This window comes from Trifolium pratense, linkage group LG2, assembly GCF_020283565.1.
Source record: "Trifolium pratense cultivar HEN17-A07 linkage group LG2, ARS_RC_1.1, whole genome shotgun sequence".
NCBI classification, from domain to species: Eukaryota; Viridiplantae; Streptophyta; class Magnoliopsida; order Fabales; family Fabaceae; genus Trifolium; species Trifolium pratense.
The window spans coordinates 21,924,886-22,068,559 of NC_060060.1; the positions used below are offsets into that span (position 1 = coordinate 21,924,886).

General features: G+C 34.4%; 11 protein-coding genes and 1 long non-coding RNA gene across 17 annotated transcripts; 6 read left to right on the plus strand and 6 right to left on the minus strand.

The window, feature by feature from the left end:
- Positions 1 to 1,201: 1,201 nt before the first annotated feature.
- Positions 1,202 to 2,224, minus strand: LOC123904383 (paired amphipathic helix protein Sin3-like 3). Its single transcript, XM_045954057.1, has 3 exons — positions 2,081 to 2,224; positions 1,865 to 1,966; positions 1,202 to 1,312 (listed from the first exon to the last, which is right to left on the minus strand). Exons 1-3 carry the CDS (start codon positions 2,222 to 2,224, stop codon positions 1,202 to 1,204), a joined length of 357 nt encoding a protein of 118 aa, XP_045810013.1.
- A 4,306-nt stretch (positions 2,225 to 6,530) lies between these two features.
- On the minus strand, positions 6,531 to 8,189 carry LOC123906840 (paired amphipathic helix protein Sin3-like 4). Its single transcript, XM_045956854.1, has 6 exons — positions 8,072 to 8,189; positions 7,881 to 7,965; positions 7,487 to 7,639; positions 7,200 to 7,386; positions 6,974 to 7,078; positions 6,531 to 6,647 (listed from the first exon to the last, which is right to left on the minus strand). The coding sequence occupies exons 2-6, from the start codon at positions 7,892 to 7,894 to the stop codon at positions 6,531 to 6,533; spliced, it is 576 nt and encodes a 191-aa protein (XP_045812810.1). The 5' UTR covers positions 7,895 to 7,965; positions 8,072 to 8,189.
- Positions 8,190 to 13,442: 5,253 nt separating this feature from the next.
- LOC123904385 lies at positions 13,443 to 14,885 on the plus strand. The gene is made up of 2 exons (XM_045954058.1): positions 13,443 to 13,956; positions 14,698 to 14,885. The coding sequence occupies exons 1-2, from the start codon at positions 13,443 to 13,445 to the stop codon at positions 14,883 to 14,885; spliced, it is 702 nt and encodes a 233-aa protein (XP_045810014.1).
- Positions 14,886 to 22,076: 7,191 nt separating this feature from the next.
- Positions 22,077 to 23,688, plus strand: LOC123904386 (paired amphipathic helix protein Sin3-like 1). Its single transcript, XM_045954059.1, has 6 exons — positions 22,077 to 22,207; positions 22,313 to 22,484; positions 22,616 to 22,761; positions 22,905 to 23,103; positions 23,423 to 23,521; positions 23,626 to 23,688. Exons 1-6 carry the CDS (start codon positions 22,077 to 22,079, stop codon positions 23,686 to 23,688), a joined length of 810 nt encoding a protein of 269 aa, XP_045810015.1.
- A 1,728-nt stretch (positions 23,689 to 25,416) lies between these two features.
- On the plus strand, positions 25,417 to 29,759 carry LOC123904387. The gene is made up of 3 exons (XM_045954060.1): positions 25,417 to 25,782; positions 26,166 to 26,320; positions 26,503 to 29,759. The coding sequence occupies exon 3, from the start codon at positions 26,505 to 26,507 to the stop codon at positions 29,757 to 29,759; it is 3,255 nt and encodes a 1,084-aa protein (XP_045810016.1). The 5' UTR covers positions 25,417 to 25,782; positions 26,166 to 26,320; positions 26,503 to 26,504.
- A 2,210-nt stretch (positions 29,760 to 31,969) lies between these two features.
- On the plus strand, positions 31,970 to 33,795 carry LOC123906841. Its single transcript, XM_045956855.1, has 7 exons — positions 31,970 to 32,157; positions 32,240 to 32,434; positions 32,533 to 32,637; positions 32,739 to 32,805; positions 32,898 to 32,993; positions 33,077 to 33,179; positions 33,307 to 33,795. The coding sequence occupies exons 1-6, from the start codon at positions 31,982 to 31,984 to the stop codon at positions 33,167 to 33,169; spliced, it is 732 nt and encodes a 243-aa protein (XP_045812811.1). The 5' UTR covers positions 31,970 to 31,981; the 3' UTR covers positions 33,170 to 33,179; positions 33,307 to 33,795.
- Positions 33,796 to 48,097: 14,302 nt separating this feature from the next.
- LOC123906842 lies at positions 48,098 to 51,380 on the minus strand. 6 transcript variants are annotated; one of them, XR_006809044.1, is made up of 6 exons: positions 50,606 to 51,380; positions 50,231 to 50,337; positions 49,991 to 50,107; positions 49,320 to 49,402; positions 49,160 to 49,221; positions 48,098 to 48,935 (listed from the first exon to the last, which is right to left on the minus strand). It is a non-coding gene; the product is annotated as an uncharacterized LOC123906842 (long non-coding RNA). The 6 variants fall into 6 exon arrangements; XR_006809039.1 differs by having other exon boundaries at positions 51,062 to 51,361; XR_006809042.1 differs by having other exon boundaries at positions 49,991 to 50,068; positions 51,062 to 51,360.
- A 15,368-nt stretch (positions 51,381 to 66,748) lies between these two features.
- Positions 66,749 to 67,338, plus strand: LOC123906843 (gibberellin-regulated protein 12-like). The gene is made up of 3 exons (XM_045956856.1): positions 66,749 to 66,833; positions 66,993 to 67,023; positions 67,142 to 67,338. The coding sequence occupies exons 1-3, from the start codon at positions 66,768 to 66,770 to the stop codon at positions 67,321 to 67,323; spliced, it is 279 nt and encodes a 92-aa protein (XP_045812812.1). The 5' UTR covers positions 66,749 to 66,767; the 3' UTR covers positions 67,324 to 67,338.
- Positions 67,339 to 70,256: 2,918 nt separating this feature from the next.
- On the minus strand, positions 70,257 to 79,462 carry LOC123904388 (paired amphipathic helix protein Sin3-like 4). The gene is made up of 5 exons (XM_045954062.1): positions 79,317 to 79,462; positions 79,024 to 79,210; positions 78,730 to 78,834; positions 78,507 to 78,602; positions 70,257 to 70,325 (listed from the first exon to the last, which is right to left on the minus strand). The coding sequence occupies exons 1-5, from the start codon at positions 79,460 to 79,462 to the stop codon at positions 70,257 to 70,259; spliced, it is 603 nt and encodes a 200-aa protein (XP_045810018.1).
- A 3,310-nt stretch (positions 79,463 to 82,772) lies between these two features.
- Positions 82,773 to 88,179, minus strand: LOC123906844. The gene is made up of 5 exons (XM_045956857.1): positions 88,045 to 88,179; positions 86,647 to 86,736; positions 83,645 to 83,923; positions 83,463 to 83,570; positions 82,773 to 83,386 (listed from the first exon to the last, which is right to left on the minus strand). The coding sequence occupies exons 3-5, from the start codon at positions 83,645 to 83,647 to the stop codon at positions 82,934 to 82,936; spliced, it is 564 nt and encodes a 187-aa protein (XP_045812813.1). The 5' UTR covers positions 83,648 to 83,923; positions 86,647 to 86,736; positions 88,045 to 88,179; the 3' UTR covers positions 82,773 to 82,933.
- An 11,255-nt stretch (positions 88,180 to 99,434) lies between these two features.
- LOC123904389 (paired amphipathic helix protein Sin3-like 1) lies at positions 99,435 to 100,750 on the plus strand. Its single transcript, XM_045954063.1, has 5 exons — positions 99,435 to 99,581; positions 99,714 to 99,859; positions 99,999 to 100,197; positions 100,487 to 100,585; positions 100,688 to 100,750. The coding sequence occupies exons 1-5, from the start codon at positions 99,435 to 99,437 to the stop codon at positions 100,748 to 100,750; spliced, it is 654 nt and encodes a 217-aa protein (XP_045810019.1).
- A 7,461-nt stretch (positions 100,751 to 108,211) lies between these two features.
- Positions 108,212 to 109,741, minus strand: LOC123906846 (paired amphipathic helix protein Sin3-like 6). The gene is made up of 3 exons (XM_045956858.1): positions 109,675 to 109,741; positions 109,465 to 109,569; positions 108,212 to 108,457 (listed from the first exon to the last, which is right to left on the minus strand). Exons 1-3 carry the CDS (start codon positions 109,717 to 109,719, stop codon positions 108,377 to 108,379), a joined length of 231 nt encoding a protein of 76 aa, XP_045812814.1. The 5' UTR covers positions 109,720 to 109,741; the 3' UTR covers positions 108,212 to 108,376.
- Between the last annotated feature and the right edge of the window lie 33,933 nt (positions 109,742 to 143,674).

The window sequence follows — 143,674 nt, forward strand, 5'->3', positions numbered from 1 at the left end:
TTTCTTTACCTATTATGTCGATTAATGCACATAAAATACATTTTTTTATTTAAATGAAAACTAAAAGTACGCAAAAATTGAATTGAATAAAAATCAAATTTTTAGTAAAATCATTGTTTACGGTTTATATATACGTTAGCAAAATAGAAAATATGGACCATACAAACGGGCACGGTGCCTGTTTGGCCACTAGTAAATTAGTAATACCATAAATAAAATGTAAAACAAGATATTGACGGAAAAAACTTCACGGACTAAAAAATATAAATTTTTTTTTCAGAAACTAAAACAAAAATTCTTGAAAACTACAGAGATCAAAAACATATTTAACCCTAAATAAAATATCTAGAATATTATCTGGAATATTAAATATTTGGTACTGGATACATTAAAATCACATAAAATATTTGTTCAAATCCATAACTTCATGAAATGCACTTAATTAAAGAAACAAATATAAGAGTCTAACACAACAAATCAAGGAATTATAACACATGTTCAATTCCTAATAACAAAGTCTCACGCAGAACAATAAAGGTCTATGATGCATCATGCATCTAATCTCTCAGGTGTATCCTTACCAACCTGCTGTAAAAACATAAGAGGAGTCAGATAAAGTGTCAGTGTGTCTCTACTACAACCTTTGTTGTTGTTAGTAGGTTTGGGAAATCTTGTCAATTAATCCTAGAAAAAGTCTTTTAATTTTCAGAATATTAAATCATCAATAATAATACAACATGTCAACATCATTTATGGTCTGTTAATTTTATGAAAAAAAAGTAGAAGAAAAAAAATTACGCAAATTAATGGATAAATTTAAATTAGTTTTAGTTCAAATTTATGCATTGGTTTATATAATTATTTTTTCCTCCCATTTTCTTTCTATAGAATCAAATGGAATGTAATTGTAACACTCAATTAGTTATCGAGATGATAATATATAAATGCAAATGCTAAATAGTGTTCTCGGGGCACTCTTTAAACTCTTAAATAGTAAGTTTTTTATAGAATTTTTATCGGAATTCTTAAAGTCAAAGCATTAAAAATTGTAGTATTTAACTTTTTGAATAATTTTTTTTTAAATGAAATGCTTAAAAAATGCCTCGGAACACTCGTCGGCAAGACCCATATATAATTAATCAGGATGATTTAAGGTGAGCTGTCTTACAATTAAAATGAACAAAGAATTCTTTAAATTTGGTCAACCTGAATTTGCCTCGACGCATAGAATCTTTTGTGAAGCAATACCCTCTGGAAGAAAATGAGTAAATTCATCAAGAAGATCAGGGTGGTCTTTAAGAAGTGTAGTAACCTGAAGAAGTTCAATGATCACAAATCAAACAATAAAATAAACAAGTTTGCTTCATCTTTTTATTCTTTCAAATATTGTTATTGTGAGATTTTAAATGGGTAAAATAAAAATGTAGGAAAATGAAAATGCACATGGATTTCTAAAAGTGAGTAAAATAAAAATGTAGGAAAATAAAAATGAACTTGGATTTCTAAAAGTGAGTAAAATAAATATGTAGGAAAAACAATGGGGTCACCCTTATTGCATCAGAGAAAAATCAAAATATATTGGAAATCTGAGTAGCTCAAGAAAAATACGAATAGATGAATATATATTGAATAAAACAGTCAGAATACCGAGTAGGGTACAAGAAATACTAAAAAAATAAAATTAAGATATACATAGAAAACACTAACAAGGATGCAAGAAAGCAACAAACTACCAAAACCACTCAAAACGACCACCAAAAAAATATGAGATTAAAATTGCACAATCACAATTCAAACTTAAAAATAAAACCAAAAGGAATATAACAACTATAACATGATTGATATGCATAGACCCAACACATACCTCTTGGTGAACCTCATTGAAAGACTTAACTTTCCTATAAAACATATTCAGTATGAAAATCAATGATTTGTAAATGTGATCATCAACCCCTTGAAATTGAGCCTGCTTGAAAAATGACTCGTATTAGACTCAAATCTAAATAATTTTTTTTCTTTATATGTTAAAAAAATAAAATTTTAGTTAGAGAATCTATCCAATTAAGATTCAGCAACATACCCTTATCTTTCTCAAAAAAATTTTAGCATCTTCCAAATTAGGACGTTTCTTTGGACTAGTTATATCATTAATTTTGTATCGATCTGGCACGAGTCTGTTTAATTTCAATATCAAATCTTTATCATCTTCTAATATTTTCTTCATTTTTGTTGCGAAACCCGCATAGTCGCTACAAAGGAAAAGGATAAACAAATTAATTGCAAATAAAAAATTAAAGAATCTATCACACATTATAATATAAGTGGTGATTGAACTTGGTAGGAGAAACACGGTTCGATTTCTGTAATTCCGATTGGGAGGGAACTGGAACTACATGATGCCAGAAATGACCTCCGAATTAGATAAAATAATAATTAAGATTATGATGCAACATGATCAAACCTTTGTTTTGAACAATCTTTGAAGGCGATCATAAAATCCTCCAACTTGTCCGTATTATCTTTGAATCTACTCCGTAGTTCTTTGTAAAAATTGTTGGAATCTTTCCTTAGTTGTTTGTAAAAATTGTCCGCATCATCCCTTTCAAACATCATTTGAGGTTAATTGCCCTAACCTTCAATCAAAATTAAAAATAAAATAATAAGAATATATCAAGCACATTACCAACATACAATAATAATTAAAAACTCTAAATTCTGAATATTATATTGTACTTTTGTCGTTTTTTATGTAATATTATTTTGTCATTTAAAAATAAAAAAAAAATCAAAAACACTAAACAGATTCTAAAAACCAAACAACAATCTAAACTACCTACATTACACATTCACAATAGCAAAAACAAATTCAATAAAGGTGATCCAAATGTACCTTTTTTGTTTTAGAAGCAAGATCCAAATGTTATAGTATCAATTAAGCACAAAAACGTACACTAATTAACCACAAACAAAAACTATTAAAACTCTAGAAATGACACTCTATACCATCCTCTCCCTCTTCAACAATAAATCATTCAAACAATAATAGAAAAAATACTTCAGATCTAACTTAGGCCTCGTTTCTATTAGTTTATTTTTGAGCTTATGCAATATAAATTAGGTTTTATGTTATTTTATAAGTACACACTAGTGAAAATTGTATTTTTATAAACTATTTTATCATAAACTACCTTGACAAAGTTATAATAATCCATAAAAATTGCATAAGCTGTTTGCATAAGCTCAAAAATAAGCTAATTCAAACAGAACCTTAATGAGTTAAAGCAAAGCAAGGATCACCTTCAAGAAGCCAAATCCTTAAACATAATAAAGAATCAGAACCAAAAATGTCATTAAAAAAATAAAAAATCAGAAACCAAAATTCGCATAATTTTAATGTAAAGCTTAATGACGACGGAAATGAAATTTAAATAGCGATCATCAAGTCTCAAAATTGTTATGATTAATCAGAGCTTATTCTAATCTAACAAAAAAAAAATTTGAAGAGAGAATTATTTTGTGAGGGATAGAAAGAAGAGATGAGCAAGGAATAAAAAAGAGAAGAATGATAATGGCGGAAATGAGAAACATAAGGGATTGAGTGTCGGATCTAAGATTTACCTTATTTTCCCTGAAGCTGCGCGCACTGAAATCTAGGGCAAACAATCTTGTATTGTGTGGGGGCATTGAAAATCTTATACTGTACTCATTCAACTTTATTTATAAGTAAAATTTACTTATCAGATTCATCGATCAATTAATGTATCTAGCCTGTATGTAAGTTAGATACATTGATTATTCAATAAATCTAAAAAATAATTTTTACTTATAAAAAAAGTCGGAAGAAGTATATATATATATATATATATATATATATATATATATATATATATATATTAATGTGGACGGAAGTACCTTTTGGTCATTTTGGCACCGTAACTATCTAGTGTTCAGTTTAAATATTTTTACCAGATTACAATTATCTTTCATGATAACTCTTATAAAGTTAGTGTCTTTCTCTTGGCAACTTATTTAAAATAGAGTGCCGACAAGTCAAAACATTTTCCGTCGTGGGGTGATGAAGGATCACAGTGATACTTATGTGTGATATGTGGAGAGTTAGTGGATTGATTACTTCTTCCGTTTGATTTAAACTATTTCGGTGGTTGGGTATTCAATTTGTGTCTCTTCATACTGTTAGTAGTTTTTTCCATGTTTTTTTTAGGTTAGGTTTGGTTAGGAAGAATAAGTTAGGGTTGATTATCAATTTGACATGTTACTGATCGGTGTGTCTTTGCGAGAAGAATTGTTTTTGTCAACAATTTGGTTGATAAGGTGAAACTTTAATCTTGGAAGTGGTTTCTGGCAAAGAATCCCGAGTCTCCATGCTCCTTCTATGAATGGGAGGTGTAACCTGTTTTGTGCTGGAGCCAATAGAGGAGAATGGTGTGTTGGTGTTGTGTTTTCTCGGACTCGTGGGTGGCTTGTTCCATGTTGTTCTTCTTTTCGACTTTCTTCTCTCAATTATTGTATTTTTTGTGCATATTATTTTTAGTGGTAAGGTGTGTTTTTGGTGCCCTTGTTTTGGTAGCCGGGTGTTGGTGTTTGTGGAGCATTGTATTTTTTTATATTTATTTTGAGTACTTTCGATACTCATTTCAGTGATGCTTGGCTTCTATCTTTTGTATCGACTGTTGTCCCCCTTTCTTTTTATTACAATATATATTATTTGCCATTAAAAAAAAACTATTTTGTTTCGCATTTAATTAAGTTAACCAATGAATAATAGTAGGTGTAACGATATGATTTGATTTTCACTTTTCAGTAAAATGAATAATATTCGAATTGATAAAATCTAAATTAAATATTTTTTTAGTCCCACATTATGCTCTATATTTAATAATATTTTTTTTTGAATGGCAAATATATATATATATATATATCGAAAATCAAGGTTTATTACTAAGATTTTGGAGTATAAGAAAAACACCAAAAAATAAAAAACTAACAAAGGTATGAGAGAAATTAAAAAAAAGGACATGAAAAACCAAGTTCAATTACCAACAACAGGGAACCTGCCAATCAACAACGATGTCACACAACTGACACAAGGTTGACCCCTCCACTCCGCTCTAACCGCACCAACACAAAATAGGTTCCACTTTTCACTCATAAAGAGAAGTGTGACCAGGATTCTTACCACAAATCCATTTTAAGGAGTAGAGTTTAATCTTATCCACCAATTGCTCAATGGAAGTGGACTGCCCATAGAAGATAAGATCATTGCGAGATAACCATATGGACCACACAACGGCATGCCAAACTAAAGCCAAACCATAATGAACTCTCCTACAAGCCCCCAAACCCAAAAAAACATCGTAATGTTATCGTGGCAGAGTGTGCCCTATTGTTTTAATGTGCTACCAATAATGTAGTGACATGTGCATCACTAAATTAAAAAAACATAAAAACATAAAATTACTATATAAAAAAAAACATAAAAAAAATTAATGAAAAAAAAAACAGAATACTAAGTATTCTGTTAGTGGACAGAAGTACTGTTGTTATCGGAGTTAAAAAAACCGTTAAAATAATTTTCAGCCACCGAAGAGATTACTGGACTGAGTCGTGGGTGAGTATGCTTTCTTTAAGACGTTTCGCGGCACTGCCCAAAATTGTGCAAGGCAGACGATCAACCACGAAGTCTCCAGGATAAAACAACCCAGTTCTCTACTGATACCGATAAATAATGCACTGTAGATATCGTGCAAGAATTACACCCTCAATTATGGTACTAAAACCATTGCGCAATGATTTTAAGTCCATTCTACTATGGTACCGAGACCATTCTTATATGGTAACTAAAACCATTTAAATCATAGGGAATATGGTGCTATAACCATTATTAAATTTGAAGGAACTGTGATACTATGATCACTCTCAAAACAAATGAATACTAATAATATAATTAGTATCACACAACACATAAATAACCAAATAGAGAAACCAATTAATAATCTGTCTAATTGGTTCGGTACAATTCTAATTTATAATATCTGTCTAACTGATTCATCCTAAGTTTTGATAAATATTGCATAATTCCATGTTAATATATAATTGATTATGCTAGTGCAGTTATGAACCTCTTATTGACTGGCAGCCTCTTTTTAATGTGTGCTGCCGTCTCTCACTAGGGTTTATTTCTTAAGAGACTTATCACTTTTATAGCAAACAAAAATTCCTATTATTATTTTTGCTCTTAATATCAGTTTTTTCTTCAAAACAACATGGCATAGTATTAGATATGAAGTCATATGATCATCTAATTAAGAACGCATTTAAATGTTTTAGTCGCAATCAATTTACCTTTACTTAAACAGTCATATAAAATGTTTTTAAAACTTGCAAATTATTACAAATATTTTTTACATAAAAAGTCTGAATTCTCTTGGTCGAATCCAAAATTTACATTTCATTAGATCCATCAAACTTTATTAAAATTAATTTACAGCACAATTGGCATAGGAGATTTCCTACATAGCTCGACGCACAAAATTCTGAGTAGTAGCATAATGAGAAGAAATAGCTTCTGGGAGAAATTGAGTAAACTCATCAAGAAGGTCGGGATGATCTTTGAAAATAAAAGCAACCTGAAGAAGTTCAATTATGACAAATCAAGCATCAATATATATATGTTTGGTTCATCTTTCAGTCTTCCACAAGTTATTGTGATTGTGCAATTTTGACATCGGTGTTTTTTTAGTAATTTTGTTCGTCATCTCCATGCCCTTATGCAATTCGGCGGTTCTAGATTTATCGCTCTTCAACAAATCTAGAACCGCCGAATATATTGGAGATCCAAATCGTTCGAAAATATTAGGACATAAAATTTTCACTATACCAATATTTTAAAGGTGAAATTAATAAGTTAAAGGAATATAGTAACATGATTCTCAAGCATAAACCCAGCACATACCTCTTGGCAGACCTCAGTGAAAGACTTCTGTTTCTTATAATACATAATTAATATGTGAAGAAATGAATAGTAAATGTGAACATCTTCAATGTCTTGAAACTGAGTCTGCATGAAAATGATCCATTAGACTCAAAAATAAATTCTTCTTTAAGATGTACCTTTGGAAAGGAAAACAAATTAAAAATCTTCATGAAGAGTTTCCATCAAACTTAAGAAATCTCAATACCTTTATCTTTTTCAAAAAATTTACAGCATCTTCCTTATTAACCTGTTTCTTTTGGCAAGATTGTTCACTCTTCGATGGAAGTTCGATTTCATATCCAATTGGTAAGAATTGGTTTAATCTCCGTTGCAAATCGCTATGCCCTTGAAATATTTCCGTCAATCTTTTTATTAAATCCTGAAAATCAATCCTACAAAAATACCAATAAGATTGACAAATTAATTAACAAATTTAAAACTCACTCTCATATTATAATATAAAAAATAATTTGTGGTACTATATGATCAAACCTTTGTTTCTTATAAGCATTCATGAGTCTCATAAAGTCATCATACTTATCCTTCTTATTTTCTTGAATAAATATTCTCTTCACTTCTTTCATAAATTCTAAACCTTCTTTAAGTTCCATGGAACGTATGTTTTTCATCAATGATTTTCCTCGGCTTGACATTCAATCCAAAAAAACAAAAAATTAATTCGGTAAAATTGATTAGGAAATATTGAGCACATAAAACTTGAATGCGAATTATTGCTCGATTTCGCATGCAGATCCAAAAACTCAAAATTCAACCATAGCTAAAAAAAATCCATACACCATTTGGTGGAAGATCCAACTGTTCTATCAAGTACAAAAGGGGAAAAGCAACTCCAACAAAACTAAGAAAAAAAAATTAATTTGCAAACCTCAAGTTGCTCATGGTTCCAACGTTCTCACCAATCGATCGAAATCAAGAATCTCGAATTGATCACCACGAATTAGAGCGAAATCCTGCAAACAAAATAGAGATTTAAATGTAAAGCAACATAACAATGAATTCAAGCAACTAAAACTGAAATTTACCTCAATCCCCCCCAAAAAAAAAACTGAAATTTACCTAGTGATTGTGAAGTCTCAAAACTTTGAGTAATTGAAGAAAATGAAGAAGAGATGGAAGATGAATAAAAAGGGAAGAGTTGAGTGTGTGATATATATATGTCGGTTGTAGATTTTGAGCTTTATTCCGGATTATGTGCACACGGAAACTTATGGCTAAACAATAAATTCATCTATGGTTAATTAAATATAGCTTGGGCGCGTTAATTAAATATTTAAAGAGGTTAATTTAACGAGTTTAAATTCAAACCCTGACGTAATTTATACTCGTTCCGGCCTTATTTATAAGTAAAAGTCAACAAAAGATTTTGATCTTAAATATAAGCAAAAGTTGTCAAAATCAACTTTATTTAATGTTATTCTTCCTAAAGTATCTCATTAATTGTTCTACTTTTTTAACATAATTGTAGAGTTCCAATGCAAATTATAAGGGCATTTTAGGAATTTTAATAGAAATATCACATGAAATTAAGACAAAAAAGCTACTCCTTAATAAGTATACAAAATGGAACTTTGGCTTACAAAAGAGGCCGGAGGGAATATATTTTATAAATGGATTTATATTTCACGGTTCAATCCCCACAATTGCGATTGAGAGGGATTAAAACCACTTGATGTCTGAACTGACCCTCTAACCAGATTAGACATTATAGTCGACTGAATACTGGTGCTGAAAACCAAAAAATAAATAAATGGATTTATATTTCATCTATGAATGTTGAAAAAAAAAAAAACCAAAACCTGATTTTTGCAAGCGTTTGTGATGATTAAATTGATATAGTAATACATAAATTGGTTTAGCAAAATGGTGTGAGAATGAATAAAAACCTTTTCAATTATGAGTCCTTATTGCGTAAAAAAATATTATGAGTCGTTATTTTCATAAAAAAAAGAGATATTTTTCAATTATTTTTTATTTTTTTTTGTTTTCACAACCAGTATTCGGCCTACTAGACCGTCTAATTTAGTTGGAGGGTTGGTTCTGACATCAAGTGGTTGCAGCCCCCTTCTCGATCGCAGTTGCGGGAGGTCGAACTCTGGTCTTCCCTACCAAGTCCAGCGTCAATCACCACTAGACCAATTAACGATCGATAGCTTTTCAATTTTTTTTCTTTTTTTGGATACAAGCTTTTCAATTACTCCTTCCGGTCCTTTTTATAAGGAGCACTTTGATAAAATTACACATACCAAGAAAACACATTTATTTTTATTTAATACTCTTATAATTTAAGCTTAGAGGTGGGAATAGGCCAGGCCGGCCTACATGGCCTTAAGGCCTAGCCTACATAGGCTCAGGCCAGGCCAGCCTATTTCTTTAAATAGAGCAGGCCAATGCTTTTTTATAAGCCTATTTAGCTAAAAAGGCCAGGCCGCAGGCCATTAAAAAAGCCTTTGAGGCCTACTAGGCCGGCCTATTTAAGTTAACATGAATAATATTTTTATTACGATTATTATTTATATATTAAAATTTATACTTTGATTAAATTATAAATCTATTAACTTTTTAAGTAATTTAAGTTTATTAATCTACATTAGTTTTTAACATATATAAATGTATTATTATAAACTAGAATTGAAATATGATGACATATATAGTCAAATTCTCTAAAATATCAAATGGAACATTATTTTATGGGTTATGTTAACTTGTGCCCTAAGGGCACATGTTAAGCTACCTAAAAATAGAAATATAGCTTTTAATGATAGAAAACATTTAATGTTTAGAGAATTGAATACACCACAAGTTCAATAAATTTTTTCCATATTTATCTCCTTAACATGTGCCCTTAAGGGCACAAGTTAACATTCTCCTTATTTTATTAGTTCATAAGTATATTTCAAAATAAATATAATTATTTATTTAAATATGTTCATATGAAATAAGCTTTTAAACAGGCTAACAGGCCACATCAGACTTTCAAAAGGCCAGGCTCAGGCCTAGAATTTAAGTCTATGATAGGCCACAGGCCAGGCTCAGACCTTCGATTTTTTGACAGGCCAGGCTCAGGCTTGGCAAAGCCTAGCTCGGCCTAGCCTATTCCCACCTCTATTTAAGCTTATTCCATGTATACCCTTATTTAATTACTCTCAATTCAACTAATTTACTTATGTTTAATATTCTCTCTCATAATAAATAAAAGTATAAGTGAAATTAAATATTTAAAAAATTTGAAAATTGGTCAAAGTTTTTTATAAAAAAAAACTAAATTATTTTTTTAAAGTGTTCCTTATAAAAAGGGGCCGGAGGGAGTATCCTTGTCTATATATAGTGGAATGAGGACACATTTGGGTTGTTTTATGAGAGTGAAGTTATTAACGAAAAGAAGTAGGAGTAGTTCAAATAAGTTAAGTGACGACATTAATTCAAAATAATATTAAAAGAAAAAATATTCTCTTTTCTTGAAAAATAAAATAAAATTTGGGTGATTGGACCAATATCCAAGTGATAGCTAAACAATGATAGCTGCCACATTAAAAACTTTACCTGTAAACACCTATGGAAAAATCAGATGAAGAGAAAAATAGTGCAGCGGATCAAACCATTAGTTAATAAATGTGTCAGCTTCGGCTAAGCTATGGGATTGATCTTTAACCATGCATAGTCCACTTTTAAGTGAAAATATTATAATTTCTTTATCATATATGTAAGCCTGATGAGAGTAAGAAAATACATGTTGTAAGATCAAGAGTGATCTAAAGAGAAATTGCATATTAGAGAAGGTTCTCTAAGCACTATAATGAAAATTTGTGAGGACCGAACTAGGACTTGGTTGAACGTAGGACCGTCCGATAAAAAGTGTGGCCGAGATCATTTATAAAGGGGCTAAAGCCCAAAGAAAGAAAAGAAAACTACAATTTAACTACTCGGGGGAAAGACACACCCCTAACATTGATAATATTCCTACTAATAATATTTACATTTTGCCTAAATGTGTATTGTTTTTCAAATTTCGCAAATTACAAATATTTACATTTTGTCTAAAAAGTATGAATTCTATCAAATCCAAAATTTACATTTCATTTACATCCATCAAACTTTAGCAAAATCAAGTTGCTGCACAATTGGCATTGGATATTTCCTATATAGCTCGACTCACAGAATTTTGAGTAGCAAAATAATTAGAATAAGCTTCCGGGAGAAAATGAGTAAATTCATCAAGAATGTCGGGATAACCTTTGAAAATAAAAGCAACCTGAAGAAGTTCAATTATGACAAATCAAACATCAACATTGGAGACCAAATCATTCAAAAATATTAGGTTTCGACCGTAATAATATTTGGAAATGACTATGCACAATAATTAAATTCGACATATTTACCTCTTGGCAGACGTCGGTGAAAGACTGTTGTTTCTTATAGTACATATTTAATACGTTAAGTAATGAATAGTAAATGTGAATATCGTCTACGCCATGAAACCGAGCCTGCAGGAAAATTATGAACAAAAAGTCTACTCAGCAGAAGACGTAATAAGGAAGACTAAGTAATGTTACAAAAGAGTCAAAATACAAGAAGCAAAAGAACCAAAAGACACAAAAATAAATTCTTCTTTAACTTTAAAACAAATTAAATCATAATGAAGAGAATCCATCAAACTTTAGAACACTTATAACCTTTATCTTCTTTAAAAAATTTATAGCATCTTCCATTTTTACATGCTTCTTTGGGCAAGATTGTTCACCCTCCGATGGAAGTTTGATTTCACATCCAATTGGCAAGAAGTTGTTTAATCTCAATAGCAAATCTCTATTATCTTTAAATATTTCCTTAAATCTTTCTGTATAATCCACACCATCAGTCCTATAAAATAACAAATTTAAAACTATCTCTCAGAATATAATACAAAAATATAATTTGTGGTACTGTATGATCAAACCTTTTTTCCTTATGATAAGCCATGTAGAATCTGATAAATTCATCAAACTTATCCCTCTTATTTTGTTGAATAAATCTATTCTGTATTTCTAGGAGTAATTCTAAAGCATCTTTTCTACAATGTTCCATAGAAAGTCGGTTCTCCATCTGGGACAAAAAACCGTTACCAACACACGCCAATAGAAAATTCGTTTCACTTAATTCAATGTACGTAGAGCAATATGACAATGAATTTAAGCATGTGAATCCGAAGATTATCGAGTATTCTCGTGACTTCTAAAAATTGTTGTTGAGTAAAGAGAAAGAAAAGGAAAAAGAGATGGAGGATGAAGGAAGTGATGAACAAAGAGTGTTGTCGGTCATAAATTGTGAATTTTATTCTGGATTATGTGCATACGGAAAATATTTAATGAGGCTAATTGAAAACCATGAAGTGCCTTTTATAGGGGATTAGGGTTTATCTTTCATGTATGGATGATAATAACTTTTTAGTAAGCGTTTGTGTCGATTAGATAGACAATAAATTGGTTTCACGAAAAGGTGTGCGAATGATGAGTAATACCTTTTCATACTATGTTTCCTTGTTTACAGTAAAAAGAATGAGATTTTTCAACTATCTTTGTGTTAGTTTCCTTATTTAGTGGAAAGTTTTTTTTTTTATAATGGTAAGTACAATGTGTATTCAATATAAGAAGAACAATGGATTAAAGGTGATTCGACTTCAAGATACTTTCACGAATCCATTAAGAGTAGAAGAAGAAAGAATCAATTGGTGGCCTTGAAGAATGGTGATCAATGGGTTCAAGAGGTGGGGGAGGTAAAGGGGTTTGTAAAGAATTACTTTGAGAACAATTTTAGGGGGAGTTGGGAGAATCGACCGAATCTCAATGGAATTCCGTTTCATTCTCTAACTGAAGAGAATAATCTATCTTTGTTGGAACCTTTTTCCGTTGGTGAAGTTAGAGAGGCAATTTGGAGTAGTGATGGTAATAAAAGTCCAGGACCAGACGGTTTCAATTTTAATTTTTTGAAAGCTTGTTGGGAGATTATTAAAGGGGATATTATGGAGTTTTTGTATGAGTATCATAACAGTGCATCCCTCCCAAAGGCTATCACTGCATCTTTCTTGACTCTCATTCCTAAGAAGGATCACCCGCAAGCTCTTTCGGATTATCGACCTATTTGCTTGGTGTCTAGTTTGTATTAGATGTTATCTAAGGTCTTAGCAACTAGGTTGAAGAAAGTTCTAGGAAAATTAATATCGGAAGTATAATCGGCTGTTTTACTCAACAGACAGATTTTGGATGGTGTGTTAGTTGTCAATCAATTGATTGATTTGACAAAAAGAATGAAAGATAAATGCTTGTTGTTCAAAGTAGATTTCAAGAGGGCCTATGATACGGTGAATTGGAATTTTTTAGAATATATGATGATTAGAATGGGATTTGCTGTAGGATGGCGACGATGAATTCGTGCTTTTGTGTTTCAAAGTTCCATGTCTGTTTTGGTAAATGGTAGCCCGACAGAGGATTTTAATGTTGGTAAAGGGTTGAGGCAAAGAGACCCTCTCTCTCCATTCATGTTCTTGATTGTAGATGGAGGTCTCACAAGCCTTATGCATAGAGCGGTGGATAATAGCATTTTCCAAGGTTACAAGGTTAGTAAGAATATTTCTTTTCATACTCTTCAATTTGCTGATCATACTATTATAGTGGGAGATGGTAATTGGGACAACCTTTGGACTATAAAAATTGTTTTGAGGAGTTTTGAGATTGTGTCCGGTCTTAAAGTTAATTTTTACAAAAGTAAGCTTTATGGAATTAAACTTGAGGACAACTTTTTAAGAGCTTCTTTGGCCTACTTGCATTGTGAAGTGGAATCTATCCCCTTCCGATTTCTTGGAATTCGGGTAGGTGCTAATTCAAGAAGAAGAGCTACTTGGTTACCTATAATCGAATCCATGAAAAAAAGACTTTGTGCTTGGAACGGTCGTAATCTTTCTATAGGAGGTAAAAACCTTTTTTTTAGTAGTGAGAGTCACTCTCATCAATTCCGTACTATCAAGTTTACCTCTTTATTTTTTTTCCTTCTACAAGGCACGGATTTGTGTCTTAAAGGATTTGGTGAGTATTCAAAGAGATTTTTTGTGGGGAGGTAGTAAGAAAGTGTGTTGGGTTAGTTGGGAGCGCATTTGTCAACCAAAAGATAAAGGAGGATTAGAAATAAAAAATTTGGAGCTTTTCAATTCATCACTTTTGTATAAGTGGAAGTGGAGGTGTTTGAGTGACAAAGAGGCTCTTTGGTACGATTTTTTGAGGTGGAGATATTGGTCTTTTGCAGCAAATTTTTTGTATGGGGAAGGGACGACTGGTCTTAAACAAGCATCTATTTGGTGGCGCGATATTTTGAAGTTAGGTAGTGAGGAGGAAGGTTGCTGGTTCGATAATAACACCAGTAGCATCCTAGGTGATGGTAATGATAATGGTTTTTGGAAAGAAAAATGAATCGGAACGGCACCTTTGCACGATTTATTTCCTACTACCCCCGTCCCAAAATATAAGCAAAAAGTGGTCAATCAAAGTGGATGTATTTGGCCTAAATTTTTAACCAAATACATCCACTTTAGTTGACCACTTTTTACTTATATTTTGGGACGGAGGGAGTACACTTTAAAACAAATCTATGCAGCAAGACAAATACAATCTCCTCCATGGGTGCTTGGGATTGTAATAATTGGGTGTGGAAAATAGAATGGACAGCAAAGCTATCGAAAACAGAAACAGTAGCAGCACATGATATTCTTTCAATTTTGGAAGCAGTGCGGCCACGAAGGGAGGTGAACGATAGGAGAAGATGGATTTCACATACTGCTGGTTTTTTTACTGTCAAAACAGTGTACATATGGCTTTGCAAAACTGGTCTGGTGCACATGTTTTAGAGCTCAACACGACGAAAGCTTTGAAGAATCTTTGGTTGAATAATGTTCCATCGAAGGTAAGCATTTTTGGGTGGAGATTGTTGCTCCATAAACTACCAACTAGGGAAGCCCTATACAACAAAGGCATCATCACAAACAACCATGACAGAAGCTGTGTGTTTTGCTTCAAGGAAAGAGAAGATACCCATTATATTTTCTTCAAATGTGGCGTGACCAAGCTTATTCCTTTTAATGATACTTCATGTCATTTTAATTTATTTGGAGACTCAATATATGGTAATAATAGCAAGAGGTTCCGGCACATTATTTGGTTGGCAACGACATGGAGCATTTAGCACCCGCGTAATAATATTTTATTTAGAGGAGATTTTGTCAATGTATCTTCTTTAGTGAACCAAATTATTTATATTGCTTGATTTTGGTTTATACGCCGTTTTGGAAGCAATGCTTTAGTGGCTTTCCATGACTTGTGTAATAATCCATTGGATTGTTTTCGTGGTATCTAAAGTGATTATCTTTGAATTGTAAAGGTTGAGTACCCATTGTATTCCTTATAATTCAAATGTCACTTATAAAAAAATTCGACAATAAATATCACTTTACTTAATGCTCATATAAACCATCATCATTCTTAATTTCTTACTCAATATCTTAATGACAAAATTGCTTATAGTTAAAATCTCACAAATTACAAACATTAAAATTAAAATTTAATCTAACAATAAAATACTACATTTTCTCTACAACCAAACCTTAGGTTTCCAAAGTTGCATCATTATTGGTAGTGAATAACTCTTATCACTAGCTTATTATGGGAACAAAATCACTAAATCCATCACAACATAAAAAAAGTGAAATAACCTGACAAACACTCTTCATTGAGGTGAGATTTTATATTCATCGGGCAAATAGTTATTAAACTTCATTAATAATTCTTCATGCTCTTTAAACAATTCCTTCACTCTTGATGCAACATCTTCAACATCAATTCTACAAATATTCAAAGGGAAAATACAAATCAGTTACAATTAACAAATTCAAATACCTTTTCAACAATATAATAAATAATAAATAAATCAAACCTTCTTTCCTTGAAATCTCTCATAATCTCTATAAAGTCATTAAACTTTTCCACCTCGTCTTTAAATGCATCCTTAATTTCATCCAGATACACCAATGTATCATCGGTAGATATTACATTGTTTGCACTTGAAGATCCACTCATTCTCTACTGTTGTAAATGGCATAAAATATTTAAATTATTATAGAAGGTACTAAAAATCATGAAAATACAAGAAAATCCAAAGTGAAAAATCACATTCTAACAAAATTGAAATTTAGAGCGAACCGTGGTCCTTTTTCGGTCTTTTATTATAAATAACACTTTGAAAAAATCACACAGACCAAGGAAGTTAATTTTCTCATTAATAATTCTAAAATTTGATGTTTTATTTCAAAATTAACCCTGGATTATTTGATACCCTGAAAAAATCCCATAGACCAAGGAATAGATTATATATTTTATTTAATAATTCAGGGTACAAATAAAATTGTGTATTTAATAAAGAATAAATCTAAAGAGTGTTTCTTATAAAAAAAAAACCAATGTTTTTAAAGTATTCCTTATAAAAAAGGTCGTAGAAAATATTAAATTAAACTTTTTTGATTAATCCAAAAACACAAAGAGAAAATGAGATGGAAATTCGATTAAGAAAAAAATAAACGAAAAAGAAAATGGAAGAAAAAAAAAAAAAACTTTTGCCACCTTCAGAATGTAATGGTGAGAACACACAGACTTTGTTGAGATGGTGTTTTTTCCCAGTTTTAGAACACAAGACAATGTGAGAGGGAGATAACTCAAAATGTGATGATATATATAAGAGAATGAGAAAAATAAAAATGGCATGGAGGTATTCAAATTTGACTATTTCCCTGATAATGCATATTTTAATTCTTTTTACATTTTTGAAATATTGTCAAATGAAATTTCTAACATTCAATGTTTATTTATTTTGGATGCATTGAATTTGTAATATTTAATTAAAATAAGTAAATATATTTTTCTGTTGAATATGCCTTAAAAGGAGAGTCTAATATTGTGAACCAAATTCAAAGATTGATTTTATTATTTTTAGTAAATTTTAGTAAAATACAATATTTTGTATTTACTTTTTTTTTGTTACTTAGTTTTTATTATCATAAAATTTATTTTTTATTAAATATGGCAAAGGTCTATCTTTAAACTATTTTTGAGTGGTCCAAAGTAAAAATTCTCATTTTGTCAGATAAAATACTCATTATAGTATTTTATGAGAATTTATTTTGTATGTTTATTAAAATAAAAAAAATAATTTTATTTTGAATTTACATTAATTATAGTCTTATATGGACCAAGATTTAAAGGTTGATTAATTCACTATTTGAAATAAATTTTATTAAAATAGTATATTTATCATCATCATCATCATATAATTCATTATTTAATATGGTAAGGGTCACCTGACCAAAAAAATAAATAAGGTAAGGTTCTATTTTTATACTATTTTTAAGATAGAGTTACTAATTAAAAAGATTCATTATATCAAATAAAATATCCATAATGATATCTTGACTAATAAAACTAATACTCCCTTATCCCCGTGAACTTAACTCAATTGTATGGATGTTAATACTCCCTTGTTCATGTAAGCAAATCTCAATTAACTGTTATTTATAAAAAGGACCTAAGGGAGTAATTAAGTTTTTGCAGAGAACAAAATTTAACCAACATTGTTAGAAATTAATATTGGTTAAATCATATATGATATCCTATTTATAAAATTTGGATTATGACAAGTCGGTAGCCTATCTTGAAGAAGTTCCCAATAAATACTGCCATTTTTTAGGGGGCCCAAGTTTTTCATACTTTTGGGAGCAATAGTTTTTCCTCTTAGAAAAACACCTTATCAGTAGTGGATTGAGGAAGGACCATGTAAGCCGACTTTACCGAGAAGAAACCACACGGGTCATTCTTCCAACACCAAGAATCAACTTCTATATAGAGATATTGGTGAGCCGTTCAAAATTTCGAGAAGATTGCCCAATAGATTAAGCTCTCAGACAAAGAGATATTTTCTCCACCTTAAATCCAAAACTCATTGATCTTCAACCTAACTACCAATCTCCCCCACCTTACAAGCACTTTGGGCTGACACTTGAGAGAGTCTTTGGAACTGACTCCTTAGAGGGGTTTCCCCACCCAAGATCAAACCAGAAGGAAGTCGTGAGCCTATTTCCAACCTTTTTAGTGACCCCTCTAAAAACCAATGTGAAATTGCATCCACGAGACCGCTTAGTAAGGACAAGTTCCTCCACCAACATGAGGTATTCCTGAGACTCTTAAGCCTCCCTCCAAGATGAGGGGATCGAAATAATGGACCATATATTGGAAAAAATAAATAATAATAGGGGTTTATGTAGTATGCTAGAGGTTTAGGGTTCGATCCTTAGCTCTATTGTAAAAAAATTATGTGAATGGCTTTTTGGTTTTGTTACGGTCTAAAAGACTTGTGATTTATATTTTGTTTTTTTGTATTTGTATTTCAATTCTTTTGTAACTAAAATTCGTTGATAAAAAAAAGAGATTGAACGAGATACGTACTCATAAATAAAATTTAGCAATCAATGGTTGATATTGAACATTAATTCCTACTAGTATATTATTTCGTGGGCGATTAACGTTTGAATTTTTTGTAGAAACTTTTAACGAAATTTCCATTGAAAACTTCCGGTAAAGAAATATATACGAACTTATAATGATGGTTAAAAGTGATCTTGTGATACTAATTTGTTTTTAAGTACTATACATCTTATTGCAACGACTTTGATTGTTGTGAAAAATATAAGAAATGGCAAAAACTTGCATTGCTTATTGCAAAGACTTTAGTTGTTGACAAAAATACATTTTTGCAATGACAATCGTCATTATTCATGTTATATAAGACAATAATCATTGTTGTTGCAAAAACACTAGTTATGCCAACGACATTAATTGTCCTTGCAAAACTTTTTGCAATGCCACTTATACTAACGATATGCAACGACAATTTTGTTACTGGGAAAAACACATTTTGCAGCAACTTTGCATTTTCTCAGCAACATTTGTCGGTGTCAAAAACCTTATTCCTTGTAGTCAAAAGTGGGTGGAACATAGTAATAAACTTGATGTGATGAGAAGAAAGGATTCGGAAGTGAAATCTTAAAATTTTCACTAAACATTAGAAAGCTTAAATTTTTGGAAATAGAACAACATTGAAAAAATTACCACACAATTTAATATGCTTTTAATAAATAAAAGAGAAAAAAATTAATGGATTGTCAAAGAAAACTTTCAAATCTAACTTTAAGAAATCACCACAAAGTACAAATTTAAATCCTATGCTTAGAAAGACCAGATCAACTTGTGTAGATGCATTACTTCACAAATTTGGCAGAAAATATTTGGTTGGTTGGACACTAATGTCATCGCTTTTGAGGACGTTACAAACCATTTCATTTTGTTTGGTGAATTAGCAAAAGACAATCATAGCAAGAGAATTCGTCATATAATTTGGTTGGCGACGACGTGGAGTATTTGGCGTACACGTAATAACATTATTTTTAGAGGAGACTGTGTCAACATATCATCTTTAGTGTAGCAAATTGTTTATTTTTCTTGGTTTTGGTTTATAGGCCGAACAGGGAACAATGTTAATTTAGTTTTCTCTGAATGGCGTAATAATCCTTTAGATTGTTTTCAATGCATCTAAAGTGATCTATTCTGAATTGTAAGGGTTGAGTACCCCTTGTACTCCTTATAATTCATTTTTTGCTTATCAAAAAAAAAAACTTGTTGTAGATGCTAATTAGGTATTAATTGGGTATTAATTGGGAACTAGCTAGGATATTCATTATATTAGTTGCAAATTAGCTACGAAATTTTTTGATAGATGATTTGCCGCTAAATCCATGCTACGCCCTATATGACAACTAATTCACAACAAATTTGTAGCTAACTCTATTTTACTAGAGATTAGCTACGAATTAGCAACAAATGCCGTCGTAGCTAATCCCGTATTTTCTTGAAGTGTAAAAATCATGAAACATAAAATGGAGGATCTGATGGTGAGAACATATAAACCTTTGCCATCTTCAAAAGCTAATGTTGAGAACACAAGACTTTGTGAGAGGAAGATAAATCAAAATGTGATGATATATAAGAGAATGGGAAAAATAAAAATGGCAGCGAGGTATGCAAATTTGACAATATCCCCCGATAATGTATATTTTAATTCTTTTTACATTTTTGTAATATTGTGAAATGAAATTTTTGACATTCAATGATTATTTATTTTGGATGCATCGAATTTGAAAAATTTATTTAAAATAAGTAAATATATTTTTCTGTTGAATATGCCTTAAAAGAAGAGTCTAATGTGAACCAACAATCAACACAATTAAGTAGATTTTCACGTGAGATCGATAACTAACTTGTAATCAACTTTTTCTTCAGATACATATGACTTACTCTAAGACCCCGTTTGGATTGATTTATTTTAAGTTTATGTAGATTTATCTACTGATATAAGGCCTCATTTGACCCTACTTATTTTCTGTTTTTCTACTTCTTAAAAAAAGTAGGGAAGTAGAAAATTGTATTTCACACTATTTCTCCTTAAAAGTATTAGAGAAATAAAGTAAAAAAGTAGAAAATAAGAAGAAGTTGGGTCAAACACAATTTTTTACTTATTTATTACTTTTAAGGAGAAGAAAAAAAGTAGAAAAAAAAGTAGGGTCAAACGGGGCCTAAATCTTTGTATTTGTGTTAATCAATAAAAAGTGCTTATCACAAATTCATAAGCTATTTATGCCCTGTTTTATTAAGTTCTCACAATATGTTTATCATTGGGGTTAACAAGGAGCTTATGAAAGATATCCCGACTCTCGTATGCTCCATTCTAAAAAACATAAATGTTGGTTAAAAAAAAAAATTCTCAAATCATAAAAAAATTTACTGTAGAAAAAACAAACAAAACAACTTATAAACGTTATAATGAACCATAGGTGAGGAAGGGCAGAAACATTTTGTTTAGTGTGGTGATATTATCAAGTCAATAAATTGTAGGCGTATTCGATATTTGATTTGATTAACTACTACTTGATGTATATGGAGATTGAAGAATAATATCATTTTCCGAGGGGCGGTGGCTAATGTGTCTATGTTGGTTGATAATATCACGGTGATCTCGTGGATTTAGTTTAGTGGAAGAGCCAGGCGTAAGTCCACATATTTTTTTTCGGATTGGTGTACCCATCCTTTTTTTTTTACTATATGGTATGGTGTACCCATCCTATTGAGTACTCCTTATACTCATTTATAATTCAAATTTTGCTATAAATAGTTATAATGAAGATAAATTTATAATGAATAATCCAATTAAAATATAAAAAATGATCACGCAATAAATAAAGTGCCAAGATAGTTTGCCCTAGATTTCAGTGCGCGCAGCTTCAGGGAAAATAAGGTTGAATCTTATCACTTCCGACACTCATCCCATGTTTCTCGTTTCCTCTCTTTTTCTTCATTTTCTTATCCGTAAAACTAAAGAGATAACAACTCCACTCATTTTCTTCATTTTCTCTGATCATATTCTTCATAGTAATTTTTCTATAATTCTCAATTTATTTATCCTTATAATTTTCTATCTATCTATTACTTAAGACTCAACAATTTTTAGACTTGATTAATTGAATTTCGACTATCAATTCTTGTTATATTTTTCAGGATTTGGTTCTTCAAGGTGATCTCTTTGTGGAGGATTTAGGGTTTGCAATTCTTGCTTTGAATTAACTCATACGGTTAGATCTAATATTTTTTCTATTGATGTTTGATTCATTAATTTTTGTTGAATATATTGAGATTGTTATTTTTGTATTTTGTGTTTTAATAATTTGTGTTTGTGGTTAGTGTAAGTTTTTTTTGCTAATCTGATCATGTTTTATTTTTTAGTTTCTTGTTTTATTTTTGCTAAACTAATTAATGGTTTTATTGATTTTTTTTGATGCTATGGTGAATTTTTTTGTTTGGTTTTTCATTTTTTTTTTTTTTGGTATGGGTTTTTCTATTCTTTTATTCTTTTTAAAATTTTGATCAAAGGTTAAGGGAAACCCAAAATGATGCTTGAAAGGGTTCATGAATGTGCTACTAGAGATGCCTTCAATTTTTACGACGAAGTAAAGAATAGATTCCAAGGTGACAAGCTGAAAGACTTTATAATCGCCTTCAACGATTATAAGAAACAAAGGTTTGATCGTTGCAGAACAATTTTACTTTTTGTATAACAATGTGTGTTCGATTTCTGAATTTTTCAGTTCTAATTAAATTGTTTATCCTTTTGTCACATTTGTAGAGACCTTGGGATTTTCGTAGAAAAAATGAAGGAAATTTTAGAAGGTCACATAGATCTGATATTAAAATTTAACACCTTCATGCCAAAACAATATCAAATCAAGGATGAAAAATGTTGCCCGAAGAAACGTCCTTGTTTGGAAGATGCTACACAAAATTTGAGAGAGATTAAGGTATGACTACACTATCCCATGTAAAGAACTTGAAGGATTCTCTTCATGAAAAAGTGTGTTCAACATGTAAAGAACAATTTAAGTTACATTTGAGTCTAATATTATTTTTTTCATTTTAATTTCAACCCCAGAAAATGAAGGATTCTTCAAATACTATGGATCAAATATCTATCGATGCAGCCAAGATGTATCTCACTGAAATCGAGGATGAGTTCAAAGACGATACGGGCAAGTACTACGAGTTTTTAAGGGCAATGAGAGATTTCAGGACAAGAAGGTTTGATTTATTTAATCGTGGCTTAAATATTACATTGGTTTCTGTATGTACACGTTTTTTTTTTGCCAAACTATTATTATTATTTTTTTTTTTAAGTTGTTCATTGTAAATTGACTTGTTTCTTTTCTTTGATCTATTTGTAGAATTGATATGGCAGGTTTGATGTCAAGAGTGAAGGAATTATTTAAAGGGCACAAAAAATTGTTATTAAAATTTAATACATTTTTGCCAGAGACGTCTTCAAAAAATACATTTTTGCCAGATGATGATGAGGTTTCTTATCAACCAAAGAAGCCAACAGTGGATTTAGAATATGCTAAGAAATATTTGGTCAATGTGAAGGTATGAGTGTTGTTGAGTTATATGACAAAGATTTTTTTGATCACAAAGATGATGAAACACTATTGAATGATTTTGATCACAAAGATTTTTTTTTTTTTGGTAAACCGATCATTAACAAAATTTAAATCAGTCAGAAAAATTTAAACGTGTGACTAAAATTTAAGGGCTCAATATGTTTTTCTTTTCTACTAATTTACTGAATTTTGATTTTTGTTCTATAAAAAAATTTTCTTTTTGTTAAAGATTAAACTAGAAAGAAAATTCTATTTAATTTTTGTTGTGTTTATTTTGACGAGTCTAATGGATCATCTAAATGCAGACTCAATTTCAACATGAACCTCATATTTACAAATCGTTTCTAAAGATAGTGAATATGTACAGAAATGAAGATAAGAGTGCTAAAGAGGTCATGCAGATGGTATGTTGTACGTTTTATGTATGCTTTAATTTTTTTATTTATTTTTTTTGTATAATGCTCATTTTAATTATTGATAATTATTATAATTGGATTGGATTTTTCAGGTTATTTCACTTTTTGAAGGTCACCCAGATCTTGTTGATGGGTTTATGGTTTTTCTTGGGTAACTTAGATCGTGATATGGAGTTATTGAATTGAATACCAATAATGCTGCAAATGTGCAAACCTAGGGTTTGATTGTGGAGAAAATTTAGTACTTCTGGATTTTTATTTTTATTTTTGAAATCTTTGGTACTCTTAGTTTAAATTTTACATATTTTTAATTTAATTGAATACCAATAATGCTGCAAATGTGCAAACCAAGGGTTTGATTGTGGAGAAAATTTAGTACTTTTAGATTAAATTTTAAATATTTGTAATTTGTGAGATTTTATATTTAATCGTTTCAATCAACCAGAATTCATAAATCTAGTTTGTGATAATTTTGAGTAAAAATAACGATGATTTATATAAGTATAAAGTAAGTGAATATTAATTTGTCAAAAAAAAATTAGGCGAAATTATTTGACGAAATTACGGCTTTCTTATGAAACGGACAAATTTTATTAGATGGCGTTCTTGCTTTTAAACGTTCTTGCTTTCAGGAAGCGCTACCTTAGGTTGGCAGAACGACGGAGTCTCCTTAGTTTTACATTGTTAGTAACTTGTTCGGAGATGGGAAAACAATTTGGGCTGCAACAAGAAAGAGCCTTTGGAACAGAGTTCTTAGCGAGGCTCCCCCTAGCCAAGGATCAAACCAGAAGGAAGTCATGTGACCATTACCGACCTTTTTAGCCACCCCATTTGAAAACCAATATATTTGAGGTATCGTCCTCTGGATCACCTAATAATGACACGTTCCTCCACCAACCAGAGACCCGCTTGAGATCCCCAAGCCTACCTCTCCAAGATGAGGGGAGGGATATAAAGAGCCATATCTCGCTAAAATTATATATTTCCAAAGACCCACTCCTCCAGAGATTAGTCTCCATCTTCATTTACCAAGCAACACTAGATTCACGACTCGAAGATCTCTGACCCCTAACCCACCATCACTCTTTGACTTACACACCTTGCCCCAACTAACCCAAGCAATCTTTCTAGCACTCTTAGGGGGGCCCACAAGAAGTTCCGTCGAATCTGGACTATCTTTTTCCACACTTTGACGGGCATTTTCATAAAAGAGAGAAGTTCAATTGACCATATGATCATGCTTTATGTGTAACCTCTCATACGAAAAGTCATTAGATCATATTGTAAATCATATATATTGGATTAAATTTGTATATCATCTCAATGAGACTTAGAATCCTAGAATTACTCAGATGCAAACTCAATCATTGTACACATGTCCAATAGTCGCCTGTTATGATTAAAAGGGTGTCTGTAGAGACGTGAAACACTTAGGAATCCTAGAATCCATAATGCGAGCGGTTTGGTGGAAGTCCTCTTTGAGGTAGGAAACCCTAAGTATATAGCTAGTTAGACAATATTAAACTTTGGTGGAAGTGTATAGGATATAGTGATTATATTTTTTATTTTTTATTTTAAAAGTTGATGGTTTATAAGTACCACCAACTTATTTACAAAGAAAATACTACAATTGCTGCTGCCAACACTAGTAGAAAAATGACTTTTGGTTTGGAGATACCACTACCGGTATGTGAATACCAGTAGTGAAATACATTTGACCAAAGGATTCCACTACTGATATTTTTAAAACGGTAGTGGAAAGTTCAGAGACAAGGGATTTCACTACCGGCTTTGCTAAATCCGTAGTGGAAAGTAGACACGGTGGCAATGTCGTAATTACGTACAAATTTGTTTTAATTATCTTCCACTACCGATCTAGGATTCACCGGTAGTGGAATCCTAATAGTGTTATTATTTTTTTCATATTCCCACTTTTCACTACCGATCTAGGATTCACCGGTAGTGGAATCCTAATAGTGTTATTATATTTTTCATATTGTCATTTTCATTCCCAATTTTCATACGCGTTCAATCTCCCTCCCACTGCAAACTCTCCATTCTCAATCGTCCCAAGTTCTTCCAAATCGTCCCAAGTTCTTCAAATCAAACACTCCAATTTCCCAATCATTCTCCAATCTCTCCATTCTCCATTCTCCATTCTCCAATCTCTCCAATTTCATTCGGTTTCATTCTCCAAACCCTAGAATGCTTGAATCGCCTCCAAATTTCTTCGTTTTTATTCGGTAAAGGTATGAATAAATCAAACTTCCTCCAAATTTCATTCGTTTTCGTTTTCATTCATTTTCATTCTTGTTCATTCGTTTTCATTCGCTTGGGTTTTCATTCGTTTTCATTCACGTCGTTTTCGTGGGTCTGTGATGTTCATTTCTGTGTGGGTCTGTGTTTTTTTGTGTGGGTTTTCATTCTTCTTCTGCTTGATGGCTTGATGATGAGAATGTCAATATAAAAATACAAATTTGCATGAGATTTGGAAGTCTGTGTAGGTCACTTTAGCATGAGATTTAATGAAAAGTAAAAAGATATATGGTCATTTCTGTTTATGATATTTATTTTGCTGCTATTTTGATTATTTTTTACTTCATAGATGATATGTAATGCTTGTGCTGTGCAGGGGTTGCTGTGTTAGGCGGTGATTGCTGCTCCTGCGTTAGGCGGTGATTGCTGCTCCTGCGTGTTGCTTGTGCTGTGCAGGGGCTGGTGTTGCTCTTTTTTGGTGTTGTCATCTTTGTTTGAAGTTAGAAGGTTCAATCACGGTCTCATCTACAGGTACCGATTCTATTTCAAAACATAGAAGCTATAGGCTATGAATTTTTATTAAAATAGAATGCATAATCTAGTCATTCTGTTATAGGCTATGAATTTTTATTAAAATAGGGCGAGAGAATGTTTCGCAATAGTAACAACCTAGTCATTCCTTTAACTTAGAATGCATAAATTTCGAAACGTAGGTATGGACCGTAGTTGGATGAGAGCTAATCGATTAAGTACTGAGTACAGACATGGAGTGATGGAATTTCTACAGTTTGCGGAAAGTAATGCTGAACTAGAACGTCCTCCTCCTGAATTTCCTCCACTTTTTCTATGTCCGTGTATAAATTGTGCAAATAAAGAACCAAAACGTACTAAGAAAGAAATCATGAATCATCTAATTTGTGACGGGATTTGTCAAAATTATACACAATGGATATGGCACGGTGAAGTAGTTGCAACGCCAAGTGTGTCCCATAGAGAAAGTGGTAGTGTGGATATCGATGATCGACTGGAAGACATGATGCGTGATATTGGAGAAGATTCGTTTAAGAGGGCGCATGTGTATGAAACTTTATGCAGTGACAAGGATGAACCATTGTATCCGGGATGCACAAATTTTACCCGTTTGTCTGCGGTGTTAAAATTGTTTAATTTGAAAGCAAAAAATGGGTGGACCGACAAAAGTTTCACTGAATTGCTTGAATTGTTGATACAAATGCTTCCAGAAGGTAATGTAATGCCAAATCGTTATTACGAGGCGAAAAAAGTATTGTGTCCAATGGGTTTGGAGTATGAAAAGATACATGCATGCCCTAATGATTGTATATTATACCGAAAAGAGTTTGTAAACTATAATCATTGTCCGACATGTAAGGCGTCTCGCTACAAAAAGAAAGATGGTGATTCTAGTGATGATGAGGTGACCAAAACGGGTCCTCCCGCGAAAGTCGTATGGTACCTACCAATAATTTCAAGGTTCAAGAGATTGTTTGCTAATGCAAATGACGCAAAGAATCTTAGATGGCATGCAGAAGAGAGAAAATGTGATGGCCAAATTCGCCATGTAGCTGATTCTTTGCAATGGAAGAAAATTGACTCTTTGTTTCCAAATTTTGGCAAAGAGTCGAGAAACCTTAGACTTGGACTTGCTACTGATGGAATGAATCCGTTTGGTAATCAAAGTACTAACCATAGTTCATGGCCTGTTCTCCTGATGATTTACAACCTATCTCCTTGGTTGTGCATGAAGCGTAAATATATTATGTTATCGATGATGATTTCAGGCCCAAGACAACCAGGAAATGACATAGATGTTTATCTAAGTCCACTAATTGATGATTTGAAAGTGTTGTGGGAGGAAGGAGTGGATGTTTTTGATTCGTATTCTGGTGAACAGTTCAACATGCGTGCCATGTTGTTTTGCACCATCAACGACTTTCCGGCATACGGCAATTTGTCTGGGTATTCCGTTAAAGGGCATAATGCGTGTCCCATATGTGAAAAAAAAACATGTTATAAGCAACTGAAAAATGGAAAGAAGACTGTTTATCTTGGCCACCGAAAATTTCTAAATCGTTATCATCCATATCGTAGATTGCGAAAAGCTTTTGACGGAGACCAAGAGAATGGTGTTGCTCCAACGCCCTTAACTGGAGAGGAAGTTTATGAACGACAACGAGACATTAATGTTGTCTTCGGAAAGTGCCAAAAGCCAAAAGGGAGAGTGCCAAAAGCGAAAGTGCCAAAAGCCGAAAGTGAAAGTGTCAAAAGGAAAAAGCAGCCTGTTGTGAAAAGTATATGGAAAAAGAGGTCAGTGTTCTTTGATCTTCCATATTGGTCTAGTCTTGATGTAAGACATTGTATTGATGTGATGCACGTGGAGAAAAATGTATGTGATAGTGTAATTGGAACACTTCTCGACATTAAAGGCAAGACAAAAGATGGTGCACATGCTCGTCTTGATATGGATTTGATGGGTATACGACAAGAGTTATTACCACAAAAAATCAATGACAAGACATATTTGCCTCCCGCGTGTCACACTTTGTCTAAAGACGAGAAAACAAGTTTTTGCAAGTGTTTACAAAGTATCAAAGTGCCACATGGTTACTCGTCAAATGTCAAGAGCCTTGTATCAATGAAAGATCTCAAATTAATCGGCTTAAAATCTCATGATTGTCATGTCTTGATGCAACAACTACTACCTGTGGCTATTCGTGGGATATTGCCCGATAATGTTAGGAAAGCTATATGCAGGTTGTGCTTATTCTTCAATGCAATATGTTGTAAAGCAATTGATCCATTGAAGTTAGACGAGTTGGAAAACGAAGCTGCAGTTATCTTGTGTCAATTGGAGATGTATTTTCCTCCTTCATTTTTTGACATTATGGTTCATTTGATTGTTCATCTAGTAAGGGAGATTAGATTGTGTGGCCCAATTTATTTACGGTGGATGTATCCAATAGAGCGATACATGAAGATCCTAAAAGGGTATACAAAAAACCCACACCGTCCGGAAGCTTCGATTGTTGAGAGGTACATTGCAGAAGAAGCTATTGAGTTTTGTTCAAACTATTTGTCAGAAGTGGATGCTATAGGGGTTCCCAAGTCTCGTCATGATGGAAGATGTGACGGTGTGGGCACGCAAGGTTTAAATGTCAAGAGCATGCATATTGATATAATTCTTCAAGCGCATTTGTATATATTGAATAACACTGATGAAGTTCAACCTTACTTGTCTGCTCACAAAAGCATCATAAAGAAAATGCACGATAAGATGAATGAAAAATGGGTGTTAAGAGAGCATAATAAGAAATTCTCAGAGTGGTTTAAAGAAAAGGTCTGCCAAGATGATAGTGTTTCCGATACAATAAAGTGGTTGTCCTATGAGCCTAAATGTAACATATTGACTTGGAGTGCATATGATATTAACAAAACTTCCTTTTATACAAAATCAAAGGATGACCGCAGTACCATGCAAAATAGTGGGGTTATGATTGTGGCAGAGTCCATGCACTTCTCTAGTTCCAAAGATAAAAATCCGGTTATGGCATCTACACCCTACTTTGGGGTGATTGAAGAGATCTGGGAGGTTGATTACGTTGTGTTTAAAGTGCCTTTATTTAAATGTAAATGGATTGATATCAACAATGGTGTGAGAATTGATGAATTAGGATTTACAATAGTTGATCTTTGCAAGTTAGCTTATAAAGACGAACCTTTCATCATGGCATCCCAAGCAAAACAAGTGTTTTATGTCAAAGATCCTTCTAATGAACGGTGGTCGGTGGTTCTACAAGGAAAAAATGTGCATGGTAGTTATGAAAATCAAGAGCTTGATATTTCCGAAATTCCTCCTTTCTCATCAGATGTGCCTACCTTCATTGAAGAAAACGAAGAGGATGATGTGCATGCAGCTATTCGTTTAGATCATGACGAAGGAATATGGGATTAGAGAAGAAAAAGCTGCAGATGCTAGCATATCATTGCTTTTCTCCTTTTATTTTGATTATGTTTTGATGTGCTGTTTATGTAATGCATCTGTAATGTTTTGAATATGTACTGTTAGTTTTTAGCTTTTATGTTTTGAAAAAAAACTTCTGCTACTGCTGTATTGTTTAAATACTTGAACCTTAAGAAATCTGTTTTGAGATTCTGGGCAATATAACTTATGTTTAATTATGAGCTTGTGCTTATTTTTTTTTCTGCATAATTTGATATTTAAAATGGTTAGAACCATTTTCTGCATAATTTTTTTTTCTGCATAATTTTTTCTGCATAATCTGATTCAACCGACAATATAACTTTTTTGTGTTTTGTGTAAACAGATACGATATGGCTGATTCAACCGACAACTCTGCTGAAACTAGTCAACGTAATAAAAAAAGTGTTAGAGGTCCCACTATGTTGAAAGCAATTGAAAACGTTCGTAAAACGGGTATAAAGATCCCTCTCCAGTTTGATCTAGAAACTGGAGAGTGTTATGGTAACAATGCCTCCCATTTTAAGAGTTACGTAGCACTTCTTACTCGAGAAAGATGCAGTATTGCGAAAGAGTTGTGGAAACATATACCTGAAGGAGTAAAAAATGCTATGTGGACAGATATTAAGGTATTTGAAATTCAACATTTTGTTATATTTTATTATCATATCAAATACATCTTATGCTAACACCAAATTTTTTAATGTAAATATTTTAGGCTATTTTTGTTATACCCGAGTTTGATGATGCAAAAAGGAATGATCATTTTAAGAAAATATGGTTTCACTATGCGGCGGAGCGGTGGAAAGATTTTAAATCACGGTTGACTAGAACTTATATCACAGACCCCAAACCAGATGACGTTCCTCCATACGTCAAGTATCCTTACATCAAAAAAGATATATGGGAAGAGTTTGTGAAGTATCGACAGACCTCTGATTTTAAGGTTAGTGTAATTTCAAAATCATTAAACTGTGTTGACTGCTGCTACTGCTGCTACTGTGTTAAATATTGTGTTTTGTGATTTGTGATTTTGTGATTTTTATGTCTTGACTGCTGCTACTGCGCTAAAACCGCGCTAAAACTGCGCTAAAACCGCGCGGAAACTGCTGTTTCTGTCTTTAACATTGCCTAAAACTGTGATTCTGCTGAAACTGCGTTAAAACATTGCCTAAACTGCTGAAACTGTGACTGAAACTGTCTTTAACATTGTTGGTAGTCTGCTGAAACTTGACTGAAACTGAAACTTGACTGAAACTTGACTGAAACTGTCTTTAACATTGCCTAAGTCTGCTGAAACTGCTGAAACTGCTGAATGTGATTTTTACATTACTAATTATTTGAGTTTATAATAGGAAAAAAGTCAAAAGGGTAGGGAGAATCATGCAAAGAATGTTTACCCACATGTATTATCCCGTGGAGGGTATAAGAGGCTCGAGGAGCAGATGATCAATGAAAAGAGATTGTCCTTATCAAAAGATAGTTCTGGCTTAACTGATGATGATCGTCATCTATCTCCACCGGAACGCTATGAGACATGGACGAGAGCACGACAAAAGAAAGGGGGAGAATTCACATCCGAGCCTGTAAAAAAAGTTGCTGAGAAAATTGTAAGTAACATTATAATCATGCTTTTGCTTCAAGTAACACAATTATTTACTATATTGTGACTTTGTTTGTGCATGTTGTAGGAGAAAATTGTTGAAGACTCAAAAAAGGGTGACTTTGTTCCAACGAGACGTCACGATGTCCTAACAGAAGCCATTGGAACACCTGAGCATGGTGGTAGTGTTCGTGGTGTTGGAAAAAAACATAACATTACCACTTACTGGGGAAGATCAAAGGTTTCACGTCAAAGTCAAGGTATAGATGTCAAAGAGCAACTAGCAGCATTTAAAGCAGATTTGGAAGCTAAGTTTGAGGAAAAGTTGGCGCAAGAGCGTAAGATGATGCAAGATTCTCTTATGGAGACACTAAAGTCCATGGGTTTATCCCAAACCTCTGATACAAATAATAGAGTCATGGTACCTGAAGCGCAAACTGAACAACTTGTTGTCACCGGAAGCGCAAAAGGGAGTTGTTCTCCTGCACCGGTCAAGATGCAAAATGAACTCAAGGAGGTTGTTGTCACTGAAAGCGCAAAAGGAAGTCGTTCTCCTGCACCGGTAGCAGAGGCAGCAGAGGCTCAAGATAACATGGACGATGTTCAGAAATTGTTAATGATGGTTCTGAAAAGGGGTGATGATCATTTGGATGTAGAATTAAGTCATTGTTCAATGTGTACTAATTTTCTCATGTCTTGCAAGTGTATAAGAGAGTTGTTGGTGGGTTTTATTTGGCTCGACATGAGTACTCTAAGTGTTTGGTGCTCGTAAGTGTACTTTCTTATTTACTACTATCTCAATATCTGTTAATATGTTATATATCTCTCCTAACTTTAAAATTATATTCAGGTACATTCATCGTTTATGCATTGAAAACAACACCACAAATGTATATGGAATTTTGGAACCAACTTTTCTGAACATTGTTGGTGATGCTGGGAAAAAAAGTGATCAGAGAATATCTCAAAGTAAATGCAAGAAATACATCCAGCATAAGTTACAAAATGAAAAGAAAGAGTGTCAATTATTACCATTTAACCATGGGTAAGTTTGTATGAATTTGTGTATTTTTTTAATACTTATTTATTTTTTATAACTCATAGTTATTAACAATATAATACTGCTTCCACGCACGCGTACAGAGGACATTGGCAGTTGATAGTACTTTGTCCAAAGATAAATACCGTGGTTGTTATTTGTTCACTACATTGGAAACTTAATCCAATAATGGAGAAAATTGTTTCAAGGTAATTAAGTTTATACTTTAGGGGTTTTGGTTATATACTATAAACATAAATTATTACAAATTTTATATGATTTTATGCGGCTTTTTTTTCTTATGAATTAGTGTTTTTACGGTTGATCAAATGGCGAATGGCAATAGAAAGAACAATACCGTATGGCTTTATCCACAAGTAAGTGTGGTATTCTAACTTTATATATATTTACTTTTTTGATAAGTAAGTGTGGTATTTTTTGATCAAATGTTACTATATATAATTTGTAGGCGAGGAAACAATATAATTCAAATGACTGTGGATACTATGTAATGAAAAATATGTTGGACATTGTCACTGCTAAGATAACTGATTCTTGGATGGAGGTAATAATTTTTATTTTTTATACATCAATAATTTTTTATAACCGAGTCAAGAATAGTTTTATATTATTATTTACTTATTGTAGGTATTTAATGACCCAAAAGAGTTAACAGCTGAGGAGATGTATGAATTGCGATTACGTTGGTCAACATATTTTTTGGAGTTATTGGAGGGTTAAGATTTATCTGGTGAGTTATAGAATAGTTAATTATTTGAACTTTGTTTTTGCAAATTGGTCTATTCAATACATTGCAGCAATTTTAGTTTACACTTGTTTATTTGAACTTTGTTTCTGTCAAATTTGAGATTCTGCAGGGTGATGAATTGGTTATTAGCTTTAGTTTGAGTCTTGGAAGCAGATCAGGTGATGGAATTGGTATTTTGGCTCGGATGTGCATTCTCACTGTTTTGGACTGTTTATTTTGGACTATTTTAGGATGGTTTTATGAAGGAATTGGTATTAGAATTGGTATTTTTGTGATGGAATTGGTATTTTATGAAGGATTGGTATTTTAGAATTGGTATTTTAGGAATTGGTATTTTAGGATTGGTATTTTAGGAATTGGTATTTTAGGACTGTTTATCAGGTGATGGAATTTTATGATGCTGTTGCTGAGAAGCATAGTTTAACTGCACATGAATTGTTTGATGGAAATGATCTTGCTACTTTCTTATCTAATTTGCATCAAGATGTTGGAAATTTAAAGGCAATTGTTGTGTGGTTATTGGTTGCTAGTGCAACTGATTTTTAACATATAGCTTTAGCACTAGCAGCAATGGCTCATTCTTTGGGGTCTGTGATGAAATTTGGTCATGTTACAAAACTACACACCTGCACTACTAATATGCAGGCACAAGATGCTACAAAAAAACGAAAAAAAAAAATAAAACTAACATACCACTACTGATATTTATAACAATCAGTAGTGAAAACTAACATACCACTACCGGTATTTACAAATACCGGTAGTGGAATCCCAGATTCTAAAAAAAAAAAAATGAAAACTGTTGGAACAAAATTGATTTAAAAATGTTTGCCCCTAAATCTATAAAGGTTTTGATGATAACAAAGTATTAATTAACAATTGGAAGGACTAAAAATTTATTTTGAGTGCGCAGATATAAGCATCATTTAAGTCCTGAGTGGAGTTCAGAGGATGTGAACTCAGAAGTTCACAAGCGCTCAGAAGATGTTGGACTTCAGAGGTTACAACGTTCAGAGGATGAAGACTTCAGTACTTCTGTCTGTCTACGAGCTTCATCAAACTCTGAAGATCTCTTTGAAAGCTGTGAAGATTCCTTTCACCAGTCAACTCTTCTACCAATGGAGAAAAGGACCTTTCAAGCCTGATCAGTTCAGCTACCTCTGTTTTGTCTGTCCTGTCTTGAGAACGTGGGTCTTCAGTTTTGTTAGCTGAATAAGGAAAGTCCACTCTGCAGTAGTCAAAGTACCTGAAACTCTTTCTTAGTTTTGGATACAACCAACTGCATCAAGACAAACTGCTTGAAGACAAAAGTTTATCAACTCCAACGGTTCTCTTGCAACGACTCTTTTCTAGTGGTATATATACTAGAAGATTCAGCTACAACAAATATACAATTATCAAGAATTGAACGTGCGCTGAACAAACTCTGAACTCTCTGATATACAAGCTCTGAACCTTTCTCAAGTGTTTTTGCACTTTAGCCAAATACTCTGTAATATTTGTATTTGCTCTATTTAGGTTCATCTAAGAGCATTTGTATATTTTTATATACTTTACTATTTACTTGAGGAAACTTAAGCTTGTGTGCTTAAGTGTGTAACTTAAGCTTGTGTGCTTAAGTGTGAAGTCTCTTGCTTGTGTGCTTGAGCATTGTTGAGAAGTCTCTTGCTTGTGTGCTTGAGCATTGTTGAGAAGTCTCTTGCTTGTGTGCTTGAGCAGGTGTAATCTTGTGTGATTATAGTGAACTCCCTTGGAAGTGCAAGGGGACTGGACTACTCTCGTTTTGTGAGAGGAACCAGTATAAACTGCTTGTGTGCTTTTCTCTCTCTCTCTTATTATTATTTGTGTTATTTATCCGCTGCGAATATAGTTGAGTTAAGAACTTGAAAAAGTTTTAACTTAGCTAAAACACAATTCAACCCCCCCCTTCTTGTGTTTTCACACCTTCAATTGGTATCAGAGCGCCTGGTCTGTTACTTTCACTTAACAGTGAGACAGTAAAGATCTTGTGAGAACACTATGTCTGGAGGAGATGATAGTAGTACTAGAACTACTGGTGAAGGTGAGGCCAGTGGTGCTGGTGGTGGTCCTAGAAATGCTTTTGGTTTTGACTACTTAAGTAATGAATCACATGAACATAGTGGCAATAGAAAAGCCCCTATATTCAATGGTGATGCATCATTATTTGAGTGGTGGAAGGAAAGATTGTATAGCAATATTACTGCTATTGATCATGAGTTGTGGGATTTGGTTGAGCTGGGAGTAACTTTTGAAAACTTAAATGAACATGGAAGATTGTCCATTGAGCATAGAAAGTTACTCACACCAGCTAACTTAAAAATCTACACTAAGCATCATAGAGTAAAGGACATTGTTGTTGGTGCTATTAGACATGAGGATTATGTCAGAATAGAGAACAAGTCTACCGCTAAATCTATCTTTGATTCTATGTGTGCTACCTATGATGGTAATGAAAAGGTTCAAGAGGCTAAGGCTAGTCTTTTGATAAGGCAATATGAACTATTCACTATGCAACAAGATGAAAACATTGAGACTATGTTTACAAGGTTTCAAATCCTTGTATCTGGTCTTAAAGCTCTTAAGAGAAGTTATTCAACCTATGACCATGTTCAGAAGATTCTGAGAAGTCTTCCTATTGCTTGGAGACCTAAGGTCACTGCAATAGAGGAAGCTCAAAATCTCAAGACTCTGAGTCTTGAAGCTCTGATAAGCAATCTCAGAAGCCATGAGATGGTTCTGGATGCTGACTCAGAAACTAAGAAGAAGTCTAAGTCAGTGGCTTTACAGTCAACTAAGACTACTTCTAAGGCTCTTAAGACTCAGCTTCTTGATATTGAAGAAGAATCTTCTGCTGATGGTCAAGAGGATGAGATGAATGAGGATGAGTTTGCGTTATTCACCAAGTTTCAGCAATGGAACAGATTTAACAAAAGAAATTTCAGAGGAGGAAACAGCTCCAGAAATTTTGTCAGCAAAAAGGATGATCAGAAGAACTGCTTCAACTGTAAGAAGCCAGGACACTTTATTGCTGATTGTCCAGAAATGTCTGCTAAAGACAAAAGCAAAAGATACAGCTCAAAGAAGCAACAATTCAAGAGTAAATTGAGAAAGAGTCTGATGGCTACTTTTGAAGAGCTATCATCTGAGGAAGAAGTTGAGGAAGAAGAAGAGGCAAATCTAGCCCTGATGGCTTCAGCTGACTCAGATGTAGACTCAGACGATGAATCAGAATCAGATTCAGAAGTAACTGATGAGGTATTTTCTGACTGCTCTAAATCTCAACTTATAACTGCACTTAACAAGGTCATTGAGAAACATCTCAGAGTGTTAAGTAAACAAAAAGTTTTACAAGAAAAGCTTAACACTCTGACTGAGCAAGCAGAACATTTTCAAGGTCTATATCAAGAAACTCTGAATAGAGTAGATGACTTTGAAAAGGGTTGTGCTGTTTGTCACAAACCTATTGATGAGCAGGAAATAGCTCTTCAACAGTTTGTGCATCTCAACCTTGGGAAGAGCAAAGCTGCTAATAGAATTTATAATGTCTTGAGACATAGAGGAGAAGGACTTGGCTATGAATATGGTAGAACATATTCAAAGCTGAAGACCTTTGCCAAAAAGGTTGGAAAATCTTGGGTTTATTATGTTGTTCCACCAAGTGAAGAGGGAAAGAATCCTGGCATTTGTGAAAATGACAATGATGATCTGAGTGATTTAGAAGCTGACAGCTCAGAGGAACCTAGTCCCTCAGGATCTGGAAAGAAAAGTTCAGAAGATAGAAGTTGTTCAGAACCTGAGAACATTAGTTCAGAGGTTCTGAAAGCTTCAACATCTGAGACTTCAAATTCTGGATTCAAAGGAACTTCAGTACCTGAAGCAAGTCAACCTAAAACATCAGAAGTTTTTAAAAAGAAAAATTCTAAATCTCAGATGAAGTACAAGACTCAGACTATTTATGATTCTAGAGTCAGTAGATATAATCAATCAGAAAATGGGATTGATAATAGATACAAACCCTGGAATCATAAACAATCCAAATCTTGGAACAATAACAGATTTCAAACAAAGAAAAGATTTCAAAAAGGTTATTATTCCAAACCAAGGTCTTTCTCTAACACTAGACAACATAATAAGCATGTTTGGACTAACAAGCGTGGACCCAGAAGATGGGTACCAAAAGCTGAAATCATGTATCATTCAGATTTACCAACTAGGAAAGGATATGTCCTACCTAAAGTATGGAAACAAGTCCTATGCAAAGGAAGAAGGGCTTATGTCCTTGACCAATGGCTGACAAGTTCTCAAGATAACAATCAGAACTTGATAAATGAAGAGGAAGAATATTGGGATGACCTTATCATTAACTGTGATAAAGAGTTCCACCGTAGTGATTAAAGTTGTTTCTCATACAGCCTGTCACTCATAGAAGTATCATGAATCATTCATGGTATCTGGATAGTGGGTGTTCAAGGCACATGACTGGTGATAAACAACTATTTTCTAAGCTGACTATGAAAGAAGGAGGTTCTGTTGGTTTTGGAGGAAATCAGAAAGGAAAGATAATAGACTCTGAACAACCAAGAACTGAAGCATCTGCTGAACCTGAAGTTGATGAGTCTGAAGATGATGAGCCCCCAAGAAATACTTTCAAATACAAGTCATCACATCCAGAGGAACTGATATTAGGCAACAAGGATAGTCCAAGGAAGACAAGATCTCAACTGAGAAATGAGGAATCTTTAGTTGGTCTTATCTCAATGATGGAACCATCAAAGATTGATGAAGCTCTGAAAGATGATGCTTGGATTGTAGCAATGCAAGAAGAGCTGAATCAATTTCAAAGGAATGATGTGTGGACTCTAGTGCCTAAGCCTTCACACAAGAACATTATTGGAACAAAATGGGTATTCAGAAACAAGCTGAATGAACAAGGTGAAGTGGTAAGAAACAAGGCTAGATTGGTTGCACAAGGTTATAGTCAACAAGAGGGGATTGACTATACGGAAACCTTTGCACCAGTTGCTAGACTTGAAGCAATCAGGTTACTTCTATCTTATGCTGTTAATCATGGAATAACCTTATATCAGATGGATGTTAAGAGTGCCTTCTTAAATGGTTTCATTTCTGAAGAAGTGTATGTTAAGCAACCTCCTGGTTTTGAAGATGTCTCAAACCCAGAACATGTTTTTAAATTGAAGAAATCACTGTATGGTCTGAAACAAGCTCCAAGAGCTTGGTATGATAGACTCAGTAATTTCCTTCTTGAAAAAGGTTTTGAAAAAGGAAAGGTTGACTGCACACTCTTTAGAAAAACAACCAAAGAAGATATTTTAATTATTCAAATTTATGTTGATGATATTATTTTTGGTTCTACTAATGCTGCTTTGTGCAAGAATTTTTCTAAGATAATGCAGGATGAATTTGAAATGAGCATGATGGGAGAGTTGAAGTTCTTTCTTGGAATTCAAATCAATCAGAAGAAGGAAGGAACTTATGTTCATCAATCAAAATACACTAAAGAACTTCTGAAGAAATTCAATCTAGATGACTGCAAGATAATGAACACTCCTATGCATCCAACTACCAACATGGGCAAGTCAGATGATGAAGGAAAGGTAGATCAAAAGGTCTACAGAGGTATGATTGGCTCCTTACTCTATCTGACAGCCTCTAGACCAGATATTTTATTCAGTGTTTGCTTATGTGCAAGATTCCAGTCAGATCCTAGAGAATCTCATCTTACAGCTGTAAAGAGAATCTTTAGGTATCTGAAAGGAACAACTAATCTTGGACTTCTCTATAAGAAATCCAATGATTATGTGCTAAATGGATTCTGTGATGCTGACTATGCTGGAGATAAAATTGAAAGAAAATCCACAAGTGGCAATTGTCAATTTGTTGGTGAAAACCTTATCTCCTGGGCTAGTAAAAGACAAACTACTATAGCTTTGTCTACAGCAGAAGCAGAATACATTTCAGCAGCTAAGTGTTGCACACAACTACTCTGGTTAAAATATCAGTTAGAAGATTATCAGGTAAGCAGTAACAATATTCCTTTATATTGTGATAATACTGCAGCCATTCATTTATCTAAAAATCCTATCCTACACTCTAGAGCCAAACATATTGAAATTAAACACCATTTTATCAGAGATTATGTTCAGAGAGGCATTATAGATATTAAGTTTGTTGATACTGAAAATCAATGGGCTGACATATTTACTAAAGCCTTATCTGTTGAAAGATTTGATTTTATAAAGAAACATCTGAACATGTTTTCAATCTCTGAATGAAAATTGTTTTTGGCAATTAAAGTGTAAGAGGTTATGTATATCAGAACTTATGATTCAGAACATCTGAAACACAAGCTCTGAAGTACTTGACTCTGATAGAGAATTTTAAATAACTCAGAGGCTCTGAACTATTTAAGTGGGAAACGTTCAGTATTCACTGCTGAACAGTTGTCCATTAAAATAGCAGTTACCGAGTAAATTTCTGCACGTGGTCTACGTGTGTCAGGTAGTGGGTGGTTAATGATGATTTTTGGTATTCAACTTTCTGTCAATTAGCGTAACTTCCCAAATTTGCTATTTTCGTGTTAACTGTCCTCATTTAAATAAACTTACACAATACACTTGCACACTATTCACTTTCACAACCTACACTTTCATATTCTCTCTAAACCTCCAACACAAACTTTCTTTCTCTCTCGTTAGTCTTCCAAACCTTACCCTAATCTCCAACAATGGCTGGTACTTCGTCTTCTTCGTCAAAAAGGATTCCACCGTTCATATTCAAGAACCTTCAGATCGTTGGGAACGAGATGGAGTTTCCAGAATCTGAACTTACTTTTCTCTCAGAGAAGATGGTTGATTTTGATGGTCTACAAGCTAATGGGTTTAATGTTAAAAAGTACTTTATCGCTCAGGGATGGGATAAGTACTTCGACATGCTTAATGGTCCCATTTATCCAGATTTGTTGAAGAAATTTTGGATGAAAGCAAAGGTTTTTGATAAGCATGAAGCTAAGAAGGAAGAGCTTGCTGCTATTGAGAGGAATCCTAGTCTGAAGGGTAAAACTAGGAAGGAAATGGGTTTGCTGGATTTTACAGGTGTACAGATTAGGTCAAATATCTGTGGGATGAACATGGCAATCTCGCCTATCCATCTCAATGCTCTTCTTGGTCTACCTAACTCTGGGATAGAGTTAGATGTGTTTGAAAAGGATACAAGATACAGGGATGATCTTCTGCATCTCATCTGCACAGATTTCTCTTTGAAAGGGAAGGTCAAGGGTTTGACTGATGAATGTAGAGTTCTCTTCAAGATCATCCTAGCTGCTATCAGTCCAAGGGTTGGTGGGACTGATACAATCTCCTGGACGCATCGTCATCTGCTGTACTTTCTTCTGACTGAAAAGAAGGTTAATCTTGGAGATTACTTTTTTGAACGTATCTGTGAAGCCATTTTTGCAAGTAAATCTCAGAGGAAAACTACTATAGTTTATCCTAGGCTGTTGTCTGACCTTCTGCATCAAGGTCATGTTGTTCAGAACTTGAGGAAGTTCCACCCTGAATTGGTTGAGAAGAGGTTCTATCCAGAAATTCTGAATGCTAACTTTCTGTCCAAGATGCGTTTGATTGCATCTAAGCCTGTTGCTCCCCCACAAGAGTTCACTGTTAGGCTTGAGGATCGTCTGTATGTCGCAGGCTATCCACTTATATCTGAAGCTGATGCTGAGCACATTATTCAGGACTATTTGGAGGTGCTCAGACAAGAAGGATTTGTTGTTGATAGAAGTATGATTCCTCCTGCTCCTGTAAGTCAGTATAATCCTAAGAGGAAACCTAAAAGAAAGGCTGAAGCTCAAGATGATCTACCAAAGCCAGATCTTCTGGCTCAGAAGAAAGTTAAAGTTGAGCAATCTATGGCTGAGCAAAGAACTAAGAGGAAGCATGAAGAATCTGCTGTCAAGGCTGCTGAAGGATCTTCTAAAAAGCCTATGGTTGTTGAAGTTGACAGTTCATCTGAAGGATCCACATCAGAAGATGAGACTGACTCTGATCAGGAGACTATTGCTGAAAGCCTTCGTAAAAGACCTGCTCCTACTCCTAAAGATAAAGGTAAATCTTCTACGTATGTCTTTAATGAAAATGAGATTGGATTAGGTTACACCAAACCTCTCAAAACCATCTTACCAACCTCTGATATTCCAACCTCTGATAACCCCCTATCTGAGCTTGAAAAACATCTGAGCCCTGACCCTCTTAATAATCACCCTTTTTCTCCTGAAACTCAACACAAATCTAGCTCACCTCCTAAACCTTCATCACCTCAACCTGAACCTCAACCTGACATTCCACAATCTGAACCTCAACCAGATATTTCTGTCATTAAACCAACCTCTCCCACAAAACAACCTTCTCCACACAAATCTCCTGAACCAACCCCTGAACAAACTGCTCCTGAACCATCTCCTGAACAAACTGCTCCTGAACCATCTCCTGAACATAAATCCCCTGAACCATCTCCTGAACATATTCACCCTGAATCAACTTCTGACATCTCATCATCTGAACCAACCCCTGAACCTCATTCTAACCCAACTGATGAACCTGCTTCTCCTGAGCGTATTCACACTTGTGCTCCCAAGCCTTCAGAGGTAGAAGTTGTGATTATTGACAACCCTACTCCTGAAATACCTACTCTCTCTACCATTCCCAATCCTTCACCATCATCATCCAACACTTTTAGAAATCTATCCACTCAATTTCATGAAGACTTGCTTAGATTATCTACAATAAAGGACAGGTTCTTAGTTTGTCCTTCTGATGTGGATCTTGAAGTATCAAGCATTAAGGCAAGGCTTTGCAATGCTTTGGATGTTGCTGCTGCAAAGGTTAAGGCTGTTATTGGTAAACGGGATCTGGAAGGTATAAGCTTCATGAGGAACAATCTAGCTAGGGCTGAGTTGAAAAGGTTAACGCCATTCAATCATGAAGAGCATGAGCGTGCTAAGCTTGTTGCTATAGCTGCTGCTGTGAGGCGTTTGTCTGAATTTCAAGATTGCTGGGTTGATTCTACTCTTCTGCAACGTCTTGAGGATCAAAGGATTGAGACTGAACGTCTGGAAGAAGCTGCTGCTAGAGTTGCTGAGTTGGCAAATGAGCTACCTACTGAGGATGCCACAGAAGAGGATGTACTGGATGTGCTTGCCTCTCAGAATCAAGAGGATGTGCTGATGATAGACTATCCAGAGGAAGGAGAACCCTCTGATAAAGGCAAGGCACCTATGATTGAAGAACCAGAACCTGTGATTGAAGATCAAGCTCCTGCTATGGCTGATCAGTTGCAGATTTTTCAAGAAGCACTGAGGGAACAGCAAGAAGGTCTAGAACGTCAAAGAGCTGCTCAAGAGACATTGGAAACCAAGGTGGATGGTTTAGTTTCCAATGTGGGATCCTTGAATGACAAATTTGACCAACTCTTAGCCCTTCTTAAGAAACCCTAGGATTCTATGCACATTTTCTTCATATGTTTTGCTTACTTATTTTGTCATGTTTATTTCCTTGTTTACCTTCTGAACACTTTTTCTGGTTTATCTATTTCAAGATTTTGTTTATGTTTTGATTGATTAATTATTTTATGTCCACTTGATATTTTTTTATAAATAAGAACACAAGAACACAAGATGCTTTTAAAAAAACGAAAATTTTTATTAATGATCTGATAATGTAGAGTACATTGGTAAAAAGAAAAAGAAAAAGACAACCTAATCCTAATCAGATGGATAAAACTCAGAAGAAATCTCTGATTTCTCCTCAGCATCCTCTGATGAAATTTCAATGGGATCTGGGTTTTGCTCTTGTTCTTCTTCTTCCTGTTCCTCTTCTGGAACATAGCTAGCCAAGAACTCCACATAGTCAGCATCATCTTCATTCTCTTCAGCTTCAGAGTCTGATGAGATGATTATTATCTCAGCATCTTCTGGTTTCTTGTTGTCTTTTTTATCCTTCTCTTCGTCCTCGCGTTTCTCTTCGTTCTTCTTTCTCTTAAACTCTGCGATGCGTAAACTAAATCTTTTCATTATTCCTACTTTCTCTTGCTTCACTTGTTTCTTCTTGATTTTACGTGAAGCAGGCATGCTAAATCGCTCCTTTTTATAAACCCTTGAGCGCGTTGGTTTTTGTTTTTAAAATTAATTCACCTTTGTAACAACCACTCTTTCTTCTTTGACTGTCTTGGTTTTATAACTTTGTCTTACTTTTTGATAATGACAAAAGGGGGAGTAGTTACGCATTAATTGATATGTTCCAAAACTGAAACCACGCCTTTTATCTCGCTTTTATCTGTTATGTTAAAAGTTGTTACTTTTAAGTTGTTTTACGTATTTCAAGGAGGAGACTAAGTTAGTTGAAACTAAAATAAATTTCATAAGTAAGGATAAGTTAAGAGTGCAATTTTAACTTAGCCTTATGAGACTTAGGGGGAGAGCTTGCAAACCTCTCACTCTGAAGAAAGATATGAAATTTGTTTTATTTCAAAACATCTTAATCTTATACTAAATTAAAATATCATGGATAAAACATAAAGTTCAGACTTTATGGAGTATCAATCTTAGGGGGAGCTTGCAAACCTCAGAAACCTAAGAGAAACATGATAAGTTAATTTAACAACAATTGTCAATTAATACTTATGTTTGTCATCATCAAAAAGGGGGAGATTGTTGGAACAAAATTGATTTAAAAATGTTTGCCCCTAAATCTATAAAGGTTTTGATGATAACAAAGTATTAATTAACAATTGGAAGGACTAAAAATTTATTTTGAGTGCGCAGATATAAGCATCATTTAAGTCCTGAGTGGAGTTCAGAGGATGTGAACTCAGAAGTTCACAAGCGCTCAGAAGATGTTGGACTTCAGAGGTTACAACGTTCAGAGGATGAAGACTTCAGTACTTCTGTCTGTCTACGAGCTTCATCAAACTCTGAAGATCTCTTTGAAAGCTGTGAAGATTCCTTTCACCAGTCAACTCTTCTACCAATGGAGAAAAGGACCTTTCAAGCCTGATCAGTTCAGCTACCTCTGTTTTGTCTGTCCTGTCTTGAGAACGTGGGTCTTCAGTTTTGTTAGCTGAATAAGGAAAGTCCACTCTGCAGTAGTCAAAGTACCTGAAACTCTTTCTTAGTTTTGGATACAACCAACTGCATCAAGACAAACTGCTTGAAGACAAAAGTTTATCAACTCCAACGGTTCTCTTGCAACGACTCTTTTCTAGTGGTATATATACTAGAAGATTCAGCTACAACAAATATACAATTATCAAGAATTGAACGTGCGCTGAACAAACTCTGAACTCTCTGATATACAAGCTCTGAACCTTTCTCAAGTGTTTTTGCACTTTAGCCAAATACTCTGTAATATTTGTATTTGCTCTATTTAGGTTCATCTAAGAGCATTTGTATATTTTTATATACTTTACTATTTACTTGAGGAAACTTAAGCTTGTGTGCTTAAGTGTGTAACTTAAGCTTGTGTGCTTAAGTGTGAAGTCTCTTGCTTGTGTGCTTGAGCATTGTTGAGAAGTCTCTTGCTTGTGTGCTTGAGCATTGTTGAGAAGTCTCTTGCTTGTGTGCTTGAGCAGGTGTAATCTTGTGTGATTATAGTGAACTCCCTTGGAAGTGCAAGGGGACTGGACTACTCTCGTTTTGTGAGAGGAACCAGTATAAACTGCTTGTGTGCTTTTCTCTCTCTCTCTTATTATTATTTGTGTTATTTATCCGCTGCGAATATAGTTGAGTTAAGAACTTGAAAAAGTTTTAACTTAGCTAAAACACAATTCAACCCCCCCCTTCTTGTGTTTTCACACCTTCAAAAACCATACATACCACTACCGGTATTTGTAAATACCGGTAGTGGAATCCCAGACTCTAAAAAAAAAAAAAATGAAAACCATACATACCACTACCGGTATTTACAAATACCGGTAGTGGAATCCCAGACTATAAAAAAAAAAAAATGAAAACCATACATACCACTACCGGTATTTACAAATACCGGTAGTGGAATCCCAGACTATAAAAAAAAAAAATGAAAACCATACATACCACTACCGGTATTTACAAATACCGGTAGTGGAATCCCAGACTATAAAAAAAAAAAAATGAAAACCATACATACCACTACGGATATTGAAAATACCCGTAGTGGAATCTCATACATACCACTACCGGTATTTGTAAAAACCGTCGTGGAATCCTCATAAATTTAATTAATAATACAGTAGAAACCTGACATACCACGACGGGTATAAAAAGACCCGTCGTGGAAAGTATTGACTTACAACGACGAGTGTGTTTACTACCGGCCGCGGCCAGTAGTGGAATCCCTATTTGGCCGGTAGTGGAATCCCCTTTCTGCACTAGTGCAAGGATCGAACCCCTGACCAACAGCCTACACCCGCTCAGTCAGCAAGTGCCAACTGAGCTACCCCACCCACCCTGGATATAGTGATTATATAAGCACATGTTGATTATAATGAAATAAGTCCTTCATAATACTTAGTTGTTATTGCTGCCATTAATTTCATCAATCAATTTCATTTTACTTAATACTCAAATAAATCATCACTTTAACTCAATATCTTCACAATCTATAAATTGATAAAATCTGCTGAAATATGATTGCTTATAAATCTCACATATTACAATCATTAAAATTGAATCTAAATGTACTACATATTCTCCACGACTAAACTCAAGGTGAGATGGAATATCCATCTGGCAAAAATGTATTAAATTTTACTAGCAGTTCTTCGTGTCCTTCAAGTAATTCCTTTACTTTTGAAATGACACCTTCAATATTCATTCTGCAAATACATCACAAGGAAAGAAAAAGTAAGTTACAATTAACAAATTTAAATAATTTTCTCCTGATGTTTAAATAAATAAATAAATTAATTAATTAATAAATTAAACCTTTGTTCCTTGAAATCTTGCATCACCCATAGGAAATCATCATATTTTTCAGTCTCGTCTTTTAATGCATCTTTTACTTCATTCAGATAAACCTTGGCTTCATCCATAGATATTAATTTCTTTTCACCTGATGAAGATCCACCCTTTTTCTGGGTTTGTAAATGTGAAAAAATATTTAGATATTAGAGAAATTGAAACAAATTATATATCACATTATTTACAAACACACCATTAGAGAAATTGATAATATTCAACAAAACCTTGACAATATTCTATATATCCAAAGAAAAAACAGTCATCAATTTTTTTTTTAAAAAAATCATTTATTCAAAAATTAAATCAATTCAAGACGACAATCATTCAAACAGATTATTAGTTACATGAATCACGTGTAATTTTTTTTTTAAACTGAATTAAGAGCATCTAAAAATTAGAAAACTCAAAATTTTGGAAAAAAGAACATCATTTAAAAAATTACCACACACTTTAATATTCTAGTGTCTAATGAAAAAAAAAAAGACGAAAAAGTTCAATTGATTAACAAAAAAAACTTCAGATCTAGCTTTAAGAAATCAACACAAAGCATGAATTTGAATCCTCTACTTAGAGAGAGCTAGATGAACTTGAAGGTACTAACAATCATGATAACAGAAATAAAAGAATCTGAATTAAAAAATCACATTTCCTACGAAATCATAATTCAGAGTGATATAAATATAATTTAAAAATGCTGAATCCTAAAAACTAAATAAAAAATCAGAGGGAAAAAATATATATATATACCTTTCCCATCTACAAAACCTAATAGTTAGAGGACAAGGGTTTGTTGAGATGAAGTTTTTTCTTTTCAAGTTTGAACAATGTGAGAGGCTGAACTCTAGATAGGATGATATATATAAGAATGAGAAAAATAAAGCGTGCTATAGAAGTATTTAAATTTTACCATTTTGTCCTGATAAAGTTTATTCTTTTTGGTCTTATATATAAGAAAAAGTTTACGTTTTAGATTCATTGTAGAGTTAATGTATTTAGACTACAATGTTGTCTAGATACATCAATTTTACAATGAATCTAAAAAGTAAATTTTTTCTTATATATAAAATTGGAGGAACTATTTTAATTCCATTTACCTTTTATGAAATGAATTGTTTTTGTATTAACAATGTGAAATAAATTTTGGACATTTTATGAAAATTTATTTTGTTTGAATTGACCGTGTTAAAATTTAATAAAATAATAAAATATATTTTTATTTTGAATATGCATTAAAAGTAGTCAAATTAGTATTTTTATTTTGAATATGCATTAAAAGTAGTCAAATATACATTTAAATGTTTATTTTACTATTTTAAGTAATTTAAATAAAATAGTATATTTTCAATTTATTATTATAATTCATTCATTATTAAATATGGCAAGGGTCTATATTTAAACTATTTTTGAGTGGTTTAAATTAAAAAAATTGATTTGTCAAATAAACTATGAATTTTGCTAACACTACAAGAAAACTGCTTTGGAGCGTCCGCCAAAAACAGACGCTAAATACCAAAAAACGGACGCTACAAGGGTTTAGCGTCTACCTAGAGTCTGTGTCGTGGCGGACGCTTAATTGCCTGAAGCTAGCAGTTGCGTCCAGCAGACGCTACTTTAGCGTCTGTCTTTTTAAACGCAAAGCTGAAGCTAGTGACTTGAATATATGGCGGACGCTATTGGCTAATATTAGCGTCTGCTTTTGTTAGATGCAATGAATTAGTTTTTGAATAATAGTGTCAACTAAAAGCAGACGCTAAGTCAACTAAAAGCAGACGCTAAGCTTAGCGTCTGCTTTTTTTAGATGCTATAAACTAGTTTTTGAATAATATAGTGTCAACTAAAAGCAGACGCAAACTTTTTTTTTTTTTTCAAATATAGCTTTGTAGCTGATGGAAAATCAACAAACAATTAGTATTAGTACATCTAAAATACAAATTAAGTAGTTCTTTACTAGACCTTCTATTTCTAATATATAACCATATATAATTTCAACAAAAAATGTCTACATCCACCAAAATATCCCGCAAAATATATAATCCATTAAAATAGTCCTAACTTACCATCAATCAAAATATAACTCACTAATATATAACCCACCAAAATATCCCACAAAATACATAACCCACAAAATATATAACCCATCAAAATAGACCTAACTTATACCATCAAATTTAAGAATTTTGATAGAAAAATCACACATGAACAAAGCAAGACTAAAAGTCTAAAAGGTGAGTGTCACATCGCCAAATTCAAGCAATTGAAAAAAACTAGTCAACTCGGAAGAAGAAAAAAAAAAGTCATAGAGGATAGAGCAACCTTATAAAATATTGCTACTTATCTATAAGCCAACTATGTTCTAAACACTAGCATACATTTTGATAGGAAAACTCAATAATGAAAAGCAGAGTTAAACTACTTATGCACAAGGTTTAAAAATGACTACATGCGTGCATAAGTAAAAGAGGAGCTACAATTAATGGTTCTGGTGACAGTTAATGATGAGATGTCAAACTGGTGACAGTAGTGTCAAACTGGTGGAACATATGCAAGATTTTTTTCAACACGCGCACACACACATTAAAAAGTTGTAAGAACCTTTCGCTTCAATTTTCTATTACCTTAAAAGTTAAATTTAATCAATATAAAAGCGCACAAGTATTGACTGCTACAGAATGAGCTACATCCACCTCTCAGAGAAATAAAGCGCACTGCAAGATACAAAAGATAGAAAATCAAACATTATGCTTAATTGAAGAAAACTATCAATTTATTGTAGTTGTGAAATATGAGAAAGAAGGATGTTAGGGTAGGAAGGAGAAAGTAGCATTGGGTCCAAGTTTATAGTAAATTTGAAGAACTTATCAAAGAATGACCCCTCAACTAATGAAAACAAAAGCAAAACAAATTGGTAACATTATCATTGAATCGTTACCTCAAGAATTGAAATTTTTGTCACCGGCGAAGGAAATTGAAAGTTCTTTATCTCCATGATGCCTAGAGGATAAAAATTAAACATAAACAAATCAATCAAATCTGCCAACACAGGGACTTAAAATAAATCAAAACTGAAGCAAAAAATGATGCACTCTGACCCTCCTAAAAACAGAACTAGAAACCACTAAACACTTCAAAAAAAAAAAAGATGACAGCAACATCACTGAAGCACTGCTTCGGCCTGCAAACAAGAAGACCAACACAACATATTAAAAGGGAAACAACCAAACTGATAGAAGAAGAAAAGCATAGCAGCAAGGGACAACCTATTCAGGGCATCAGAGTACCTCCAAAGTTGAACCAACAAAGGCCCAACAACACCATAAAAAAGTAATTTTTATAATCAGCATTGTATTGAAATCAATATAAATAATAAAAATATATCACAATTAATAACACTCAACATATATTAAGGACATTTGGAACAATAATAAAAACAGGTCATAAACAATTATCCTTTTATTTTACAACAAAGGGAAACAATTTGGCTAAAGAAAGACAATATGTGAAAAGTCTCTTATCATATTATCAAAAAGGGAAAACGAATAGCATGTTTCATTGGACTGCACAATTAAATACAACATGATTGAGGGATTAAGGAATGGAAATAAATCCACTTCACTCTAACTCATACATCAACATACCTAAACAAGGTAAGAGCATCAAAATTCCATAAACTAAATAAAATCTATGGAGGCAATACTATTATATTGAAGAGTAGCAGAATACATGAATGCACTAAGTCTACTTATAAATTTCGGAGTATCACCTGAAGCAATAAGATAAGCAAACCAACTAAAGCCAAATTTGCAATTCACTTAGTGTGATTCATTTTCTTAAACTCTTCCTAATGCATTGAAGTTAAACATTGTGAGAATGGCTTCCACTGTGGTAAAGGGAGAAAGATAATTTCGTTTGAAGATAATAATGATTAGAAAGTTATCAATCTTAATATTGATAGTCTAAACCAAATAAATAAGAACCAAAACCAACTATCATTAAGGCAGACCTGAAGAAACTTTATCGTTTGTTGTCAATTCGACAATGCAAAGGACTAGAGAATCCAAACTGAGTCCGAAATTGAGACGTATCATCCTGTTTTACTTGCTTCTTGTTCTGTCAAAATAAATGAAGATCACAAATGAGTATATAAACAACAATCATCATTCTTATAAGCTAAATTCTCCTACACCTCCTCATTATTATCAATGAAAACTTCTATGTTATTTTTGGCTAGTTACACACAGTTTTCTTCCAAACCACATGAAAAGAAAAACCCTAGGCTTTTGAATTCTAAATTTTATACAATGTATTCTTTGATTGCTGTCATCACCTTGAGACAAGACATACAAGATATCAATCACTATTAAATTTAGCTAGTTACCTTGTTATATCAAACATCAACAATGTGAAAGTAAGTGGCTTGCTACGATTGTAACTGCTATAAAAAATTTACCATTCTCTAACTACCCAATAATGTGCCTAAAATCAACATATCAGTCAAGTCAAACACAAGACAAAGGGAACAATGACAAAAAATGGTAAAACCCATTAAGAAGCAGAATAAATTATGAAACAATCCCTTGAAGTTTATTGGTAAAAATTTAGAGTATTATGCATTTCAATTTTTTATAAGATAAATCTATTGTAAATTGAGAATGAAATTTGAACAATAAACAATGAAAAATTGAAATTTGTAACAAGAGAGAACTAATTCATATTTAGGGTTCATATGAATATTAGGGTTTGGATGAAAAATTGAAATTGGAATCAGAATCCATTAAAGAATGAGGAGAAGACTATAATCAAAAGAGAAATTGAACCAAATTTGTAAACTTACAGAATCGATAGAATGAGAAGATGACGGCTCTGAAACGTACACTTAGCTCAACAACGTAACGATTGGGGAAGTGGTGAAAGAATGGCGCAGCGCTGAGGTGAGGGTGAGGGTTTCGCTCGCAGAAGAAGGGAGGGTGAAGGTATGATGCGTGAAAAGAGAAAGAGGAAAAGGGTTTTAGTGAAAAGAGGGATAAGGATTAGGGTTGTTTTCTTCTTTTTCTGTATTTTTTTGTCACTTCTTTTTGTGTATTTGAGAAAGAAAAGCAAAAATATATCAAATGATATATTATTGCTCATTGCTGAAATAGGGAAGGAAAAGAAAAAAGTGGGAAAATGAAAAATTGGGAAAAAAAATTGGCTCTTAACAAAAAGTTTTTTTTAATTTAATTTATTGTTTATTAGAGTCCGCTCCAGGAGACTCTAAGATGAATTTTATTTTATTTTTTATTAGTGTCTCAATCGTGTCTATCAAAGCGGACGCTATCTATAATTATTTAATTAAAATAAAGATTTACAATAAAAAGACAGTAGCGTCAGTCATACAGACTCTAAATAGACGCTAATAGCGTCCGCGTCGGGGCAGACGCTAATATTTTTGAAGCTAAAATGCAATTTTGTTGTAGTGTAACATGTGCTCTCTTAGGGCACATGTCAAAGAAACCAAAAGTGAAAAATTTATATTGAAATAAATAATATTTTAACTTTTAGAAAATTGAATTCACGTCTAAATAAATAATATTTTTCCTTGGCACATGTTAGCTTTCTTCGTAAATATTCATTATTATATCTTACGTACTAATAAAATTAACAATTATTTAGTTGCAGTTATTAGAAAAACATTTTGACCAACATTATTAGAAATTAATATTTGTTGTATCGGCCAAAAAAATTATTTGTTAAAAATGGTTAAAACATATATTATATATATTTTTTTTCAATAAATATAATTATTATTCGTTTATTTTATGAAACACGAGTCAATTCTTTTTTATCTAGTAGCCTAGTGACTAGAAATTCCACACCTTAAATGTGAATAAATGGAGTGTTCTTCGAATGCATAATATATGCGATGTCCCTACCGACTGAGCTAAGCTCACGGGGACAACACAAGTCACTTTATAGATTCATTAAATAATTGATGAATCTGATTTAATATAAACTAAATACATCAATTAATCCTTGACGCATTCAGCGCCGGGGTTTGTGTTTTGGCCCACAGGAGGACAAATTCACCGTAAATAGAACACAAATTCACCGCCCGCCGTAAATAGAACACCAAATCACTTTTTGTACCCAAAAAAAAATACATCAATTAATCAATAAATTTAAAAAAGTGATTTAGTGTTCTATTTACGGCGCCATTGTTTTGTTGTTTTTCTTTTATCGATATATGTTCATCTTGTGCAAAAACCTAATCTTTATTAATAATATATTTGCCGTTAAAAAATAGTGATGGTCCACCATAGACCTCATTAATTTTTTAATTTTAACCATTTGATTTTTGAATTAGAAAAAAACACCGTTGGATCTGTTAATAGTGCATTGTATATAAATGTGAAATTATGCCCAACAATGTTTTGTATGAGATTTTGCCAGGCCTGTATAATTATTATTTTTTTTTTACGGTAGAAGCTTGTAGCATTTCATTAATAATAAATTTCCGAATGCATGTAGGAACATCAGTAAAAACTTGGAAGCTAGCTAAACATGGGCCAAGTTTGTCAAATTCAAACTTATTTATTTGCCTCCTAATAAACTCAACATGAGAGTATTTCTTCCCATTGCAACTTCTCCATAATAGGATTTCATCACGCCAAAACCTCTTTCTGCGAAGGGTGATTACAGATATTAATAATTAATACCTTATGTGTGTTATGTGGGAACTCAGTTGAGTCGGTGGAACAACTATTCTTAACTTGCAAAGTGTCCTCTATGGTGTGGTACTCTATTTTTAGGTGGTTAGGGTTCCGATGTGCTTTGCCTAGGGGGATAATAGGTTTGCTTGAGTTTTTGCTAGAGATGGGTACTGTAGGAGGGCCCACTTAGGGTGGTTATTAATTTGGCATACTGTTAATTATTTGGTGGATCTAGAATTTTCGGAATGACTTAATTTTTAATAGGGAACTTCAACTGTTGAATACCTGATTGATAAGGTGAAGTATCTTTCTTGGAAATGGTATCTGGTCAAAAACCCTGCTAACCCCTGCTCCCTTTATGAGTGGGAGATGAACCCCATTTTGTGTTGAAGCCGTTAGAGTTTTGTGTGGTAGTGATATTGGGGCATGGTGGTCATGGTGGGATATGGGCTTGTTCTTCCATCTTTCTTCTCTTGTTTTCTTCTCTTTCTCTCTTTTAGTCGTATGGTGTTTTGGGGTTGGTGGCTCTCGGTCTAGTCGAGAGATACCTTAAGAGTTTTCTATTTTCGAGTTCATTGTAATTTTATTTTTATTTTGGTGTTTTTAGTACTTCTTGTACTCTCCTTTTTAGTGTATTTTTCTCTCCTATTTATATAATTATATTTGTCATTCAAAAAAAAAACAAACAAACATGAGAGTTTGTGAAATAAGAGTAAATTTAAACATGTTTACAATTTTTGACAATGTCGCCAAACACAGATTCATCTCTCGATTACTTTTAAAATTATCCACCTAGTGTTTAGAGTCTAATTCAAACACAAAGTTATTGACGTGTATAGGTCCCGCATCCACTTCATCGCACTAAGTGTGTGTTTTGTTCTGCGCTAAAAAGAATTGAGTTTAACTGAATTGAATTTGAGAGAATTGGGTTTGGTTAGAAGTGAGTTGAACATAATTAATTTATGTTTGGTTACATTTCATAAAAGTGATTTTCACCAATTTATATTGTTTGGATAATTTAGATCAAAATTGTTTTTGCGGTGTCTAATTACCAAAATGAGTTTTTAATTTAACTAACAATTAACAGTAAAAAAATCACATTTAAAAAATTATGAACAAATATCATTCAAGCCCAACCCAATAATAAAAAAAAACTAACAAAATAAATTAATCGGACAGTTCTCCAGAATCTTCTATTGGACGTTGTTGTCTTCCATTTCTCCACAACCTTTCACTATTTCTCCATAACCTTCAATTACTTCTACCCTTTCTGCCATTTATATTTCTTTCCCATCCTTCTACCATTTCTCTTTCTTCAATATCTCAATATTCTTCTCTCATTCTACAATTTCTGCATCACTCAATATTTATGTAATTACAAAGGAAAAAGACAGATCTATGGTTGTGGGTGATGTGAAGAAGAAGAAAGCTATGGGTAAATAGGTAAGTTCACATGTCACTGACAATTAATTGCTTGGAATTGATTTTCCTTTAACGTGAAAGCTCCAATTTTTAGCTTTAAAAGAACTCACGTTTGGGGCTAAACTCACGTTCCATAGATTTGATTTTGCAAGTTATCCAGACATCCATAAAACTGGTAAACTCACATTTGGAAATTGAAACTCACGTTTGGGGCTTCAAAACGCCAAACCAAATAGATACTAAGTAGGCCTAGAACTTTCCCGGTATCAACATCAAGGATAAGTGAGTACATTCCGTTTTCGCCAGGACAAACTGACGTTACTCATCGTGAATGCACACACCGATAGCCACTTTAATTTACCGGACATGTATAAATTAAAAGCATATATATATTATGAAAATTCTACCCACTATTCATGAAGGATTGCAATTGCATATTCCCCACCTTACTACATCATGCCTTGAAAAAACAAAACTTGGGACATGAGAGTGTGCTAATTTGTGTGGACTAATTTAATTTCTTCAATAAAAACACCAATAAAGCAACGTCCATCCTAAGCACACCAGGCCAGCACAATAAATTAACAAATAGCGGTTTCAACACAGAGCCGTGATATGATGGAATGAAAAATATTCATTTCACAAAAATCTGTTGGAACAAATTATAGTTTTTGAGGGAAATTGGTAAGAAATAAACACAAGATAAACTATTGTGTGGACAGTGAATTTGAAAAAAGAAGTTGAACTAGTGGTGATTACTTGGGTGTGAGTGTGTGACCCAAGGGATGCCTGGTAAACAAGAAACAATACACAACTTTTGACTATCACAGGCGCCATCGTCTGACTGGCCGGATTTGGATTACTATCACACAAGTGGTATTTATACCATATTGAGGATGTAATTCTGACATTTCTACAATTCAATAGTAATTCGGTATTCAATTTGAACCGGACTATTTTTTTGTGAGGACTTCATAGCATGATTTTCAAAATGGACTTTTTAAATCCAAAAACAACAAAATCTAGTGAACACGAAGACTTATTTTTATTGTTTCAATTTATTAAATCCTATTGAAACGGCAGCTTACAAAATCTTGCATATTACAAACATTAAAATTGTATCAAAAATCCCTAGATTATTGCCATGCTTATAAAAAAAAAACTAGATTATTCCCAAATTCAAACCCTAGTTTTACATAATTGCAACAGTTTTGGTCTTGAATAGCTCATACAACGTTAGCCGTGTACGGCAAAAACATTCTTAACTCATCAATGAGATCATCATGGCCTTCCAAAATTAAAGTAACCTGAAGAAATCCAATCATTGTAATTAAAATGAGCATCACATAAGAGAAAAAGAAAAACATAGGGCATATAGTTGTTTTATTTTATTTTATTAATATCGATATGCGGTTAGTGATGATTAATCTCTGTCGGGGAATATGTGAGGTACGCGTTCTCCTCTCCCAATTGAATATTTTCCGTATATATCAGTCAGGAATCGAATCACTAACCACGTATTTAAGGGCATATAGTTGTTTTAAATTCAATTCACAACGGCAATGACACCCGCATTAATATATCTTAGTTTTCAAGGTATTCGCAATGGTCTCACAATTGTAATTGTGGCCGCATGGTCCAGAATTAATTACTACAACCTAGATTGATAACGTAATTGTATAATTAAAATCATGGTATAAAAAATATAATACTTAAAACATGCGAGTTTAACTATTAAACTACTATTGTCAACAAAAAAAAAACTATTAAACTACATTATGATTATGAATAAAAAGAATAATATAACACGTACCTCTCGATAGACATCAGCAGCAGTATTTTCTCCATTTCTATACTTTATAAATATGTCTAGAAACCGTGCATAAAAATGACAATCACGAGTAAGCTGAAATCGACTCTGTGTGGAAAGAACCCATTAGACTCATAAAAAATAAAATTGTTCATATTGATAAATTCTTCAATAAATACATATGTGCATGAAAAGAATCCATCATATACGTGTTGGGAATAATGCCTAAATATCTTTTTTGAAAGATTTTATATTTAAATATAGTTTTATATTTATATTTGAAATAAAATAATATTAAGGTTTATGATTTATATTTCTGTTAGAATATTTAAGATTTGTTTAGAATTTATTATAGGATTAGTTTCTTTTTTTTTTCAATATTTGATTTGTTTTTATGTAGCTCTATATATAGAGCCATAAGCATGATGAATAAAACAAGAACTTTAGTATTCTTCATATAACCCTATATTTGAGGAGAGTTTTCTCCCTAAATTTATATCTCACCAAATTCCGCAATACAAAAACACAAAAAACCATATCAGTGGCATCAGAGCGCTAAGGTTCAGATCTGTGAAGATGGAAGAAGATGATGAAGACGAAGAAAAAGAAGAAACCATGAAATCAACAACCCATAACCTTGATTGCATCTTTATTATGAAGATGTGAAAAAGAAGAGAAAAACAATCCATAGCCAAAAACCATAACCATAACCTACACCTTTCATACGTTATATGCGAGATGGTTTCATGTATTATATAACCCATAATCATAACAAATACATGAAAAAAGCTCAAGTCTCATATGAAGTTGTAGAAAAACCATAATCATAACCTACATCTTTCATATGTTATATGCGAGATAGTTTCATGTATTATATAACCCATAACCATAACAAATACATGAAAAAAGCTCAAGTCTCATATGAAGATGTAGAAAATAACAACATCCATGGGTAACATCCTATTGTTACAAGAAACATACTCATTCGTAAAGAATGTAGATGAATAAAAGAAGACAACAACAACAAAAACAAAAATCAACATGAATCTCACGCTGGATACAAGACAAAGATATTCAGTTGAGGATGAGTGTTCAAAAAAAAAAAGGTTTTTCAGCGCAAATCTCAGATCGGATACAACAAAAAGATATTCAGTCAAGGAGGAGTGTTGGGAATAATGCCTAAATATCTTTTTTGGAAGATTTTATATTTAAATATAGTTTTATATTTATATTTGAAATAAAATAATATTAGGGTTTATGATTTATATTTCTGTTAGAATATTTAAGATTTGTTTAGAATTTATTATAGGATTAGTTTCTTTTTTTTTTCAATATTTGATTTGTTTTTATGTAGCTCTATATATAGAGCCATAAGCATGATGAATAAAACAAGAACTTTAGTATTCTTCATATAACCCTATATTTGAGGAGAGTTTTCTCCCTAAATTTATATCTCACCAAATTCCGCAATACAAAAACACAAAAAACCATATCAATACGTACCTTCACCTTGTACACAAATTGCATAGCATCATTAAGATCCATCATCGGCGGCCACTCAACACGTGTCCCGTTCATCTTCTGTGTTATCAATTCGAAAAAAATATTTAGATTATAGGTCATATTAACTAGTGCCCCTAAAACACTAGTAAGTATGTTAAAAGTTATTGAAATCAAAGCACAGTAGAAAAAATAAAGGAAATAGGTCATTAAAAAATTAACAATGACAAAACTTCAGATCTAACTTTAACGCATAAAAAACATGAACAGTAAGCTCTTAAAAGATGAACTAGAATGATCACATTGCACACAAACACTTCAATGCAAGCAAAACATGAAGATGAATTTAAAATTTTAAAGGAAATAAATTCACAGAATAGTTGTACCTTTTTTTTTCAATGGCAAATAATATGATATTATATATAAAATAAGTTAAAAGATCAAGAAAAAATTCAAAATACAAAGGAGTATCAGAAGTACACTCCTACAAAAGGGTATACCAAAAACTAAACACTTCTTAGTTAAATTTTCAAAACTAGAAAATTTAAAGAATCGTATAGAAAATTAAAATGAAAAATTACACTAATAGAGAAAAATAAATTGCTTTCTATCACAGTTTTTTCTCAACCTTTGTGATACTTCAGAAAGTAAAAGGAAAAACAGAAAACTTTGTTAAGATAGAGTTTTTCTTATGTATGTGAGAAGGAGAATTCACCATTATATATATAAGGAAAAGTATATATAAGGAAAATAAGGGGTTGAATGAATTTAGTCAAAGAAAAAGAAAAGAAAGGGGGATGAATGAATTTTTTTAATTATAAATATTGTGAAATATATATAAGGAAAATAAGGGGTTGAATGAATTTAGACAAAACTAAAAAGAAAGGGGGATAAATGAATTTTTTAATTATACATATGGTGAAATGAATTTTAGGACCATTCAAAATTCAATCAAGATTCAATTTAATTTGTATATATTTGCATTGTAAATATTTTAACATATATTTCTCGTAAATATTGCTCAGATTGTAGCAAAGAAGAAATATTATCTACTTTTACTTACTTAAATTTTTTGACAAAAAACTTTTTTTTTAATAAGCAAAAATATATCAAATAACCAAATAGTCCCTTGAGCACAAATTGTGCCAAAACAGACTACGAGAGTTTACAGGAACTGCACACAGATTCCAATGAAGGGCAAATTAATCGATGTCCAAATAAGTCAACGAGCTCCACAACCAACTATGATAATTTGTAACAAGATTAATATTTGTGGACAAAAAACATAATAGTTCATTTTTTACTAAAAGTGATATGATTTTTTACTGAAAGTGATATGAGAGACCATTGGACCATTTTCTTTTTGGTAAAAAAAAGGGCCCAAGCCCATCATTGAACCATCTTCTAAAGGGCCAATTAAATTAGGGAATTACTTTTGTCGTCCTATCAGTTACTCAAATATTGTTCGCTACTTAGCGGACGGCATTTTTTCCTAAAATTCACATTTTTATAATATCCGCTACTTAAGTAGAGAATGAGTAAAGATAGGGCGCGTGAGTAACCGGTAGGTTGGCAAAAATAACTCCCATTAAATTATCCTTATAATACATCTTGTTGGTATTTATAATTAATTTTATGAATTATATAAAAAAAAGTTCCGGTAAAAAAAAAGAATTATATAATAAAAATAACATCTTAATATGATTTGATTGGAAGAACTTCGATAAAAAATTCTATTCTCTCTATAAAAAGAATGTATTTTATCTCATAAGAAAATATGCGTTTTTTTTTTTTTGAAGTAGCCTAGCTAGAAACTCCATCCTTTCTGCATATATAATACAATATTTTTGCGAACTGAGCTACGCTCACGGGACAGAAAATATGTGTTTTATTTATTATATTACCAAGTGGCATCTTTTAGTGAAAAAAAAATGTGGCATCTTAGAATCATACTTTTAAATATTAATTTAAGAGTATTGCATTGTCTTTTTTTTTCGTCAAGTAGTCTAATAGTAAGACTCACACGTATAAATGTGGAGAAATGTGGAATCTGCGTTTCGAATCCCGGCCATTCCAATAATATTTCTGATAGCTACCATTTGAGCTACACTTATGAGACATATTGCATTGTATTCTACTAATTAAAATATAGTGTCATTATGATTTTTAATTAATCAAAATTTTAGTCCTTAATTTGTTATGATATTCCTTATATAAAAATGTTAGAGATTAATTTGAGTTAGACTAAATTGGACCATTAGAAAATTGTGAAACACTAAATAGATCTTGACTCAAAGAATAAAAAGTAAAAACTAAAAGGCTTAATTAGTTAAATGGTCTCTTAAAGACATTTTAGGTTTCATAATGGTCTCTCAAAGAAAAAAATGCCCGAATTGGTCCCTTATTGATATCATGTTTGCTACATTGGTCCATTCCGTTAATTTATTAACACCAAATATATTAGGTGGGCCAACATTGCAATGTGGTCCACCATAGATCTTAATAAATCATTTAATCTTAACCTTTGATTCTTTTGTCAAAATAGTAACCATTGGATTTTCTATGTTTGCCACATCTAGTAATACACCATCAACAACTATTTTTTCTCTCCATTTCTTCATCTTCTTCAATTGACTCACCATGAACACACCATTGAAGCTTCAGTGTAGCTTTCACAAAAAAACTCAAATCGGCCTCAAAGATCACAAAAGAACATACAAATTCGCTTGATTTTTCGCACTGGTCATGAATCTGTGCTTAAATTTCACAGTTGAGGCTTATATTTTGAAAATCAAAACAACAACTTAAGAACATAAAAATGACCAAAACATGATTCAAGCAAACCGACACAAAATTAACGGTTGGAAAAGCTTCAGAACATGATATTGAACATAAATCAACCAATACTTACTTGGTTTAAGCTTCAGAAGGAAATTGAAGAGACAAATTGAGGAAGATGATGTTAAAAAATTGAGGAAGAAGATGAATTTTTGGGTTTGTTTGAAGGTTGATTGAAGATTTGAGTATATTTTTTATGATGTTTATAAAAAAGATGAAGAAGATGAAGAAGAGAAGAGGAAGAAGATGAACAATGTTTTTTTGCACCATTTAATGTTTTTTGTCAAAAACAAACGAAAATGACCAAAATGATTAACGGAGATGTCTTTAAGGGACCAATTCAGATTTTTTTTCTTTAAGGGATCATTGTGAAACCTAAAATATCTTTAGGGACCATTTGACTAATTAAGCAAAAATAAAAAGAACAATAGTATAATATTCTAAATTTTTTTTTACCATATTATTTTATTGATGGAGTGGCGTGATGTGTGGCCTACATTTTTTTTTTTTTTTTAGGTTTGGGGCTACAACTTTTTACTATCTATGGTTTTGGGGAAATAAATCAAAATTTGACTCCAATTTCTCTAGACCACAATATCCATCCAGGTGCATATTACAATATGTGGATGACTATTTGAGAGCAAAAAATAATAACATTAGTATTATGACTAAATCTCAGATTATTATTGATGTTAAGTGGTACTTTTCAGAAGACAACTGCATATGTATCAATACTGATGGTGCATTGCAAAATGGTGTTGTTGGATGTAGTGGAGTGATACGTGATCGGTTCGGCAAATGGATTGTGGGGATTTGCAAAAAAATTGAGGCATGCTAGTGCTTATATTGCAGAATTGTGGGGTGCTTTTGAAGGCTTGAAATTAGCTAGAAGTAGAGGATTTATGAGAATAGATCTACCTATGGATTCTTTGGTGGTGGTTCAAAGTATAAAGGGTGAACAGGTAGGAAGTGTTGCTGGCAGACGCCTTGTCAATCGTATTCGAAGACTAATTAATGAAGATTTGCATGTTAAAGTTTTCCTTCTTTCTTTTACGTTTCAATATATGAATCAGCAGCAGCAACAATGGAGAATTTGAAAAAAAAACCATAGGCAAAAATTAATAATCTATCCAAAAAAGTTGCAAACTTTGTGGCCTTTTCATTTCAAGAGAGATGAAGGGTAGCTTAGAAACTTCGGCGAGCGGCGTATTCAATCGGCGTCTCTGCAACTTCGACGGGGAAAGTATCAACATCGATGAAGCAGAGATTAGTATTGGTGGGACGATTCCGGCGAAACTATGATGGAAGGAGCGTGGCACGACGGTGGAAAGTAGATCGGAAGGAGATCTGAGACTGAGATTTCTTTCTTTCCACTTTTTTCTTCTTCATACGTTTCAACTTTTAGTTGTTAAATATTAAAAAAAATTAAAAAAAAAGAGCTGATACAGCAGGGAATTGAGTGGTTCTGAATCATTTTTTGATTTTTGAAAAAAATAAAAATTAAAAACAGTTACTGGCAAAAACTTCCGCCAATAAGTTACTTTCTAAGCTTTTCACTTTCTGGCAGATTATTCTGCCACTAAGTTGGGGAATTCTGTTGTACACTTTTAGACGAATTTTGTGGCGGGAATTTCTGCCAGTAAATTTAGTGGCATACGTTTTGCTGCCAGACTGGTTCTGCCACTAAATATGTAGTTAGTGGCGGAAATTGATACTTTTTGAGGGATAAATTTCGCCAACAAATGAGATTTTTTTTGTAGTGTTTACATAGAAGCTAATCGCATTACAGATGCTTTGGCTACGAGGAGATGCTTAATGGAGGAGTATAGTGTATTAGAAGAACCATCTCTTGATCGATCTCGAGCAATTGTGCTCGGCTAATGCCTTGGGAGTTTCTACTTCTCGCATTATCTTCCTGTAATTTCTATTTTTGGGTCTCTAGGCCCCTTTTTATTGAAAAAAAATATATATAATATATTATAAGAACAAGTAAAGCCTAATTTCTAGATGGCTCTGGCGATTTATTTGGCAATATTTCAGGGTTCAATTTCACCTTCCTTCAATCTATAGCAAACCTAATTATTTCTTTGACACCGACTTCACTTTTTCTCCATCAATAGCTCAGGTCTCTATCCCTTGGCCTTGTCTTCAAACCTTTACTCCTTCACCAATTACCACTAAATTGAATCCTAACTTTCAACCAAAACAACCAAAACCTTTGTCGATGCCCTTAACAACGTTTGTGACATCCCTTTAAATCAAATATCATAACTTTGTGTTAAAGATATCAATCTCGGAAGATGAATATATTTTTGGAATAGAGACATGCAAGCACAATTTACATGCAATAGTCATTTGGCCTTAAGTCTACACTTTGTCGTCACAAGCTCTTCCTATAACCTCCTCTTACCCGATAGGCTTTAAAACTAACAACAAAATTAGAGGCCTTTATAAGTATAATTAGATTTTATAATATTAAACAATGCAAAAGTAATTTGATTTTAAGGTGAACCAAACTGTAATGCACTAAACTGTTTTTTAAGGTGAACCAAATTGTTACATTTTTTTTGTCTTAAAAATACATGTTACAAGTGTGCAATTAATTTGATTTTTTTTCAGAAATTATAATAATGTGAATAGTGATTTAAGTTACATATGATATGAGTTATAATAATGCAACTGTGTCCTACTGAAAAGATTAAAAAAAAATACTACAATATACATAAAGAACTGATACACAAACATACTACCAAAAATCCAATCTATTAAATTCAACGTTCTATGTACTAGAGCTTCTTCAAAAAAACGTTCTATGTACTAGAGCTAGACAAAAAGGAGCAAAACATATCACATTTATACATAATCTTCTCAACATAAACTTTAGGAATTCACCAACAATATCAAATTAGGGGAGTGGATGAAGCTCTTGTTTGATTTCTAGTTTTAGTCTTTGTCCTATTGTGGTTTTATTATTGTAACTGTTGTAGCATAGTGGGGTTTCTTATTGACCCCTGGCCTCTGTGTTGTACTTTATGCCTCTTGGTACATCTTGTACCTTGTAGTGTTTATTAATAAATTTTTGCAGTGTTTATTAAATTAAGGTTGAGTAAATGGTGATTTTAGTTCCTGAAAGTATCACTCGCTGTCAATTAAGTCCTTGAAAGAACGAATATTAAAAAAAACTCCCTGAATGTTGATTTCGTTAGTCAGTTTAGTCCAAACCATTAAACATCTATTAAATATGATGATGTGTCTTATAATATGCTGACATGGCACTCCAACTAGGATGTTCTAAGCAGTAGACGTTGATTTGCATAATAAGTCAAAAGCTATTAACCTGTCAAAACTTGATGACTTTCGTTTTTGAGCTATGAACATATTTGGTGAACTTATGTTGCCGCAAACTATGAAAAGAAATGAACAAGTTTTGAGATTTTTTCAGGCCCGGCCTCAAACTAAAGCAATGAGAAATTTTTTTCTATCCCAAAATTTATCCTTTTATCCCAACATTTTTTAAAATATTCTCATTCTACCTTTATTAACGGAAAAAGTGTTCTGGTTTTTAATAACAGTTTTTTTTTTGTTATGTTATTTTTAAACAGATATTGCTCAAACCGACGACGATACGTTTCAAATGTCGGTTAGATACTACATATGTTTTTACAACTAATGAATAATTTAATACCTTAGAAGTTGTTATCACATGGGATCGAGATGTTGGAATTGCTAACAAAGTCAGTATTATTATTACTAGGTCAGATAAAAAGAACGAAAAAAGAGGAAAAAATGACAAGTTGATGTTGGTCTCTGATAAAGGTGGAAAATATGACTCTTTAGAAAGTTCGACGACAACTGCATCAAAAAAGTGTAACTGTCCATTCAAAATTGGAGCCACACCTTCAACTGATGGTTCAAGATAGAAAGTTCAGGTTAAATGTGGACTTCACAACCACGGGCTACCTGACCAATATGCAGATCATCCTCGTAAGTTGCATTTAACCGCAATTGAAAACAAATGTATTGAAGATCTGACAAAACGTCATGTAGAAAAATATAATTTTTTTGCATCATATATAACCACTGCAACAATTGTTGCATCTTTGTTCTAGGACCTCTTTCCTCTTTTTGTAGGATGCTTCTTTTCCTATATATTTGGGTGGAATCAACATGTACAAGAGATCCTGGATTTTTGTTTTTTCAAAGATAAAACAATGTACCTTGGTGCTACATGACGCTTTGTCAGATCTTCAACATGTTTGTTTTCATCTTCGGTTAAACGCGCCATACGAGGATGACCTGCATATATTGGTCAGGTAGCCCATGGTTGTGAACTCCACATTTAAGCTGAACTTTCCATCCTAAACCATCTGTTGAAGGTGTGTGACTCTAATTTTGAATGGACAGTTACACTATTTTGATGCAGTTGTCATCAAATTTTCTGAAGAGTCATATTTTTCACATTTATGATCACTACCCAAAATCAACTTGTCATTTCTTCCTCTTTTTCTATTCTTTTTATCTGACCTCGTATTAATAATACTTACTTTGTTGGCAATTCCAACAGCTCGAGCCCATGTGATAATAGCCGTGTATCAAATTTTTCATTAGTTGTAAAAATATCTGTAGTATCTACCGACATTTGACATGTATCGCCAGTTTGAGCCAAATCTTTTTAAAAATAACAGAACAAAAAAAAAATAACAAAACTATTATTACAAACCGGAATATTTGCATTAGTGGTCCAGCATGAAAAAAAATTCTGCAATTTTCTATTACACCGGAACGCTTTTCAAAAAAGTCAAAAATAGTTTCACAATTTTTTTAACACCGACACACTTTTGAAAAGTGTTTCGATAAAATTAACATAAAAAAATTTATCGAAACAGTATTTGACCATATTATTTGACCAGTATTTGACCTTTCTTTATGTTTTATGTTTTGTACTCTTCCCTTGTATCTTCTTTTATATATATATATATATATATATATATATATATATATATATTTGCCATTCAAAAAAATTGAATCTACCGGTATTTCTACCTTTGTCATCTTTCCAAATAAATATATGACCGTGCCACTTCAAAAAAATATGAGTAAATTATAGTCCCTTTTTTTTATAGATGTTTAAATTATATTACTCTATTCTTTTATGTTAAAATATATACTTCTCTTATCTCTTATAATATAAATTTATTAGACAAAATTTCAATTTACTCCCTTGAAAGAAGCTTGAATTTCATTCCACTCTCCTCGAATCTAGAGGGAGAAGGATAAGGAGAACCAAGGACATGGGATACCAATATGAGAGGGCATATAAATATATTTACTTGGGGATCCCTTGGAACAAGCAGCGGCAGCAAGACTGAACGAAGCAGATGCAGACAATTAGCGGAATTCAGTCATTTTCTGAGTCTTGGTCATGTAGAGGAATTTATGATAAAATGGACTAAAGTTTATATTTTAACATAAGAGATGAGGAAACTGTAATTCAAATTTTTTCAAGGAAAACGGGTGTAATTTACTCAAAAAAAGTTATTTGCCTTTCTTTTGAAAATTTGCATGACAATATCATTTTCCCTTTTTCAGGGTAACTCCATTAATGCTCATAAAAAAAAAGTTACATATAATGTGGAGATCTTAATTTATGCTCAAAGTCCAACGATGAAGGTTTTGTTTTTTAGTTCAGGTCTTGAGGAAAGAAAATTACATCACAATATTAAAACAAAAGCATTATATGCACATTGATTCTCCTCTCTAAGTATGTGATAAATGGAAACATGGTTTGGAAGTGTAGCTATTTATATCTTGGATCAACACAACATGAATATGATACTTGACATATGAATTTTTTATGAGGTAGACACAATGTAAAGAATAAGAGTAACAGACAAGTTCATTTATACTCGTGTCTTTCGCCAACAAGAGGCGCACTTGTAGATATCATACAGTTCAGCGACCATAATGTCGAATAACCCTTGAATGAAACCTAAGAAGCCTGCAAGATAGTGACCAAAGGTGTTTTTAAAAATACCACCAAATCCAAATCAATTGGAACAATCGAGACAACTTCCATCCACATTAAGAATGACATAGGAATAGTTATTGTGGTTTCACGTGCATTTATTATTCACAATGACGGTGACTCTTGCAATTTTGTCTCGAACTAAAATCTCATTAATTGCATTATGTTGTTATTTACATCTATCCATCTATATAAGTCCTTGTATATAGCTCATAGTCCATGAACAAGTCGCAGAGAAAAACATCCCATAAGCACTATGGCTAGATTTGTTTATGCCTTTTTTCTCATGCTTGTTATAACTTTTGTTATACAAGATGTCTATGTAAGTGATTATGATATCTCTCTAACTCTTTGTGTTCTTTCAAACTTTTTGTTTTGCAATGTCTACATACTTGCTAGCTAGACATATCTAATTGAAAAATTTTGTTTCCCAGTTGACCTTACACTCACATAATTTTATTTTTTTCTGTTTTATTTTTAGGGTGGTGGAGAAGGATCGCTGCGTCCCGAACGTACTACTCTTAACTTATATTTGTTGCATCATTTTTTTTTTGTTGCAATTTTATGAGAAGATTTGAAAATTCATTTAATTTACAATGTTAACGACAATTCTCAAACTCTTTTTTTCAGAATGTGCGGGTGCGTGTGACTATCGTTGCTCAAAAACTCAGTACCACAAGGCATGTATAACCTATTGCAACATTTGTTGTGAAAAATGTTTGTGTGTTCCATCAGGAACATATGGTCACAAGGAAGAGTGTCCATGTTATGATCATTGGAAAACTAAGAGAGGAACACCCAAGTGCCCCTAATTTTTAGTCCATTGTGCTCACATTAGTAGTCATGCATAAATCTCTATTATGTATTTCTATGAAATTTAATTAAGAATAATATTTTATAACTATATTGTTCTTGTTATTTTTTCTTCAAGTTTTTATTTTCTATGACTTAATTAATGATATAGATCTGAGATCCGAACCCTGAGTTGAGCTTTTCCCAATATCTCTATTTTTCTTTCTTTCATATCTTTGTTTGGATTTACAATTCAAAAAAACTTGAAATCCGAACACACACACGGATAAACCGGCAATCTGACTAACTTGTGAAGTAATGCATCGAAATAAATCCAGTAAAAATAACCGCGATTTGGGGCGATTGAAAATTTTACACCCAAATCTGCCTTTCTACCTTGTTGTCCACCTATATTAACTGCAATCTTAAAACATAAACGCCAAAGTTATTACTAGTCTTTCAAATGGACAAAATAGTCACTAATTAAGTCAACAACGGATCAAGATTTGCTACGGTAGATTATCACACAGTTTTCACACTGTTTTTAATCTAGGCCATTAACTATTGATTGGGCAGTCCATATTAATCCTGCTATAAAATCTCGACTGTACATTATAGATCAGACGGTTCTGATGCAGTACTGCATCAAAACTTTGTTGAAATGGACAACGGAAAAATCTGTTTCGGTGCAACAAGGATAATTCCAAATAAAATAGTGGGTTGCATTAAGCAACTCAACATACTTAACTTAACACTGAAAGCATTGGAAATACAAGAAAAAGGTTTAAATTGTGCCATAAAGATTTAAAATGGTTTTTGTTTCTTACCTTTCAAAACATTTTTCTCTAAATAGAGCATATTAATTATGTTCTCTGACTCTATCAAAACATTTAATTTACATTTTAATTAAACTTGAAATGTGAAGTTAAATTATCTAAATATATACGTAAGCAAACATAAACAAATGTAAATAGGGACAAGGAGAAGAGATGAGTATAACACACACTTGTATGAGTTGGGGATGTTTGAGTTGGCAGAGACCAAATCGTGTACGGTGGCAGGGATGTTTGCTTCAGGATGGGGTGAGGGGGGTGAGGCGTGGGTGTGTGGCGACGGCAGCTGAGGGCATGGGAGGAGGAGATGTTGGGAGAGTGTCAGTCTTTACTACTTACCATTATCTTGCAGGCTCATTCTTTTGACAGGTGGCAGTGGCGCCCTGAACCTGACACATGTTACTCTGTTAGAGGAGCTTATCAGCTTCTCACTTCTCATGTTTCGGTTACTTTGGATGATGCGGATAACCTTATTTGGCACCCTCAGGTTCCTTTGAAGGTTTCCATATTCGCGTGGCGTTTATTGCGTGACAGGTTGCCTACGAGAGTAAATCTGGTTACTCGAGGTGTTTTATCTTCTACAGCTCACAAAAAACTAATTAACACACATCACACTAGTTAACCTTAGTATTATATTTGCTCTTAATATCAGTTTTTTCTTTAAAACAACATGGCATAGTATTAACACACATCACACTAATTAAGAACGCATTTAAATGTTTTAGTCGCAATCAATTTACCTTGCAAATTATTACAAATATATTTTACATAAAAAGTCTGAATTCTCTTCGTCGAATCCTAAATTTACATTTCATTAGATCCATCAAACTTTATTAAAATTAATTTACAGCACAATTGGCATAGGAGATTTCCTACATAGCTCGACGCACAAAATTTTGAGTAGTAGCATAATGAGAAGAAATAGCTTCCGGGAGAAATTGAGTAAACTCATCAAGAATGTCGGGATGATCTTTGAAAATAAAAGCAACCTGAAGAAGTTCAATTATAACAAATGAAGCATCAAATATATTTATATTGTGACTGTGCAAAAATCGTGCATTTAACTTTTCAAAAGTCAATTTATTGTATTTTTCAATGTAATTATTCTGCTTTTGGAATCCTTACTGTGTGCCCTTAGGGCACATGTTAGCATGACCCTAAAGGAATATAACATGATTCTCAAGCATAAACCCAGCACATACCTCTTTGCAGACCTCAGTGAAAGACTTCTGTTTCTTATAATACATAATTAATATGTGAAGAAATGAATAGTAAATGTGAACATCTTCAATGTCTTGAAACTGAGTCTGCATGAAAATGATCCATTAGACTCAAAAATAAATTCTTCTTTAAGTTGTACCTTTGGAAAGGAAAACAAATTAAAAATCTTCATGAAGAGTTTCCATCAAACTTAAGAACTCTCAATACCTTTATCTTTTTCAAAAAATTTACAGCATCTTCCTTATTAACATGTTTCTTTTGGCAAGAATTTTCACTCTTCGATGAAAGTTCGATTTCATATCCAATTGGTAAGAATTGGTTTAATCTCCGTTGCAAATCGCTATGCCCTTGAAATATTTCCGTCAATCTTTTTATTAAATCCTGAAAATCAATCCTACAAAAATACCAATAAGATTGACAAATTAATTAACAAATTTAAAACTCACTCTCATATTATAATATAAAAAATAATTTGTGGTACTATATGATCAAACCTTTGTTTCTTATAAGCATTCATGAGTCTCATAAAGTCATCATACTTATCCTTCTTATTTTCTTGAATAAATATTCTCTTCACTTCTTTCATAAATTCTAAACCTTCTTTAAGTTCCATGGAACGTATGTTTTTCATCAATGATTTTCCTCGGCTTGACATTCAATCCAAAAAAACAAAAAATTAATTCGGTAAAATTGATTAGGAAATATTGAGCACATAAAACTTGAATGTGAATTATTGCTCGATTTCGCATGCAGATCCAAAAACTCAAAATTTAACCATAGCTAAAAAAAATCCATACACCATTTGGTTGAAGATCCAACTGTTCTATCAAGTACAAAAGGGGAAAAGCAACTCAAACAAAACTAAGAAAAAAAAAGTTAATTTGCAAACCTCAAGTTGCTCATGGTTCCAACGTTCTCACCAATCGATCGAAATCAAGAATCTCGAATTCACGAATTAGAGCGAAATCCTGCAAACAAAATAGAGATTGAAATGAAAATTAGTATTGCTTAAATGTAAAGCAACATAACAATGAATTCAAGCAACTAAAACTGAAATTTACCTAGTGATTGTGAAGTCTCAAAACTTTGAGTAATTGAAGAAAATGAAGAAGAGATGGAAGATGAATAAAAAGGGAAGATTTTGAAGTCTCAAAACTTTGATTGTGAAGTCTCAAAACTTTGTGTGATATATATATGTCGGTTGTAGATTTTGAGCTTTATTCCGGATTATGTGCACACGGAAACTTATGGCTAAACAATAAATTCATCTATGATTAATTAAATATAGCTTGGGCGCGTTAATTAAATATTTAAAGAGGTTAATTTAACGAGTTTAAATTAAAACCCTGACGTAATTTATACTTGCTCCGGCCTTATAAGCAAAAGTCAAAAAAAAAATTTGGTCTTAAATATAAGCAAAAGTTGTCAAAATCAACTTTATTTAATGTTATTATTCCTAAAGTACCTCATTAATTGTTCTACTTTTTTAACATAATTGTAGAGTTCCAATGCAAATTATAAGGGCATTTTAGGAATTTTAATAGAAATATCACATGAAATTAAGACAAAAAAGCTACTTCTTAATAAGTATACAAAATGGAACTTTGGCTTACAAAAGAGGCCGGAGGGAATATATTTTATAAATGGATTTATATTTCACGGTTCAATCCCCACAATTGCGATTGAGAGGGATTAAAACCACTTGATGTCTGAACTGACCCTCTAACCAGATTAGACATTATAGTCGACTGAATACTGGTGCTGAAAACCAAAAAATAAATAAATGGATTTATATTTCATCTATGAATGTTGAAAAAAAAAAAAAAACCAAAACCTGATTTTTGCAAGCGTTTGTGATGATTAAATTGATATAGTAATACATAAATTGGTTTAGCAAAATGGTGTGAGAATGAATAAAAACCTTTTCAATTATGAGTCCTTATTGCGTAAAAAAATATTATGAGTCGTTATTTTCATAAAGGGTTCGGCTAACATGTGCCCTAAGGGCACATTTTAAGATGCATTTAATTAATCAATATCTCATTTAATTTACTTTAAAAATAGCAATAATCAACTTTATTAATTAAAAGATATGGTTCACTATATTTATTACTGTTCTGGTAAAAAACAAAGGGGGTTTGTATTATTCAAGATTGATAACTGATACAAGTATGATCAGAGAAAAAATTGATTCTCTTTACAAGAATGAAAAAATTGTGTAGAATGAATCAACTGTCTGTGTAGAATCAGTCAAAAGTTCCTCCTCTCTTCTCTTGAAACAGACCCTATTTATAGGTAAAAAGTCTCCTCTTGCTTCTTAAGTAACTGCCTTGCTTGGAGAGGAATTCATGGGTAGTGGCAGTTTCTTCTCCAAGCTTCTTTTCTTCTTCTCCAAGTTTCTTCCTTCTTCTCCAAGTCATGGTGGATCATGCTTATCATGTGTTTTTCATGGTTGTTTTCACGCTTCTCCTTTAGATGCTCCCATTGGGCTTTTTTTGTATTGGGCCTTAACAAATCACACCCTGGTCCATGGCCCGGTACACAGCCCCCCAAGCACGAGGCTTCAAGAAGGCGAAGTGCTTTTGAATGAAGTAACTTGGCGATTATTATGTCTCAGCGTGGTTCTATGTCGCCTATTTGTTGCTGACTCATAATATTTGTTTGCTTGTCGCCTTGTCCTTCCTTTTGTTGTTGATATTTCTTAGATAATTTGTAAGCCCTTCTATGACTTTTGAATATCTTGATGTACGCCATTTGTGGCTTTGAATATTGTTGTCATTGTTTCTTGGCGACTTTGAGCATGTTGGCAAGTCGCCCTTCCTCTTTTTTCATTGTATTTGTATTTTCAAGCTAGCGTTGTCACCAATCTCGCCTCTTCATCTTTCGCGATTCGTCCCTCCTTGTCTTCTTGAAATCAAATTGAAACTTTGAGGCTAGTAACTTTGTTGGTCGGTACTTCTGCTTATTCTACTCAACATGAGTTTCTTTAGACACTCTATATTTGAGGATTGTAAGTATTCTGGCGTAATCTGTCTCGCAACTTCTTTGTTGTAGTTGATTTTCGTACTGTCAGACTTGCACGCCTTATTTTGTCACTCATGTTCCTTGGCGATTTAGAAAGAATTGGCGCTGCTTGGAGTCACCCTTCCACTGTACTTTGTGTTTGGTGTTGAAAATAATCTCGCCTTTGAAATTTTTAACTTTGCACCTGCAATGTCTTTAGCACCTTAAATATAATTATATATCATTTATGAATAACTTTATACTTGTTGCCTTTTTGGCGATTGTAACTAGTATGGCGATATGTCGCCTTGTTTCGCTGCATGACGAGCGATCTGGTTGTGTCCTTCTTACTTTTAGAATCATACGACTTGACGTTATGGTGAATCGCCTTGTTTTGACTGTGTGTAAGCTTTCCCTGTTGGTGGTGTTGATAATCTTGCCTTTCTTCGCTGTACATTTTCTGTTTCTGACGCCCCCTACGGGTGACGTCAAGGCCTCTCAACCCTGATTTTTCTGTTTTTGACGTACCCTACTCGTAAGGTTTACAGGTAGCGCCAGTGCCTTTCAACCTTGGTTTATTTTCTGTTTCTGACGTCCCCTACGGGTGACGCCAGGGCCTTTCAACCTTGGTTTATTTTCTGTTTTTGACGTCCCCTACGGGTGACGCCAGGGCCTTTCAACCTTGGTTTATTTTCTGTTTTTGACGTCCCCTACGGGTGACGCCAGGGCCTTTCAACCTTGGTTTATTTTCTGTTTTTGACGTCCCCTACGGGTGACGCCAGTGCCTTTCAACCTTGGTTTATTTTCTGTTTTTGACGTCCCCTACGGGTGACGCCAGGGCCTTTCAACCTTATATTTTCTTCAGAGCTTTCATATGAGTTGATCTTGAATAATTTTTTGTTCAGAGCCCGCAGCTTAATCATGATTACTGCAAATAAGCTTTGATACATTAGAGGTTCAACGGTAATAATATATGAAAAATAAAACAAACGAAAATGATACCGCCATGGGCGGTTTGTCGCGGCGCTCCTCGCCTAGCAAGAAAAACAATTATGTTTTGGCGTGGCGAGACTGAGTTCCATTGCGGTAGTCATCGCGGAATATGCTTCAACCTGAAATATTAGTTGGCGGCTTCTATCTCGCCGAGTGATAATTATTGAATTTTCATGTTAATTTTCCACATTTGTTCGTTGTCCTGCACTATGATTAACATCAATGAATCAAAATAGAAATCATAGATGAATAAACTAAATTTCCTAATCAAGATTTCAAAAGAATAAATTTCAAAGAAAGTGACATTATAGCAAGTGCTTCAAGTATCTGCACTAAAAACAGGTCGGTTAATAATAAGTCTCATATACTTCATTAGTTTTGCATGTATGATTAATTTTAATTAATCGATAAACGAAACAGATAAAAATGTGATACGTAGAGAAAGCATATTCATGTTAGTTATAAGTAAAAAGCAAAATACTTTGTAAGAAGAATACTGATTTAGTTCTTAACCGAAAAAATGTAGAAACATATGAAAATTTTTATACTTTCTCTGTTGGTTATATTTGTCTTGGTCATTTTAATTTAAAGTGTTGACTTATTTATCAGAGTTGAAGTTCTTTCATGCAAAAGTTCTTTCATGTTTGAAATGTTTACATGAGGTCTTAAGAAAGTTAGTTCATACAATCACACAAAATATTTTATCGTGTGCTAGAATAATTTATAGCAGGATTAAAGATATCACATATCAAATAAGCACAAACAGTTTTGAACCAAACAGAACAGCGATTCTTGAATTTAGATCTTGTAAAGTGGCACACCAAAAGAAAAACAAGTCTCATTCTAGTGATTATTAACCTTGAAATACATAAGTACCGATGTTCTTTTCTTTTACTCATTGATGAGATTATTATTATTATTATTATTATTATAGATGGCGATAGAATGTGATTCATGAACTATAAATTAACCATGTTAATAAAACCGATAACGTATATATGCACAAATAATATATTATCACAATAGAGAGAGCGAGAACTATATGATTAAATGGTAAGTTAGAGGAAAAGAACGTTAACACCTGGATCGGGAGTCGCCTAGCAAGAAAAACAATTATGTTTTGGCGCGGCGAGACTGAGTTCCATTGCGGTGGTCATCGCGGAACATGCTTCAATTGGAATGTTAATCGGCGGTTTTTATCTCGCCGAGTGGTACCAATGTTTAGTTGCTTGAGTTTTATGATCACCTCTCTTAGCAAGAGGACCTAATAAGCATTTTGATGAGCATCCTACTTCTGCTTCACTATTCTGAGTTGTCAAGCAAGCATTTCGTAATTTTAGCTTCCTTAACCTCTTCCTCCGCTTCACTTCCCTCGTAAACCAATTCGGAATATTGCCTGCTGACTAATAGACACAAGACCTTCCAAACTGTATGTGCCGGGGCTTTAATCAAAGCTCTGTCGTTACTGAGTACACTCAAATTGACGGCGGGATTGGCTTTCACATCTTCTTGCATTGTGACCTTCTCTGTCAGTGCTTCAATGTCTGACTCGACCACTACCGCAACAAAGTTTGACGGCGGTGCCGGACAAGGCTGCAGCAGCCACGATCCCCGACGACGTTGGACAGCAGGTGATGAATATGCTTGGACTCATGATTTTGACAGAGATGGCATCCATGTTTGAAATAATGATGGGCGAAGGTGGAACACCGACGACAATTGGGCATGACAGCGAATGTAGATCCATGCCATTGATTAAGCAAAATTAGTCATGGAAAATCAAATTGAAACAGAGGCAATGTATGAACGAACTAAGTTGAACTAGAAACAAACATCACAGCAAGCCAAATATATTAACTCTCCTCTATTTATTTTTGTTTTAAAACATCCAAATCAGTATCACTATAACAGGCATAGAACTAGCCTTTATTAAGATGGAAGCTATAACATCAGCACAGCAGGTATCTCTAACACTGTCTTTTCATTGGCCTCCATAGAACTAATATAAGATTCTATATAATATATAAAGCAATTTTTTAACAATTATGACATTAATAACTAAACTTTTTAATCATATTGTTACTTTCATGAGAATGATTAATATTTAGTAACCACAATGAGAACAACTTGGCAAAAATAAGAACATCGTGGCAATAAGCTTCAGAATTCAGTAATACTATGTTACTCATGCAACAAGATTGATAATATTAATGGGAAATTGAATACATATAACCGCAATCATACACTACAACGATTAATTTAATACCATAAGCAAAGTAAAGCTATTAACAAATTGGCACTAAACGCCTCGCCGTGATGCAAGGTAGAACATTAAGCCAAATTATTCCGCAAAGAAACAATTGGGCTAGTAAATCAAATATGAATTAAAGGATCTTATGGAGCATTCAAAACAAATAAATCGGTGATATTAATTTCTTTCTGCTTATTAATTTCACGTGGAATCAACTCTTTTTATTACTTCAAATTACTCAAGGATGAAGACAGAACTTTTAATCGGTGATAGTAAATTGAAGCCAAATAAATCCAAACATTTGTCAGAATAGTATAGTTTTAAGACATTGCAAACAAAAATAAAGGATTGAAAGCACCTGGGCGGAATTGGTTCGCATCACCTCTTGTCAACTGACTGTTTCTCTCTGCGTCGCTAACACCGTTTTCTTTGGTTTTTTTTCTTCTCTGTCGTGTATTTCCATGTTCTCCAGCCATGTGGAGATGTTTGATTTTTCGTCTAGTTTTTGTGTGGTAGGCTGGGATCAAATGATTTTACCGCAGCCCCACGGTGGGCGCCAAAATGTTCTGGTAAAAAACAAAGGGGGTTTGTATTATTCAAGATTGATAACTGATACAAGTATGATCAGAGAAAAAATTGATTCTCTTTACAAGAATGAAAAAATTGTGTAGAATGAATCAACTGTCTGTGTAGAATCAGTCAAAAGTTCCTACTCTCTTCTCTTGAAACAGACCCTATTTATAGGTAAAAAGTCTCCTCTTGCTTCTTAAGTAACTGCCTTGCTTGGAGAGGAATTCATGGGTAGTGGCGGTTTCTTCTCCAAGCTTCTTTTCTTCTTCTCCAAGTTTCTTCCTTCTTCTCCAAGTCATGGTGGATCATGCTTATCATGTGTTTTTCATGGTTGTTTTCACGCTTCTCCTTTAGATGCTCCCATTGGGCTTTTTTTGTATTGGGCCTTAACAAATCACACCCTGGTCCATGGCCCGGTACAATTACCAATTTAAAAAAATTGCATAGGCAAAATATGATACTTGCCAAATACTTGATCTATGATCACGCGATTGGTCAAATTGTTTTTGCTACAAAGCTTTTTTTTCAAACTTTTTTTTAATATGAAAAAAAAATTAAATTATAGTAAGTATTATAAAATTCTAAAACATATTAGCAATTTAAAATCTAAAATAGTACTAACAATCGTTACAATTACAACATAATACTATAATACTCAGTCTTGATCACTGAAAAAAAACAAAAATCACAAGTTGACATAAATCAAGTATTACCAGGAGTACTATAAGTCTGATTGTTAACAAACCAAAAAAAATTGGATGCATATAATTATGGTTGTATTACCAATCACGTGATCATAAATCAAATTTGGCAGCATATCATATTTTGTCTTTCTAATTCTCTTAAATAGATAATAAATATAGTGGACTATATCTTTTAATTAATAAAGTTAATTATTACTATTTTTGAAGTAAATTAAATGGGATATTAGTTAATTAAATGCACCTTAAAATATGCCTTTGGGGCACATGTTAGCATTTGCCTTTCATAAAAAAAAGAGATCTTTTTCAATTATTTTTTATTTTTGTTTTTGTTTTCACAACCAGTATTTGGCCCACTAGACCGTCTAATTTAGTTGGAGGTTGGTTCTGACATCAAGTGGTTGCAGCCCCCTTCTCGATCGCAGTTGCGGGAGGTCGAACTCTGGTCTTCCCTACCAAGTCCAGCGTCAATCACCACTAGACCAATTAACGATCGATAGCTTTTCAATTTTTATAAGGAGCACTTTGATAAAATTACACATACCAAGGAAACACATTTATTTTCATTTAATACTTTTATAAATTTAAGTTTATTCCATGTATACCCTTATTTAATTACTCTCAATTCAACTAATTTACTTATACCTTTATTTATAATGAAATTAAACATTTAAAACATTTGAAAATTGGTCAAAATTTCTTATAAAAAAAATCCGGATGGAGTATCCTTTGTCTATAGTGGAATGAGGACTGTTTTATGAGAGTGAAGTTATAGCATTTCATTAATTAGGGTGTAATCAATAAAATTTATTAACGAAAAGAAGTAGGAGTAGTTCAAATAAGTTAAGTGACGACATTAATTCAAAACAATATTAAAAGAAAAAATATTCTGTTTTCTTGAAAAATAAAATAAAATTTGGGTGATTGGACCAATATCCAAGTGATAGCTTAACAATGATAGCTGCCACATTAAAAACCTTGTAAACACCTATGGAAAAATCAGATGAAGAGAAAAATAGTGCAGCGGATCAAACCATTAGCTAATAAATGTGTCAGCTTCGGCTAAGCTATGGGATTGATCTTTAACCATGCATAAGCCACTTTTAAGTGAAAATATTATAATTTCTTTATCTTCGGCTAAGCTATGGGATCAAAATAGATTTGTGTGTATCACATATTTTGAGTATGTTCATATCACCAGACTCTCGAACACGATTTGAGTATAAATTAGATCGCAAAAAATTATCATATATGTAAGCCTGATGAGAGTAAGAAAATACATATTGTAAGATCAAGAGTGATCTAAAGAGAAATTGCATATTAATGAAAAGTGTGGCCGAGATCATTTATAAAGGGGCTAAAGCCCAAAGAAAGAAAAGAAAACTACAATTTAACTACTTGGGGGGAAAGACACACCCCTAACATTGATAATATTCCTACTAATAATATTTACATTTTGCCTAAATGTGTATTGTTTTTCAAATTTCGCAAATTACAAATATTTACATTTTGTCTAAAAGTATGAATTCTATCAAATCCAAAATTTACATTTCATTTACATCCATCAAACTTTAGCAAAATCAAGTTGCTGCACAATTGGCATTGGACATTTCCTATATAGCTCGACTCACAGAATTTTGAGTAGCAAAATAATTAGAATAAGCTTCCGGGAGAAAATGAGTAAATTCATCAAGAATGTCGGAATAACCTTTGAAAATAAAAGCAACCTGAAGAAGTTCAATTATGACAAATCAAACATCAATATTGGAGACCAAATCATTCAAAAATATTAGGTTTCGACCGTAATAATATTTGGAAATGACTATGCACAATAATAAAATTCGACATATTTACCTCTTGGCAGACGTCGGTGAAAGACTGTTGTTTCTTATAGTACATATTTAATACGTTAAGTAATGAATAGTAAATGTGAACATCGTCTACGCCATGAAACCGAGCCTGCAGGAAAATTATGAACAAAAAGTCTACTCAACATAAGACGTAATAAGGAAGACTAAGTAATGTTATAAAAGAGTCAAAATACAAGAACCAAAAGAACCAAAAGACACAAAAATAAATTCTTCTTTAACTTTAAAACAAATTAAATCATCATGAAGAGAATCCATCAAACTTTAGAACACTTATAACCTTTATCTTCTTTAAAAAATTTATAGCATCTTCCATTTTTACATGCTTCTTTGGGCAAGATTGTTCACCCTCCGATGGAAGTTTGATTTCACATCCAATTGGCAAGAAGTTGTTTAATCTCAATAGCAAATCTCTATTATCTTTAAATATTTCCTTAAATCTTTCTGTATAATCCACACCATCAGTCCTATAAAATAACAAAAGGATTGACAAATTAATTACAACTAACAAATTTAAAACTACCTCTCACAATATAATACAAAAATATAATTTGTGGTGCTGTATGATCAAACCTTTTTTCCTTATGATAAGCCATGTAGAATCTGATAAATTCATCAAACTTATCCCTCTTATTTTGTTGAATAAATCTATTCTGTATTTCTAGGAGTAATTCTAAAGCATCTTTTCTACAATGTTCCATAGAACGTCGGTTCTCCATCTGGGACAAAAAACCGTTACCAACACACGCCAATAGAAAATTCGTTTCACTTAATTCAATGTACGTAGAGCAATATGACAATGAATTTAAGCATGTGAATCCGAAGATTATCGAGTATTCTCGTGACTTCTAAAAATTGTTGAGTAAAGAGAAAGAAAAGGAAAAAGAGATGGAGGATGAAGGAAGTGATGAACAAAGAGTGTTGTCGGTCATAAATTGTGAATTTTATTCTGGATTATGTGCATACGGAAAATATTTAATGAGGCTAATTGAAAACCATGAAGTGCCTTTTATAGGGGATTAGGGTTTATCTTTCATGTATGAATGATAATAACTTTTTAGTAAGCGTTTGTGTCGATTAGATAGACAATAAATTGGTTTCACGAAAGGGTGTGCGAATGATGAGTAATACCTTTTCATACTATGTTTCCTTGTTTACTGTAAAAAGAATGAGATTTTTCAACTATCTTTGTGTTAGTTTCCTTATTTAGTGGAAAGTTTTTTTTTTTTTTTTTTTATAAGTAAAAATTGAATGGCAAGTACAATGTTTACTCAATATAAGAAGAACAATGGATTAAAGTGATTCAAATTCAAGATACTTTCACGAATCCATTAAGAGTAGAAGAAGAAAGAATCAATTGGTGGCCTTGAAGAATGGTGATCAATGGGTTCAAGAGGTGGGGGAGGTAAAGGGGTTTGTAAAGAATTACTTTGAGAACAATTTTAGGGAGAGTTGGGAGAATCGACCGAATCTCAATGAAATTCCGTTTCATTCTCTAACTGAAGAGAATAATCTATCTTTGTTGGAACCTTTTTCTGTTGGTGAAGTTAGAGAGGCAATTTGGAGTAGTGATGGTAACAAAAGTCCAGGACCAGACAGTTTGAATTTTGATTTTTTGATGTTGGGAGATTATTAAAGGGGATATTATGGAGTTTTTGTATGAGTATCATAACAATGCATCCCTCCCAAAGGCTATCACTGCATCTTTCTTGACTCTCATTCCTAAGAAGGATCACCCGCAAGCTCTTTCGGATTATCGACCTATTTGCTTGGTGTCTAGTTTGTATTAGATGTTATCTAAGGTCTTAGAAACTAGGTTGAAGAAAGTTCTAGGAAAAATAATATCGGAAGTATAATCGGCTGTTTTACTCAACAGACAGATTTTAGATGGTGTGTGTTAGTTGTCAATCAATTGATTGATTTGACAAAAAGAATGAAAGATAAATGCTTGTTGTTCCAAGTAGATTTCGAGAGGGCCTATGATACGGGTGAATTGGAATTTTTTAGAATATATGATGATTAGAATGAGATTTGCTGTAGGATGGTGACGATGGATTCATGGTTTTGTGTTTCAAAGTTCCATGTCTGTTTTGGTAAATGGTAGCCCAACGGAGGATTTTAATGTTGGTAAAGGGTTGAGGCAAGGAGACCCTCTCTCTCCATTCCTGTTCTTGATTTGTAGATGGAGGTCTCACAAGCCTTATGCGTAGAGCGGTGGATAATAGCATTTTCCAAGGTTACAAGGTTAGTAACAATATTTCTTTTAATACTCTCCAATTTGCTGATAATACTATTATAGTGGGAGATGGTAATTGGGACAACCTTTGGACTATAAAAATTGTTTTGAGATTGTGTCCGTTCTTAAAGTTAATTTTTACAAAAGTAAGCTTTATGGAATTAAACTTGAGAACAACTTTTTAAGAGCTTCTTCGGCCTTCTTGCATTGTGAAGTAGAATCTATCCCCTTCCGATTTCTTGGAATTCCGGTAGGTGCTAATCCAAGAAGAAGAGCTATTTGGTTACCTATAATCGAATCCATGAAAAAAAGACTTTGTGCTTGGAACGGTCATAATCTTTCTATAGGAGGTAGAGTCACTCTCATCAATTCCGTACTATCAAGTTTACCTCTTTATTTTTTTTTCCTTCTACAAGGCACATATTTGTGTCTTAAAGGATTTGGTGAGTATTCAAAGAGATTTTTTGTGGGGAGGTAGTAAGAAAGTGTGTTGGGTTAGTTGGGAGCGCATTTGTCAACCAAAAGATAAAGGAGGATTAGGAATAAAAAATTTGGAGCTTTTCTATTCATCACTTTTGTGTAAGTGGAAGTGGTGGTGTTTGAGTGATAAAGAGGCTCCTTGGTACGATTTTTTGAGGTGGAGATATTGGTCTTTTGCAGCAAATTTTTTGTATGAGGAAGGGACGACTGGTCTTAAACAACCATCTATTTGGTGGCGCGATATTTTGAAGTTAGGTAGTGAGGAGGAAGGTAGCTGGTTCGATAATAACATCAGTAACATCCTAGGTGATGGTAATGATAATGGTTTTTGGAAAGAAAAATGAATCGGAACGGCACCTTTGCGCGATTTATTTCCTGCACTTTAAAACAAATCTATGCAGCAAGACAAATACAATCTCCTCCATGGGTGCTTGGGATTCTAATAATTGGGTGTGGAAAATAGAATGGACAGCAAAGCTATCGAAAATAGAAACAGTAGCAGCACATGATATTCTTTCAATTTTGGAAGCAGTGCGACCACGAAGGGAGGTGAGCGATAGGAGAAGATGGATTTTACATACTGCTGGTTTTTTTACTGTCAAAAGAGTGTACATGGCTTTGCAAAACAGGTCTGGTGCGCATGTTTTAGAGCTCAACACGACGAAAGCTTTGAAGAATCTTTGGTTGAATAATGTTCCATCGAAGGTAAGCATTTTTGGGTGGAGATTGTTGCTCCATAAACTACCAACTAGGGAAGCCCTATACAAGCATCATCACAAACAACCATGACAGAAGCTGTGTGTTTTGCTTCAAGGAAGTGGAAGATACCCATTATATTTTCTTCAAATGTGGCGTGACACTACTAGAAAAATCTTAAATACCGACGGGCAAAATCTGTCTCTAAAATACCAATATTCCGTCACTAAGCATGTTAGAGACAGAATTAGAGACCAATTTGATTCTGTCTTTAATTTCCTCGTCTCTAAACTATCAGAGACAGATTTTATATTCTGTCTCTGATTGGAGACAGAATTTATCTGTCACTATCAAATAAACATCCGTCTCTAAACATTGAATTCAAAACATAATAAATCCGTCTCTAAAGGAGACAGAATTTTCCGTCTCTAAATTCAAATAATTCTGTCTCAAAAATTCCGTCTCTAAGCATATAATTCTGTCTCCATATTGACAAAACACATTTTTCGTCTCTATAAAGTTTTTTTTTTATTTTCTTATTTAGCAATTAAATGCTTATACAATTTTTCAAATATTAATTTTTATCTACTATATGTAATTTATATAATTCTAGAATGTGAGAAAATCAAATTTCGATTGACACCAAATGTATGTCATTCTTACAAAGTATCAAGTGCACCACTACTGCACTAAATATAATATCAAACCTAAAATTGTCAAAGACACAAAAATTCATATAATTGATTTAACAAAAATACATAAAAGAAAGTAACTAAAGCTAAGCTTCATCATCCAACACATCATCTTCATCATCCATCACATAATTTTCATTATTATCCATCTCATAATTTTCATTATCACCTTCTCTTCCAAGTTGACCCGGAGAGTTTTGATTAATACTAGGCACAAACCTTCCCAAAATCTGATCCCAATGCTCCATCTTTTGTTTTAACGTTTCTTGTTCAAGATTCTTTTGCTCAAGTTCAACGGTTAATGCTTCGATCTTAGCCTCCATAGCAGCAACTTTATCTGACTGTACCACATCAGTAGAAATTGAAGGAGAAAATTTCAAAGATTCTTTGACAGTGGCAGCTTGAGATCCCAATCCAAATATGTGTCCCTTCTTGTTAATGCCTCCAACAACTTCCATGTATATACTATCATCAGATTGTTGGTTACTACCCTCACCTATTTGAGAATTTCTCTCAAACAATTTAGTTTGGTAACTTTCCTGAAAAATTGTAACTATTAGTATATTATTTACATTGCTAAAAGTTATAACTTAAACAAGATTAGTTTATACTTACAGCTATCAGAGCTTGTTCTTTGTTAAACCACTCATTTGATTTTTCCTTTGGTTTATGCATTCTCTGATAAACCTCAAAACAGGTTGGCTCTCTATTCAATTCCATCCTCTAAAACAATAACCAACATAAATTTAGTATAATCTATTTAAATTGAAATTCACTAAAGCATATTTACTACTAACCATTTTTTCGGCATGTTCTCTAGCAGAAATGGATCCTCCACTGTGCACATTATGTCCAGCTTGAGACTTTCTGTTTTGTGTATTAATCTTAGAAATATTTTGCCACTTTTCACCTTTCCATTGATCCGTTAATTCTTTTAACTTGTCTTCATCAATCCATTCATCTTTATCTTTACCGCTACGAACCTTGAACAAAGCATTTTTCAGGGCCAATGTTCCCCTACTATTAAAGCTTTTTTTAATGCTAGCTTCATCCTTTTCAAGCCATTTGTATTTGGCCTACAAACAAACAATACAAATAGTAGTGTAATTTCAGTTGCAAACACAACCTGTTTTTTTTTTTTTAATTGCAAATAGATTTATTAATAAAAGGCACAAAACAGAGAAGGGATGGTAGGGATAGTGGGACTAATTGTTGAGGTTCCTTTATTCAGTGCAATTGCTATAGTTAAGAGTCCATACCTATTGTTCAAGGGATGGTACAGACTTTTGCATGATTTAATCAGCAGAGAAGGTCCATTCCTTGAAACAGTTTGTGTTCCAATTGCTGGTTTAACAATCTTTGTGTGGTTTATCAGGTTTGTTTCATTAGTCTTTTTATATAATGGCAATGGTTGCTGAGTTTGATGAATATACAAATGATTGGCTCTATCTTAGAGAGGGGACATTCTTTCCAAAGTAAACTTCTTTTAATTCTTTCCAAAGGACTAAACACTCAGAACTCAGAAAATCAATTGACATTACTCAGAAAATCAATTGACTAAACACTCAGAACTCAGAACTCAGAACTCAGAAGCGCACAGGAGACTAAACACTCAGAACTCAGAATTCAGAAAATCAGCAAACCAAAAATCAGATCATTTGTATTTAGCTAAAACTACAACTTTCATGTGTGGTCGAATCAACTTAAAGTCAGCAAACCAAAAATAAGATCATTATTAAGCTAAATTTCCACACAATACCTTAAAGTCAGCAAACCAAAAATCTTGTGTGGTCGGATCAACAGCACTCCAACATGACCATGCGCCTTGAAAATTTTCTTTAAAGATTTTCGTAATAGCACCCCTCACATTAGATTCTGGTTCAAAGTTGAAAGTATGAGAAAAATTACAATAAGATGCAATTTCAAACATATATGGATATAATTATATGTAATTATATTAGAGAAGTTAAACTACTTATTTCCAGGGGCAGATCTAATAAATCATACATCCATTTGGGCAACAATGAATCTTTATGCAACCCAATCCAAGCTTTTCCACTGATTTCTTTGCACGATAGAAGTTTTTAGGCATTCGATTGTCATTTGGCAATGCCTTTTCAATAAAATCTACCCATTGATTAAAGCAGGTCTCAGAGATATTGAAGTCAGACTTGATACTTAATGCTTGTATTGCAGCTGACAGTTCAGAATAACTTTCACAACCATTATACAAGGGAGCTTGTGCAGCTTTCAACATATCAAAAAAATTTTTTGCTTCAGGATTAGGATCTTCCCTCATTTGTTCTTCACAACCAGATCCTTCATGCTCCAAATAAGTACCAAGAGACGGTCCAGCTGCATCCATTACCATTTGCTCAAAGTCATTCAAGTCTTCCCGAACCTCACTACTTCCATAATAGGAGTTGTTTGAAACCACTGGCAGAATTGGAGGTCTTTTCTCACCGTGGCTAGTCCAATAATAATAATCCTCCTTAAATCCCTTCATACAAAGGTGTCCCATGACATCTCCAACTGGGTGAGGCTTCTTACACTTGCATACTTTACATGGGCATCTCAACTTCCCTACTTTCTTGAAATTTTCTTGTGCACAAGCAAACTTAATAAATTCGTGAACCCCGACCATAAACTCATATGTAACTCTACTGTTATCGGGACTCATCCTATTATCCATCCACTTGCGATGTTCAGGAACTTCCATTTCTATAATTGACAATTATGTGCATGTCAATTACAATAGTACGATAATAAATTATCGTACAAGTTTATATTATATGGGAAACATATTGAAAATATAAGCTGCACATAAATGACAACTGCAATTGTTCTTTTCTATAATCAAGAAATAAGTCTATGTCAATTACAATAGTAGATAAATATGTATCAAGATTCCTTGTAATGATAAAGGAATCTTAAAATGCTAAAATATTTAGGTTGTACCAGTTAGTACAATAAATAAACTATTGTGCGAGTTAATATTATATGGGCAACAAATTGAAACTATACACATAAATGACAATATGACAGAGAGGAAAACCAGCCACCTCTAAAGTACAAGAAGTTGAAAGCAAACATATAGTAGTTTGTCATATTGTTTAGTAGATGAACGTTTTTTTTAATTGTCTTGCAGAAAGTTCAGGAAGAGGAGATTCTGTTACAGAGTCCAGCCATGGTGTCACAGAGAACAAAAAGATTTTTTCTAACTTAACTCTTATTTTCCCTCCCTGCCTAAGCTTTAAAGTTTAAGCTATTAGAGGTGCATTATGCTCCTCAGAAGAGATTATTCTCCCTCCCTGCCTAACCTTTAAAGTTCTAACAAAAAAGATACCTAATGATCCCCTACTTCCCCTTTAAAAAATCTCAATTATACCTTAAAAATCTCAAAAAACTTCAAAAAAAACAAATTAATATAATTTCACAAGCACAATCTTCAAATTCAAAACCATGACATGAACCTAATTAAACAAGTGAGTTTTCACTTAATCTCACAATAAGTAATTCTAAACATAATTAAACAGAACTGGTTTTATAATTAGATTAGAACACAATTAAGCTCACACGTAACAAAACTACAAATAATCCAAATCATAAAATTTTACATGTCACAAGGTAAGGATTACACAGCCATGTATCATCAAATTTTAAGAACACAATTGCAGCGGTATCATCAAATTTTAGCGGTATCATCAAATTAAGAACACAATTGCAGTGGTATCATCAAATTTTACACAGCCATGTCACAAGGTAAGGATTAAGATTTTGAATTCAAATCATAACTCACTTTAATTTCGTAGTAGAGGGATGGATGGATGGAAGGAGCAAGGTGTGACAACGGCGAGTCCTTGAAATCGATGGCCTGCAAAACAGGCCACTAAACAACAACAATTAAGAGAAAATTGCAGAAAATTGTAGAAATCTAAGAGAAGAAGGGTTAACAAGGAAAATATCACAAAAAGAAAAACCTAAGAGAAAGCATTACCGAATCCGGAGAAGGAAACAAATTGAGTTCGCGACTGAATCGTGGATGGGGGAGTGAATCGTGACCTCTGAATCGTGGATGGAGGAGTGAAGAACCCGACCTCTGAATGATGGAGGAGTGGACGACGATGAAACGGAGTGGATTCGTCGATGGAGGAGTGAAGAACCCGACCTCTGAATGGTGGAGGAGTGGACGACGATGAAACAGAGTGGATGGTGGAGGAAGAAGGTGATGAAACGGAGTGGATGGATGGTGGACGGCGAAAACGGAGTGGATGGTGGAGGAAGAAGGTGAAACCTAAGTCAAAGACACTCTTGTCTTATTATTATAAAAAAATATTTAATAAAATTATAATTCTGTAAAACTTTTTGGCGGGTAGTGAAAAAATTGGGTAAACTTTTTGGAGGGATGACACGAAAAATAAATTTTCAATATTATTTCATAAACTTTTTGGAGGGATGACACGAAAAATAAATTTTCAATAAATTTTTGGAGTGACCGGCGCCGCTCTTTCTTTCCCGTTCTTTCTTTCTCCGTTTTGGTGTTTCAATTTTTTTTTCATCAATATATTTATATATTTTTCCCAATTTATATATTTATATTTTTATGTATTCCTTCCTTCTTTTTTATTTTTGGACGTTATAATTATATGTATTCGTTCCTAAAAAAATTTGCATTTATATTTTTTTAATATGCATATTTATTTTTAATTCATTTTTTTGACAATAACCACGTGGAGAGATTTAATAAAGAAAAAAAATGAATTTGGAGGATAATTGGTCCCAAACCAAAAAATAACTAGATTTAAAATTGAATTTAAGAAATATCCGGTTTTAAACTAAATTTGATAAATAACCCATTTAAAAATCGGATTTACAAATTTAACCGGTTACGTAACCATAATCATATTTAAAACTAGTTTGATAACCGGTTTTAAATAAAATGTGGATTTGGTTATGGATACTAATCCAAAAAAATGGTTTATAAATGGTTTGGTTTTGGTTTTGGAGAAAAACCGACCATGCACACCCCTACTTTCAGCATGTTAATGAGTTTGGAGTTAGGGTTTTCGTGGAACTGACCAGAGTGATTGAAGAATTGGGTGTGAAATTAAATGGGAAAAACACCAAATTGAAGGGGGGAAACACCAAACTGAAGGGGAAAAGAGGATTAGGATCAAGAAAAAAGAGAGTTACATACCTTGATTGAAGGCAAACGCAGACGAGCAAGATCTCCAACTACATGATTGAAGACAAAGTGATGGCCGTCGACAGTGGTGACTGTGTTGAGACGAGATCTGAGAGAGACAGTGGTGCGGTGGTGACTGTGGTTAGGGTTCTTTCATCTTGTGTGTTTTCTTTCTCTGCTTTTGATAATTGTTTGTTAATGCGTTTATTCTTTCTATTGCATCTAAGGAATTTTAAGGAATTGCCTTAAAAATATTAAATTTAATCATTTTTTGAAAGAATAATAAAATTATCAGATGCTTCAAAAAAAAATTATCAAATATTTTTTGAAAGAATAATAAAATTATTCTATGCTTCAAAAACTCATGGAGGAGTGATTAAAATAAAATCTTATTATTATAAAAAAATATTTAATAAAATTATAATTCTGTTAAACTTTTTGGCGGTCAGTGAAAAAATTGGTTAAACTTTTTGGAGGGATGACACGAAAAATTGAGTAAACTTTTTAGAGGGATGACACAAAAAATAAATTTTCAATGTTATTTCATTAGAGACAGATTCTAGAGACAGATTAATTCAGAGACGGATTACTTCTGTCTCTGACAAATGTTTGAATATTTAAATTTAAGTTGATCAATTAGAGACGAATATAGAGACAGAAATTATTAGACATGACTAAAATCCGTCTCAAATTTTCGTCTCTAACTATTTATTTCAATTATAATTATAAAAATAATAAAATAGAGACGGATTTAGACACGAAATTTTATTGACACGGAAATTTCTGTCTCTAAAATCCGTGACTAATACATATATTTGAATTTCGGTCTCTAACAACTTTTTTCTGTCTCTAATTCCATCTCTATTAGAGAAGAAACAAATTTCGTCTCTAAATTCCGTCGGTATTTGAACTTTTTCTAGTAGTGTGACCAAGCTTATTCCTTTTACTGATACTTCATGTCATTTTAATTTATTTGGAGACTCAATATATGGTAATAATAGCAAGAGGTTCCGGCACATTATTTGGTTGACAACGACATGAAGCATTTAGCGCACTCGTAATAATATTTTATTTAGAGGAGATTTTGTCAATGTATCTTCTTTAGTGAACCAAATTATTTATATTGCTTGGTTTTGGTTTATAGGCCGCTTAGGGAGCAATGCTTTATTGGCTTTCCATGACTTGTGTAATAATCCATTGGATTGTTTTCGTGGTATCTGAGGTAATTATCTTTGAATTGTAAGGGTTGAGTACCCCTTATACTTCTTATAATTCAAATATTACTTATAAAAAAAATTCGTCAATAAATATCTCTTTAATTAATGCTCATACAAACCATCATCATTCTTAATTTCTTACTCAATATCTTAATGACAAAATTGCTTATAGTTAAAATCTCACAATAAAATACTACATTTTCTCTACACAACCAAACCTTAGGTTTCCAAAGTTGCATCATTATTGGTAGTGAATAACTCTTATCACTAACTTATTATGGGAACAAAATCACTAAATCCATCACTAAATTCATTGAGGTGAGATTTTATATTCATCGGGCAAATAGTTATTAAACTTCATTAATAATTCTTCATGCTCTTTAAACAATTCCTTCACTCTTGCTGCAACATCTTCAACACCAATTCTACAAATATTCAAAGGGAAAATACAAATCAGTTACAATTAACAAATTCAAATACCTTTTGAACAATATAATAAATAATAAATAAATCAAACCTTCTTTCCTTGAAATCTCTCATAATCTCTATAAAGTCATTAAACTTTTCCACCTCGTCTTTAAATGCATCCTTAATTTCATCCAGATACACCAATGTATCATCGGTAGATATTACATTGTTTGCACTTGAAGATCCACTCATTCTCTACTGTTGTAAATGGCATAAAAAATTTATATTATTATTGAAGGTACTAAAAATCATGAAAATACAAGAAAATCCAAAGTGAAAAATCACATTCTAACAAAATTGAAATTTAGAGCGATATAAGTACAACCGTGGTCCTTTTTCGGTCTTTTTTTATAAATAACACTTTGAAAAAATCACACAGATCAACGAAGTTAATTTTCTCATTAATAATTCTAAAATTTTATGTTTTATTTCAAAATTAACCCTGGATTATTTGATACCCTGAAAAAATCCCATAGACCAAGGAATAGATTATATATTTTATTTAATAATTAAGGGTACAAATAAAATTGTGTATTTAATAAGAATAAATCTAAAGAGTGTTTCTTATTAAAAAAAACCAATTTTTTTAAAGTATTCCTTATAAAATGGGCCGTAGAAAATATTAAATTAAACTTTTTTGATTAATCCAAAAACACAAAGAGAAAATGAGATGGAAATTCGATTAAGAAAAAAATAAACGAAAAAGAAAATGGAAGGAAAAAAAACTTTTGCCACCTTCAGAAAGTAATGGTGAGAACACACAGACTTTGTTGAGATGGAGTTTTTTCCCAGTTTTAGAACACAAGACAATGTGAGAGGGAGATAACTCAAAATGTGATGATATATATAAGAGAATGAGAAAAATAAAAATGGCATGGAGGTATTAAAATTTGACTATTTCCCTGATAATGCATATTTTAATTCTTTTTACATTTTTGAAATATTGTCAAATGAAATTTCTAACATTCAATGATTATTTATTTTGGATGCATTGAATTTGTAATATTTAATCAAAATAAGTAAATATATTTTTCTGTTGAATATGCCTTAAAAGAAGAGTCTAATATTGTGAACCAAATTCAAAGATTGATTTTATTATTTTTAGTAAATTTTAGTAAAATACAATATTTTGTATTTACTTTTTTTTGTTACTTAGTTTTTATTATCATAAAATTTATTTTTTATTAAATATGGCAAAGGTCTATCTTTAAACTATTTTTGAGTGGTCCAAAGTAAAAATTCTCATTTTGTCAGATAAAATACTCATTATAGTATTTTATGAGAATTTATTTTGTATGTTTATTAAAATAAAAAAAATAATTTTATTTTGAATTTACATTAATTATAGTCTTATATGGACCAAGATTTAAAGGTTGATTAATTCACTATTTGAAATAAATTTTATTAAAATAGTATCATCATCATCATCATCATCATCATCATCATCATCATATAATTCATTATTTAATATGGTAAGGGTCACCTGACCAAAAAAATAAATAAGGTAAGGTTCTATTTTTATACTATTTTTGAGATCGAGTTACTAATTAAAAAAATTCATTATATCAAATAAAATATCCATAATGATATCTTGACTAATATACTCCCTTGTCCCCGTGAACTTAACTCAATTGTATGAATGTTAATACTCCCTTGTTCATGTAAGCAAATCTCAATTAACTGTTATTTATAAAAAGGACATAAGGGAGTAATTAAGTTTTTGCAGAGAACAAAATTTAACCAACATTGTTAGAAATTAATATTGGTTAATATGATATTTAAATAAAAAAAAAATCATATATGATATCCTATTTATAAAATTTGGATTATGACAAGTCGGTAGCCTATCCTAAAGAAGTTGCCAAGAGAATACTGCCATTTTTTAGGGGGCCCAAGTTTTTCATACTTTTGGGAGCAACAGTTTTTCCTCTTAGAAAAACACCTCATCAGTAGTGGACCGAGGAAGGACCATGTAAGCCGACTTTACCGAGAAGAAACCACACGGGTCATGATTCCAACACCAAGAATCAACTTCTATATAGAGATATTGGCGAGCCATTCAAAATTTCGAGAAGATTGCCCAATAGATTAAGCTCTCAGACAAAGAGATATTTTCTCCACCTTAAATCCCAAACCCATTGATCTTCAACCTAACTACCAATCTCCCCCACCTTACAAGCACTTTGGGCTGACACTTGAGAGAGTCTTTGGAACTGACTCCTTAGAGGGGTTTCCCCACCCAAGATCAAACCAGAAGGAAGTCGTGAGCCCATTTCCAACCTTTTTAGTGACCCCTCTGAAAACCAATGTGAAATTGCATCCACGAGACCGCTTAGTAAGGACAAGTTCCTCCACCAGCATGAGGTATTCCTAATCCCTCCAAGATGAGGGGATCGAAATAATTGACCATATATTGCAAAATAATAATAATAATAATAATAGGGGTTTATGTAGTATATGCTAGAGGTTTAGGGTTCGATCCTCAGCTCTATTGTAAAACAATTATGTGAATGACTTCTTGGTTTTGTTACGATCTAAAAGACTTGTGATTTATATTTTGTTTTTTTTTTTTTTTTTGTATTTGTATTTCAATTCTTTTGTAACTAAAATTCGTTGATAAAAAAAAAGATTGAACGAGATACATAACTTATAAATAAAATTTAGCAATCAATGGTTGATATTGAACATTAATTCCTACTAGTATATTATTTCGTGGGCGATTAATATTTGAATTTTTTGTAGAAAATTTTAATGAAATTTCCATTGAAAACTTCCGGTAAAGAAATATATACGAACTTATAATGATGGTTAAAAGTGATCTTGTGATACTAATTTGTTTTTAAGTAGTGTACATCTTATTGCAGCGACTTTGATTGTTGTGAAAAATATAAGAAATGGCAAAAACTTGCATTGGGTGGAACATAGTAATAAACTTGATGTGATGAGAAGAAAGAATTCGGAAGTAAAATCTTAAAATTTTCACTAAACATTAGAAAGCTTAAATTTTTGGAAATAGAACAACATTTAAAAAATTACCACACAGTTTAATATGCTAGTGTTTAATAAATAAAAGAGAAAAAAATTAATGGATTATCAAAGAAAACTTTCAAATCTAATTTTAAGAAATCAACACAAAGTACAAATTTAAACCATATGCTTAGAGAGACCATATCAACTTGTAGATACTAATTAGGTATTAATTAGGAACTATCTAAGATATTCATTATATTAGTTGCAAATTAGTTACGAAATTTTTTGATAGATGATTTGCCGCTAAATTCATACTACGCCCTATATAATAGCTAATTCACAACAAATCTGTAGCTAACTCTTTTTTACTAGATTTTAGCTACGAATTAGCAACAAATGCCGTCGTAGTTAATCCCGTATTTTCTTGTAGTGTAAATATCATGAAAACATAAAAAGGAGGATCTGGTGTTGAGAACATATAAACCTTTGCCATCTTCAAAAGCTAATGTTGAGAACACAAGACTTTGTTTAGATGGAGTTTTTTTCCCCTCAGTTTTAGAATACAAGACAATGTGAGAGGAAGATAAATCAAAATGTGATGATATATAAGAGAATGGGAAAAATAAAAATGGCAGGGAGGTATGCAAATTTGACAATATCCCCCGATAATGTATATTTTAATTCTTTTTACATTTTTGTAATATTGTGAAATGAAATTTTTGACATTCAATGATTATTTATTTTGGATGCATCGAATTTGAAAAATTTATTTAAAATAAGCAAATATATTTTTCTGTTGAATATGCCTTAAAAGAAGAGTCAAATGTGAACCAACAATCAACACATAATTAAGTAGATTTTCACGTGAGATCGATAACTAACTCATAACCAATTTTTTCTGTAGATACATATGACTTACTCTAAGACCCCGTTTGGATTGATTTATTTTAAGTTTATGTGGATTTATCTATTGATATAAGGCCTCGTTTGAGCATACTTATTTTCTGCTTTTCTACTTCTTAAAAAAAAAATAGGGAAGTAAAAAATTGTATTTCACACTATTTCTCCTTAAAAGAATTAGAGAAATAAAGTAAAGAAGTAGAATATAAGAAGAAGTTGGGTCAAACACAATTTTTTACTTATTTATTACTTTTTAAGGAAAAGAAAAAAAGTAGAAAAAAAGTAGGGTCAAACGGGGCCTAAATCTTTGTATTTGTTGTGTAAATCAATAAAAAAGTGCTTATCACAAATTCATAAGCTATTTATGCCCTGTTTTATTAAGTTCTCACGATATGCTTATAATTGGGCTTAACAAGGAGCTTATGAAAAATATCCCGCTTTGACTCTCGTATGCTCCATTCGAAAAAACATAAATGTTGGTTAAAAAAAAATTCTCAAATCATAAAAAAAAAAAATTACTGTAGAAAAAACAAACAAAACAACTTATAAACGTTATAATCAACCATAGGTGAGGAAGGGCTGAAACATTTTTTTATGTGTGGTGATATTATCAAGTCAATAAATTATAGGCGTATTCGATATTTGATTTGGTTAACTATTACTTAGTGTATATGAAGATTGAGGAATAATATCATTTTCAGAGGGACGGTGACTGATGTGCCTATGTTGGTTGATAATATCATGGTGATCTCGTGGATTTAGTTTAATTAGTGGAAGAGTCAGACATAAGTCCACATATTTTTTTTTCGGATTGGTGTACCCATCATTTTTTTTGACTATATGGTGTACCCATCCTATTTTTTATTTTTTTGATAAGCAAAAAATGAATTATAAGGAGTACAAGGGGTACTCAACCCTTACAATTCAGAATAGATCACTTTAGATGCGTTGAAAATAATCTAAAGGATTATTACGCCATTCAGAAAAAACTAAATTAACATTGTTCCCTGTTCGGCCTATAAACCAAAACCAAGAAAAATAAACAATTTGCTCCACTAAAGATGATATGTTGACACAGTCTCCTCTAAAAATAATGTTATTACGTGTACGCCAAATACTCCATGTCGTCGCCAGCCAAATTATATGACGAATTCGCTTGCTATGATTGCCTTTTGCTAATTCACCAAACAAAGTGAAATGGCTTGTGACGTCCTCAAAAGGGATCACATTAGTGTCCAACCAAACAAATATTTTCTGCCAAATTTGTGAAGTAATGCAGCAAGTGAAAAAGATGTGTTGTATGTCCTCTACCTCTTTGAAGCAAAATACGCAACTTCTCTCATGATTATTCGTGATAATACCTTTGCAAAATAAAGCCTCCCGGGTTTGTAATTTTTCAAGTAACAACCGCCAACCGAAAACGCTAACTTTTGATGGAACATTGTTCTTCCATAATCTTTTCAATGCTGCCACTGTATTTGTATCAAGTGTAGTACCTACACGTTTGTCCTGCAAAACCATGTACGTTGATCGAACCGAAAAAGAACCATCAGAATTTGATGACCATCTTCGCCTGTCGCTAGAAGCTCTGTTAGGCCGAACTTGTTCAAACAATTGATGCAATTCATTGAGGGATTCAATATCTGCATTATCAAGTGCTTCCATCCAATTAAGTTTCCAAGACCACATGTTGTTATTCCATATCCCCATATTTGAAATGCAAGCATCTTTATGAGTTGATTTTTGGAATAAAGATGGATACAGTTCACTTAACGGTTCCATTCCTAACCATTTTTCCTTCCAAAAAGCTATATTGTTACCGTCGCCGAGAATGCTACTAATATTATTAACAAACCAACCCCCTTCCTCCGCTCCTCCTGTTTTCCACATATCCCGCCACCAAATTGAAGCATGTTTGAGACTCTCCCTCCCTTCCCCATATAAGAAATTAGCGGCAAAAGAACCATAACGAAAATGCAAAAGATTGAACCAAGAAGCAGACAAATCATTCAGACACCGCCACTTCCACTTACATAAGAGTGAATCATTAAATGACTCCAAATTTTTTATGCCTAACCCTCCTTTATCCTTTGGTTGGCAAATATTATCCCAACTAACCCAACATATTTTTGATCTATCCATTCCTCCACCCCATAAAAAATTCCTTTGAATGCTCACCATTTCCTTCAACACACAAACCGGTGCTTTAAAAAAAGAGAAGAAATAGAGAGGTAAACTAGAAAGAACTGAATTTATGAGAGTGACTCTCCCTCCAATAGATAAAAGACGACTATTCCAAACACCAAGTCTCTTTTTCATGGAATCAATAATAGGTAGCCAAGTAGCATTTATTCTCGGATTAGCACCTACCGGTATGCCAAGAAAGCGAAAAGGGATAGAATCCACACCACAATGCAAAAAAGACGAAGATACGCGCAAAAAACTATCATCCAAATTAATACCATAAAGCTTATTGAGTACTCCTTATACTCCTTTATAATTCAAATTTTGCTATAAATAGTTATAATGAAGATAAATTTATAATGAATAATCCAATTAAAATATAAAAAATGATCACGCAATAAATAAAGTGCCAAGATAGTTTGCCCTAGATTTCAGTGGAAAATAAGGTTGAATCTTATCACATCCGACACTCATCCCATGTTTCTCGTTTCCTCTCTTTTTCTTCATTTTCTTATCCGTAAAACTAAAGAGATAACAACTCAACTCATTTTCTTCATTTTCTCTGATCATATTCTTCATAGTAATTTTTCTATAATTCTCAATTTATTTATCCTTATAATTTTCTATCTATCTATTACTTAAGACTCAACAATTTTTAGACTTGATTAATTGAATTTCGACTATCAATTCTTGTTATATTTTTCAGGATTTGGTTCTTCAAGGTGATCTCTTTGTGGAGGATTTAGGGTTTGCAATTCTTGCTTTGAATTAACTCATACTACGGTTAGATCTAATATTTTTTCTGTTGATGTTTGACTAATTAATTTTTGTTGAATAAATTGAGATTGTTATTTTTGTATTTTGTGTTTTAATAATTTGTGTTTGTGGTTAGTGTAAGTTTTTGTGATATTTTTTTTGCTAATCTGATCATGTTTTATTTTTTAGTTTCTTGTGCTTAATTGATAGGAAAACCTTTGGATCTTTAACTAATTAATGGTTTTATTGAATTTTTTTGATGCTATGGTGAATTTTTTTGTTTGGTTTTTTTTTTTTTTTTTTGGGTATGGGTTTTTCTATTCTTTTATTCTTTTTAAAATTTTGATCAAAGGTTAAGGGAAACCCAAAATGATGCTAGAAAGGGTTCATGAACATGCTACTAGAGATGCCTTCAATTTTTACGACGAAGTAAAGAATAGATTCCAAGGTGACAAGCTGAAAGACTTTATAATCGCCTTCAACGATTATAAGAAACAAAGGTTTTTTTTTTTTTGATAAGCAAACAATATATTATAAAGGAGTACAAAGGGGTACTCAATCCCTCACAATATAAAGCAAATTATAGTATGCTTTGAAGACATACAATAGGATCTAAACACCATTCAGAAAAAGAGAAAGAGGACTTACGACCAAAACGACCCTTAAACCAAAACCAAGAAAAAGTTTTAATATCATCTACAAGTTTGGAAGCATCCGGTAAGTCTCCATTAAAAACAACATTATTTCTAAGCTTCCATAAGCACCATGTAGTAGCCAACCAAATCAAATGACGAATCCGATTACCTTTTCTTGATTTAACCAAAGAACCAAAGGATAAAAAGTGATTCCAACCTTCCAAACCTGTCGGTAGACTCTGTCCTAACCATCTATATATAGTTTCCCACACACCTTTAACAAAAGAGAAATTGAAGAATAGATGGGAACAGTCTTCCATTTGCATATAACAAAAAATACAAGAAATATCATGCGGATTATTCAAAATACCTCTATGATGAAGGGCTGCCCGCGTAGGAAGCTTCTCTAGAAGCAATCTCCAACCAAAAATATTAACTTTAGATGGAACATCGTTTTTCCAAAGCTTTTGGATAGCACCCAAAACATTTGACTCCAAAACAACCGTGTTAGAATATTGAAGCAACAAACTATAACACGATTTAACCGTAAAGAGGCCAACCGAATCCGGCACCCACCGCCATCTATCCGACCTCGCTTGATCAAAAGGACAATCAAGTAAAAGTTGCTTAAGAGCTCGAAGATGATGTGCGTCATTGTCAGAAAGTTCTTCACACCACTGCCAATGCCACTCGGTATCCGTTCCATTTCGACTCAACCTATCTGAGATCAAAACATCCTTAAAAGCTTCTTTTGCATACAGATTAGGATACAATTCACCAAAACTGTTATTTCCAAACCACTTGAATTTCCAAAATCCGATATCATTACCATCACCAACGCAACAACCCACATTCGATTTGAAGCAATCCTCATCAGCGGTTCTGCCTATGCTCAAAATATCCCTCCACCAAATAGAGTCCTTAGCCCCAACCTGAGGTGTTGTTCCAGTCAAAATTTTAGTAGGTAGATGCCCATATCTATACCGCAATAAATCAGCCCACACCCCCTGTCTTTCATCAATTAATCTCCATTTCCATTTGCTAAGCAAAGCCGTATTGAAAAGTTCTAAATTTTTTACTCCTAATCCACCCTGGTTCTTTGGTAAACAAATAAGATCCCACTTAATCCAGCATAGCTTCTTCTCCTCAAGACCGCATCCCCATAAAAAATTTCTTTGAATCCTCACTAATTGTTTTAAAATACAACTAGGAGCCTTAAAGAAAGAGAAGAAATAAAGTGGCATACTAGCCAAAACCGAGTTGATTAAAGTGATGCGCCCTCCAATTGATAGCTGACGGCTACTCCAAGAACTTAATTTGTTAGATATAACATCCACCACCGATTTCCATGTCTCTCTCCTTCTAGGATTAGCCCCTACTGGTATTCCTAGAAATTTAAAAGGGATAGAATCTGAACTGCAAGACAAAAAAGATGATCCAGCTTCCAAAAAGTTCACATCTATATTTATACCATAAAGCTTGCTTTTCACAAAGTTTATTCTCAAACCGGACACTAATTCAAAGCTTCTTAACAACACTTTGATAGACCACAAATTATCCCATATGCCTGTCCCCATTAAAATAGTATCATCAGCGAATTGAAGGATCTGAAATTGAATACTATCATTTACCTGGAATCCTTTAAATCTCCCAATCTCTACTGCTCTTCTCATCATTCCAGTTAAACCTTCAGCTACAATTAAGAACAAAAAAGGGGATAAAGGATCACCTTGACGTAGGCCTCTTCCAACCTTGAAATCTTCTGTTGGGCTTCCGTTAACTAGAATGGACATCGAACTCTCAAAGATACAAGCCCGCATCCACTTTAACCAACCATCAGAAAACCCCATCTTTACCATCATGCGTTCCAAAAAACCCCAATTCACAGTATCATAAGCTCTTTCAAAGTCAACCTTAAACAACAAGCATTCATCTTTTCTTCTTTTTGCTAAATCGAGAATCTCATTGAGAATAAGCACCCCATCAAGAATCTGTCTCTGCGGAAGGAAGGCAGATTGGCAGTTGGAGATAACTTTGCCCAAAACTCTTTTCAGTCTATTAGCCAAAATCCTGGACAAAATTTTATAAAGACTACCAATCAAACAAATGGGTCGGTAATCAAAGAGAATTTGAGGGTGGTCGGTTTGATCGTTGCACAACAATTTTACTTTTTGTATAACAATGTGTGTTCGATTTCTGAATTTTTCAGTTCTAATTAAATTGTTTATCCTTTTGTCACATTTGTAGAGACCTTGGGATTTTCGTAGAAAAGATGAAGGAAATTTTAGAAGGTCACATTGATCTGATATTAAAATTTAACACCTTCATGCCAAAACAATATCAAATCAAGGATGAAAAATGTTTCCCGAAGAAACGTCCTTGTTTGGAAGATGCTACACAAAATTTGAGAGAGATTAAGGTATGACTACACTATCCCATGTAAAGAACTTGAAGGATTCTCTTCATGAAAAAGTGTGTTCAACATGTAAAGAACAATTTAAGTTACATTTGAGTCTAATATTATTTTTTTTCATTTTAATTTCAACCCCAGAAAATGAAGGATTCTTCAAATACTATGGATCAAATATCTATCGATGCCGCCAAGATGTATCTTACTGAAATCGAGGATGAGTTCAAAGACGATACGGGCAAGTACTATGAGTTTTTAAGGGCAATGAGAGATTTCAGGACAAGAAGGTTTGATTTATTTAATTGTGACTTAAATATTACATTGGTCCCTGTATGTACACGTTTTTTTGCCAAACTATTATTATTATTATTTTTTTAATTTGTTCATTGTAAATTGACTTGTTTCTTTTCTTTGATTTATTTGTAGAATTGATATGGCAGGTTTGATGTCAAGAGTGAAGGAATTATTTAAAGGGCACAAAAAATTATTAGTAAAATTTAATACATTTTTGCCAGAGACGTGTTCAAAAAATACATTTTTGCCAGATGATGATGAGGTTTCTTCTCAACCAAAGAAGCCAACAGTGGATTTAGAATATGCTAAGAAATATTTGGTCAATGTGAAGGTATGAGTGTTGTTGAGATGAAACACTATTGAATGATTTTGATCACAAAGATTATTTTATTTTTTTTTGGTAAACCGATCATTAACAAAATTTAAATCAGTCAGAAAAATTTAAACGTGTGACTAAAATTTAAGGGCTCAATATGTTTTTCTTTTCTACTAATTTACTGAATTTTGATTTATGTTCTATAAAAAAAAATTCTTGTTGTTAAAGATTAAACTAGAAAGAAAATTCTATTTAATTTTTGTTGTGTTTATTTTGACGAGTCTAATGGATCATCTAAATGCAGACTCAATTTCAACATGAACCTCATATTTACAAATCGTTTCTAAAGATAGTGAATATGTACAGAAATGAAGATAAGAGTGCTAAAGAGGTCATGCAGATGGTATGTTGTACGTTTTATGTATGCTTTAATTTTTTTATTTTTTTTTTGTATAATGCTCATTTTAATTATTGATAATTATTATAATTGGATTGGATTTTTCAGGTTATTTCACTTTTTGAAGGTCACCCGGATCTTGTTGATGGGTTTATGGTTTTTCTTGGGTAACTTAGATCGTGATATGGAGTTAATGAATTGAATACCAATAATGCTGCAAATGTGCAAACCTAGGGTTTGATTGTGGAGAAAATTTAGTACTTCTGGATTATTATTTTTTTTTTGAAATCTTTGGTACTCTTAGTTTAAATTTTACATATTTTTAATTTAATTGAATACCAATAATGCTGCAAATGTGCAAACCAAGGGTTTGATTGTGGAGAAAATTTAGTACTTTTAGATTAAATTTTAAATATTTGTAATTTGTGAGATTTTATATTTAATCGTTTCAATCAACCAGAATTCATAAATCTAGTTTGTGATAATTTTGAGTAAAAATAATGATGATTTAAATAAGTATAAAGTAAGTGAATATTAATTTGTCAAAAAAAAAATTAGGCGAAATTATTTGACGAAATTACGGCTTTCTTATGAAACGGACAAGTTTTATTAGATGGCGTTCTTGCTTTTAAACGTTCTTGCTTTCAGGAAGCGCTACCTTAGGTTGGCAGAACGACGGAGTCTCCTTAGTTTTACATTGTTAGTAACTTGTTCGGAGATGGGAAAACAATTTGGGCTGCAACAAGAAAGAGCCTTTGGAACAGAGTTCTTAGCGTGGCTCCCCCTAGCCAAGGATCAAACCAGAAGGAAGTCATGTGACCATTACCGACCTTTTTAGCCACCCCATTTGAAAACCAATATATTTGAGGTATCGTCCTCTGGATCACCTAATAATGACACGTTCCTCCACCAACCAGAGACCCGCTTGAGATCCCCAAGCCTACCTCCAAGATGAGGGGAGGGATATAAAGAGCCATATCTCGCTAAAATTATATATTTCCAAAGACCCACTCCTCCAGAGATTAGTCTCCATCTTCATTTACCAAGCAACACTAGATTCACGACTCGAAGATCTCTGACCCCTAACCCACCATCACTCTTTGACTTACACACCTTGCCCCAACTAACCCAAGCAATCTTTCTAGCACTCTTAGGGGGCCCCACAAGAAGTTCCGTCGAATCTGGACCATCTTTTTCCACACTTTGACGGGCATTTTCATAAAAGAGAGAAGTTCAATTGACCATATGATCATGCTTTATGTGTAACCTCTCATACGAAAAGTCATTAGATCATATTGTAAATCATATATATTGGATTAAATTTGTATATCATCTCAATGAGACTTAGAATCCTAGAATTACTCAGATGCAAACTCAATCATTGTACACATGTCCAATAGTCGCCTGTTATGATTAAAAGGGTGTCTGTAGAGACGTGAAACACTTAGGAATCCTAGAATCCATAATGCGAGCGGTTTGGTGGAAGTCCTCTTTGAGGTAGGAAACCCTAAGTATATAGCTAGTTAGACAATATTAAACTTTGGTGGAAGTGTATAAGATATAGTGATTATATAAGCACATGTTGATTATAATGAAATAAAGTCCTTCATAATACTTAGTTGTTATTGTTGCCATTAATTTCATCAATCTTTCATTTTACTTAATACTCATATAAATCATCACTTTAACTCAATATCTTCACAATCTATAAATTGATAAAATATGCTGAAATATGATTGCTTATAAATCTCACATATTACAACCATTAAAATTGAATCTAAATGTACTACATATTATCCACGACTAAACTCAAGGAGAGATGGAATATCCATCTGGCAAAAATGTATTAAATTTTACTAGTAGTTCTTCGTGTCCTTCAAGTAATTCCTTTACTTTTGATATGACACCTTCAATATTCATTCTGCAAATACATCACAAGGAAAGAAAAAGTAAGTTACAATTAACAAATTTAAATAATTTTCTCCCGATGTTTAAATAAATAAATAAATTAATAAATTAAACCTTTGTTCCTTGAAATCTTTCATCACCCATAAGAAATCATCATATTTTTCAGTCTCGTCTTTTAATGCATCTTTTACTTCATTCAGATAAACCTTGGCTTCATCCATAGATATTAATTTCTTTTCACCTGATGAAGATCCACCCTTTTTCTGGGTTTGTAATTGTGCAAAAATATTTAGATATTAGAAATTGAAACAAATTATTTATCACATTATTTACAAACACACCATTAGAGAAATTGATAATATTCATCAAAACCTTGACTCTATTCTATATATCCAAAGAAAAAACAGTCATCAATTTTTTTTTTAAAAAATCATCTATTCAAAAATTAAATCAATTCAGGACGACAATCATTCAAACAGATTATTAGTTACATGAATCACGTGTAATATTTTTTTTAACTGAGTTAAGAGCATTTAAAAATTAGAAAACTCAAAATTTTGGAAAAAAGAACATCATTTAAAAAATTACCAGACACTTTAATATTCTAGTGTCTAATGAAAAAAAAAAAGACGAAAAAGTTCAATTGATTAACAAAAAAAACATCAGATCTAGCTTTAAGAAATCAACACAAAGCATGAATTTGAATCCTCTGCTTAGAGAGAGCTAGATGAACTTGAAGGTACTAACAATCATGATAACAGAAATAAAAGAATTTGAATTGAAAAATCACATTCCTACGAAATCATAATTTAGAGTGATATAAATAATTTAAAAATGCTGAATCCTAAAAACTAAATAAAAAATCAGAGGGAAAAAATATATATATACCTTTCCCATCTACAAAAGCTAATAGTGAGAGGACAAGGGTTTATTGAGATGAAGTTTTTTCTTTTCAAGTTTGAACAATGTGAGAGGCTGAACTCTAGATGCGATGATATATATAAGAATGAGAAAAATAAAGCGCGCTACAGAAGTATTCAAATTTTACCATTTTGTCCCGATAATGTTTATTCTTTTTGGTCTTATATATAAAAAACAGTTTACGTTTTAGATTCATTGTAGAGTTAATGTATTTAGACTACAATATTGTCTAGATACATCAATTTTACAATGAATCTAAAAAGTAAATTTTTTCTTATATATAACATTGGAGGAACTATTTTAATTCCATTTACCTTTTATGAAATGAATTGTTTTTGTATTAACAATGTGAAATAAATTTTGGACATTTTATGAAAATTTATTTTGTTTGAATTGACAGTGTTAAAATTTAATAAAATAATAAAATATATTTTTATTTTGAATATGCATTAAAAGTAGTCAAATTAGTATTTTTATTTTGAATATGCATTAAAAGTAGTCAAATATACATTTAAATGTTTATTTTACTATTTTAAGTAATTTTAATAAAATAGTATATTTTCAATTTATTATTATAATTCATTCATTATTAAATATGGCAAGGGTCTATATTTAAACTATTTTTGAGTGGTTTAAATTAAAAAAATTGATTTGTCAAATAAACTATGGATTTTGCTAACATGTGCTCTCTTAGGGCACATGTCAAAGAAACCAAAAGTGAAAAATTTATATTAAAATAAATAATATTTTAACTTTTAGAAAATTGAATTCACGTCTAAATAAATAATATTTTTCCTTGGCACGCACATGTTAGCTTTCTTCGTAAATATTCATTATTATATATTACTAATAAAATTAACAATTATTTAGTTGCAGTTATTAGAAAAACATTTTGACCAACATTATTAGAAATTAATATTTATTGTATCGGCCAAAAAATTATTTGTTAAAAATGGTTAAAACATATATTATATTTTTTTTTCAATAAATATAATTATTATTCGTTTATTTTATGAAACACGAGTCAATTGTTTTTTATCTAGTAACCTAGTGACTAGAAATTCCACACCTTAAAGGTGAATAAATAGAGTGTTCTTCGAATGCATAATATATGCGATGTCCCTACGACTGAGCTAAGCTCACGGGGACAACACAAGTCATTTTATAGATTCATTAAATAATTGATGGATCTGATTTAATATAAACTAAATACATCAATTAATCAATAAATCTAAAAAAGTGATTTGGCGCCATTGTTTTGTTATTTTTCTTTTATCGATATATGTTCATCTTGTGCAAAAACTTAATCTTTATTAATAATATATTTACCGTTAAAAAATAGTGATGGTCCACCATAGATCTCATTAAATTTTTAATTTTAACCATTTGATTTTTGTATTAGAAAAAAACACCTTTGGATCTATCAAGTGCATTGTATATAAATGTGAACTATCAAAACTTAATAATACTATTTAACCGTTCTTCATCATCTTTATCAAACAATCTCATATCTTCGAACATCAAAAAAGAAAAAAGAAAAAAAAGTCATATATGTCACACATTTGCTGCAAAAGGACAATGCACGAGGTTTTCACCTCCAAGTCACATATAAATTGCAACCTCAAGACAGTACCGTTAGGCTCAGGCTCAGGCTCACTCCCTTCTCTGAAGATCATGTCTAAGAATTTTGTAAAGTTACCAAACAAAAGCCGTAACTTTTGAAGGAGCTTTACTTTTCCAAATTAGCCAAAAAACCACCGCTGGCCTCATGGTGACGAGAAAACCATATGTTGACTTGACAATGAAAATCTCACACCCTTTTTCGGTCCCCACTCCTAAACATTGCGATGTATTGTCACCATTATATCATTCATCAACTTAAGTAACTCGTTACGAAGAGTCACTTTGACAATACATAAAAGTTTATTTATTTGTATAAGTTATTTTCCGTAAATTAAAAAATAAGCCAATCCAAATGAGCTCTTGTACTTTAATATTTTGATTTTAAAAAATAATTAAAGTGTCGTCTTTTAATCATAAACCATTGGATAAAGATCAGATGATTAGAAATTCGTGTGACTTATCTACATGCATAATCCAGATCCAAAAGTCTTAAAAGAATGAAATTTGACTTAAAATAAAAAACTTAATAAATTTGTGGCATTTAAACCGAACATTGAAGCAATTTAAAATGTTTTTTCACCCGATTTAAAAAGTACTTTTTGTACTAATGTATTAATCTTAAAGATTTGAGTAGCTCTTATATTGTCATAATTCATTTCGATTAATTAAAAAAGAAAACTTACATCAAGGTAGTGAGATTATGCCCAACAATGTCTTGTATGAGATTTTGCCAGGCGTGTATAATTTTATTTTTATGGTAGAAGCTTGTAGCTTTTCATTAATAATAAATTTCCGGATGCATGTAGGAACATCAGTAAAAGCTTGGAAGCTAGCTAAACATGCGCCAAGTTTGTCAAATTCAAACTTATTTATTTGTCTCCTAATAAACTCAACATGAGAGAATTTCTTCCCATGCAACTTCTCCATAATAGGATTTCATCTCGCGAAAACCTCTTTCTGTGAATGGTGATTACAGATATTAATAATTAATACGTTATGTGTGTTATGTAGGAACTCAGTTGAGTCGGTGGAACAACTATTCTTAACTTGCAAAGTGTCCTCTATGGTGTGGTACTCTATTTTTAGGTGGTTAGGGTTCCAGTGTGCTTTGCCTAGGGGGATAATAGTTTTGTTTGAGTTTTTGCTAGAGATGGGTACTGGTAGGAGGGCCCACTTAGGGTGGTTATTAATTTGGCATACTGTTAATTATTTGGTGGATCTAGAATTTTTGGAATGACTTAATTTTTAATGGGGAACTTCAATTGTTGAATACCCGATTGATAAGGTGAAACATCTTTCTTGGAAATGGTATCTGGTCAAAAACCCTACTAACCCCTGCTCCCTTTATGAGTGGGAGATGAACCCCATTTTGTGTTGGAGCCGTTAGAGTTTTGTGTGGTGGTGATATTGGGGCATGGTAGTCCTGGTGGGATATGGGCTTGTTCTTCCATCTTTCTTCTCTTGTTTTCTTCTTTTTCTCTCTTTTAGTCGTATGGTGTTTTGGGGGTTGGTGGCTCTCGGTCTAGTCGAAAGATACCTTAAGAGTTTTCTTTCTGCGAGTTCATTGTAATTTTATTTTTATTTTGGTGTTTTAGTACTTCTTGTACTCCCCCTTTTTGGTGTATTTTTCTCTCCTATTTATATAATTATATTTGTCATTCAAAAAAAAAAAAGAAGAGAGTTTGTGAAATAAGAGTAAATTTAAACATGTTTACAATTTTTGACAATGTCGCCAAACACAGATTCATCTCTCGATTACTTTTAAAATTATCCACCTAGTGTTTAGAGTCTAATTCAAACACAAAGTTATTGACGTGTATAGGTCCCGCATCCACTTTATCGCACTAAGTGTGTGTTTTGTTCTGCGCTGAAAAGAATTGAGTTTGACAAAATTGAATTTGAGATAATTAGGTTTGGTTAGAAGTGAGTTGAACATAATTGATTTATGTTTGGTTACATTTCGTAAAAGTGATTTTCACCAATTTATATTGTTTGGATAGTTTAGATCAAAATTTCTTTTGCAGTGTCTAATTACCAAAATGAGTTTTTAATTTAACTAACAATTAACTGTAAAACATTTAAAAAGTTATGAACAAATATCATTCAAGCTCAACCCAATAATATAAAAAACTAACAAAATAAATTAATCGGATAGTCCTCCAGAATCTTCTATTGGACGTTGTTGTCTTCCATTTCTCCACAACCTTTCACCATTTCTCCATAACCTTCAATTACTTCTACCCTTTCTGCCATTTATATTTCTTTCTCATCCTTCTACCATTTCTCTTTCTTCAATATCTCAATATTCTTCTCTCATTCTACAATTTCTGCATCACTCAATATTTATGTAATTACAAAGGAAAAAGACAGATCTATGGTTGTGGGTGATGTGAAGAAGAAGAAAATTATTGGTAAATAGGTAAGTTCACATGTCATTTGGCAATTAATTGCTTGGAATTGATTTTCCTTTAACGTGGAAGCTCCAAATTCTAGCTTTAAAAGAACTCACGTTTGGGGCTAAACTCACATTCCATAGATTTGATTTTACAAGTTATCCAGACATCCATAAAACTAGTAAACTCACGTTTGGGGCTTCAAACGCCAAACTAAATAGATACCAAGTAGGCCTAGAACTTCCCCGGTATCAACATCAAGGATAAGTGAGTACATTCCGTTTTCGCCAGGACAAACTGACGTTACTCGTCGTAAATGCACACACCGATAGCCACTTTAATTTGCCGGACATGTATAAATTAAAAGCATATATATTGTGAAAGTTCTACCCACTTTTCATGAAGGATTGCAATTGCGTATTCCCCACCTTACTATTGTGTGGACAGTGAATTTGAAAAAAGAAGTTGAACTAGTGGTGATTACTTGGGTGTGAGTGTGTGACCCAAGGGATGCCTGGTAAACAAGAAACAATACACAACTTTTGACTATCACACGCGCCATCGTCTGACTGGCTGGGTTTGGATTACTATCACACGAGTGGTATTTATATCATATTGAGGATGTAATTCTGACATTTCTACAATTCAATAGTAATTCGGTATTCAATTTGAACCAGACTATTTTTTTGTGAGGACTTCATAGCATTATTTTCAAAATGGACTTTTTAAATCCAAAAACAACAAAATCTAGTGAACACGAAGACTTATTTTTATTGTTTCAATTTATTAAATCCTATTGAAACGGCAGCTTACAAAATCTTGCAAATTACAAACATTAAAATTGTATCAAAAATCCCTAGATTATTGCCATGCTTATAAAAAAAAAAACTAGATTATTCCCAAATTCAAACCCTAGTTTTACATAATTGCAACAGTTTTGGTCTTGAATAGCTCATACAACGTTAGCCGTGTACGGCAAAAACATTCTTAACTCATCAATGAGATCATCATGGCCTTCCAAAATTAAAGTAACCTGAAGAAATCCAATCATTGTAATTAAAATGAGCATCACATAAGAGAAAAAGAAAAACATAGGGCATATAGTTGTTTTGTTTTATTTTATTAATATCGATATGCGGTTAGTGATGATTAATCTCTGTTGGGGAATATGTGAGGTACGTGTTCTCCTCTCCCAATTGAATATTTTCCGTATATATCAGTCAGGAATCGAATCACTAACCACGTATTTAAGGGCATATAGTTGTTTTAAACAAGGTTATCAAAACCGGACCGGACCGGCCAGTCGGACCGTGAACCGGTCATGAAAACGGTTCGATTTTGAGCAAAACACGGATAGGAAACCGACCGGCAAAAAAACGCGTGAACCGGGGTCGATCGGCCGGGCGGTTCAAGCGGTTTTGCAAATTTTTTTTTTTTTTAAAAAAAAACAGGGTAAGACGACGTCGTTTTAACCTTTCTTTTTTTTAAAAAAAATCTGAAACAAAACAACGACTTCGTAGGAATAGGAAATGTTTTTGTTTTTCATCTGTTTTTCATTTGGTTTGAATTATAATTATTTTTTTATTTTGACTTATGATATTTTATCTTTTTAATGTATGAAATTATGAAATATTGAGCAATTATTCATATATTTATTAATTAAAATATATATTTAATTAAAAATGGTTCGACCCCGATTGAACCCGGTCCAACCAATTAAACCTTGAACCGGTAAGCTCGCCGGTTCGATAACCGGTCCGGTTCTGACAACCTTGGTTTTAAATTCAATTCACAACGGCAATGACACCCGCATTAATATATCTTAGTTTTCAAGGTATTCGCAATGGTCTCACAATTGTAATTGTGGCCGCATGGTCCAGAATTAATTACTACAACCTAGATTGATAACGTAATTGTATAATTAAAATCATGGTATAAAAAATATAATACTTAAAACATGTGAGTTTAACTATTGTCAAAAAAAAAAAAACTATTAAACTACATTATGATTATGAATAAAAAGAATAATATAACACGTACCTCTCGATAGACATCAGCAGCAGTATTTTCTCCATTTCTATACTTTATAAATATGTCTAGAAACCGTGCATAAAAATGACGATCACGAGTAAGCTGAAATCGACTCTGTGTGGAAAGAACCTATTAGACTCATCAAAAATAAAATTGTTCATATTGATAAATTCTTCAATAAATACATATGTGCATGAAAAGAATCCATCATATACGTACCTTCACCTTGTACACAAATTGCATAGCATCATTAAGATCCATCATCGGCGGCCACTCAACACGTGTCCCGTTCATCTTCTGTGTTATCAATTCGAAAAAAATATTTAGATTATAGGTCATATTAACTAGTGCCCCTAAAACACTAGTAAGTATGTTAAAAGTTATTGAAATCAAAGCACAGTAGAAAAAATAAAGGAAATAGGTCATTAAAAAATTAACAATGACAAAACTTCAGATCTAACTTTAACGCATAAACATGAAGACAAACACTTCAATGCAAGCAAAACATGAAGATGAATTTAAAATTTTAAAGGAAATAAATTCACAGAATAGTTGTACCTTTTTTTTTCAATGGCAAATAATATGATATTATATATAAAATAAGTTAAAAGATCAAGAAAAAATTCAAAATACAAAGGAGTATCAGAAGTACACTCCTACAAAAGGGTATACCAAAAACTAAACACTTCTTAGTTAAATTTTCGAAACTAGAAAATTTAAAGAATCGTATAGAAAATTAAAAGGAAAAATTACACTAATAGAGAAAATAAATTGCTTTCTATCACAGTTTTTTCTCAACCTTTGTGATACTTCAGAAAGTAAAAGGAAAAACAGAAAACTTTGTTAAGATAGAGTTTTTCTTATGTATGTGAGAAGGAGAATTCACCATTATATATATAAGGAAAATTATATATAAGGAAAATAAGGGGTTAAATGAATTTAGTCAAAGAAAAAGAAAAGAAAGGGGGATGAATGAATTTTTTTAATTATAAATATTGTGAAATATATAAGGAAAATAAGGGGTTGAATGAATTTAGACAAAACTAAAAAGAAAGGGCATTATCAAAAAAAAAAAAAGACTAAAAAGAAAGGGGGATAAATGAATTTTTTAATTATACATATGGTGAAATGAATTTTAGGACCATTCAAAATTCAATCAAGATTCAATTTAATTTGTATATATTTGCATTGTAAATATTTTAACATATATTTCTCGTAAATATTGCTCAGATTGTAGCAAAGAAGAAATATTATCAACTTTTACTTACTTAAAATATTTGACAAAAAACTTTTTTTTTTTAACGAGCAAAAATATATCAAATAACCAAATAGACCAAATAGTCCCTTGAGCACAATTGTGCCAAAAGAGACTACAAGAGTTTACAGGAACTACACAGATTCCAATGAAGAGCAAACTAATCGATGTCCAAATAAGTCAGCGGGCTCGACAACCAACTATGATAATTTGTAACAAGATTAATATCTGTGGACAAAAAACATAATAGTTCATTTTTTACTGAAAGTGATATGAGAGACTTTGTTCTACGGAAACGTGGCCTGTCCTAGAGCTCTTGTCAACCTTTGGCTTGCTTGTAATGAGAGGTTGGCTACCCGTGACAGATTACATAAATATGGCTTAATCGACACAACCCATTGTTGCTTTTGCATTGCTGATGAAACGCAGCAACACCTTCTCTTTAATTGCAATGAAACAAGGGGTATTTGGAGAAAAATTCTTGAGTGGATGCAAGTTGATCATTATCCTTTTGGCTGGTGTCAAGAAGTGAAGTGGATTATGCAGCAGACTAAAGGAAAAGGATGTCGTGCTAAGATCCTGAAATTGGCCTTTACTGAAAGTGTTTATGAGATTTGGAGGTATAGAAATGATGTTACCTTCGATAATGCTACCCATAATAAGCATACCGTAGAGAAAATAATTGATACTATTCTTTATAGAGGTTGGACTAATAGGAACTTAAGAACACACTTAGCTAAACTCTTGATGTAATTAGGCTTTCTCTGGTTGTGTTTGTCGTTTTTTGATACTTTGGGATGGATCCTAGCGATCGCCTTGTACCTATGGTTTTTGAATTAATCAAAGTATTTTTTGGTTAAAAAAAAAAGATATGAGAGACCATTGGACCATTTTCTTTCTGATAAAAAAAGGGCCCAAGCCCATCATTGACCATCTTTTAAAGGGCCAATTAAATTAGGGAGTTAATTTTGTCGCCTTATCAGTTACTCAAATATTGTCAGCTATTTAGCGGATGATTTTTTTTCCCTAAAATTCACATTTTTATAACATCCGCTACTTAAGTAGAGGATGAGTAAAAATAGGACGCGTAAGTAACCGATAGGTTGACAAAAGTAACTCCAATTAAATTATCCTTATAATACATCTTGTCGGTATTTATAATTAATTTTATGAATTATATAAAAAAAAAGTTCCGGTAAAAAAAAGAATTATATAATAAAAATAACATCTTAATATGACTTGATTGGAAGAATTTCGATAAAAAATTGTATTCTCTCTATAAAAAAAATGTATTTTATCTCATAAGAAAATATGTGTTTTCTTTTTTTTTTTGTCAAGTAGCCTAGTGGCTAGAAAGTCCACCCTTCCTGCATGTATAATACAATATTTCTGCCAACTGATCTAAGCTTACGGGACAAAAACATATGTGTTTTATTTTATTATATTATCAAGTGGCATCTTTTAGTGAAAAAAATGTGGCATCTTAGAATCATACTTTTAAATATTAATTTAAGAGTATTGCATTGTCTTTTTTGTTTTCGTCAAGTAGTTTAATGGTACACGTATAAATGTGGAAAAATGTGGAATCCGCGTTTCGAACCCCGACCATTCTAATAATATTCCTGATAGCTACCATTTGAGCTGCACTTATGAGACATATTGCATTATATTCTACTATTTAAAATATAGTGTTATTATGATTTTTAATTAATCAAAATTTTAGTCTTAATTTGTTATGATATTCCTTATATAAAAATGTTAGAGATTAATTTGAGTTTTATTTTTCGTAGAGACTAAATTGGACCATCAGAAAATTGTGAAACACTAAATAGATCTCGACTCAAAGAATAAAAAGTAAAAACTAAAAGACTTAATTAGTTAACTGGTCTCTTAAAGACATTTTAGTTTTCATAATTGTCTCTTAAAGAAAAAAATTTCTGAATTGGTCTCTTATTGATATCACGTTTGCCACATTGGTCTCTTCCATTAATTTATTAACACCAAATATATTAGGTGTACCAACATTACAATGTGGTCTACCATAGATCTTAATAAATCATTTAATCTTAACCTTTGATTCTTTTGTCAAAATAGTAACCATTGGATTTTGTATGTTTGCCGCATCGAGTAATACACCATCAACAACTATTTTTTCTCTCCATTTCTCCATCTTCTTCAATTGACTCACCATGAACACATCATTGAAGCTCCAATGGAGCTTTCACAAAAAAACTCAAATCGGCCTCAAAAATCACAAAAGAACACACAAATTCGCTTGATTTTTCACACTGATCATGAATCTATGCTTAGATTTAACAGTTGAGGCTTATATTTTGAAAATTGAAACAACAACTTAAGAACATAAAAATGACCAAAACATGATTCAAGCAAACCCACACAAAATTAATGGTTGGAAAATCTTCAGAACGTGTGTTGAACATAAATCAACCAATACTTACTTGGTTTAAGCTTCAGAAGGAAATTGAAGAGACAAATTGAGGAAGATAATGTTAAAAAATTGAGGAAGAAGATGAATTTTTGGATTTGTTTGAAGGTTGATTGAAGATTTGAGTATATTTTTTTATGATGTTTATGAAAAAGATGAAGAAGAATGGAGGAAGAAGATGAAGAAGAGAGGAGGAAGAAGATGAACGGTGTTTTTTTGCACCATTTAACGTTTTTTTGTCAAAAACAAACGGAAATAACCAAAATGATTAACGGAGATGTCTTTATGTTCTCGTATTCAAAGACTAATTAATGAAGATTGGCATGTCAAAGTTTGTCATGTTTACATAGAAGCTAATCGCGTTGCAGATGCTTTGGCTACGAGGGGATGCTCAATTGGAGGAGTATAGTGTATTAGAAGAACCATCTCTTGATCGATCTCGAGCAATTGTGCTCGGCTGATGCCTTGGGAGTTTCTACTTCTCGCATTATCTTCCTGAAATTTCTATTTTTGGGTCTCTAGACCCCTTTTTATTGCAATATATATATATATATGGCAAATGATAAATAGTGCCCCCGGGACACTCTTTAAGCCCTTAAATAATAAGTTTTTTATAGAATTTTTATCGGAATGCGTAAAGTCAACGCATTGGAAATTGTAGTGTTTAACTTTTTTAATAAAAAGTTTCTTTAAATAGAATACTTAAAGAGTGCCCCGGGGGCACTCGTTAGCAAGACCCTATATATATATATATATATATATATATATATATATATATATATATATATATATATATATATATATATATAAGAAAGTTGATTGTTCTGGAAAGATCAAAACTACCCTCACTTTAGAAATTGCCAAGTGTCCCATTGAAGGGTATTAGATGTCCAAAAATAATGTAATTGAACTAAAGTGAGTCATGTAACTAAGACAACCAAGCCATTTTTAATGTTGTGAGAGTAAAAGTCACATTTGAACCGAGCCAAATGCAAAACGGCTCCAATCCAGTTAGAAAGGAATTATTCAGTTTGCAAGAGGATAACATGTGACATGTTTTCCTTTTCCCAATGTCTAACCAAATTTGAAATTCAATTTTTTTTCCCTATCTTCACTTATTAAAAATTCTATTTCATTTTCACTCATTTTCATTTCATTCACTTCCCTTTCTTCATGCAAAAAGGTTTTAATACAAAAATTATTGATAAATGATTTTTTTATTGGATAAATGGTTTTTTTTTTATTTTAATGAATAATTACAAATATTTTGTAATAAAATCCTTTGATGAATAAAACCAATTACTGATATAAATTTTAACTATCGTATATATATGAGTTAAACTATCACTGATAAAAATTGAAACGTGTTTATATGTAAGACAAGTTATAACTGAAAATTATCATCATATACGGAATAAGTTATATGTAAGACAAGTTATTACTGAAAATATGTAAAACAAGTTATTATTGAAAATACGCGATAAATTATAACTGAAAATAATTATATGTACGACAAGTTATTACTGATAATTTTTTTTGCACGGGATAAGTTATAACTAACATAAATTTCCAAATAAGCATCATATACGGGACAAATTATCACTAATAAAAATTTTAAAAAATTATCATATGTATGTGAGACAAATTTTAACTAATAAAATTTTCAAAAAAAACTATTTTACAAGGGATAAGTTATAACTGACATAAATTTTAACTATCATATACGGGATAAGTTATAACTGACATAAATTTTAACTATCATATACGGGATAAACTATCACTGATCAAAATTTCAAAATAATTATCATATAAATTTTAACTATCGTATACGAGACAAATTATCACTGATAAAAATTTCAAGGATTAGTATGGACAAACACCATAACTATAATTGGAAAAAAACAATTATGCCAAGATCAAGTTTAACGCATGGATATGGATATTTGTTCAACATAAAAGTCTTTCATACATATTTTCGTCAAAAAAAAAACTTTCATACATATTTTAAATGAGGTTAAAAAATAACTGCTATAATTTTCATTTACACCTAAATTGTAATTGCTATAATTTTCTATTCACAAATCTTAACTTCAAAAATCTTAACTGTCCATCGTGTTCCGTACGACCCGTGCGATAGATGGCTCTGACGATTTATTTGGCAATATTTCAGGGTTCAATTTCACCTTCCTTCAATCTATAGCAAACCTAATTATTTCTTTGTCACCGACCTCACTTTTTCTCCATCAATAGCTCAGGTCTCTATCCCTTGGCCTTGTCTTCAAACCTTTACTCCTTCACCAATTACCACTAAATTGAATCCTAACTTTCAACCAAAACAACCAAAACTGATCGTGTAGACCAGAAAGATGCGACCTCGCCGGCGTTTGCGGTGGTTGAGAGCGTTTGAGACCCCTGTTGGAGCGGAGGGGGGTTGTGTACCTGCAGGCACTCCGACGCTCAAGTCAGTATGTGTGTAAGGTTTTCTTAGCTATAAAATGCGTACCTTGCAAATGAAGTGGAGATGCATATATATAGCCCCCAGCGCTGGGCTAAGGCCCTTGATGGCATTAATGGCCATCAAGTGGCTGCCGGAAAACGGCTAAGGAGCCATGATGTGCAGTTAATGCTCATCATTCCGGTTTACGGTCGTTACAATACGCAAGGGTATCTGACCGTTAGGACGAGTTCGGATGGTATGTGTGTTCGACACCTACTGATGCTCGAGCTCTAAGCTCGGCCCAGAACAGGAGCCCCCCAAGTCGTTATGCTCGTAGGCGAGGGTAATGACTTGAAGCTTTATCGATTCATCTCGATTTACCGAACGTAACAAATCCGAGCTGGGCAGCTGAATTTTCGTAGTGTCCCTGTGGTCAAAGTCAAGCTTTGGAAAGGGAAAATCGTTTATTCCAAATGGTCAATCCTAGGTTTCTGCAGCCGCCTCTCGCATTTATGGGATGTCAGGTGTGGTGACTGGTCCTTTGGGCGGCAAGTTTTGCTATAAATACTTGCTTATGCTTTGGCTTCCCATATCCTGAGTTTGAAGGCTAGCGATGGATAATAGGGATTCCAAGAAGGTTGTTGCTGATGGCTCTGAGTCTCGAAGAGGAAAAAAGAGAGCGGAGGTTCCTAAGCCTGTGCCGGCTCGTTCTCAAAAGGGGAAGGAAGCCAAGGTGATGTTCCCTTCCTCGGATACTTCTGATACCTCAAGTTCCGACGAATCGGCGGATTTCATTGGGGCAATCGAGGAGTTCCTGAGGGCTCGTCAATCTCCCCACCTCTATCCTCCCGGCCCTGCCTCTGGTGAAGGAGGGTCCCAGGTTGGGAAAGAGGCTAAGATATGGCCAGAGGAGGTGCTGTGGACTGATTCGGATTCCGCAATTAGCTCAGGTTCCGAGCACGAGGATTAGGTGCTCGGTTCCCCTTGTAATCTTTTTCCCTTTGTAATGGACTATCATTAATAAAATAATTCTCCTTTGAATTTTCCGAGCATAGTTTATTTGCACTCGTGCTTTATGTATGCCTTTAATTTAAATGATGTCGAGGATTTTCCGATCGATCCCGAGCAGACTTTTCGATCGAAAACCGTACTCCCTTTTCGAGCATGTTTTCGATTTTACAAATTTGTCGAGGATCACGGTATTCTTATTCGGTTGCTGCGGCCTTCCCCGTATTTTTAGCAAAGAAATAAGGGGAATAGAATCCGAGGATCTTGCATTTACCTTTTTTGGTTGCGATTTTCTCGGGATGTGGTGTCTTGGATTTCGCGAGATTTGCGCGAGCAGACGGGTGTGACTTGAAAGGACGAGTCGCTTCGTTTCCTTTCGCCACGTGTAAAGGCTTATGAAATAGCACTCGAGTGGCTATTCTCTGAGATTTGAACTTCGAGGTCGTTTTGGACCGTTGGATTTTCGCGCCTTTTCGTTTCTCCTGAGATCAAATCTGGGTCACTTGATCGTGATTGATCCGGACCGTTGGATCGATCCTGTGGTTCAGATGGAAGCGGCGCGAATTTTCCTGTACGGATGTGTTGGCCTATATATAGGAGGGAGGTTTTTTCGTTTGAAACTTTACAGTTTCTTACTCGTTTTCTCCATCGATAGCCTTTCCTTTTCAAGCTTTCTCTGGTGGTTTTGCTCCTCCGGCGTTTTTCTACTACAAACTCCTTACTCCTATCTTCATTTAACCAACAAGTAAGTGTTTCATCCTTTTAATCTTTGAAGATTTTGTTTGGATTTTACTTTAGATTGTTGTAGATAGTTCACGCGGTAGGGGGTTGTAGTGTGTGTTTTTCATGTAGCTTGGGTAGTCTTTTTGGAGGTTTTAGATGGTGATTAGCACCCTTTTCCCCCCAAAAGAAGGGTTTTTCGCGGTTTCTAGGCGAAAAAATCGCTTGTTTTCACCAACTGATGGTTGGGTTTTATCTTAGAACAGTGTCGAGCACCACATGCGTTTCGTGCTCGGTTGTTTACATGAATTTCGCGTTCGGAGAGATTATTTGTCACCTTTAGTTTCCGCGTAATCTTTTGTTTGAGATCCTCGCCCTTTCGCTTGATTTGGCGGTGGAAGGGTGGATTTGAATGTCGAATTCATTTTTCCTTCCTCTGCTTTTTCAGGTTTTCTAGATGGCTGAGGGATCTCAAAGTGACTTCGCGTTCGTAGATCAACAGCCTTCCTCATCGATTCGCATCCGAGCCGACGTTTCGTGGGTGGCGGATGAACCCCGAGAGACGGAGTCAGTTTATCAGGATTGCGAGAGCGACATCCCAGAGACGATGTGCACGGATATTCAGACTCCTCCTACCGAAGACTTCGAGGTGCGGATTCCCACTGCTCGCCACAGGATCTGCGGCAATTGGGCTTGGGGGACGATCCCCATGTACGAGATTGCTTTTAAGCATCTGGGAATTCGACTGCCCTTCACCGATCTGGAAGTGTCCATCTTTCGGCATCTTCGGTTAGCCCCTTCTCAACTGCACCCGAACTCGTTGGCCTTTATCAAGGCTTTCGAAAAGACTGCTGAGTATTTGGGTCTGGGCCCCACCTTGCCTTTATTTTTCTATCATTTTGGCCTTCAACGGAGCTGTCCTCGGGGGGAACAGGCAAAAGGGAAGCTCGCGAAGGGCGCTCCAGTACCGGGCATCAAACATGGATGGGTTTCTTTGAGGCAACGGAGACGCCTCTTTGATATGTTTGACGAGTCAGTCCGGGGGTTCAAGTCCGTGTTCTATGGAGTTAGGCCAATCACGACGAAAGGTTGGAACAATTTCGTTCGTAGGGGAAATCGAATTGATGAGCTTGGACAGGAAGTGCTTGACGAGCAGGGTCTCCCTATAGAGGAGGATTTTGCTAGATTCCCGTTCTATTGGCGCAGGGATCATTATTCCATGTCGACCAAAGAATTTGTGTTTACGCTGGGAGCGTTATCAGCTGAGGAGAGAGCTGACTATAAAAAATTATTAGAGTTTGTGGAGGGCTTGCCTCCTTTCCTTCTGAGTGACTCGAATGGCGAGCCTTTGCTTGGGGAAGATGGTCGAAGGTTGACCTGCCCGAAGGTGATCGCCACGAAAGAGTTGCTCGCCTGCGATACCTCGGAAAAATTGGCCGCTTTTTGGAGTATGCTCGCAGCTTTCTTTTACTTACTTTTTAACTGTTTTGCTTCTTTTACTTGCTCGCATTTTTACTTGCTCGCCTTCTGTTTTGCTAACCGTTGCTCTGATTTGCGTAGGCACAATGACCAGTGGATCTGCCGCTCTCCGCAAAGCTCGTGCCGCCAAGAACAAGAGGGAGGCGAGCAGTGCTGCTACAACTTCTTCTGCCCCTCAGTCTCCCACAGCTTCCAACGTGGATCGCTCGAAGAGGACTCGACTGGAGGAGGAAACCTCTTCTCGACAGGATCATGTGATCGTGGATCTTTCTGGCCAGGATGATCCTCCTCTTCCCGGTCCCCACAAGTTGACTGCCGGTGCTCCCGCCGATGATTTTGTCCTCCCTCCACTTTATGCTCATAGCGAGCTACTGACCGGAGCTACCAAAGTGAAGATTAATCCCGCGGATGAAGCCATCCTATCGGATATGGGTCCTGAGGTTCTCCGTGCCGAGATAGCTGCCCAATCCATGGCTCTACTCAAATTGATCGAGGTGTCGACTTTTTTGAATGGTCGGGAGTGCAAGTATTTGGAGGAGAGGGACGAAGCTCGCAAGGAGTTGCCTTTGTTGCAGCGGAGGTTGGCAGAATCCGAGGCCTCCTGCGAGGTGTTCAGGGAGGAGCGCAAGACCCTCTTGGCCAATCTCAAGGAAGCGGAGGATAGACTCAAGACGGTGTCCGAGGAGAGGGATAGTGCCGTGCAGAAGGTTGATGAGCAGAAGGATTTGATTGGCGAGCTGGAAGGGAAATTGGAGAGGCTCCAAGTCACCGGGGTTGTTGAAGATCGGGAAAAGGAGCTCGATCCCCAAGGGGAGTATGCTTCCTCCTCTCGTGCTGATTTGATCGCCAAGATCCAGGAGCTTGAGTCCAACATGGTGGCTGCTGCAGCTTTTAGTTTCAACAACGCGGTGGCTCAGCTCAGGATTCTCAACCCCGGTTTGAACGAGGAGGGTTTAGATGAGGAGAAGGAGGTGAGAGATGGAGCTATTGTCACCCCTCCTGATGATGAAGTGTAAATTTATTTTTTCTTCTTTGTTTCGCTCGGGCACTTGCCCTTTTTGATGTAACCGACAATTATGGCCCTTCGGGGTCTTTAACTATCAGTACTTTGATTTATTCTCTTGCCTTTTTACCTTTGTCTCATATCTAGACTTAGGCTTTGTATGGCGATGTTTTCAATTTCCTCTGAATGTCGAATCGGCCGTTCGTATGCTTCACCGTTTTTAGGTTCGTGCCTTGATTATTTTTTCGTAGCGACGACCTGTATTCCTGTGCTCGACTAGCTTTGAGGTTTTTAACTTGATAAATTTCCAAACATTCTATGCGCCGAGCTATGTAATTCTTCGCGCTAGTGTGTGTCTGGATGGTGGTCATCGTTATGATAGCTGGTACCATTGATGCCGAACTTAGAGGGTGCGGGGAACCATTCTAAGTGTTTGGAGATGTTGATCCAAACTAATAACGAGGAGAGGGGCTGTTGTTAAGCTTTCCTCCTCGGGGTGTGAACATCCCATCGCGAGCTGGGGTTCTACCGAGCGTGTACTACGACGATGGTGTTCCGTGGTCTAGAACTATCCTCGCCAACATCATCGAGTTCTAAATGCCTCGACTTTGTTTTATATTTTAAGATTCATGCCCGTACCTAAGCACTCCTCCGTTGTATAGGCGTGCTTCTCATGGGCGAAGACACAGCCTTCGTCGAGGGATGGCTTGGAGCTTCCCTCAACTGTAGTATTGTTTGAGCTTTTCGGCATTCCAAGGTCGTGGGATTTCTTTTCCGTAGAGATCTTCCAAATAATAAGCGCCGTTTTCGGTTTTGGCTCGGACACGATATGGTCCCTCCCAATTTGCCGCGAGTTTACCCTCGCGAGAATCTTTTTGGTTGCGTCGGAGTACTAGTGTCCCAACGTCAAATTCTCGCTTGATGACCTTTTTGTCATGCCGTTTTGCTATTTTTTGTTTCAAAGTAGCTTCTCGGAGGGCTGCGCCGTCTCGGAGTTCTTCCAAGAGGTCGAGCTCCTCTCTGAGCATTTCGTGGTTGTCTTCCCCTTCGAGGGGTACTTCCGTTCGGAAGGAGGATGCTCCGGTTTCTACTGGAATTACGGCCTCTGTTCCGTACGTTAGTCGGAAGGGCGTTTCTCCCGTTGTAGAATGTGGAGTGGTTCGGTAAGACCAGAGTACGCTGTGTAGTTCTTCTGTCCATTTTCCCTTTGCTTCATCCAACCTTCTTTTGAGTCCTCGTAGTATAACCCTATTTGCAGCTTCGGCTTGGCCGTTCGTTTGAGGGTGTTCGACAGAGGTGAAATGTTGGGTTGTACCTATTTTTGCCATGAATTCTCGCACTTTCTTGTCCGTGAATTGAGTCCCGTTATCCGTAACGACAACTTGAGGGATCCCAAACCTCGCAAGTATATTGCGTTTGAAGAATCGCAACACGTTGAATGTTGTGATGTGGGCGAGAGGTTCGGCTTCGATCCATTTCGTGAAGTAGTCGACAGCTACTATTAAGTATTTATTTTGTCCTGCTGCCGTTGGAAATGGTCCCAAGAGGTCCATCCCCCACCAAGAAAACGGCCACGGGGACGATAGCGTTTTTAGCTCGTTTGGAGGGGCCAAGTGCATATCTCCGTGACGTTGGCATTTGTCGCATTTTTTGACATGCTCTTTTGCGTCTGCTTGCATGGTAGGCCAATAGAATCCTGCTCGCAAGGCCTTTCTGGCCAAGGAGCGTCCACCGATGTGTTGACCGTTTATTCCTTCGTGGATCTCGCCGAGGATCGAGGCTACCTCACTTTCCTCGACACACCTTAGTAGAGGGATGGCAAATCCTCGGCGGTACATTTTTCAATTTAGGATTACGTATGCGCAGGCTCTCCTTTTTACCTTAGCCGCCTCCTTCTTATCAAGTGGGAGGTTTCCAGTGTTCAGAAATTCGAACACGGGTGTCATCCAGCTGTTGGCGTCGATCTCGCATATCAGGAATACCTCGGTGGGTTTCACTATGCTTGGTTTGGATAGCGTTTCCTGAATAAGCGATTGATTTCCGCCTTTCTTTTTCTTAGTGCTTGCGAGCTTTGATAAGATATCTGCTCTTGCATTGTGTTCGCGAGGAACGTGCTTAATTTCGGTTTGTCTGAATTTGGTTAATTTTTCTTTGATCAAGTTTAAATATTCCGTGAGTCGCTCGTCTTTTGTTTGGTATTCCCCGGTTATTTGTGATGCGACGAGCTGTGAGTCCGTGAATATTTTAATTTCCTCGGCTTCCATATCCTGAGCCAACCTTAATCCTGCCAAGAAAGCTTCGTATTCGGCTTGGTTGTTTGTGGTTGGAAAGGCGAGCTCGAGTGAAACTTCTATGAGCGCTCCTTCACCGCTTTCGAGTATGATACCTGCGCCACTCCCTTGTGGATTCGAGGATCCATCTACGAAGATGGTCCATTTGTTTTTGTCCGGGGTAGATGGTGTGGTCATCTCGGCTATGAAGTCTGCTAGCACTTGGGCTTTTAAAGCCTTTCTGCTTTCGAAAAAGATTTCAAATTCGGACAACTCGAGCGACCATTTTAGCATTCGTCCTGTCATATCCGGCCTCGCAAGGAGTTGCTTAATTGGTTGATCTGTTCGAACCACGATGGAATGAGCTAAGAAATAGTGTCTTAGCTTTCTTGCGGCCATGACTACTGCTAAGGCCGTTTTTTCAATCTGTAAGTATCGGAGTTCTGGTCCTTGCAGAGCCTTACTCACGAAATAGACGGGTTTTTGCCCTTGCTCGGTTTCTCTTATGAGAACGGCGCTGATGGCCTCCGATGCTACGGCGAGATAAAGATACAAGGTTTCCCCTTCGTTGGGTCGTGTTAGGACTGGAGGTTCGGATAGTGCTCGTTTTAAGTGTTGTAGCGCATCCTCGCATTCTTTTGTCCATTCAAATGCGGATTCTTTTCTAAGTAATTTGAATAAAGGTAGCGCGTGTTGAGCAGATTTTGCGACAAAACGAGATAAGGCCGTGAGCATCCCGTTTAATGATTGGATTGATTTCTTTGAGTCCGGCGTAGGGAATTCAAAGAATGCTCTGCATTTATCGGGGTTGGCTTCGATTCCTCTTTCGGTTAAGTAAAACCCGAGGAATTTCCCAGCTTTTACGCCGAACGTGCATTTTTCAGGATTGAATCTCATGTTATACTTTCTCGCTTGGTCGAATACTCTTTTTAGATGGGCTGTATGATCGACTTCCTCTTCGGATTTGACGATCATATCATCCATGTAGACCTCGAGCATGTCACCGATTTCATTATTGAAGACTTTGTTCATCATCCTTTGGTATGTGGCGCCTGCGTTTTTAAGCCCGAAAGGCATTACGTTGTAATAATAATTACCGGATTCGGTCATAAACGCTGTTTTCTTTTTATCGATTTCAGCCATTTTTATTTGATTATAACCCGAGTACGCATCCATAAACGATAGTAATTTAAATCCTGATGAATTATCTACTAATTTGTCTATGTTAGGTAAGGGGTAAGCGTCTTTAGGGCAAGCCCTATTAAGATCGGTATAATCAACACACATGCGCCATTTTCCATTCGATTTCTTAACAAGTACAACATTGGATAGCCAGGTGGTATACCTAGCTTCCGAAATGAAATTTGCCTCGAGGAGGTCTTTTACAGCTTTTTCAGCAGCCTCCGCTTTTTCGGGAGACTGCTTCCTACGCCGCTGAACAACGGCACTAGCCCTAGGATCTATAGTCAACTGGTGACAGGCGACCTCAGGGTCGATACCAGGCATCTCTGCAGCGCTCCAGGCGAACAGTTCAGCATTATCCTTAAGGCAGGCGATCAGTTGCTTTTTGACCAAGTCGGGGAGCCCAGTTCCAATCTTGATCCCTTTGAGGGGGTCTTCGCCCAAGGGCACCAGTTCGAAATCTCCGTCCGGGATGGGGCGGTAGATTTTCTTTTCGGAATCGGTGAGGTCCTTTTGTTTTTCTTCTTGATGCTCCTTTTTTGTGAGTCGAGCATCTATGTCGATGGAACCTCCAATAGTGTTTACCCCCGTATTTTTCTTTTCAATTTTCTTGGGGGTTGCCACGGTGCTCAGATTTTTTGCCGCGGCCTCGAAACATCTCCTCGCAGCAGTTATATCGCCGTTGATGGTGGCGACCTGGCCGTCCGGTGTGTAGTATTTCAGCTTCAGGTGAACGGTGGACGACACAGCAAACAGCTCCGCTAAGGTAGTTCTGCCGATGATGCAATTGTACAGCGAGGGACAGTCGAAGACCATGAATTGCGTCCTCACGGATTTCATAGTCCTTTCCTCGCCGAAGGTGACGATGAGGTCCACGTATCCCCAAGGTTTGGTAGTCGACCCGTTGAACCCCTGAAGGTCGGGTCCTACATATGGAACCAAGTTCTTCTCCGACAGCTGTAGAGTATTGAATAGCCCCGAGTACATTACGTCGCACGAGCTCCCCTGATCTACGAGGATGCGGTGGACGTCGAAGTTCGCCATACGAGCCCTTACCAGTAGCGGAATCTGATAGTTTGGTGAGCCCCCAGGAACTTCTGATTTGTAGAAGGCCAGCGGGTCGGAGTCCCCCTCAGGTTTGGTGACGGTGATGGGAGTCACTGAGCAAACGTTTTCCAGCTCCTCGAACTTTCTTTTTACCGATCCGAGGGTGATTTTGTTTAGCCCTCCACCTGTTATCACCAGTGCTTTTGGGAAATTTTCCCATGAGCCATTCAGGTGGGCGTTGAAATGCCTCATGAGCGCTCCCTCGTCTGACCCCGGGGATGGGAGCGGAATTTCAGGTGCGGAGATGGCAAGCCCCTGAGGGGCGATGCCTCTGTTTTCCTGCTCAGGAACATCAATGGCCATTGCGACCTCTTGAGGCTCCCGCCTTGGTTGTTGTTGTTGTTGTTGTGCTTGTTCGTCGTTCTGAACATATCTTCGGGCATAACCTTTCTGTATCAGAATCTCGATGGCATCTTTTAAGTGGACACAGTCCTCAGTGACGTGTCCATGGCTTTTATGATAGCGACAAAATTTCGTCCTATCAGTATTTGCCTTCATGGGCTGCTGTCTTGGGAAGTGTATCCCAGCCTTTTTGAAGTCCGCGGCGGAGACTTCGGCGAAAATGCGATCTCTTGACGCATTCAGTGGAGTGTATGTTGTGAATTTTCCCCGAGGAGGTTTGGAATCTTTAATCCTTTCCTCCCTTTGCTTTTCGTTATCTCTTCGCGAGGTTCCAGCTTCATCTTTCTCATGGTTCCTGGTTTTTTCTTGTCCTTTAGGCCTTCTTAGATCTTTGGCCCTCTGTTTTTCCTCGTAGGCAATGTAATTCTTCGCCTTTTCGAAGAATGCATCCAGCGTTTTCAGCTCTTCGATCCCAACAGCTTTAGCAAAGTCGCTGTCCGGATGTAATCCCCTGTCGAGGAGATACAGCTTCATGCCCTCCTCGACCTTCACTTCTACGGCTGCTTTGTTGAACCGTTCGAGGTAGGCCCTTAGAGGCTCGTTCTCTCCTTGGATAATGGCCTCGAGGGTTGCTTCAGTTTTTGGGTGACGCCTCGAGGAGTTGAAGTGAGCCCGAAAGCGGGCGCACAGGTCCGACCAAGAGTCTATGGATCCTGGCGCCAAGCTCTTGTACCAAGCCATAGCGCCTTTCCTCAGAGTTGTGGGAAAGAGCTTACACTTGATAGAGCCTCGTACATTTCTGTACTCGAGGAGAGCTTCAAGATTTTCGATGTGCTCGTCCGGGTCTGTCGAGCCATCGTAGGTATCCATTGCCGGTGGTTTCTCGAGTCCGACCGGTAGGGGGAGTTCTCGGATCCTTCGGGAGAGGGGGCCTTGGTGACTGTCCCTCTCTTCCGGGGATCGGTTCCTTTGGCGGCGAGGAGGGTTGTCCCTTCTAGGGGAATGTCTCCTCGGCGGGGTGGAGTTTCGAGATATAGCCTCGTTTCTTCTTGGGCTCGACCTCCTTTCGCTTCTGTGGCGAGGTGGTGTGCGAGACCTGGAGTAGGTTCTGCTCCTCACTGGTGTGGGTGAACGGCGAGCTGGGCGAGCTTGCGCCGTGATCCTCGACTCGGCAATTGCGTCGATGCGACGGCTTTGTTGCTCGAGCCTTTGATTCTGCTGCTCGTATCGCTGGTTCTGCTGCAGCAGTAAGTCCGACTGGCGGTTGATTGCATTGACCAGTGCAGCCATCATTTCCTGCATGGGAACGCCCGGAGGGATGGCCACTGCCGGAGTCGCCTGTGGCGGGGTAGCCACAGGGATCTGCGGTTCTTCTGGGTTGTAGGGCTCGTAATGCGCGTCTTGCCCTCCCTGGCCATCTTCCGTTACGGAGGCGAATTGTCCGTCCAGCGGGTGGTACGGCGCGTAGTCCATTGGTTGAGCGTTGTTCTCCGCCACGTGCTCCGGAATTTGATGGTTGTTGACGCCAGCCATTGGTCGCGAAGAGGGTGTTTTCAAGGAAGTTTTAGTTTTTGGTTTGGTTTAAACAGGGAAACTAGCGTCCCCACAGACGGCGCCACTGATCGTGTAGACCAGAAAGATGCGACCTCGCCGGCGTTTGCGGTGGTTGAGAGCGTTTGAGACCCCTGTTGGAGCGGAGGGGGGTTGTGTACCTGCAGGCACTCCGACGCTCAAGTCAGTATGTGTGTAAGGTTTTCTTAGCTATAAAATGCGTACCTTGCAAATGAAGTGGAGATGCATATATATAGCCCCCAGCGCTGGGCTAAGGCCCTTGATGGCATTAATGGCCATCAAGTGGCTGCCGGAAAACGGCTAAGGAGCCATGATGTGCAGTTAATGCTCATCATTCCGGTTTACGGTCGTTACAATACGCAAGGGTATCTGACCGTTAGGACGAGTTCGGATGGTATGTGTGTTCGACACCTACTGATGCTCGAGCTCTAAGCTCGGCCCAGAACAAAAACATTTGTCGATGCCCTTAACAACGTTTGTGACATCCCTTTAAATCAAATATCATAACTTTGTGTTAAAGATATCAATCTCGGAAGATGAATATATTTTTGGAATAGAGACATGCAAGCACAATTTACATGCAATAGTCATTTGGCCTTAAGTCTACACTTTGTCGTCACAAGCTCTTCCTATAACCTCCTCTTACCCGATAGGCTTTAAAACTGTCAACAAAATTAGAGGCTTTTATAAGTATAATTAGATTTTATAATAATAAACAATGCAAAAGTAAATATATGTAATGCACTCAAACCGAACCAAACTTAATCGAACTAAACTGTTTTTTAAGGTGAACCAAATTATTACATTTTTTGGTCTTAAAATTACATGTTACAAGTGTGCAATTAATTTGATTTTTTTCATAAATTATAATTGTTGTGAATTCTGATCGAAAACCACATCAATAATACTTTTGATGTGTGGGACAAATGAATTGAAGCAACCAAATTAAAATGGATGAGTAATAATCAATAAATCGACAATAAACTATGAAAACGATAAAGAACACGATGAAAATTGTTTACCCAGTTCAGTCAAAACCGACCTACTCTGGGGGAGAGAGAGACCCTCCAATCCACTATCAAACTTCCTTCTTGATTACAAAGATTCATTACAAAAGAGTTACAAGAATTAGACTTCAACCCTAATTCTACCATTTTCCCAAATCTCTTCCCGTGACCAAGAGATTTCAATGATAAGTGATTACAAGGTGTTAGAAACACTTCTCCAACCCTAGAATATACCCAAAAGGAACCCCTTTTGATCCTAGATTGATGTTGGATGAAGAAACCCTAAAAACCTCACATTTTCTCCCACTTACGGCTGCCAAAACGTGACAAATATATATTGCTGCACAGTTTTCGCCCGAGGCACCAGATTTTTTGCCTGGGGCGAAATTTTTCGCCTGAGGCACCAGTTTTTTCGCCTGGGGCGACAAGAAAACAGAGAGCCCCCTTTTCCTGCTTCAAATTTCGCCCGGGGCACGGGTTTTTTCGCCCGGGGCGAAAAAACAGCAGATTAGTGTTTTTTCCACGTTTTCAAGGCAATTCCCAACAATCTCCACCTTGCCTTTAAAACGATGGTGATGCCAACTTCCCATCAACCACCGTGCTGCTCTCTCCACTTGTTTACACCATACCCTCTTCGGCCCCCGGAGTCTACCTCTCCGTACTTCCGAAAAATGCTTGCCTCCAATTGCCCTTGGATTTTTAGGACAATACACAAGCTAAACCATACCCACTTCAAACCCCGGATTGTAGCGTTCCGTACTCTTGAAGATATGCTTGCCTCCAACCAACCATGGAATTTTAGGTGGTTTCACAAGCTGCAACCTCAAACTCTCCTTGTGTCCAACTACCTCCATCAGTCTAACAAGTTACAAAGCTTGATCACCGTTGCTTCCACACAAGGTCTTCATAGCCATACCACTTTGGTGTACCTCCACGTCAAACTGAGTTTCCTCCACCAAAGCCTCAAACCGGTATATCCACTATGTCTTCAACCTTGTAACTGAGTATTATTATCACCGCCTCTCCAGGCTGACGTTGAGTATTATTACCACCGCCTCTCCAGGCTGACCTTCATCGCAATCTCCATTAGCTTTTTACCTCCGAGGCACCGGATAACAACACGCCATGTTTTATCCATCAACCCGAACCTTGAAATTTCTCTTGCTCCCATCTTCACTTTCCACAATTCCCAATTGTTTTCGGAAAGTCCCTCGACAACCCATTTTGAATCCATGGTACTTAATCCGTTTAACCCTTTGCCCCACGGTGGGCGCCAATTGTTGTGAATTCTGATCGAAAACCACACCAATAATACTTTTGATGTGTGGGACAAATGAATTGAAGCAACCAAATCAAAATGGATGAGCAATAATCAATAAATCAACAATAAACTATGAAAACGATAAAGAACACGATGAAAATTGTTTACCCAGTTCAGTCAAAACCGACCTACTCTGGGGAGAGAGAGACCCTCCTTGTAACGACCCAAATTTATTATTCACTATTTAAGTGTTTAATTATTTGGTGATGTGGTTTTTAAGTAAGATAGTAACTTTAAGTTATTTATCGAGAGTTTTAGTTAACGCACGAGTTAGTGAGAGTTAACGCGAGTTGGGCCAAGCCAATTGGGCTTGAGGCCCAATGGGCCTTATGGACTTGTGAGGGGCGCCATATGGTCAAGGGGAAGAGAGGAAACATTTCATTTTTCTTGTTCTTGTGAGAGTTTAGAGAGAAGGGAGAGCTCAAGGAGCTAGGGCAGAGCTTGGAGGAGGGATTCGAGGAGCAATCGTGGAGCTTTCGTCGATCCAAGGTAAGAGAGTAGATTTCATATTCGTGGGTGACTCGAGGAAGGGGAGAATGTCGATTTCTCCTCACCCGAACTTCCTCCACCCCATTTTCGTTTTAGCTTAGAACGGATTTTCTTGATGGAAATCGTTCCTAAGGTTCTTAATATGCTTAACATGCTTTTAACATGATTAATGAACGAAAACTATGGTAAAAACGAGTTGTATGAAAGATTAAACTCAAGAACTTAGTGTTCTTGAGAGTTTTGATGAAAAAGTGTTTAATCTCTACTTTTTCGATGTTTATGATGTAGATCGGTGAAATGAACTGTCCTTTTGTGTTTAGATATGCTTGTTATACTTGAATATGAACATATTTGGGGTTTATAACATGAAAAATGGGATTTTGGGTGATTTTGAGTGAAAAATCATTTTCTGAAAACTCAAGAACAGATGTTCTTCTGGTGTGGTTCGCTACCTGTTCGCTACAGCGAACGTGTTCGCCAGATGCTCGCCAACTGCTCGCCAGTTGAGGTTTTGTGTCTGTTTGCGTTCGCTACCTGTTCGCTACAGCGAACGTGTTCGCCACGTGTTCGCCACGTGTTCGCCACGTGTTCGCCACGTGTTCGCTACCTGTTCGCTTAGCGAACAGCACTGTGACAGCAACTTTTTGATAGTTGTTTTAAGTGAAATTAGGCACTTGTAACATGGATTTAAGGTATCCTAACATGCAATTAGGTGTTTATAACCATGATTAATTGTATTGTGATGATAGTTGTTGATTATGTGTGTGGAATATAATTGTTGTTGATTGTGTTGATGATGTTTGTTAAAATGTCAAAGAAGTATATTAAGGTGTTAATTAACTTAATAAAGAAGTATATCGAATTATGTTATTCGATAAAGAAGGATATTAAGGTATAGTGTTATCTTAATAAAGAAGTAATGTTGGATAGTGTTCCACATTAGTAAATGAAGAGCTTAATGCTAATTAAAATGATTGTGAGTGAATTCATGAAAAACATATACATGCATTCATGAATATATGTGATATTGGATATTCCAATAAAGAAGGATATCGGATTATATTTATCCGATAAAGAAGGATATTAGAGGTGAGATACTCTAATAAAGAAGATGGTACCACATGCATTAGAGGTGTCTAGAGGACATAGCATGAATGTGAAGCATTAGATTGCATTAGGGATTATGTGTGCATTTTATGATAAATAATGTTTGACACGTACTTGGTAAATGTTGATTGTTAATCCGTATGTGAGGAGCAGAGTCCGTCATGACTATAAAATGAACAATGCAGGGTCCGTCATGACCATAATCTGAACCGTGTATTTGTGGTGTTAGATTACATTAGGAACTTTATTTGTATTCCTATTTGTAATTGAGTTATGTGTATTTGTTGATGTTTTGGTATTGTCCGAGACGACGTGAAACTATATGTTTGGTGTATAATTGTGGATGATTGATTATGTGATAAATGAAGAATATGCATGAATGATGGTGGTGTATATGTATAATGTATGATTATGCATGTCTTTATGAAGAAGTGTTTAAGTACCATTTACTTACACTTATATTTTGAGTATGTTATCTAACTCTCTTTTATGTGTTATGTGCTGGATCGTTGGGGGTCCAGATTTACAGGTTTTATGGTATTCGATGTCGAGTCGTCGGTGAAGCTCCGCTCTGATTGTGACACGGGAAAAGGGGTTTTATATGTATATAGAGTCTCCTTATCTAGGTTGTTTTGTATAGCTAATAAATACATTAGTTGATTTAACATTTGTATAAACACTATTTTTACTAATTAATTACATTAGTATTATTTTGATAGAGGAGTGTAATACTCGAACCGATATTCAATAAATTAAATGTGATTTTCCGTTGCGTATTTTGAAAAAGATTTTACTAAAGGTAGAAATATATAAATAATGGGTTTGGGTGTTACAATTGGTATCAGAGCCCCGTTGTCTTCGGACTGTGTGGGTTATGTGTCGATCAGAGCAGGTCTGTGCAGTCAGACCAAGTGAGTATTGTGTGTCAGTCGTGTTTGTCTAACAATTTTGTTGTGTTTGTTTTGTGAAATCATTCATGTTGTTCGTTTAGGGACTATGAGTGATGTGAATTGGATTAGATTATCCATTCTTCTTGTGAGTAGATGTGTGAGTATTATACTTCTATGTTTATAATAGTTGTATATGTTTAGTGTTTAACCTTTGTGTAGTTTAAACTTGGTTGGTTGACGCTTATTTGCTAATTGTTGACGATCCGGCATGATATAAAACTGCATGTGACGATCCGGCATGATATAAAACTGCATGTGGTAATGATTTGAAATAATTTTAAAAACTAATATTATTTCTTGAAGATTTTGGTGAAAATATAGAGTTATTTTCTTTTGGGTGAGTGAAAATTAAATTTTCAAAATAGTGAGAAGAGTAGGATGTTAATGAATCCTAGTGTGTGTTTGTTATATGTTTGTTTATAACATGTGCTAGATGATTACTAGGCATTTGAATTGCTATGCGTTTTATGAGTAAAAACATGAAGATCTCATAATCCTATGTTGTAATTGTGATGCATGATTCTAATTGTGCTTTCAAGTATATAATGATGTTATATGCTTGATGTTTTGGATTTTGTGGATTAGTGAGTCGAGAAAACGAGAGTTTAGTGAGCGTAAGTTCAAAACCGTAGCAGAGCACCCAGATTTTTGGATGTGCTCGCTAGGCGAAGAATGAACCTCGCTGAGTCTCGCTAAGTCTTGCTAAGTCCTGTGAATGTTTTTGACTTGTCTCGCCGGGAGCTCGCTAGCTTTTGCTAAGAGAGGGAGCCAGACAAGAAATTTATTTTGTTGACGTCTTGTTCTGAGTTGATTGAATGTGAGTATGAATTATTGCTATGCAATGTTCATTTTTCTTGTGTTGTTTTGATTTCCTAACTTTGAAAAGTGAGGGAAGTATAGGTTACTTGAATGCTTGCATGAATTTGTGTTAGTGTTTAGGTATCGTGGGTTAGGTTTTGTCCCTGGTATGCGACATGCGTGTAAACGATGTCGATACTAGTTTCTTCTTTTGGGAAGAATATGTTTAGAGACGATAGAACCGTTAGGTGTGAGCACCGGAAGTTCTAGTGGAAGAGTGTAGGTGGGTTTGAGATAAGTGGGGGAGAAGGTTATATCCCTCCGAGATGTTTCTAACGTGAGAAGATGAGATGAGTAGAGATGTTCTTGAAGCGGAATATTCAGGAAGAGGTGACGTTGTTCGAAGTGGAATGGATGGGAACAACAAGTTGTGAGAAACTATTAGAAGAGGAGTTGTCGGACCAAGTGTTTCGCCGTGAGGCGTTAGTGAGATTGGTTAAGTGAGATGAAGAGTATTCGGAATGATTGGAGATCGTGTGTCTTACACTAAAAGTTTGAAGGCATCATTTTTGTGGACCAAGGTTGAAGTACCTGTTTGATCGAAATGAGTCGAATATGAAGAAGAGGGAGTGATTAAGATTCTTGAAGAGGTGATGATTTTGAAGTAAGTTGTCATCCAAGTGGATCGGATGTTGTACCGGATTCTTGAGTAAGAAGCTTTATGTGAGTCGTCCATATGGTGGTAGGTTGAATTGGTTGAACAATTTGGAGTTCTAAGTCTAGTGTGTGAAGTGATTTTCAGAAGAGATTTGAGAAGCTTAGAGAAAGAGATGTGAAGATTAGTGAACCGTTGGTGTTAATTAATCGATGAAGGGAAGTAGGTTTTAAAGTAAATGAGGATGGAATTGAGAAATATCATAATAGGATTGGTATGTTTGTTGAATCGTTGGAAGTAAGGATTGTATGAGTAGTCGAGTTCATTCGAAGATGGAAGTAGGATAACAATCCGAAAGATTTTGTGAGAGGCTTGCCGAAGAAAGGGTAATTGGATTTGGATAATGACAGGGCAATTTGTGTCGAAGTTGAATGAGATCCTAGAAGTGGAGATGAAGCTAAAAGAGAGGTATCATTTTTGAATGATGAAGAATAAGAAAGTTAGCCGTTAAAGAACGTGCAGAGAATGAGTAGTATGAGGTCATGTTGGAAGTGACTTGTGTTAGGTGAGAATTTGCGAAAAGTATTATCGCACATGCGAGTAGATGTTGTGTTTGAGCACATATAGTAAGGGGTTGAAGGCGATGCCTAAAGTAAGTATCGGAGAGCATTTGGTAGTGCCCACAAGATAAGAGTGAGTAAGTATTTGCTAAGGAATTTGGATTCATGGAATGGAAGAGTCGGTAAAGACTAGTTTTGTTAGATGCATCGTGGATGTTGAGGTGGTATGGTCACAATCGGTGACAATGAAGTAAAGGATTTTAAATTGTTTCATCATGGATGATGGAACGGTAGTGACTTAGTGTATAACTTAAAATGTATTTTGGACGAGAATTTTGGAAATTTTCTAGAGATGTCATATTGGGATTAGACAAGGAGTCATGAGTAAGAATACTAAGACAAAGGTTGATTAGAATTTAATGGATGGGATTAGATCGTATGACGAGTATTTGGAGCTTTGTAGATTTAATTCAAGAGTTTGATTTTGGGATCGAATGTACTAAGGGGGAGTTTAAAGATAGCTATCCATAGAGAGATAATGATTGGTAGAGGTCGTAAGTGAATAAGAAACCGATGGGTGAATAAACGAAGAAGAGTATACTTGTTGCAATGCAAGATGATGAGGAACATCGATAGATGGATTATGGGCGAATTGAAGATATCGTTTGGAATCAATGAGATAGAGGTTATGATTGTTTGGAGAACCAATTTTAGGCGGTAGCCTAATTTTGAAGTAGCGAATTGCTAAGGGATTAAGGAGAAGTGGTATTGGAAAATGTTTGCGTTAAGGAATGCAAATATTGGTTGAGAGATTACTTGGGAACAGAGTAGTCGTATTGGATTCGACTCAATGTGAGAAAAGGAATTTGACGGTTAGAGACGGTAGTTTTTAGCATGTGTCAATGAAGTTTGAGAATGTTGGTCATCAAGTAATTGTTGGAATTGAAATATCGAGTGATAAGTTGGAATAAGATTCGAATATGAATAAGTGGTGTAGCACAGTTAAGTGATTCATGAGGGAATCAAAGATTTATGAGAATTATGGAGTTGTGGAAGTATTCCACGGAAGTATCTTTCGGAGAGTTCGATTGTTTGTACCTGTTTTGGGGTAGAGTTGTGAGTACCGTAGAGTGTGAGTCTGTGGATGTTTCGTGCGAAGTGGACGTTTTAGCGGTTTGATAAGAATGTGTTGGATATTTGTGTGTTGGCCTCATTTTGCTAAAACAAATATACAAGCAAGATGTTGGATCAAATGTTTCAACATGTTGGGTACAAAAGATGTTGGACCAAATGTTGTAACATGTTTGGGTACGACAGTCAGATTGCCCAAATCTCGCGCATTTATTACACGTATCTGCTATATATGGAAATCCACTCTACAAACGTGTATATCAAGATTTGATCTGATCAAGACGTTATTAGTGCAGATATGTTCTTATCAAGACTTAATGGAATGATTCAACACATTGTTTATTTCCTAAAGAGGATCAACTATTTTAGGAAAGTTTTTATTAAGGTCTGATTTGCTTAGCTGGACGTGACTCAAAGACCAGCTGTGTTCTGAAGCTTATCTTGGATGATCAGGAGTGTGTTAGCTCTGTCTATATAAAGAAGACTCAAGGCCAAGATTTTATGAACCGAAACCATTGTTTATCAAAGATGTAGTCTTTAGGGTTTCGTGTCTTTAAGCCACTCTCTAGGAGAGTTGGTGTAAGTGAACCACTCGGGTTGTGAGATGGTCACTATGTCCTCACTCAGAAACCTTTAGGTAATGAGTAGAGTTTTGTAATATCTCCGAAGCTTTTAAGCAAGGAGATAGTGTTTGTGAGCCTCTCACGTATTGATTTGATACTTGAGTAGGACTGTGTTTTATTGAGTTGTAATGTTTTAAGGTTACTCCTAAGCTTTGAAGTACGGAGTTAACTGTGTGTGATTTACTCGAAGCTTTTAAGCAAGAGTAAAATATGTCATGGTGATTGTCGCCACATTTTATTCAACATTATATGAACAACACAGGTTGTGTTGGCTGTGTGGAAGTGAGATGGGATCTCATGTCTAGGAGTTCCTAGGCAGAAGTTGCATGAGTAGTGTCGAGGTCATAAGGCGTAAACCTAGGATTTGCTGGAGGTCTTAGTGTAAGACGTAAACCGAGGGTTTGCTGGAGGTCTTAGTGTAAGACGTAAATTCAAAGGGTTTGCTGGAGGTCTTAGTGACTAGATCTATTAGTGGATTTCCTTCCTGGATTGGTATCCCCCAGAGTAGGCAGGTTGGCTGAACTGGGTTAACAATTTCCTGTGCAGTTTATTTACTTGTTGATTTTATTATGTTTCGTAAGATGTTACAACATTAAGTATGACATTCTCTTTAAATTGAATGTTGGAACATCTGATAAAACATTATTTCTCAGTATCCGTTTTAATGTTATATGCCTTGCCGTGTTATTCATGTCAGACCAGATGTCTCGACATTCTATACAACATCTGGTTCTGCTATACCAGAATTTCAATTGGTATCAGAGCAGGCATCCTGTTCTGTTTTCTGGATGAGATCTTAGGGAAGATACTTTCTGGTTATGGGCAAGTAAGGAATACTGAAAATTTGTTTGAACTTGGAGAAGTTCACATTGATTGAATGGTCCCTAGAAGTGGAGGATGGACTATTCATGATAGGGTGTGTATTAGACATATCTTTTGTTGGTCAGGCGTGTAGATCTTGTGATGAGTTGCTGTATAGTTTGATTTATTTTCAAACATGTGTTATTGTAGTGTGCCTGAGGTTTGTTGAGGAGTTTTGTGGTTTGAATTCCGCTGCATATATATCTGATGGAAAACTCCTGGTGGTTTTGTTTATTGAGGATGCACCACTCTGTTCTATGATGTAAGCCCTGGTGTGGTGATGCTCGAGGAGAGTTTTGTTAGAGATGACAAAGATACTTGGGGGTGATCTTAAGTCCACTCATAAAGGCACTCATGTATGAGTTTGTTGAAAAGGGATCTGAAGAAAGTTATGAGCAATTTATTTTTGCTTCCAAAAGCTAACCTCCATTGGCTTTGATAAAGGATTTCTTGGTGTGTTCCGTTAAAAGGGAACTGATGTCTTACCAGATGTTGGAACATCTGACGGAACATCTGACGAGCAGATTCTGCAGAATCTTGTTGGATGACAGTGGGGCATGGCAGATGCTTGGGTGCTAAACAAATGTGTGTGTTGGTTACATATGTTTGGAACCTTCTCCTGACCTGGAAGAGGAGGCATCTGTGTCTGAGATGGTTTCTACGCTAGAAACATGTCTTAGATAAGTTTGTTGGGACACAATCAACATATGGTTGACCTCTTGGGTTAGTTCATGTCTGATCCAAGTAAGTGGTAGTTGAAGTTGTCCGCAGTGTTGATGTGTTATATGATGTTTTAACCATGCATGTTATATTCTTGTGATAATATCTAGTTGTATGAATGCATGATTAAACAAGGAGGATTTATTTTTTGGACCAAAGGATTATGGTTCTCTGGTATTTTTGGTGAAGTTAATTCTTTACCTTGTGCGTTAAAGATATCTTTTGAATTAAGATTGATGAAGTTTTTACTTCCCTTCAAGATGTGTGTTTGTGTTGAAGTGAAAGGAAGTATATGTTGCATCCCTCTCTCCATTGTCTGGTGCACACTAATCAAGGGAAATCCATCTGATGTATTTAATGCTTCCACTAAGGTCACAAGTGAGTTTGTTGATGAATCTCTCAAAGGATCTGTCTCTGAAAATGATGTTGTGTCGAATGTCGGCACATCTTTGGCACCTAAGACTGATGTTGTGCTAAGTACTGTCACATCTGTGATACCTGATATTGTGTTGGATCAAAATGTTCCAGATACCTGTTAGAGGGAATCACCTCTATAGGTTCAGAAGAATGACATCAAACATCTCAAAGTAAGACAAGAGGTTTGTACATTAGAAGAAGATTTTGAGATGTATAATATGCACGTCCCTGCATTTGTGGATGATTTGATATTGAAGGTTGATCAACTACTGATGGTTGATTCTCTTGTGTCCCCTTGCAAGAGTTATGAACTACTATGGTATCTTCAGACCATAGTTCAGGATGAAACCGATGGGATTGAGATTGATGTCAGAATTAATGTTGAAACATCTTCTCCAACATCTGCTTCTTCAGCCAAGGAAGCTGGTTCTACTCAGGGTGGAGTACAAGGTCAAGCAACTGACCTAATCTGGAATGATTTGTTTGTAAGAATAACTGTCATGAGTGGATGTTATCTGTTGGTGCCATATATGTGCAGAAGAATGATGTCAGATCTAATGTCCTACCTTGTGTGAGAAGGTAATCCTATCTGACAAATGATAAATACTTTAATGGGAGCTAAGTATCTGTATATCCTTTGTTGAAGTTATGCATAAAACTGATATATTTGTCTGAAGAGCTGTGCAATTATGTAGTCTGAACTTTATTGTTCGGAGAGTATATTTCTCTTCATGGTATTCAGGTGTTTTGAAAAACCTGGATGATCTGCATTGATGGTACTCTATTGGGAGCTTCTTGAAGAATGTTTATGCACAATGAGTCATTTTGAATGATGATTTATGAACCAATGTAATTGGGTTCCAAAATCAGAAGCTGATGTCCCAAATGATGTTGTAACATCATATTTACTAATGGTGTTCTGTGGAAGGTGCTTGAGACTTTGCATGGGAGTGCTCAAGTTGTGTGGTCAGAAGACGTGTTTCTGACTATGTGAATCAGAATGTGGAGGTTCTGATCTTGTTTTAATAGTATGCTCTAGCAATGCATGACTATTTATTCCACTAGTATCAACAACTACTAGTGAAAGTAAGGGCAGAAGAATATTGTCAAATACTGAGGTTTGATAATTGTCTTTGGTTTTCTTCTGTTGCAAGTCACTCTAGAAAAGGGTTGATAATCAGGATCTTAGTCAAGCTTTTAAGCAAACTAAGATGTTTTGGACTTTGTGAGTGACTTTACACATTGTATGCATGACATCCTGCCTATTTAAAAGGTCATGATACATAGTGTGGTTCTGCTAGGACATTGATCAGATGTGTCCTTGTTAACTGAAGAGGTCAGAATGCTTGAATGTATTCTCAAGAAGTGAGAATATCTACTCAGAATCAACTCTACTGAGGGAGTTGGTGTTGCCCTTCAACATGAAAACATGAAGTCTTTCATATGTTTTCATTTAGTGCTCGAGTTTTCATCTTCAGCTGGAGCCCTGACTATCTATCACAAGTAGAGTCATGTGTTTATCTGTGGATTGCATTGGTACATATAGAGTGATGTACAAGATTGAGGAGATCTTATGCCTCATATGAGAATATGATGTCAGCCAACATGTTGTGACATTGCGAAATTATTAACAAGGCATGGTAGATTCTAGTCATGTAAAACTGAATAATTTTATCAGTTATCCACATATCTCTCGAGTGGTTAAATGGTTGAGTCTGGGAGAATTTATTTTTCTCTACAGATTTTTTTTTTTGGAAGGACTTTCCAAGAGTCTTCATTATTGAGAGATGTCACAAATGTGATATTCAGATGTCTTGGTATGTGTCACTAAGTCTAAGTGAAAGGAGAATACTTCGAATCAAGTGGGAGACAGTATGTTTGAAGATGTGTTGATCAATGCAAGTAAAAGAAGACAATGTCTGACTGAATGTTAGAACATTATTCGAGACATGTTTCCTGTAAGATCAACAAGGAAGTGAAATGGACAGGTTGATCAACCACGTGTCAGAAGGGAATGCATAAAAGGTCTGTGAGTACTTTGAATCCATCTGAAACTACTTCTATTTTGCTTGGTGAACAAAATGTGCATCATCTAGGAAACCTATTTCTAAATCCATTATCCAGGTTAATCTTATCTCTCAAAAGATCCTAGAAAAGTCTATCTATGTTTGTTGATGATGTTAATAAACCTACCAAACTCGTTTTGATAACCTCATTGATTCAGTTGTCACCCATAATGTTGAGTCAAATGTTGTTACATCTGTTAAAGTTTTTTTTGTCAGTTCAAATGTTGTGGGTAGTGTTGAAACATCTGTGAGATCTGTCTCTGAAATTGTAATTCTAGATAAACCAAGATCTCTTAAGACCATAGGTCAGTCTAGTATGAATGTTGTGGTTGTTGATGACATTTTTTTTGAAATTTTTTTCATGTGTCATCTTTCAAAGTTGTTGATTCTGTCGCTTTGTTATTCCCCACTAAAGTTGTGGTTGTGTCCCCCAAAGAAACCTCACCTGAGTTTGATATCACATCAGATGTTGAAACATCTTGGACCAACCTGTTCGTGTTGTTGAAACCTGTTCTACAATTCCCAAACTGATGCTAATATGGTTCTGAGAGTCACAAACCTGATTGTGATTTGGAGTATTGAAGATTAGAATGTGGTGGAAGAAACTGATCTTGATGATCTTCCACGTGACCAAGCTATTGCTCAAAGTATGATTGAAAGAGAACTGGTCATGCTATGACTGTTTGTGTGGATGTGCATTCTGCTGAGAAGTACTATACGTGTTCAGATGTGTTGTGATCAGATGTTATAATGCTCAGATATGTGATACTTAAATGTGATTATGTGACAGTTTCAGATCTGCTTCTGAAACCTCTAGCTTTATGTTCTCATGAGATATGTTATGCTATGATGTCACTCATGTTGTCTACACATCCTGATCTGATTTTTGAGAATTTATTTTCCTCTGTATATGAGAGTTTATTTCTCCCTTTGTGCTTTAAAGGAGAAAGAAGCTATGAGAAGTATTGCTAGTTCCTGACATTATTATCTCTGCTGGGGTGGATGTTGCTGAATCCACAAACATAATTGTAGATGTTCTTGTTGCTGGTGTATCTCAGACAAAAGATGTTATTGGTTCCGTTGTTGATAAACCAAAACAAACTGTTCCTAAAAAGGATGTTGTGCCAGACGTTGACACATCTGTGGACCAACCTAAGGCTGATGTTACTATTGTCCAGAAACCTGTTCAAGAAACTATTGTGGTGAAAGATGTTGGGACATCTGTTGACCCATCTGACTCATCTGATGAAGAGAATTCTACTGAGGTTGAAAAAGGGTCTCTCAGTCTATAAAGAAAGTCATCAAATTGTGCCACTTAATGAAGAAGTGGTTGATTCTGAAAAGAATATGTATGAGGTTAATGTGTCTGCTAGTAAGAAGAAACAGAGTCTGAAAAGAAAGGAAGCATCTTCAAGTGACTCTAAGTATGATGTTGAGGAGGATGTGCCAGACATCACACCCTCTGCCTCAAAGAAGAAGTCTGGTGGGAAAAAGATCCCTCAGAATGTGCTTGTTGCTCTCTGTGACAATGTTTCCTTTCATCGTGCTTCCTTTGCACAAAGATGGGATCATGTGTACAAGAGGAGTTTTTGCTAGATGGATGCTCAATGCCCTGATTGGAAGACCACGTGCTTTGATACCATGCTGGAAGAACCTGTGCTAGAAGATGTGCTACCATATGTTGCAACATCTTTGCTAACATGTGACGTATTTTGTGATTGCTCCTATTCGCTCTGATACCACGCTAGATAGACATGTTGAAACATCTTTTCTAACATGTGCTATGTGTTGTGCTAACATGGTTGGAAACATCTTTGTTGTCAATGCTCTGATACCATGCCGGAGGAACTTGTGTTATCTGATGTGCTACTAGATGGTGAAACATCTTGGTCATCATGTTGAAAATTTTGCGCTGATGAAGTGTGATCTGTTTTAAGCTATTTGATGATGACTCCACTGCTGATCTATATCTGATGAGGTATGTATCCCATGGTGTTGTCTTCGTTTGTAGTAGCTATGTGCAATATGTTCCTGGATATCTCTACTATTGTACTCTTTGATTAATGCATGAAGACCCTATTTTGTCTACACTTCTGACTAAAAAGGGAAGTAGTTTAGTAGTTGGTAGACATGATATGTTTTGCTGCTAATGTTTGTTGTGCTACCTGATGTTGAAACATATGCATGCTCTTTTAGTGGTTGGATGTGTTCTACTATATGATGTGGTGTCTGATGCTTAGACATCTGCTAATCTGAGTGGTGTAGTATTGAATCTGTGCTGCTGTATGCTTATGTGCTGATATGGATGATAAAATTGAGGGGGAGTAAGAATTGTTTTCTGATGATCATTCTGATAAGCATGTGTCAATGTACTTGGAGGGAGTAAAATTAATTTTTGCTCTAATTCTGATTTTGAGGGGAAGTAGCATAATGCAGTAAGTAGTTACTATTCTGTTGTGCAAAACTCTATTTGTTTGCTCTGGATGATGTCCTGCCATATGTTGGAACATCCTGGATGCATGAGAACTTATTTTTCTCAGCTATGAGGGAATCTACTCTTCCCAACTGCTATTTTGTGGTTTGCTTAAGGAGTTGTGATCTGTGATGTGTTTTGTGTGCGGTAGCAGTATGTGATGTATGGTATCTGATGATTATATGATGTGGAGCATAATGTTGAGGACATTTGTATTTTTTGTTGGTACGTGATGTAATGCTTCTGCTATTTCAAGACTATGGATTTGTTATGCTCTGATATTCTGCACTATGGATTTCTGTGATGTTCATTACTATTGCTCTTAATGCATGAAGTTTTTGTTTGGCATATTTTATGGCTAAAAAGGGGGAGTAGTATGTTTGTCTGCTACTTTACAATGTTGTATCTGATGTTGTGACATGCTAGTCTAGCCTGTCTATGAAGAAGTAGTAGTGTGTGTTGTGACATGCATGAATTCAAGGGGAGTAAGAACCATTTTTTTCTGATGGCCTGATGAGATGCATGAGCTGATGTATTCAGGGGGAGCAAAAATAAAGTTTCTCTGATCTGATATTAAGGGGGAGTAATGCAATATCAAGTTCTCTGCCTATGTGTGCTTAATGTCTGGATGTTATGATGCGCTACAAAATGTTGAAACATCTTGATGCTGATGTGGGAATTTATTTTTCCCAAGTGTGCTTGTGAGAGTTTATTTCTCTCTACTGAAGGATGAAGCTAAGTTGGTTATGATTCCGCTGCTGTGTATGCCTTTGATGGTTTATGGTAAAGTTTATTTCTTTACCCTGCGCGTTATTTTCATTTGAGGAATTCTTTTGGAAGTAACATAGAAGATGTTCTACCTTCCTTCATATTTGTGTGTTCACGTTGACTTGAAGGATTGTATGGTTTTTTAAATCTCTCTATGATAATTAATGGGCTGAAGTTGTTTTAGCCAAAAATTGCCAAAGGGGGAGATTGTTGGATATTTGTGTGTTGGCCTCATTTTGCTAAAACAAATATACAAGCAAGATGTTGGATCAAATGTTTCAACATGTTGGGTACAAAAGATGTTGGACCAAATGTTGTAACATGTTTGGGTACGACAGTCAGATTGCCCAAATCTCGCGCATTTATTACACGTATCTGCTATATATGGAAATCCACTCTACAAACGTGTATATCAAGATTTGATCTGATCAAGACGTTATTAGTGCAGATATGTTCTTATCAAGACTTAATGGAATGATTCAACACATTGTTTATTTCCTAAAGAGGATCAACTATTTTAGGAAAGTTTTTATTAAGGTCTGATTTGCTTAGCTGGACGTGACTCAAAGACCAGCTGTGTTCTGAAGCTTATCTTGGATGATCAGGAGTGTGTTAGCTCTGTCTATATAAAGAAGACTCAAGGCCAAGATTTTATGAACCGAAACCATTGTTTATCAAAGATGTAGTCTTTAGGGTTTCGTGTCTTTAAGCCACTCTCTAGGAGAGTTGGTGTAAGTGAACCACTCGGGTTGTGAGATGGTCACTATGTCCTCACTCAGAAACCTTTAGGTAATGAGTAGAGTTTTGTAATATCTCCGAAGCTTTTAAGCAAGGAGATAGTGTTTGTGAGCCTCTCACGTATTGATTTGATACTTGAGTAGGACTGTGTTTTATTGAGTTGTAATGTTTTAAGGTTACTCCTAAGCTTTGAAGTACGGAGTTAACTGTGTGTGATTTACTCGAAGCTTTTAAGCAAGAGTAAAATATGTCATGGTGATTGTCGCCACATTTTATTCAACATTATATGAACAACACAGGTTGTGTTGGCTGTGTGGAAGTGAGATGGGATCTCATGTCTAGGAGTTCCTAGGCAGAAGTTGCATGAGTAGTGTCGAGGTCATAAGGCGTAAACCTAGGATTTGCTGGAGGTCTTAGTGTAAGACGTAAACCGAGGGTTTGCTGGAGGTCTTAGTGTAAGACGTAAATTCAAAGGGTTTGCTGGAGGTCTTAGTGACTAGATCTATTAGTGGATTTCCTTCCTGGATTGGTATCCCCCAGAGTAGGCAGGTTGGCTGAACTGGGTTAACAATTTCCTGTGCAGTTTATTTACTTGTTGATTTTATTATGTTTCGTAAGATGTTACAACATTAAGTATGACATTCTCTTTAAATTGAATGTTGGAACATCTGATAAAACATTATTTCTCAGTATCCGTTTTAATGTTATATGCCT

What these genes read in the sequence shown, in the direction of transcription:
- LOC123904383 (XM_045954057.1), bottom strand. Translation starts at nt 2,224, where the DNA reads ATGAAGAAAATATTAGAAGATGATAAAGATTTGATATTGAAATTAAAC. An exon ending in TTTTTTTGAGAAAGATAAGG is followed by an intron (nt 1,967 to 2,080) that starts GTATGTTGCTGA and finishes TTTTTCAAGCAG; the next exon opens with GCTCAATTTCAAGGGGTTGA. An exon ending in TCAATGAGGTTCACCAAGAG is followed by an intron (nt 1,313 to 1,864) that starts GTATGTGTTGGG and finishes GAACTTCTTCAG; the next exon opens with GTTACTACACTTCTTAAAGA.
- LOC123906840 (XM_045956854.1), bottom strand. An exon ending in AATGCTTATAAGAAACAAAG is followed by an intron (nt 7,387 to 7,486) that starts GTTTGATCATAT and finishes GTATTTTTGTAG; the next exon opens with GATTGATTTTCAGGATTTAA. An exon ending in ATTTTTTGAAAAAGATAAAG is followed by an intron (nt 7,079 to 7,199) that starts GTATTGAGATTT and finishes ATTTTCATGCAG; the next exon opens with ACTCAGTTTCAAGACATTGA.
- LOC123904385 (XM_045954058.1), top strand. Translation starts at nt 13,443, where the DNA reads ATGTCTGTTTTGGTAAATGGTAGCCCGACAGAGGATTTTAATGTTGGT. An exon ending in TCGTAATCTTTCTATAGGAG is followed by an intron (nt 13,957 to 14,697) that starts GTAAAAACCTTT and finishes TGTGGAAAATAG; the next exon opens with AATGGACAGCAAAGCTATCG.
- LOC123904386 (XM_045954059.1), top strand. Translation starts at nt 22,077, where the DNA reads ATGATGCTTGAAAGGGTTCATGAATGTGCTACTAGAGATGCCTTCAAT. An exon ending in AACGATTATAAGAAACAAAG is followed by an intron (nt 22,208 to 22,312) that starts GTTTGATCGTTG and finishes TCACATTTGTAG; the next exon opens with AGACCTTGGGATTTTCGTAG. An exon ending in CTAAAGAGGTCATGCAGATG is followed by an intron (nt 23,522 to 23,625) that starts GTATGTTGTACG and finishes TGGATTTTTCAG; the next exon opens with GTTATTTCACTTTTTGAAGG.
- LOC123904387 (XM_045954060.1), top strand. Translation starts at nt 26,505, where the DNA reads ATGGACCGTAGTTGGATGAGAGCTAATCGATTAAGTACTGAGTACAGA.
- LOC123906841 (XM_045956855.1), top strand. Translation starts at nt 31,982, where the DNA reads ATGGACGATGTTCAGAAATTGTTAATGATGGTTCTGAAAAGGGGTGAT. An exon ending in TTATTACCATTTAACCATGG is followed by an intron (nt 32,435 to 32,532) that starts GTAAGTTTGTAT and finishes GCACGCGTACAG; the next exon opens with AGGACATTGGCAGTTGATAG. An exon ending in TAACTGATTCTTGGATGGAG is followed by an intron (nt 32,994 to 33,076) that starts GTAATAATTTTT and finishes TACTTATTGTAG; the next exon opens with GTATTTAATGACCCAAAAGA.
- LOC123906843 (XM_045956856.1), top strand. Translation starts at nt 66,768, where the DNA reads ATGGCTAGATTTGTTTATGCCTTTTTTCTCATGCTTGTTATAACTTTT. An exon ending in TTGTTATACAAGATGTCTAT is followed by an intron (nt 66,834 to 66,992) that starts GTAAGTGATTAT and finishes TTTTATTTTTAG; the next exon opens with GGTGGTGGAGAAGGATCGCT. An exon ending in AGGATCGCTGCGTCCCGAAC is followed by an intron (nt 67,024 to 67,141) that starts GTACTACTCTTA and finishes TCTTTTTTTCAG; the next exon opens with AATGTGCGGGTGCGTGTGAC.
- LOC123904388 (XM_045954062.1), bottom strand. Translation starts at nt 79,462, where the DNA reads ATGGAGAACCGACGTTCTATGGAACATTGTAGAAAAGATGCTTTAGAA. An exon ending in TCACCGACGTCTGCCAAGAG is followed by an intron (nt 78,603 to 78,729) that starts GTAAATATGTCG and finishes GAACTTCTTCAG; the next exon opens with GTTGCTTTTATTTTCAAAGG. An exon ending in ATTTTGCTACTCAAAATTCT is followed by an intron (nt 70,326 to 78,506) that starts GTGAGTCGAGCT and finishes TTTTGTTTGCAG; the next exon opens with GATTTCGCTCTAATTCGTGA.
- LOC123906844 (XM_045956857.1), bottom strand. An exon ending in AAGAACAAGCTCTGATAGCT is followed by an intron (nt 83,387 to 83,462) that starts GTAAGTATAAAC and finishes ACAATTTTTCAG; the next exon opens with GAAAGTTACCAAACTAAATT.
- LOC123904389 (XM_045954063.1), top strand. Translation starts at nt 99,435, where the DNA reads ATGAAGGAAATTTTAGAAGGTCACATTGATCTGATATTAAAATTTAAC. An exon ending in AAAATTTGAGAGAGATTAAG is followed by an intron (nt 99,582 to 99,713) that starts GTATGACTACAC and finishes TTTCAACCCCAG; the next exon opens with AAAATGAAGGATTCTTCAAA. An exon ending in CTAAAGAGGTCATGCAGATG is followed by an intron (nt 100,586 to 100,687) that starts GTATGTTGTACG and finishes TGGATTTTTCAG; the next exon opens with GTTATTTCACTTTTTGAAGG.
- LOC123906846 (XM_045956858.1), bottom strand. Translation starts at nt 109,719, where the DNA reads ATGATGGATCTTAATGATGCTATGCAATTTGTGTACAAGGTGAAG. An exon ending in AATTTGTGTACAAGGTGAAG is followed by an intron (nt 109,570 to 109,674) that starts GTACGTATATGA and finishes CTTTCCACACAG; the next exon opens with AGTCGATTTCAGCTTACTCG. An exon ending in CTGCTGATGTCTATCGAGAG is followed by an intron (nt 108,458 to 109,464) that starts GTACGTGTTATA and finishes GGATTTCTTCAG; the next exon opens with GTTACTTTAATTTTGGAAGG.